This window comes from Cherax quadricarinatus, chromosome 63 (genome assembly GCF_038502225.1).
Source record: "Cherax quadricarinatus isolate ZL_2023a chromosome 63, ASM3850222v1, whole genome shotgun sequence".
NCBI classification, from domain to species: Eukaryota; Metazoa; Arthropoda; class Malacostraca; order Decapoda; family Parastacidae; genus Cherax; species Cherax quadricarinatus.
The window spans coordinates 14,148,605-14,272,794 of NC_091354.1; the positions used below are offsets into that span (position 1 = coordinate 14,148,605).

The 124,190-nt window shown below is 40.7% G+C and overlaps 2 protein-coding genes across 4 annotated transcripts in view; one reads left to right on the plus strand and one right to left on the minus strand.

Annotated features, from left to right (window-relative positions):
* The first annotated feature begins 27,636 nt into the window (after positions 1-27,636).
* Positions 27,637-82,587, plus strand: LOC128698170 (BTB/POZ domain-containing protein 1). 3 transcript variants are annotated; one of them, XM_053790272.2, is made up of 10 exons: positions 27,637-27,926; positions 32,308-32,911; positions 52,939-53,160; positions 53,292-53,436; positions 55,762-55,940; positions 65,079-65,265; positions 65,390-65,520; positions 67,971-68,082; positions 72,137-72,259; positions 80,973-82,587. In XM_053790272.2, exons 1-10 carry the CDS (start codon positions 27,698-27,700, stop codon positions 81,129-81,131), a joined length of 2,091 nt encoding a protein of 696 aa, XP_053646247.1. In that variant the 5' UTR covers positions 27,637-27,697; the 3' UTR covers positions 81,132-82,587. The 3 variants fall into 3 exon arrangements, with proteins under 3 accessions (XP_053646247.1, XP_069954743.1, XP_053646248.1); XM_070098642.1 differs by lacking the exon at positions 72,137-72,259; XM_053790273.2 differs by lacking the exons at positions 65,390-65,520; positions 67,971-68,082.
* A 21,394-nt stretch (positions 82,588-103,981) lies between these two features.
* Positions 103,982-124,190, minus strand: part of LOC128698176 (putative glutathione-specific gamma-glutamylcyclotransferase 2) — a 24,241-nt gene continuing 4,032 nt past the window's right edge. Inside the window, exons 2-3 of the mRNA XM_053790280.2 lie at positions 106,589-106,774; positions 103,982-105,069 (exon numbers count right to left, since the gene is read on the minus strand). Of these exons, the coding sequence (XP_053646255.2) occupies positions 104,870-105,069; positions 106,589-106,774 (386 nt within the window). The 3' untranslated portion in view covers positions 103,982-104,869. The remainder of the gene's footprint in view (positions 105,070-106,588; positions 106,775-124,190) is intronic.

Below are 124,190 nucleotides of genomic sequence, written 5' to 3' on the forward strand. Positions count from 1 at the left end.
AAGGATCAGCGGGCTGTGGCTCGTACGTTGGTTTGCGTGGCCAGCAGCAACAGCCTGGTTGATCAGGCTCTGATCCACCAGGAGGCCTGGTCTCAGACCGGCGCGGGGGTTGACCCCGGAACTCTCTCCAGGTAAACTCCAGGTAAACTCCAGGTTATTATACTGTCTGTCTCTGTATTCCTCAATAAGTGGACAATTAAGCACATAGTGTTCAAGAGAGTGACCATATGCCTGATCACATAATTTACATTTAGTTTGATCATCATCTGTGTGTCTCCCAAACTGCCAGAAGTACTTGTAACCAAGCCTAAGCCTGCCACTACAACATCAGTCAGTCTGTTCACATTGCAAGTTGCTCCATAAACATACTTATCTACGTTCATGTTATCATAGTGGGTTATAGATCTACTCAGGCTTCTAACTGCATTCCTATAACAATCATTTTCATTATTTACTTCTCCTAATATTATTCCTAATGCTAGACACGGTTATACCAAAGTTATATTCTACATTCTCCTTCTCGATACTCTTCTTGGCTAACATATCAACTTTATCATGAAGGAGTAATCCAATGTGTGGTGGGATCCATAGCAATTGTACATTAATTCCTTTGTCCCTAATTTTTGAGTATCTATACCTGGCTTCCCCAATGAGCATGTTGTTGGAGTCATTATATGAGCCAAGAGCCTTCAATGATGACATAGAATCAGTAATGATGATAGAGTCAAGCTCAGTGTCATAGGTTAGCTTTAGCGCCATTAGGATTGCAAACAATTCAGTTTGCAGTGTAGACGCTATGTTGTTAATTCTTATGCCTAACTCAACAAATTTATTATCGTTCTTAACTGGGAAGTGGCACAGAGCAGATGTTGGGTTGGTGCTGCTTAAGATCATGTATGCCAATGTTTTGAAATTTTTGTAGTTTCAGTGGTGCGTTCTATAGTGTCGAGTGACGGCGATTAGTGAGGCTTCTAGGCACCGTCGGCGTCTGAGGTCTGGTTCTGTGAGAACGAGTTGTGCCTCATTCCGGTTCATCAAATGGCCCGTGGAGTCTCTGTGGAGACACAGGCGTCTCTGTTAGAGCATTTCGATGCTCATTCCTCAGGTCACGTGCGTCACTCACATCTCCTCTCCGCTATATATATAATGTCTTTCTACCTCTGTATGTTAGAAGTGATCAAGGTCCCAGGACCGAAACGTTTTCTAATAAATATGTCATAGTGTTTGCCACGTGTCTTTCTAAACCAAGGAAATATAGCCAGTACCTGGGATCAAGACTCCTTAAACACTCTGAACTTGTATTTCTTTACTGTTCCATCATACTGACATGGCTGTTCTAATAATCAGAGTTCATTAATAATAATAATAATAATAATAGTAATAGTTAGTTTTAGTTTAATATCTTTATTATACCCCATACCCATCCTGTGGGCGGTAGTCAAAAGATTACAGAGGTATATAATTGGTCAGGGACTGGACCTCAAAGATTTGATAGTGAGCAAGTTACAAGGTAATGAACTCACAATTTACAAACGTAATGAACTCACAATTTACAATGGTAATGAACTCACAAGTTACAGAGGTAATGAATCCTGTAAGAATGGTTACTTACGTTTATACATGGCTACAATCATGAACAAATTATAAGTATTGAGCAATTCACACTTCCACACCCAGTCACAGCTGTAATGAGTTATTGATGCAAATATTGATTGTTGAGTCACACACACACAACACACACACACACACACACACACACACACACACACACACACACACACACACACACACACACACACACACACACACACACACACACACACACACCCACACACACCCCAACTACAACCCCCAACACACACCCACCACACACCCACACACCACACACACACACACACACACACACACACACACACACACACACACACACACACACCACACACACACACACACACACCCCACACACACACACACACACACACACACACACCCCACACACCCCAACCCAGCAGGGTTTCGGGGAAAAAATCCTGTGCAAAACCTACAAGTAAGACAAGGGGGACAGTTTTTTGGCCCAAAAGGTTGGGGCCGTTTGGGGCTGAAAAGCTGAACGGGCCTAACAAAAAGGACTAAAAAGGCCAGGAATCCCGCGGGAGGCACGAGTCATGGTACGTGACGGGTCGAGTGGGCGCTTGTGACAAGCAGGGGTTCCCACAGGGGTCAGTCCGGACCTGTGCTGTTCTTGGTATATGAAGACATAACGGAAGGATAGACTCAAGTGTCCTTGTTTAGATGATGTGGTTAATGAAAGAATCAAATCGGATGAGGATCAGGCAGGACAAAAAAAGAGACCTGGACAGGCTCAAGCCTGGTCACAACTATCCTTGAGTTTAACCCTGCAAATGCAGAATCAGAAGTTTGGGGGAAGGAAAAAAGCCCCAAAACACAATATAGTTTAGATGCCAAAAAGACGCAAAGCCTCACTCAAGGAAAAGATCGGGGGGTGAGTATAACGAGCATATCCCCAGGCGCATAAATCGAAATGCTGCAGCATGCGGGCGCCGGGCAAACCTACGGTGCTTTCCCGATACCTCAGTGGGGGCCGTTCAAGACACTGTATCCATCTGCAGGCCCATCTGGGTATCGCCCTTTTGGAATCCACCTATCGCGTCAAAAAATTGAAAAAGTGAAAAGGTTTGCCAGATAGTCCCGAGCTACGGGGTTGCCTACGAAAAAAGGTTGAAAATCGGCCTGACGACACTGGAGGCCAGGAGGTCAGGGAGTGATAACGACATATAAAAACTGGGAATGAAAAGGTGGACAAAGCAGGATGTTCAGAGGGGGAAAAGAAATCACAATTAAAGTTAAAGACTCAGATGAATCGAAGGGATGTTAGGAAATTTTTTCAGTCATAATAATCAAGTCTTGGAATTTTAGAAATGAAGTAGTGGAGGCGGAACCTACATGTTTTAAGGCGAGGTATGATAAAGCTCATGGAGCGGGGGAAGAACCTGTTAGCAATCAGTGTAGAGGGGGCCCAGGGCTATGAATCGACCCTGCAACCCAAATAGGGGTACAAATAGGTGAGTCATGCACGAGGAGCTGGTCCCCCTGCCCCACAATTGGGATACACACCCCCTCACCACCCCCTTGAGTCGGGAAAATGGGGGGTTTTCTTCAGTCTTAGGTTGTAAGGCAGGGGAATAGCCTGAAAATGACTAGTGGAGGCGGGAAACCCAAAAATTTTTTAAACGAGGTTTGATAAAGCTCATGGAGCGGGGAGAGAGGGGGTCTAGTGAAACCGGTGAAGAGGCGGGCCAGGAGCGGGTCGCCCCCAACCAAATAGGTATACAAATGGGGTGAGTACACACACACACACACACACACACCCCCCAAGAATCTCACAAAGCTCCCCCCAATTTCCCCAAACCAAAACTGAGCAATATCTAAAACCCCACCCCTTTTTCCCTCCCCAACCCCCATATCCCCCCCCCAAAAGCTGTCCCTTATGGGCATTCGCCCCACCCCATCAACAAAAACCCCACCTACCCACACCCCCATAGGCCCCCCCCAAAATTCGCTCCCCAACCCCAATATTCTTGCATAACAATGATAGAAAAGAAACAAAAGGTTTAAAAACGGATGGAATAATGAATAAACATGAAGTGGAATGAAGAATCATAAAAAATCCCCAACATCATAGCATCACGAAACAAAACCCCGGGGAGACAATAACAGACAAATTTTCCCCAACGGATTCGCCCGGGAAAAGATAGAAGGAGTAGAGGGGGGGAGGGGTTGCACTGCTCAAAAACACCGATGGGATTTGAGGAAATGGAACTGGACTGATTGGAGAAAGAGACTACGTGGGGTACAATTCAGTCGGAGAACATAAAGTAGTCTTTGGGGTGATGTATAACCCACCACAGAACTGGGGGCCAAAAAGGGGAGAGTAAAAAACAGGGTGATGGTGGACACACTGGCTGGGGGAAGAAGAGCTCACTCAGCAGAAAAGTTACTGGTAATGGGCGATTTAACCCAGGAGATCGACTGGGAAAAACCGGGGCCACATGGGGTCCCAAAATGGAAGCCAAGATGATGGATGTGGTACTTGAAAACCTCATGCATCAACTTCAGGACACAACCAGAGAAAAGGGGAGGATGAGCCAGCAAGACTGGATCTTGTGTTCACCGGGCAGTTCAGACTTAGGACTCCTTTGGGGGCCCCCCTTGGGCTCGATTTGGTTCTGAGTTTTGACTTATGTAAGTTACAAGTGGAAAGGAAACAAACTAAAGGAAAGGCCCAAAATTTAAAAGGGGACTACACATTGAAACTTCCCAGGAGGTTCATGGGACAGAGAAATGGTAGGAAAATCAGTAAAAGATGATGGAATATGGGCAAAAAGTGCAGGGGAGGCAGAAAGTTTTGTTCCCGGGGGGAAACAAAAATAATAGGAAGACCAAAACGGGCCCTTGGTTTGCAGAAGGTGTGGGAGGCAAAACTAAGTGCAACAGAGAATGGAAAAAAAGGGGCATGGCCCCGGAAAAACAAGGAGATTAGTAAAAGGGCCAGAAACAGTATGCACAGAAAAGGAGGGGGGGGCCCACGACAGTTGAAAACGAAAAACATCAAAGTCAAATCTGCCCAAAAACTGCTGTATCCCACATTAGGAGAAGAAAACAGTCAGGACCAGGTGATAAGGCTGGGGAAAGAAGGTGGAGAACTAAAAGAAAATAAAAGAGGTATGTGAGGGCTCAAAGGAAATTAAGGAAGTATTTCAGTAGAGACAGGAAAGGATCTGGGACAGACCAGATGGGGACCCACAAGGAATACCAACAAGTGTTGGACGACATACATACAGATAAAAGGGGAGGTGAAGAAACTGCAAAGGGACATCGACACCTCAAAGTAGGCCCAGACAACATCTCCCCGTGGGCCCTTGGGGGAGCAGATATGTTGTGCGTGCCACTTACCACAATCTTCAACACCCGGGAAAACTGGGAAACTCCCGAGGTATGGAACGAAATGATTCCCCTTTTTAAAAAAGGGAGACAAAAAAACATAAACTATAGACCTTTTCTTTGGGTGTATAGTATAAAAAATTTATGGAGAAGATTTCAGGAGGGAGTGGGGGAGCCCTGGAACGGAACAGATATAAATGCCCCAGCACAAAAAAAACCAAATCCTGTGTCACAAACCTTCTGGGTTTATGAAAAAATAGAAGTAAAACAAGAGGGGGGTGGGGTTATTGCATCTTCTTGGACTGCAAGGGCCGCCGTTCCCTCACGAGATTAGGCAGAAGCTAGAGCATCGGGCCCATAAAACGGAAGGGACCAATGGATCAGAGAATTGACAAAGGGGGGGAAAACCCGGGTAGGTCTTGATGTATCACAGTGGACCTGTGAACAAGGGGTCCCACGGGGGTCGTCCTAGGCCCAGTGCTATTTTGGTTTTGTGAACGACATGCGGAAGGTTAGACTCAGAAGTGTCCCTGTTGCAGATGATTAAGTTAATGGGAAAATTTAAAATCTGATGGGGAAGGGCAGGACTTCAAAGGCCTGGACAGACTGGACACCTGGTCCAAATGGCTTCTCAAATTTAATCCTGCCAAATGCAAAGTCATGAAGAGGGGGAGGGCACGAAGACCACAGACAGAGTATAGGCTAGGTGGCCAAGACTCCCTCACTAAAGGAAAGATTTTGGGGGTGGATAACCAAGCATGCCCGGGGGCACCTAATCAAAAACTGCTGCACATGGGGCCTGGCAAACCTGAGAACAACTTCCGATACCTTTGAAAATCATTAAACACGACACCGTGTTTTTGACCCCCATACTGGAGTATGCAGCCCTTTTTGGAAACCCGCATTGAAAAAGCACGTCAAAAAACAGAAAAAGTCGGGTTTTGGGAAAAGGTTGTTCCCAGAGCTAAGGGAATGTCTTAGGAAAGATTAAAAATCGGCCTGCCACTGGGGGACGGAGGGTCAGGAGACTGATAACGACTTTAAAATCTGCTGGAATAGACAAGGTGGAAAAAGACAGGATGTTCCGGAGGACACAGAAAAAAGAGCCCTTGGGAAAGTTAAAGACACAAATGGTAGAGATAGTGGAAGTATTTCTTCAGTCGGGGTTGAAAGGCAGTAAAAACCTGAAAATGACGTAGTGGGGGCCTACACAGTTTTAAGACAGGTTTGAAAAACCCCATGGGCGGGAGAGAGGCCTAGTCAACCGGGGAAAAAGGCGGGCCCAGGACTGGACTCGCCCCTGCAACCCAAATATGATCAAATAGGTGAAAAACACACACACACACACACACACACACACACACACAAAAAAGGATTGAATGGGAAAAGCCTGACAAAAAAGGGGACTCATAGGGTTGAAGAACTTCCTGCAGGAGGTCCAGTGGGACAGAGAACTGAGGAAAGCCAGTAAATGAAATGAGGGGATTGAACAAAAATGCAAGGAGGCAGGGGAAAAGGTTTTTTCCCCAAAAGGGCACAGTAACAACGGGGAAAGCCCAGGGGCCCTGGTTTACCCGACGGTGTGGGAGGCAAAAAAAAATGCAATGAGGGGAAAAAGTACAAAAGGCAGAAACCACAAAAATAGGAATCGGAGAGCCGGGGAAAGTACGCAAGAAAGGAGGAGGCCCAGCACAGTATGAAAATGACATAGCATCGAGAATCAAGACTGCCCCGGGGCTGTTGTATAGCCACATCAGGAGGAAGAAAACAGTCAAAAAAGGTGATCAGTTAAGGACAGAAGGTGGAGCCAAAAAATGATCAGGAGGTATGGGGGGCTAAACCCGGGGGTTTGGGAAGTTTTCAGTGAGAAGGGAAGGGCTGGGGGAAAAAGGCCGAAAAATCAGGGAATATACCAACAAGTGTTGGATGACATCGAACAACTGGGGGGGGAGGTGAAAAGAAGCTTTTAAAGGACCTTTGACACCTCAAAGGCATGGGACGGAACCCCCCCTGGGTCCTTAGAGAAGGAGCAGAATGCTGGGCTGCCTCTAACCACAATCTTAACACACCCCTTAAACTGGGCCTCCAGAAAGGGAAGCCCTAATGTAGCCCCCATAAAAAGAAACAGAACGGGCACTCTACAGACCTGTCTCACATGTATTGTGTGCAAAGTCAGGGAAGATTATCAGGAGGGGGAGTGGTAAACAAAAAGGAACAAGTTTAAAATGAAAACCAGCTGGGTTCAGGGAAAGGGCAAATCTTTATCAAAAACCCTTTGGGTTTTTATGACAGGTAACAAGTAAGACCCCGAGAGGGGGTGGGTAGTTGCTTTTTCTAGACTGCAGGAAGGGCCCTTTTGCCAGTTCAAGAGATTAGTGCAGAAGCTGGGGATCACCCCAGGAAAAGGGGAGGGCCTGCAATGGATAGGGAGGCGAAACAGTCATGGTACTAAAGGGAAGGTACCCAAGGGGGCCCCTGTTACGGGGGTCCCAGGGGTCAGTTCTGGACCAGTGCTTTTTTTGATATAGGGAACGACATGATGGAAGGAATAGACTCTGAAGTGTCCCTGTTTGCAGATGACGAAAAGTTGATGGGAAGAATTAAATCGGACGAGGATGGGCAGGCTGAAAGGGGAAACCTGGACAGGCTGGCATGGGTCAACAACGGCTTAAATTCAATCCAGCCAAATGCAAAGTCATGAAGATTGGGGGAGGGCAAAGACCGCAGACAGAGTATGGCTAGGTGGAAAAAGACTACAGACCTCACTCGGAGAAAGCCCTTGGGGTGACCAAACACCGAGCACATCACCGGGCACATCAAAAATAACCCTCAGCATCGGGCGCCTGGCAAACCTAAAAGGGCGTTCCGTACCAAAAGGGGAATCGTTCAAGACACTGCACTTTTATGTTAGGCCCATCTGGGATGCAGCCCAGTCTGAAACCCCTGGTAACCCGTAAAGAAGTTAGAGAAAGTAAAAAGGTTTGAAACAAGGCTAGTCCCAGGCTCAAGGAATGTCGTACGGGGGAAAGGTTGGGGGAAATCGGATGCGACACTGGAGGACAAAAGGGGTCAGGGAACATGATAACGACATCAAGATCTGCGGGGAATAGAAAAGGGTGGACAGAATGGATTTCCCAGGGGGGAAAGGGGAAAGGGGGTCACAACTGGAAGCTGAAGACTCAGACGAGTAAAGGGACGTTAGGAAGTATTTCTTCAGTCATAGAGTTGCAGCAATGGAAATAGCCTAGCAAGTGAAGTATGGGGGCAGGAACCATACATAGTTTGAAAGGTATGATAAAGCTCGGGGCCCCAGAGAGAGGGATCAGTAGCGATCGTGAAGAGGCGGGGCCAGGGCTGAGTCTCGACCCTGAAACCAAATTAGGTGAGTAAAATTAGGTGAGTACACACACACTGGTAAGTTTCATTTGGGGAGCAAAGTCAGGGCATTTCTTGAACATTTCGGTGGTTTCTCTAAATTCTTTAAATTTTTATCGCACTCCAGTACATAATGACGCAAGTTGTGACAATAGTCCATCTGGAAAAAGTTTACTGTTTGGTCTACATCTGGTGGTGGTGTTTTAAACCTACCAATTTTTTTAAAAGCCGGGCCGGGAGTAGTGACATCAAAAAAGTCTGCTTATCTTGTTGGTCCCATGACATTGGCTCCTCCTGCATGATAAGATGATAGATGGACGCTGGTGTCAATCTCCTAAGTCTTAAGTCAATAAAATTCAGTTAAAGCTCTTTTCATTTTGTTCTCCTGCTAACGAAACCCAAGATTGCAATCTACCCCTCTTTGAGCATACAGCTTCCAATTTATCAGTTTTATCATGCATCTGAAGACCAATGTGAGAGGGAACCCACAGCATGTGCACTCTGACTCCCTGTCCATAATCTTCCCCTGTGTCTGGCTTTCAAGCATGGCAAATTTATACAATGAGTTGGCCTTTTTATGGATGACAGAGAATCAGTTAAAATTTAAAAGTGTCAATCTTGATACTGGACGCATTTGATCAAGTAGGGCAAACAGTTCTGTTTGAAGGGTAGAGGCCCAATTAAAATTGCCCCAATTTCTTTAAAGACACTCTGTACGAAAACACCCAGCCAGTTAAAAGAACCATCAACGTAAATAATTTGAAAGGTTGTGCTGTGTAAATTATCAATACAGTTTAAGGCATCATGTTTGGCTTCAAGGCGAATTTTGGTTGTGATTTAAGAAGTAGTTTCGGGAAATAATCATAATAATAATAATATCTTTTTTCTAAAAAAGTACATGTAAAAGGGGAACAGGTCTATGACATCTGACATCTACTATATAAAAGACCATTATCCCAAGCATTTCGGCAAATTAGGTCATTTTTGTCCCGGAGCCCGTCGCAACCCCCAGGTACCCTTTTTACTGATGGGTGAACATGGAAAACCCGGGTTGGGGAAACTCCCCCGTTTTCCCCCCCCGGGAAATTCACGCTTAAAACCCCTTGTTCTTTTAAGCTGGAATACTGCGACACAAAGGCCCCTTAAAGGAAGAAAAAAAATTGCTGCCCTAAGTGAAAAAAAGAACTTTCCCCCAAACACATAATACGATAAACCATAATTCGGAACGGTTAAATCCCTTGATCTGTTTTTCCTGGAACGCAGGCAGAAGATACATGATAATATCCCTTGGAAGATCCTAGAGACTAGTAAAACTTGCACATAAAATCACTCCCTATGAAAAAAAAAATTCGGCGGAGATGAAACATTCCCCCAATAAAAAGCAGGGTCAACATCACTGGACAACACAATAAGTGTCAGGGAAGACTGTTCAGCTGCCTCCCAGCATACATAAAGGATTACCAATAGACCCTGGGCCAAAGGCACTGGACAAGCACCTGAAGACCGTATCTGACCAACCGAGCTGTGATATTCGTCGGTTTTGTGCGGCCAGCAACACCCTGATTGATCAGCCCTTATCCCCCCCGGGTCTGGTCTCAAACCGAGCCGCGGGGGCGTTAGAAATCCTCTTCAGGTAAACCCCCGTAAACGGACTCTCAGCGTGTGATGGTAGGGTGATAGTGACATGCTGACTGTTCATTCAGTGTAAATATGCGAGATAATTGGTCGGACGAGTCCAATGATGAAGACATAGACAAGCACAGAAAAGCTTTTTTTGGACAACTTTAAAGCTCTTTTAGAACCTCATCAGCTTTTACAGAATTAAAGTAGTATATGCAGTAAAATTTCCTTTACAGCACCTGACACTCTGTTTTGGGGGTCCCCCTTTCCCGTCACATATTCCTAAAGGAAGGTCAAAGTTCTTGGTTTTTTTTCATTGTTGCATGTTGCTGCTCACAATGTGCGTTTGTCAGTGCCAGGTGGTATGAATTTACTTGGGAAAAATCAGTCTTGAAGGTGAAAAAAAGGTTACGACAACTGCGTTTATATAATACAATGAATAGACATATAAACAAAGTATATGTGTTTTACGGCATTTTAATTCTTGCAGTTAGAAAAAAAAACAAAATATGGAACACTAAACAAAAAGGGTTTATCCCCCTCGGAAGGTGATAAAGGCGACCAGGATTTATTACGGGCCCCACCCTTATTGCGGACGGAGGATGGGCTCCTCTCTAAATGCCCCCCCTTTTACTCTTCATAATATAATCAGGAATTCAAAATTCCCGGGTGAGAAGTCAGATACAGGTTTAACATTTTACAACCAAAAAACCTCACGTGCTAAAAAATCTAAAAAACATCCAGGGCCCTGGGAAAACCTGGGTAAACAGCCATAAAAGAAGGTTTTTATGCGGAAGGAAAAAAAATGGAGGGAAAAAGGGGAAAACTCCCAAATCCCGTATTCCTGGGTGGAAACCCCGTCGATGCCTCCCCCCAAACCACAGATACAGATACTAATGCCGGAAAAAATCCCCCAGTACCCAAAAAACCACCAGTCCCATAACATTCTTTTTCAAATATACAGGGTCAAACCAGCAACAAACAACAAAATACCTTTCATCCGTGGACTGCTTGCAGGGCAAAAAGGGAATGTTCCGGGGGTTTCACTGGGCCCATAAAGGTCACTTGGACAACGAAAATGGATCCCCGGTTACAACCTTCAGATGTGACAAGTGAACAGGCAAAGGGGTTTGGGCCCCTTTTGCAGATCCCTTTTTAAATTTTAAAGCCTCAAATGACGTAGTGGAGATTTTAAAAGGTCAGACAAAACCAGTCATTGTGGGAGTCTCAAGCCTCCCCATGCAACATCCCGAAATTGGAACGCTGTTAAAAATTTACCCCTTTTTGGAAAATCTTCCCTCCTAAAAAAACTTGCTCCCGGGGGGTTTTAACAAGGCACCTAAATGGAGGAATATTTAAAAAAATATTGTTGCAGTAATAAAACCCGGAGGGAGCTCTGTGAAAACTCACCTACGTTTTAAAAACTCCACAAAATTCAATTTAAACCCCAAAAAATGGCCTACAGACTGGAGAAAACACTGACCTCATCTTCCAAAAATAGATCTGATAAGAAAAGTCACCATATCAAAACAATACCAGATCACAACAATTTAAGTTCAGACAGTGCTGGGCCCCCGACCGACAAAATGGACTAGTCACGAGGGCATTCACCCAAAATTTAACTAATAAAAAAACAAAAATGGGACCAAATAAAACCAAGTCCTAACCATATAAGCTGGGGTATCTAAAACCGACCCAAACCTGAAAGATTAACTCAGTGGCCCCGATGTACAAAGGCTTATTCCTCTGAAAAAAGGGGGGTAGGTAAAAAGAAAAAGGCGGCGCTCCCCTTTTCAGGCGACGGAAAAGAATAACAGAGCGGGTAAAGGGTAATATATAAATCGCGGGGGACATGGGCAGGAAATAGCAACATCGAAATTAAACTAAAAATCCTTTAAATCAGGGAAAAAGGGGGAAAAACTAAAGCCACAAATGAAATCGAAAGAAACCCAAAGTATTTCTTCTCCTTTCCAAATCAAAAACAAAACGTATATTGGGCCCCTATTAAAAAAAGATGGGTCCCACGAAAAACAAGGAAATGGTGGCTACTCAAGTCCCAATTGACTCAGTTTTGAACCGCTAAAGACTGGGGTCGAAGATCAAAATGAAATTTTTTAGAGAGAAAAATTTTATTAACACAAACCTATCCGATTTTTCCTGACGCCAAATGACCAACAGGCGATAAAGCATCCCCTGCCCCTCTAGGGCCCGACTCTGGAACTCTGTTTCATCAAAAAAATAAACCCCTAAACCCTTTTTCCCTCCTTTGGGGAACCATGGACAAGGGTTCCCCCAGTTACTAAAAACAGAAAAGCCCCCTCCACAAAGGGGGGAGTAAAGAACACAAAAAACTACAGACCAATAGCACTAACATCCCTTTTCCCAAAAAACTTTAAAGGGGCCTAAAAACAAAAAATCACCACCCCATCAAAATATTAAAAGGGGCAACATGGGTTTAGAACAATCGCTCCCGTCTTTAACTACTGGATCACCACGAAAGGTCCTAAAAATTAGAAGACAAAAAAAATGCAGATGTAATATATACAGACTTTGCAAAAACCTTGACAAGTTGACCATGGGTAATGCCCAAAAAAAGTGCTAAAGGAATAACAGGAAAATCGGGCGTGGATCTATAATTTCCTCACTAACAGAACACGAAGTAGTCGTCAACAGAGTAAAATCCGGGCAGCTGGTGGCTCTGTTCCCCAAAGGGAAGTACTAAAATCCCCCTCTTGTTCCTTCCCCTATCCGCTAACAAGGATGTCAGCCACGCACCGTGTCGTCCTTTGCAGATGACCCCGAATCTGCATGCAGTGTCTTCCATTGCAGACCGCAAAGGCTCCCCGGACATCAACCCAAAACTTTCATGGGCTGCGAAAAAAAATGAAGTTCAACATGAAATTTCAATTACTCAAATGGTAAACTGGGGAAAATTAAATCTTCATCAAATACAAAACAAATTTTGGCCCCAAAAAGGGCGAAACACCAACTAAAGACCGGGGTATCATGTCGGAATCACCTTCAAGGACCATAACATTTTATCAATCATCTGCTAGAAAAAAGACAGGATGGATAATGGAACCTTCAAAACTAGGGGCCAAGCCCTGATACCTCTTCAGGTCCTTGTTCTATCTAGGGTGGAATATTGCCCTCTTGGGGACCTTTAAAGGGATGAAATTTGGGCCAGAAAATGCAAAAAACTTTCCCCCATAACAGATCACCCAATTCGGGGCGCGGTTTCAAACCTGTATTCCCTGGAACCGGAGGGGAGAAACATGATTATATACACCCGGAAAATCCTAGAGGACAATACCCAACTTGCACGAAAAAACCTCCAGAAACAAAGACTTGGCAGACGTCCATCCCCCCAAAGAAAAGCAGGGTTCCTTAAAAGTTAAGGCCCTACAATAATGTCAGGGCCGAGACTGTTCAACTGCCCCCCAGCACACAAAGGGGATTAACAGACCCTGGGGTCTTCAAGGGGTGGACAAGCACAAAGTCAGTTCCTGGTCAGCCGGGCTTTGGGTCGCGTTGGTTTTCTGCAGCCAGCACAACACCTGGTTGATCAGGGGCTGATCCCCAGGAGGCCTGGTCCCGACCGGGCCGGGGGATGACCCCGAAACTCTCTCCAGGTAAACTCCAGGTAAACACTGGCTGTCCCAGTTTACATTGCTTCCACTCTGGTCTAATGTCTGGTACTAACAGATAGGAATATGATATTCTCTGGCCCCAGACTTAAATAGTTACTGAGTTCGGTGCCACCAAAAAAACAGTGGGCAGTCTAAGATGCTTGGGTACTTCTTTACTAAAAGGCTGTGTGTCCCCGTTCTTTCTCAGGGCTTACAAGCCAACATTTTTTTTGCTGTCCTCGTCTCGTGCAGGTAGTGTTCTCTCCCACCAGTCTTCCTACAATACCCCTTGGCAGAATTTAACCATCAAGCCGTACTCATAGTTTTAAATCTATATTTTCCTGGAGGGTTTGGGGGCCCCCCAATCATCTGAGACCAGGTATCATGGGGGATAAGGTCGATCAACCAGGCTGTTGCTGCCGGCCACGCAAACTGACGTGAACCCGCCCGGGTTTGTCAAATTGATTTAGGTGCCCGTTCCCTTTTTGAAAACAGCCAGGGGTCTTTGGTAATCCCCAAAAAAGATTAGTCACGAGAGCCTTCAAATTCAACCCAATTAAAAGAACAAAAAAGTGCTGTCCCGGTAGCAGTAAGGGAATTAGGGGCTGTCCCGGGAGAATAATGGTGAAGCTGGGGGTTTTCCTGGGGAGACAGTAATGGTGAAGCTGGGGATGCTGTCCGGAGAAGTAATGGGGGAAGCTGGAGATTTGTCGGTATGAATTTTACCCGGAAGGAAACATAAAATGACCTCATGGGGGCAGGGAAAATATAGAAAAATTAGTCAAAAATAAGATAAAACCAATTTCAAACTAGAAATCCCCGAAATGCAAAAAGAGGGCTCCCTGCAATAGTGAGGATATATTACCAAAAAAAACTGGTGGGGGCTCCCTTTTTGGGGCTAGGGGGGATAGAAAAAAGACAGAAACATGCCAACAGGAAATACAGTCACAAACCCAAAGGGAAAGAAACCAAGCCCTGCACATACTATGCCTTGGTATCTGCTGGCTGAAATCTGGAAAACAGATGGGACGTGCAACTCCACCCTAGAAAATGCCTCCCAAAGACAACAGGAAAATGCAAACTCCCTTTTAAAACCACCCCGAACTGTGTAACTCTTCAGTACAGGAAAACTGTGCTATAACAAATTGCCAGCCCATCTAACGGGACAAAAGACCAAAAAATCCCGGCCATGGGAAACCTGGGTAACAGCCCTCAAGAGGGAAAGGGTTTTTGTGCCAGGAAAGGAAAAAAAATGGGGAAATGGCAGAAAATTTTCAAATCAGTTTCCTGGGTGGAACCCCAGTCGATGGCCTCCCTCCAAACCAACGATACAGATACTAATGCCGGAAAAAATCCCCCCGTAAAAATACCAATCGATAACTTCTTTTTCAAAAAACAGGGGCAAAGCCAGCAACAAACAACAAAAAACCTTTCATTTGGGCCCCTTTTCAGACAAGGGAATGTTTTCCCCCCAGACCCATAAAAGGGTCCGGGCAAGAAAAAGGATCCCGGTTAACCTATCAGATGTGACAGAGTGAACGGAAAGGGGTTCTGCATTAGAGTCACTTGTTTGCACAGAACCTTTTAAAGCCTCAAATGATGTAGTGGAAATTTTGCGTAAGGTCGAGAACCCAAAAAATAGTTTGTGTGATTAAAACCTCCAGATAACATCCCAGCAATTAGAACAGCTTTAAAAAAATTTCCACTGTCTGGAAAATCTTCCCGCTCCTGCACCCAACATCTTTCTCTGGGGGTTTTAACCCAGGCACCTAAAAAGGAGAATAAAAATAATATTTTGCAAAAAAACCCGGAGGCAGCTCTGTGAAAACTCACACTCCACACAAATCTCTGCACAAAAATTTAATTTAAACCAGCAAATAAAGACCTACTAGTCTAGAATACACTAGACCTCATCTTACTAACAAATGATCTGATAAGAAAATTTCCCATATCAAAACAATATACTCAGATCACACATAAATTTGGGGTTCCCCGACACCCCCAAACCCACAAATGAGACTATTCGGGGCATTCACAAAATTTAACTTAATAACAAAAAAAATAAAGTGGACCAAGTAAAAAGTCTAACCTATGGGAAAAAACAAGCAACACAAAACCCATCCTGAACAGTTAACTCGGTACTCAGTTGCCAAAAGGGTTATTCCTCTAAAAAAGGAGGGTAGTTAAAATGAAGAGACGGGGGCTCCTTTACAGGCGACGGAAAAGAATAACAAGCCAAAAAAAGGGGCAATATATCGAAAACGTAGGAGACCTGGTCAGAGAAATACAAACATCGAACTTAAGCTAAAAGAATCCCTTTTGGAGTCAGGAATCAGGGGAAAAACTAAAGCCATAAATGAAATCGAAAAACCAAATATTTCTTCTCCCATGCCAAATCAAAATCAAACAACGTCAGTTTGGGCCCCCACTTAAACAAGATGGGTCCTACACGATAAAAAGAAGGAAATGGTGGCTATAAATCCCAATATGACTCATTTTAGAAACCCCAAAAGACGAGAGTCGAAAATCAAATGAATTTTTAGAGAAGCCACAAATTTGATTAAAAACCCATCCGTTATCCCGCGCCAAAAGACTTCGAAAAGGCGATAAATGACATGCCATGCCCCCCCAGGGGAACTCATGGAACTCTGTTTCATCAGAACTGCAAAAGCCCCCATCACGGCCTTTTTTATCCTTTGGGGAGGGCATGGACACGGGGTCTCCCCCAGTTACTAAAAAAAACGATGCCTCCATAAAGGGGGGAGTAAAGAACACAAAAAACTACAGAAATAGCACCATCCCCTATCATAAAAAACTTTGGGGTCTAAAAGGGTCACCCCCCATCCCAAAAACCCCTCAATTACAACCCCGGGCAACATGGGTTTAGAACAGTCCTCCTGTCTGTCTCAACTATTGGATCCTACGCAAGGGCCCAAATGCTCTAGAAAACAAAAGAATGGATGTTTTTAACTTTCAAAGCCTTCGACAATTGGGCCATGGCGTAATAGCGCCAAAATCGTCAAGGAATAACAAAAAAAGTCGGTCGATGGATCTATAATTTCCCCACTAACGAACACAAAAGTAGTCTCAACGGAAATCCGGGCGCTAGGGGCTCTTTCCCCAAAGGGACAGTACTCGCTCCCTCTTGTTCCTCCCTCATATCCGAAAAAGACGGATTCAGCCCAACCTGTCTTTCCCTTTTCAGATGGAATCTATTTACAGTGTCTTCCCTTCGAAATGCAAGGCCGACGGACATCACAAATCTTTCCCGTGGGCTGGGAAAAAAATAGAAGTTCAACGATGGGAAAATTTTAAATTCTCAGATATGGTAAACATGAAATTAAATTTTCAGAGTACAAACAAATTCTAACAAAATGAAAGAAACACCAACTAAAAACCTGGGAGTGTCATGTGGGGGAATTTACCTTCAAGGACCAAACATTGTATTGCATCTGCTAGAAAAATGAAAGGGTGGATAATAGAAACCCTTTAAAACTAGGAGGCCGGTGCCTCTTGGGTCACTTGTTCTATCTAGGCTGGTTTGCTCACACTAACAGCACCTTTTAAAACAGGTAAATTGCCGACCCAGAAAATGTACAAAAACTTTCCGCGCGCATAACGAGATCCCTCAATTACTGGGGGGGCTTGGGGGTTTCCCAAACCCGTATTCCCCGGGCGGGGGGGAAAATAAAGATTATATACCCTGGAAAAACCCAGGGACTGTACCGAACTTACACAAAAATCCCCAAAAGCAAAAGCTTGGCAGACGATGCAACATCCCCCAATGGCAGGGTGTCCTACACGTTAAGGACCATACAATAAGTGTCAGGGCGGACTGTTCAACGCCTCCCAGCACCCGGGGATTACCGCAACCCCGGTCTTCAAACTGGCACTGGACAACCCAAAATGTTCCCGATCGCGGGCGGGGCCGTACGTTGGTTTGCGTGCGGCCAACCAGCCTGGTTGATCGGCTCTGACCCGGAGGCCTGGGCCGACCCGGGGCCCCGGGGGTTACGGAACTCTCAATAAACTCATAACTCCCAAAAATTTCGCCTCCTATTTTGAGAGTTCACCCAAAATTTAAACCCCTAGAGCACGAAAAAATTTTTATTACACTAACGTTGTTCCCAAATTCAAAATAAAAATGGGGCTTCCTTTCTCCCCCGGCTCAGTTTCCCATTTTCTATGCAAAAAGTTATTAAATACAGTTGAATCATATACATATAAAATGAATTTTTGGAAAATATAAATATTTTCCACAACCTGTACCCCATCAAACTATGTTTTTTTTAAATTTTCCATTCTCTTGAATGCCCGTAACTCATCTAATGACTATATGACCTGTTTCTGCACCAAATGATTTATTTTTTTCATTTTTCGGATTATATTATACATTGTTATCTACAAATTTGTTACTATAACGTTTCTTATTTGAAATACTCATTTGTACTTCATGTTGTAATTTTTTCTATAATTTTTACCACTGAATATATCATTGTTTTTAATCTTAAGTTAATTTTAAGCTGCCCCAAAAGCTCTGCATACAAAGGGGCTTTTGCATATAAACCCAAATCACTATATTTCTTTGTACAACTTGTATCATTAAATAAAATAAATAAATAAATACATAAAAAACCCCTTGTTATGCTGGGAGTTTTTGCAAATTAGGTCAATTTTGTCCCAGGATGCACCCCAATCTACTAACCCCAGGTATTATTTTTCTGATGGGTGAACGAAAACCGGGGTAAAAACACGTCAATGTTCCCCCTTGGGAATCGAAGACCCCCACCGTGTGAAAAGGCTTTGCCCAGACCAGTTTCAATTTTATATAAGGCTTAAATAAAAAAAAAAAAGGCTTCGTCATCTATACCGAAAGATGTGTATATAGTAAGTTACGCTAATTCTATTTTTGGAATTCAATTATTTCTTTGGGGGTGAACAGGTTAATTTGGTAAAACCCCCTCCCCCCCAAAAGGGTTCCTTTACCTGGTGAGGGCTCGATCTAGAGAATTTGGGTCTTCTCTAGTTCCCGGAATTAAACCTGAATACCTTCATCCCCCCACCCCGGCGCTTTATAATCTGGGGGTTTTCCCCCTTGATAATAATAAAAATTCAACTCTCATCTTGGTGATAGACTTGAATTAATAGGTATATTTTTTTCAGGAACTCTAACAGAAATAATTCCTTTGTTTGACTTTCTGGGTTATTATTAATTTATAAAATGTTACTATCTAAAAAAAATAATAAATATGTTTTATCGTCGATAAAAAGTCAATCCTCGTCCCGTTCCCCCTTCAAAAAAGGGTCCGATGCTGGTAAAAACCGGTCCCAAGGGTTTTGGGCCTGTGTTCTCCCTTGAATCAAGCTGTATAAATTAGGCACTGCATAACCGTACGGTTTCTCTCCGTTATAAATGTAATAATACTGGTCATTAGTTCCTACCTGAGATAATCAGGGAGAATACTCTACCTAGCACCCACTTGTTTCAATTTTATTATAACAAAACCGGTTTGACTTAATCTGGCTTAATATAGATCAGGCAGTGGTAAAAAAAAATGTTTTAAAATGTTTCCCCAAATGTTAGTAAGGCAGCCAGAGGGGGTGATGGTGGCGGGTGCTGGACACAGTGACCAACTCATCTTTCCCCTGTGATCTAACATTATGTCTCACATATGTTAGAGGGTCCCCCACTGATTCATAAAGATTATTCCCCTGGAGGCCGGTGAGTTTTTATAATGGCTGTTCTAACCCAGAGGACTGTAAAAGTGGTCCATCAAGTAATTATACCCCAACAGCCTGTTCTCTGCAGAGTCATTTCCCGGGTGCAGGTGAGGGCTCGTGATCCCAAAGGGTGGACCTGCCCCCTCCTTCCTTGGATCTACCCCGGTTCCTTTCATTTTAAGGGCATGATCCTACAGGTTTCTTTCCCCCAATTGTTAAGGGAATAATCATGACTGAATATTAAATAGTAAAATAATACAAGTACCGTTGGAAAGTCACTTCTGACATTTTTTGGGGGATTATACAAAATAATTTATACATGTTGCTATTTCCTATCCCCCCCAAGGAAGGTTCCTTGATGTTGGTGAGGGGGCTCTTGATTTAGGGGAAATTTGGGTCTGTGCTCCCGTTCCCGAAATTTAACCTGAATGCCTTACATCCCAGGCGCTATATAATCCTCCGGGTTTAGCCCCTTTATTATAATAATAAAAAATCCAAATTTCCTAATTAACTTTTGCCTATACCAACAAATTTGTTGATGAGCAGTTGATGCTGTGCTAACACGTTACACAGTACAAATATAACAAAATGCTGTGCTAACAGGCTTTAAACATCACTTTTATGGTTTAAGCATGGATTTTAAATGTTGCAGTGAAGAGGAGGTCATGGCACTGGGATGTTTTTTGGGGCAATTTTGGTGTAATATTATACAGAGACTTTGCAACAAATTATGTGGGGTTAAAAATTGGAGAGGATAGAAAAGGGGGTTTAGGGTTTGAAAATGCTAGTTTCACTCATTCAATTCCTCAAAATATTCCCCCCATCTTAAACCTCTAACTCTCCATTTAATAACTCTCCTCTCCCCATTTTAACTGCAAATCCATTTTTCTCTAGGCTTCCTCAAATTTTTAAACTCCTCCAAAACTTTTTCTTATTTTCAACAAAAATTTTTTGATAACATCTACCCCCCTCTGTATGTTTATGTATTTTATGTATATATATCAGTATATATATATATATATATATATATATATATATATATATATATTTATATAATATATATATATATATATATATATATATATATATTATATATATATATAAAGTATATATATATATTTTTTTTAACAAGTGGTCGTCTCCCCCCAGGCAGGGTGACCCAAAAAAAAAAATCCCCAAAAGAAAAAAACTTTCATCATCATTCCAAAATTTACCACACTCACACATTTTACTGCTTTTTCAGAGCGCTCAGAAAAACAACAGTTTAGAACAATTCTTTTAAAAATACCAAAAATATCCTCAAACTGCCAATATCCCCCCCCCTCCTTTAAAGTCAGGCATTGTCTTCCATTTGGATTCAAGTCGACTATAGAAAAAAACGGGTTTCCCCGAATCCCCTTCACTAAAAATTTTCCCTCCCCTCCCCAGATCTCAGGTCCCCCGTATCTTGGTTTCCATTTCCCCCTATCTAACCGCTCATGCAGCTTGCTGGAATGCCCTGCCCACAAAAAATCCTTTCCCCCCCCCCTTTGGGGACCCCTACCCCCCCTTTTTCCCCCATAGATTTATATGCTTTCCATGTCATTCCTTTGATCCCTTTCTCTAATAAAAACCCCCTCAACCCTCTTCCCCCTCTGACTAATGCTTTTTTAACTCCACCTTCTCTAATTTACACTCCAATTTTCTGCATAAAATTTTAAACCCCCATTGCCCCTTTGACAGGACATCTCCCTGCCTCCCAACCCTCTCCGCTGCATTTCCCCCAACTTACATCCTATAAAAGGGGTTGGTACTACTATACTTTCCATTCCCTTCTTTTTCCTCCATAGATAGTTTTTGACTCCCTATACCTCAAGCACCCTCACCTTTTTTCCCCCATCAATTCTATGATTAACCTCATCCTTCAAAAACCATCCGCCCGACCACGTCAATTAAGTATCTGAAAACTTATTTTTCCCTCCTCCCCCCCAATTTGAAACAATTTTCTTTATCTAAATCATTTGATACCCCCTTCCCTTTCTCCTTGTTCCTTTCAACTTTCTACCTTTAAAAATTCTCAAACTCATCCCCCTTTAATTTTCTTTGAATCTCCCCTAAGTACAGTATCATCTGCAAAAGTAACTTGTCAATTTCCCCTTTTAAATTTTTTATAATTTAATCCCCCCCTCCCGAAAACCCAACATTTACTTCTTTACAACCCCATCTATAAATATATTAAACAACCTGGTGACATTAAAATTTTCTAAGATACTTTTTCGAAATATTCTCCCCCTTTCCAAACCCAACCGACCTCACTATCCCCTAAACTCTTTTTAATTTTAACAACCTATTCCATAAACTTGCAACATCTACATTTTCTCCTCTATCATCATCATATGCCTTTTCAAATCCATAAATACAATAAAAAAATTCCCCTATTTTTTCTAAATACGTTTACATATACAGTAAACACTTGATCTACATCCCCCACCCCTCTGAAGCCTCCTTTTCCCAAAATTTTCCCTTCTGTCTTATTTAAATTTTTTCAATTTTAACTTTATTATACTTTTTGTATACTCAGTAAACTTATTCCTCTATAATTTTTAAAACTCTTTTTCCCCCTTTTTTTATAAAAAGGGGACTAGTCTCTCCCTTCCTATCCTTCCCCCTCTTTCATACTTTTTATTAAACAAAAGTACCAAACTCCTTTCCCCTGTTTTTCATTTCTGTCTGACCCCATCAGTTCCAGCTGCTTTCCCCCCTTTATTCTCGTAATGCCTCACGACCTCCACCACACTTACATTCTTCTTCTTCCCCCAAAAAGATGGTATACCCTGGCCAGTGCATGAAATTACCCCTCCCTTTCTTCCTCAACTTTTAAAAGTTCCTCAAAATATTCTAATCTACCTAATCCCTCCGTCTCCCCATCTACTAACCCTACTCTTTTTTAAGGGAAAACCATACTTTCCCCTGGCTTTCTTAACTTGTTTTCCTAAAATTTTTCTTATTTTCTTAAAATTTCTTGACAGTCCTCTCCTCTTTCATCTTCTCCTTTTCATTTCCCACTCTCTTACCTTTCTTTTACTCTCCATATACTCTTTTCCTTTTATATATATTATATATATATATATATAAAAACTTATATATAACAACATATATATATATATATATATATATTGGGGCGAATATTAAAACTGGTCAATTAAAGAAATCATTTAAAATTAAGTCCTTTTTAAAAATTTTTTCTTATCGTTTATAGATATATTTTTCTGATGTTGATGTAAAAATTTTTAATTTTTACCAAAAGGAAATTGAAAACTTACCCAACCTTATTATAAAAGAACAATTTATTTTAACCCAAAAACTAAATATATTTTAATTTGTTTACAATAATTTAATACTAAACAAAACCCGTGAAATATATTTTTTTATTTAAAATTTAGAATATTTTGGAAAATTTTCATAAAAATTTTCCCCTTTCTATATAAAATGATGTTGCTTTTAATAAGTTAATTCTTATTTAGACATATATATATATATATATATATATATATATATATATATATATAAATTTAAATATATATATATATTTTTTTTTATTATCTACAGATTCCACCAAGGCAGGGTGGCCGAGAAAAACTTTCACCATCATTCACTCCATCACTGTCTTGCCAAAAGGGTGCTTTACACTACAGTTTTTAAACTGCAACATTAACACCCTCCTTCAGAGTGCAGGCACTGTACTTCCATCTCCAGGACTCAAGTCCGGCCTGCAGTTTCCTGAATCCCTTCATAAATGTTACTTTGCTCACCTCCAACAGCACGTCAAGTATTAAAACCATTTGTCTCCATTCACTCCTATCAAACACGCTCCCATGCCTGCTGGAAATCAAGCCCCTCCTTTACAAAGCCTCCTTTACCCCCTCCCTCCAACCCTTCCTAGGCGACCCTACCCTTCCTTCCACTACAGACTGATACACTCTTGAAGTCATTCTGTTTGCTCCATTCTCTCTACATGTCCGAACCCTCAACAACCCTTCCTCAGCCCTCCCGGACAACAGTTTTGGTAATCCCACCTCCTCTAACTTCCAAACTCTGAATTCTCTGCATTATATTCACACCACACATTGCCCTCCCGACATGACATCTCCACTGCCTCCAGCCTTCTCCTCGCTGCAACATTCATCACCACCTTCACACCCATATAAGGCGTTGGTAAAACTACTCTCATACATTCCCCTTTTGCCTCCCAAAGGGCAAAGTTCTTTGTCTCCACAGACTCCCAAATGCACCACTCACTCTTTTTCCCTCATCAATTCTATGATTCACCTCATCTTTCATAGACCCATCCACTGACCGTCCACTCCCAAATATCTGAATCGTTCACCTCCTCCATACTCTCTCCTCCAATCTGATATTCAATCTTTCATCACCTAATCCTTTTGTTATCCCCCCTTAACCTTACTTTTTCCTGTATTCACCTTTTTTTTTCTTTTGCACACCTCCAAATTCACCCACCAATCTCTGCAACTTCTCTTAGAATCCCCCAAAGAGCACAGTGTCATCAGCAAAACGTGTGACAACCCCCACTTTGTGTGATTCTTTATCTTTTCTCACGCCTCTTCCCCAAGCCCCTCATTTCTTCTCTTAAAATCTATAAATATATTAAACAACCGGGGTGACATCAAAATCCTTGTCTAGCCTACTTTTAGGAAAAAATTTCCCTCTTTCCTACATACTCAAACGGCCTCCTATCCTTAAAACTCCCTGTTTTCAGTAACCTACCTCCTCCCCATCCTTGAACACCACATTCCCCCCCTATCCACCTTTTCCCCCTTTTCCAAATCATAAATCCAAAGACCTCTTTGCCTTATCTAAATACTTTCCTTATTTTTCCCTGTAAACATTCCACACACCCCTACCTTTCCTAAACCTCCTTGTTCATCTGCTATCTATTCTCCTCTTACTCTTAATTTTTTAATTTCTCTACCATACACTTTACGGTCCCTAACAGACTTATCCCCTAAAATTTTGCACTCTTTTTTACCCCCTTTGCCTTTATACAAGAATATGTATCTTTTGCCAACCCTTATCCCCTCTTCATACATTTTTTAAATAATTAAACCATAAACTTTTCCCCACCTGTTTCATTTCTATCTTTACCCCATCAATCCTCCTTCCCCTTTTCATTTACCTCCCCCCCGAACTTCCCCACACTCCCTGGCTCTTCCTCACTCCTACAAGGTTTATTCCCCCTTCCCATACCAAATCACAGCTTCCTATCTTCATCAACATTTAACAATTCCTCAAAATATTCCTTCCATTTTCCCCAATACCTCTAACTCCCATTTAATAACTCTCCTCCCCTATTTTTAACTGAATATATATATATATATATATATATATATACAAAAACATACATACATACATCATATACAGTGGCCCCATATTGATTACCTCAATGTGAAAAATTTTGTAATGTTTTTTAAAAAATCGTTTATGCGTGTATGTTTGGGGTCTAAATGGACTAATCTACTAAACAATATTTTGGGGAACAAATTGGGTATACTGGCACTGAACATACTTTGGGTGAAAAATATCTTTAAACCCCGGGGTCTACTGTAAAACCATACACCAGTGAAGAATGGGGCCAGGAGCTATGAATCGACCCTCAACCACAAATAGTGAGTACAAATAGGTGACACATACCATACATTCAACATATATGTACATATACATACATACCTGGGGGGGTTTGGGAGAAAAAAAGCCCTCCCCCAGTCTGTGAAATCGGTGGATCAGCCTGATCACAGGCTGTTGCTTTTTTTCCCCAAAATCTCACGTCAAAACCACACCCCGGTGGTCAGGTCTGACTGGTGCTGTCAGTGTTTTTTGAAGACAGCCAGGGGGTCTATTTGGAATCCCCCCTTTTGTATGCTGGAAGGCAGTTGAACAGTTTTGGGCCCCCCGCCCTTTTTGTTTGTCTCTTATTCCGTGGCACCCCAGGGGGGGTGTATAAATCTGGGGTGGATGGGAGGAAGGGGAAGGGTCATTCAGGAAGGTTGGAGGAAGAGGTAAGGGGAGGTTTTCATGTTTTAGACTTGGGCATCCCAAATACCCTATGGGAAAAAAGTCACTTTTCTGACTTTTTGGGTTTCTAATAATCTATATATGCTGTTTTTTGATAAAGTCCAAGCCTTTGCTTTTCCCCAACTGGCTTTTGTGAGCATTAGATAATAGTTGGGGAGGGGGTTTTTATGATTTGACCTACTGTTGGAAAGTGGCAGGTCTTTATGAAGAAATTCAGGAAACTGGTTAGTCAAACTTAGTCTTCATTTGAAATACAGTCTTGCCCCTCCCAAGGGGGGGATGGGGTTGAAAGGTTTTTTGAGTTTTGATGTTGTTTTGGGTGCAGTGTTTTATGCCTGTATGGTTTTGTGCAGGGTTTATTTTTTTTTTAGAGCTCCCGTTTATTGTTCAGTATATCTTTTTCTTTTCCTCAGGTGAAAGTGGGCAAGAGGTGAAAAATCCCCCATCTCCTCTCCCCGGGGAAATGATTTGGCTCATTAATTTTGAGTCAAGACAAGCCCGTGGTCTTTGTTCTCAAAATATCCTGCATAGCCCGCATTAAACAGTGTTTTTCGAGGTGATCGACAATAACAATCATGTATTTTTTTTTTATAAATCTCTCTCTTTTTACCACAAAAATTGTTTTAATATTTTTTAAAAGAACATTAAAAAATTTTTTCAAACAAAAATAATTCTTTTTTTAAAAGTAATAGATCTGCATAATTATGTATCATTAATTAAAAATGTAAGTAAAATCTCTTTTTTTGCTCAAGTTAAGAAAAAATTTTCAAATGGTGTGATTTGAAACCTGTTTATCCAGGGCCTGGGTAGGCCGGACTGCTGGATGCAATAGAAAGGGTATGAAGTCGGGGGGGAAAAATGTCTTCAAATATTTTCACCCCCTTCAGGAGGTTCCGAAGCTGGTGGGGTTTTGGGTCAAAAAATTGAAACCCAAACCTGAATGCTTATTCCTCCAGGTGCTTGTTTTTTTTTTTTGGGGTTTTTTTTCCTTTTTGTTTTGTTACGCGCCCGGATTAATTATTTAAAAAAAAACATTTTTTTCCCCCAACCAAACATCTGTTATTATTGGATCATTTTCTTCTCCTAAATATAATGCAACATATTTTAAATAAAAAAACAAACTATTGGCCGGGCAAGGCTTGGTAGTGGCTGTTGGGGATATTTTTGGGATCATGTGAGAATAAGTCTGCTGCATTTGCCTGGGTGTTATGTGTCCGTAATGTCATCAATCAGTGGACCAATTTTCCTCATATGTTTTTTTTTTTTTTTTATGGGCCCCGGTGGCTGCATCAGGAACCTGTTTGATTTTCTTATTCTTCCGTAGGGAGGATCATGTTGTATGCCCCACCATACAGTCATTATGCTGTATAGTCCTTGTGGCTTAGCGCTTCTTTTTGATTATAATAATAATACAGTCATTATTCATTTCTCAGCTTTCCAGGGATATATTGTTTTTATTACTTTATTATAATTTTAAGTACAGTACATTGTTATTAACAATGGCATCTAAAGCAAGTAATGGTGCCAAGAACTATTTGAATTTGAGTGTTAAGCAGAAACTTAAACTTACTTGAAGAGGAAGGTAGAGTCTGATGTCTCAGTGGTATGTGTGTGCATGAAGAATATGTTAAGAGTGTCTGTAGAGGCTAGCCATAAAGGTTCATCTGTTGGTTTAGGAAGTACAATGCCTGCACTTTAGAGGAGGGGGTTGAGATATTTGCTGTTTAGTGGGACATCTAAACTATCGTATCTGCAAAGACAGTGATAGTGTGAATGATGGTGAAAGTGTTTTTTTGGGTCACCTTGCCTTGGTGGGAGACAACCAGCATGTTAAAAAAATGAACATGGCCTCTAGATTCTAAAGTTATTCTGAGTCGCCTAAAAATGCAGGATTAGTTTAAGTTCGTCCTTCCACAATTAGAAAATTTATGGTGTACTGCTATATTGTATTAACTTTTTTATTTTGAAGTTATTTACTTTACTGCATTACAGTTTATTCTTCGATTGTCCAGTAGTGTCATCGATGACTTCCACTGCATCAGCGTCCCTATGCATTGGACTAAGTCTGCTGCATGAGCCATATATACATGAGCCATTGGCATTCAGTAGTGTCATCAATGCAGTGGACAATAGTTCACTGCCCTGGACACTTTTGATTCAGTGGATTATCATTTTAAGGGGACACCTCCCTCCCCCCATTAGTCTGTTACATCAAGGTTTGACTAAAATAAAATTGTTTTCTTGAGTACAGTATAGAAACATCTCATGACAGCAGCTCATTATATTTCTTTACACCAGGTTGTGAGTGTGATGAAGCAACTATGGCTTGGTCAAGTAACGTTACACCTTCCAATGGTGCATTCTCTCGACTCCGGAACATGCATGATCCAGATCTGAGCTCCTCTGAGGAGTGTCTAGTGTATACTCCTGGAGGAAGTGGCGGCAGTAAGGGTGATAGTTTTATTCCATCCTCTTCGAGCTCCTCCCCTGGGTTGCCGTCTAACCATCAAGCTAATATTGCTCACTCTGGAGCTACATCTTTACCCTCTGGTTAGAGATTTTTATAAATTGTATAATATATATGATTGCCATTGATGAGACTTAGCATTTTTAGCTTCACTAAGCAACTCTTAAAAAATTTTCTTTACTAAACTTGACTTTGCATTTATATACAGTAGTCGTATATTATTTAAATTGCTTGGTCCTTATTAGAGCTTATATGACTGATATATTATATAGACTAGTATCTCAGACCTGTACATGATAAATATCTTGTAACAAAATAGTTTTGTTGCAAGTAGTTCCTATGTGTCGTGTATCTTAAGCCTAGCATAAAATTTAAAGGAATTCACAGCATAAGTTTTTCATTTGTATTCAAACCCATCAATTATCGTTTCATGAAGTTCACTTTCTTGGACATTGGTGATATTAACCCTTTCAGGGTCCGTCCCGTAGATCTACGGCTTTACGTTCAGGGTCCAAACCGTAGATCTACGCCATGAGCTCAGCTCACTCTGATAAACTGTGAGTGGTACATTTGGGCCTAGATATGAGAGAATACATCTATGTGGTATGTGTGCACCACATAAAACAGATCCTGCAACACACTGTGTATAATGAGAGAAAAAAAATGAAATCATGATTTTTCGATTAAAACAGCAACTTTGCAGTGTTTCTTCGTATGTTTTTTATAGTTGTATTTGCGATTTCTTGGTCTCATTTGATAGAATGGAAGACATATTACAGAAATAGAGATGATTTTGATTGGTTTTAGCACTGGAAATGGCTTGAAACTGAGCTCAAAGTAGCGGAAATGTTAAATTTTTGCCGATATTCAAGAGTAAACAAACGACCTCACACATCTAATACACGTCAGCTGGTGGGTCTAATATACATTCACAAATATGGTGATGATATTTATACAATTATTACAGTATTGCATAACAGTAAATCTTCTATTTTTTGGTGTGAATAAAAATTCATTATGTGAATAAAAAATCAAAATGGAATTTATTTGTAAAGCCTCAAAACATAACTAATGAACAGAGGAAATGTTAGTTTAGTGCCAGGAATGCCTACATTGTTCATTCTGGACCCTATTTTGAAATTGGAATATTTTGAACTTTGTGTTAAATTGGCCAAATTAACAATTTCCGATCACTTTATTTTGTAGTTGAAACAGTTGACTTGGCGATTTCTTGTGCTCAATCGATAGAATAGAAGTAATACTAGTGAAATAGCTAAGAATTTGGTTGATTGGAATAATGTAATTGGCCTAAAATGGGAGTCAAAGTCGGCAAAATCGCCGATTCGTAAATGTCGCTGACACATCAAAATTCGTGAGAGCATAATTTCGTCAATTTTCCACCAAATTTCGTACTTTTTGTTTTATTACCTTCACAAAAAGATTCTCTACGATTTCATAAGAAAAAATAACAAATTTTTTTTTTTTTAAATTCTTGGACACTGGTGCGTGGCTCCAGATTTGGGCCTTGGACCCTGAAAGGGTTAAGAAACATCCCATTTGTAATTTAGTTTTCCTTTCTGTATCACATATCTCAAACACTTTGTAAATAATGTATGGGAATGTTTAGTCCTTTTCATTTCTCATCTTGAAATAGCATGAGGTAAAGTCAACTAACTGCCTAATTATTAATAAAACTAAAAAATGTTCTCTAAAGTAATATAATTCCAAAGCCAACTGAATTGTGATTTTTCACACGCTGGGAAGACAGCTACTGAGTTAGTCTGTTTCCTTCTTCAGATCAGCTTATGTAAAAAATTAATTAAAATCATGTCAAGCAGTTATGAAAACAAGTTGATTTATTAAATTTTTCCTATTAAATTCAATTCTTTTGACATTAGCTTTGAGCTGTATTATGTTATGGCAGGACTTCATCTTTATGAAGTCGAGGTCTGTTGAATGAAAAATCACTTCAAAGGTAAAGAAAACCTAGTATAAGATGTGCAACTATGCTGAGTAAGCACAAGATAATAGAATGGTAATAATGATGCATGATAATATTCTAGAGGAAAATAAGAATAAAAGGAGCATATCATGGAAAAGACATGTAAGTATGATGAACAAGTAATTAAACAAATATTGATGAGCTGTTGGAATGTGAGCAGGGTAATATTTTGTGAAGGATTCAGGGAAACCGGTTAGCCGGACTTGAGTCCTGGAGGTGAAAAGTACAATGCCTGTGCTTTAATGGAGGGGTTTGGGATATTGACTCTTTGGAGTGACATTTGAACTGTCATCTGAGCGCCTCTGTAAAGACAGGGATTATGTGTGAATGATGGTATAAGTGTTGAATGATGGTGATTTTTTTTTTTGGGAGGGGTCACCCTGCCTTGGTGGGAGACAGCTGATGTGTTTAAAAAATTGTTGACAGTAAATTTTGCCCAGTTCTGAAAAAGTTGTGGCTACCTCCTTACAAGGAAACTCCCAGGGAGAAAATAAGGCAGAGAGATAGATGGATATATAGCAATGATTTATGGAGTGCGTGAAGTGCAAGTGGTTTAGGGTATCTCTTGTTTAATTAAGCTGTTTTAATTACAGCCTCTCCTCGCTTAGCAACGTACTCATTTCCTGACGCTTCGGACTTATGACAGGCTCTCTGACCAGTATTCATACCTAAATAATGTATATTAGAGCTGATTTCCTCTATTCTGTTCATTTCAATATACTGTAGACCATTATAGTACACAGTTTTATTTGGCACGTATTGTTTATTGCACTATTGAAAAATTGCGGCACTGTTTTATACAACACTTCGTTCAGTTCGGTTTGTGGGAGTGAAAAAAAAATTTACCTGTACAGCAAGAACCTTGCATTCAAGGTTCTCTTCATTCTTGATAATTCCCATACTCATCCACAAGCTTTGTTGGCTGTGACCTCACATGTAAAAGTTGTGTCTTTACCTCCAAATACAACATCTTTAATACAACCACTGGATTGGGGAGTTATTAAGTCATTCAAGTGTAACTACACAAAAAAGTTTTGAAAAAACCAATTGCATCAATGGACTCTGACTAACCTGGCAGTACCAAGTTTCTGGAATAAATTTAAAATTGCAGATGCCATCAGCAATGCTAGAAGTGCATGGAATGAAGTGCCCCAGTCAACATTAAATGCAGGCTGGGGAAAGTTATGGCCTTCTGTGGTTAATTCTTTCACTGGATTCCCCTTGCTTGAGAGTCAGGTTCAGGAAATGTTCAGCTGGCAAGGAGAGTACCAGGTGATGGTTTTGAACATATGAATGAAGATGTGAATGAGCTCTTAGAAGATGATGAAGACAGGAGCCCAGAGGAAATGTTGGCAGAGCTCGATGCATAGATACAAGAGAGCCACATAACAGAAGATGAAGAAGAACCTGAAGAAAAACAGTTAACATTGCAGCAATTATGTGAGCAGTTTCATGTTGCTGCTAAACTAGCAGACTTTTTCACTGAAGAGGACCCTGAATAGAAGCAGTGCTTTGAAACAGGATCTAGACCAGCTGATGATGCCTTACTGTCAGCTGTGTAATGTACTGCAGGGTAAAAGAGCCCAGAGATCCATTACAGAATTTATGCACACTCCAATACAACCATCGACTTTAGTACCAAAACTTCTACCATCCACTTTGGCTGACAACCAACAACCATCCACCTCAGCCCAGTAGGGCCAAACCATGCATCTCTGCTGTCTTCACAATCATGGACATACACCAGCACCCACAATTTAAGGTAAGAAATACTATTATTTTTGTTGCATTTGTGGTCTTAAGCAGTAAAAACATAAAATATCATGACAGTGAACTACAATTATATATTCACTTATTTTTGTAAGATTTGTTGGTTTAAAAAAAAAGTTGTTTGGCTTTTTGGGAGCTCTTAGGAATGCAACCCTATTTTTCCCATAAGTTCTTCAGTTTATCTAACATGATTTTTATTTAACATGGCGTTTTCAGGAACGTAACTACTGTGTAATACAACGGTCTACTGTACAGTACACTACTGTAAAAAATATACCAGAAATGTTATAAATGGTGCAAAGGTGACATTAAAACAATATCAAAGATAGTCGACACAAACTCATTACCATCATAGTATGCTCCTCACTTAACGACGAATTCGTTTACCAAAGTGCTCTTAGGAATGGAACGATGTCTTTAAATGAGGAGAGGCTGTATTGGAAAAATTGTCATACTAACATGTCAAGATAGGCTACACTAACTTTTTTTTAAATATTATGGAAATTGCTCTTATTGCTCATAACTTTAAAGTTTTGACATAAATATAGAGTAAACAGTGCTTGGATAACAACCTTGAAGTTTATATTGCTTTGAATACAACAGAGCTTGTTAGTATAGATTATTCTATATTCTTTAAATTTTGACATGAATTAATTAACTAGGGTAAGTAATGTGATCTAACCTTATTTCAGGTAATAGTATAGATTGTAGTACTACTGCTCCACCACCATCCCCAGCATCTCCAACACTGCACATCAATCACGGAACAACTAGTCATGTTGGGGTGCTGCGGAGAGCTGGTGTTCCATCATCCCCTGTCTCTGCTCGCTCAGTTGTGTCTCCACACCTGCCATCAGTGCTTCCATCCTCCTCTGTCCCACACCCCTCTCCATTGCCTGTTGGCTTATTGCCACCCGGTTCTCCGACAGCTCCTCCAAGTGTTGCTACTGCTCCACCCCCTCCACCACCGCCACCACCACCACCCCCACCTCCACCTCCACCACCACCACCACAACCATTAGTATCAGCACCCTCTCCAGCTCAGGTCTCTATAATCACTAGCTCTTCTCCACCACTTTTAGTTTCTATTGTTGCAACCAACACCACTACCACTGTCAGTTCTCCTACTAGAGTCTCAAATGTATCCTCCAGTACTCCTAATAATAACAACTCTTCTTCCATTGGTACTGTTACCACCACCTCCTCTGCTACAAGCACTAACACACCTGCTATCACAACTAGTAATGGAGGGCCTATGTATAACTGGCAAGCCACCATGACAACTGTAAAAGAAAGGTATGACTGCATTAATTTTATAGCACTGGGCAACCCTTACTAAAAGCCAGTTACAGCACAACTCTGCTTTTCTGCACATATGTAATGCATGCTGACAATATTGTTGGAAATATTTTCTGCAGTTTGAATATATGGCTTTAACCTGTATATATTTTTGTTTTCTACCATTGGTATCTTCCCAGTATCCTGGCAGTTCTTTCACCAATTTGCTTCTAATCTATAACCAGTATATTCTGAGCTAACTAATTCTCTTGGAGATATTATTTTGGACTCCTACTGTTTAGCCCCTTTGAAACTAGAAATAGATTTTAGGGGGAATTTTAGGAATGTCTTACAGAGGACATTTATTGGTCTGTAGATCTGATAAGACCTTTGTAGGGTAAAAAGTTGTCTAGTACTCACTTTACTACATGTTTTACATTCCTGGTTTGTGGGCTGCTCACCATTTTTTAGAGAGAATTTTATCTGGCAGTTTTGACAATGTAGTATAAAAATGTCTTTGATCAATTACTTCTTTTTTAAAGTTATTTCACATCTTTATCTTTAAAATTTCAACTGTACTGCTTGATGCTAAATGTATAGCTTACATGTGCGGAGTGAATAAAAAATATAAGTAATAACGTATTGACTATACATTTGAACGTCATTAGTTTTTTTTCGAAAAGGGTTTGCTAGTAAAGTATATCATATCTTCCTTCTCAGTGATATTTAAACTTTTGTACCATCATCTTGAGTAGTATCCTTCTTAGCTGTTTAACTGTCTTATCTCTGAAGCCTTGTATCTCAAAGGAACTAGCTCTTTTAACTCCCAGAAAGGTTGGTCATAATGACACTTAGTCTATTCATCTGTCAGTTTCTCTATTTAGCTCCTTATGCAAATTAGTCATGTTTCATTGAAAATACAATTGCAGCTATTCTTTGCTATATACACTTAATTATGTTGTAATTCTTGAATGGATTCTAATCTCTCTCCCAATACCAGTGTTCTATAATGTAATTATCGTTGACAGATTGACCTATACTTTTGTAGAAATAAAACATTTGATGACCTTGCAATACCATACAGTAGCAGCACTTCCTGCCTTATTCTCCAGTAGTATCATCAAAAGGTAGCACATGAGAAGGTTTTACAGTGTAAAAATGTATTGCAGGCAGAGTATATGGAGAGGTAAAACAAGTGGTGAAAGGGTATAAAAGGAGAGCCAGTGAGAGAATGAGCAAGTCATTTTCAGCAAATGTTATTGAGAATAAGAAAAAGTTTTGGAAAAAGATTAAAAAGTTGAGAAAGCCTGAGAAGCAAATATAGGACTGCAGAGAAGCAAGGAGGTTTTATGAAGGGTAGAGGATGTGTAGATCAAGTGTTTGCATTGAAACATATTAATGAACAATCCTTAAATAAAAGTAAGGACCTTTTTGTTGCAGTTATTAAGAAAAAGCATGTGATAGAGTGATTAGGGGAGCAATATGGCAAATGTTACAAATTAATGGAATAGGTGTTAGGAGACTAAAGGGATTATTTTCCAATAAAAGTAGGCCTTAGACAGGAGTGTGTGGTGTCACCATGGTTATTGAACATGTTTATTGATTATAGAATAAGGTATTTGATAAAAAGTGGGAGTTATCACAGTTGCATTTTGTTGATAACACTGTTCTTTTTGAAGATTCTAAAGGCTTACAAAGGTTGGTGTGGAGGAATTTAGGAGGGTATGTGAAAGGAGGCACTTAAAATTGAAGATAGAAAAGAGCAAGGTGATGAAAATAACAAAAAAATCTAGGGAAAGAAAAATTTGATATCAGATTAGGGGGAGGGAGTATGGAAAGAGTAAATGTGTTCAATTATTTTGGAGTAAACTTGTCAGGAGATGAGTCGGTGAAAAGAACAAAAAGACACAATACCATGACTGGGACAACACTCAGATAACTTGCACTTGGCAGAGAGGAGTTTATGACAACGTTTTGGTCCAAGTTGGACCAAAACGTCGTCGTAAACTCCTCTCTCCTATGTGCGGGTTATTTGTGTAGTCAGTTAAAGATAATTGAACCATAGAATTGATGAGGGGTAAAAAAAGGTGGGTGGAGCATTGAGGCATTTGTGGAGACAAAAAAAACTATCCATTAAGGCAAAAATGGGATATTTACCACAGTATAGTGGAAACAACACCGTTGTATGGATGTGAGGCATGGGTTTTAAACGTTACAGTGAGGAGGAGGCTAGAGGCAGTTGGCATGTCATGTTGGAGGGCAGTATGTGGTGTGAATATTAAAAAGAGAACATGACTCATGAAATCATTATGACATGATTGCAAACAAACCATACCACGGGAGGGGTTAGAACCCGCAATCAGAGAGTCGCAAAACTCCAGACCATTGCGTTAGCCACTGGGCCAGCTAGCCTAATAAGATTCATCCAACTAGGTATATTTATACACCATAGGAAGGTTAGCATAGGCACCACTGTGACCACAAATGCAAGTTTTTACAGACGAATCTCCAGCTAGTGTGGCCATGACGAACTCTAGCTCAAGTCCTCTCAAAGCCATCAACATGGCTCACGAAATCGTAATGACACAATTGCAAACAAACCATATCACAGCTTTTAGGGGACTTGAGCTAGAGTTCGTCACGGCCACACTAGCTGGAGATTCGTCTGTAAAAACTTGCATTTGTGGTCACAGTGGTGCCTATGCTAACCTTCCTATGGTGTATAAATATACCTAGTTGGATGGATCTTATTAGGCTAACTGGCCCAGTGGCTAATGCAATGGTCTAGAGTTTGGAGACTCTCTGATTGCGGGTTCTAACCCTGCCTGTGGTATGGTTTATTATGAAGAGAATTTGGAAATTGGATATTAGAAGGTGTGAGGTTACCAGAATTATTATTCAGAGGGTGCAGGAGTGGCTGTTAAGGTAGTTTGAACATTTATAGAGGATGGAGCAAAATAAGATGGCTAGGACTATGTATAAATCTCAGGTAGAGGGAAGGAGAGGTTGGGGGAGGGGATGGCATCCCAGGAAAGGTTGGAAGGGCTAAAGAGAGTTTTGAGTGGTAGGGGCTTGGACATTCAATAGGCTTATCTGAGTGCATTAGACAGGAGTAAGTGGAGGCATGGGGTTGTTGTGGTGCACTGTTGAGTATGAGCAAGGCAACATTTATGAAGCAATTCAGGAAACTGGTTAGCTGGACTTGAGTTCTGGAGGTGGGAATTACAGCGCCTGCACCCTGGAGGAGGAGTTTGGGATGTTCCGGTTCGAAGAGCAACCCGAATTGTGAAGCCAGCATACTTCTGACAAGACCTTGGCTGAGTGAGTGATAGTGAAAGTGTTTCCTGTTTTTTGGGTCACCCTGCCTAGGTGGGAGATGGCCACTCTGTTAAAAAATAAAAAAAGCCTGTTGAGTAGACCCAGTAAGGTGTACAGTAGAATTATTATTTAAAGAGTTAAGGGTAAAACAGAAAGTAGAACTGCAAAAGAACATAAAGGATTTAGGAAGGGTAGGGGATGTGTAGACAGTTTGTACACTTAAGTCCATAAGTGAGCAACACATAAATAAGAGTAAGGCACTGTTTGTTGCATTTATGGATTTAGGCATTTGTTAGAGTGAATAGGGGAGCAATGTGACAGATGCTGCAAATGTTTAGTATAGGTAGTAGGTTACTAAAAGCAATACAAATTTTCACAAGGAGAGTGACACTCAGGGTATGTAGGAAAGAATGTGATTTTTTTTTCCAATAAAAGTAAGCCTTAAGCATGGATGTGTGATGTCAACATGGTTGTTCAGCCCTTTAAGTGTGGGATGATCTACATTGTTAGTTACTGCCTTTCTTTTTTTTTTAACATGTCGGCTGTTTCCCACCAAGGCAGGGTAACCCAAAAGAAAGAAAAACCCAAAAAGAAGGAAAAAACTTTCATTATTATTCAACACTTTCACCATCACTCATACATAATTACTCTCTTTGCAGAGGCGGCCAAATACGGCAGTTTAGATAGTCACTGCCTCTGTGGGGTAAATTAAGAAAAAAAACTGAAGTCTTCCTTTGATCATATCAGTCTCATGCTTATATGTACGTAGTTCTAAATGTCCAAGCCTCTACCTGTTAATGTCTTTCATATCCTGTCTTTCTTATCCTCGCTCTAAATTTTCCTTGATTGGCACCAATTTATATACCCTCTTAACTTATTCTAGATTCTTTCTAAAAGACCAAACTATTTCAACAACCCCTTCATACTCTTTAGATTATACCTTTCATATTACTAGACCATCTTCTATTTTCTTCAATCTTTATTTGCTATATAACATTTCTACCAACCATTGATTTCATTCAAGACATTTCAGCTTTCTTTTCACTGCACAGTTCAAAGGGCATTTTTTTTATTTTAAAACACTGGCTGTCTCCCATTAACCCTTTACTGGGCATGGCCCCTAAAAGGGGCAAATTGAAATGTCTTTACTGTGAATCAATAGAGTATTTCAGTGTAAAGGAAATAATATTATATTAACACATTGGCCATTTCCCACCAAGGCAGGGCCATGGTGGCCCGAAAAAGAAAAACTTTCATCATCACTCACTCCATCACTGTCTTGCCAGAGGCATGCTTACACTACAGTTATAAAACTGCAACATTAATACCCCTCCTTCAGAGTTCCAGCACTGTACTTCCCATCTCCATAAAGAGATTTCTACAAGTAAGTTTTGCTGGAAGTGGCAAAATGCGAAGTAAGTAAATTTAACTGCCCAGTGACGGGAGCTTGCAATGCAGATATTGCAAGACCCAAATGTTAATTAAATGCCAAATATTTATTTTTTCTAATTTATTATGCAAGCAGACATTAGCAGAATAATACACTGAACTTGTTTCCAACCATTGTGAAGCCATACAAAAAAATATAAGCAAGAACAAAACATCAATGTTGAAATGTTACAAAGAGTCATAAGGGGTTATAACATGTAATACTCTTTTTCATGTCTTGCCTGAGAATAAAGTCTTTATAAAAGACTGTTTCTTAGAATGAAAGTTGATGAAGCGATTTTACCCTTTGTGCTTGGATTTTCCTTGCATGTAAGAAAGGCAAAAGATGATGTAACTGGATCTTTCTTTGTGCTGCCAATCTTGTATATCAATGTTTTTCCTGTTTGGCTGATCTGGCATCTTCCTCTTCTTCATTTGATACATTCTGATCCTCTGGCAAATATTCATCACCATGGACAATCAAATGTTTGTCATCAGGCTCTGGTTCAGACTCATTATCATCAGAAATAGATATATTGTAATATCTTCTGGGAGGCAGCACAATAAACCAACTCGTGAGGGATCTGTAAGGACAGTAAAAACATCCTGAACACACCTTAGCAACTACTGAATGCATAATGGCAGTGTAAAAAATTTATAAATGTATATTTATTGTATAGGAAAAGGTTATGGGTATTGGGGAGTTATTGAAATTTGTATATCTTTTCATGGCCATTATTTCACTTACATGGTTCAGTAACTATATGCATCATACACACATGATTTATACAGTCTCTCCTCACTTAATAATGTACTCGTTCAACGACTGCTCAGACTTACTACCAACTCTGTGACTAGTATACATACCTAAGTATTGTATATTAGAGATAATTTCCTCTATTCTGTTTATTACAGTACATATACAGTACACTACTGTATAAGCACTTAAAAATACAGTGGACCCTCGCCTAACGCCATTAATCCGTTCCTGAGAGCTCAACGTTAGGCGAAATTATCGTTAGGCGAATTAATTTTCCCCATAAGAAATAATGGAAATCAAATTAATCCGTTCCTGACACCCCAAACTATGAACAAAAAAAAATTTTTACCACATGAAATATTAATTTTAATACACACAAACTGAAGAAGACATGCACAGTTACATGACACTTACCTTTATTGAAGATCTGGTGATAATTGATGGGATGGGAGGAGGGGAGAGTGTTGATGGTGTTAGTGTTTAGAAGGGGAATTCCCTTCCATTAGGACTTGAGGTGGCAAGTCCTTTTCCGGGGTTACTTCCCTTCTTCTTTTAATGCCACTTGGACCAGCTTGAGAGTCACTGGACCTCTGTCGCACAACATATCTGTCCATAGAGGCCTGTACCTCCCGTTCCTTTATGACATTCCTAAAGTGTTTCACAACATTGTCAGTGTAATAGTCACCAGCACGGCTTGCAATAGCTGTGTGAGGGTGATTTTCATCAAAAAAGGTTTGCACTTTAAGCCACATTGCACACATTTCCTTAATTTTTGAAGTAGGCAATTTCCTCAATTTCTCTATCCCCTCCTCCAAAGCAGTTTCCTCAGGTGTGGCCTCTTGCTGTTGAAGATGATCTAACAGCTCATCAGTGGTTAGTTCTTCATTGTCCTCCTCCACCAACTCTTCCACATCCTCCCCACTAACCTCCAACCCCAAGGACTTCCCCAGTGCCACAATGGATTCCTCAACTGGCATAGGATTCCCAGGGTTAGCCTCAAACCATTCAAAATCCCTTTTGTCTACACATTCTGGCCACAGTTTCTTCCAAGCAGAGTTCAAGGTCCTCTTAGTCACTTCCTCCCAAGCCTTACCCATAATGCTTACACAATTGAGGATGCTAAAGTGATCTCTCCAAAACTATCTTAGAGTCAGTTGAGTTTCTGAGGTCACTACAAAGCACCTTTCAAACATAGCTTTTGTGTACAGTTTCTTGGCGTTGGAAATGACCTGCTGGTCCATGGGCTGCAGGAGAGGAGTGGCATTAGGAGGCAAAAACTTGACCTTAATGAAGCTCATTTCCGCAGAAAGTCGCTCTGCCACGTCTGAAGGATGACCAGGAGCATTGTCTAATACCAGGAGGCACTTAAGGCCTAATTTCTTTTCAGTTAGGTAATTTTTCACAGTGGGGGCAAATGCATGGTGTAACCATTCATAGAAAAAGTCCCTAGTGACCCATGCCTTACTATTTGCCATCCACAGTACACACAAATTAGCTTGAGGACATTGTTTTTCCTGAACACTGGGAGTTTCAGAGTGATACACCAATAAAGGCTTCACTTTGCAATCACCACTAGCATTGGCACACATCAACAGAGTAAGCCTGTCTTTCATAGGCTTATGTCCTGGGAGTGCATTTTCCTCCTGAGTAATGTAGATCCTGTTTGGCATTTTCTTCCAAAACAGTACACAAAACAGGCCTGTTTTGTCACAATTAAACACTTGTTCAGGTTTCAGTCCTTTACTGTCTATGTACTCCTTGAATTCCTGCACATATTTTTCAGCCGCTTTGTGGTCCGAACTGGCAGCCTCACCATGCCTTATCACACTATGTATGCCACTACGATTCTTAAATCTCTCAAACCAACATTTGCTGGCCTTAAATTCACTCGCATATCACTAGTTGTAGGCATTTTTCTAATTAAATCGTCATGCAACTTCCTAGCCTTTTCACATATGATCACTTGAGAGATGCTATCTCCTGCTATCTGTTTTTCATTTATCCACACCAATAACAGTCTCTCAACATCTTCTATCACTTGCGATCTCTGTTTCGAAAACACAGTTGCATCTTTGGCAAGAACAGCTTCCTTGATTGCCGTTTTCTTGGCCACAATAGTAGCGATGGTTCATTGGGGTTTTGTGTACAACCTGGCCAGCTCGGAGACACGCACTCCACTTTCATACTTAGCAATGATCTCTTTCTTCATCTCCATAGTAATTCTCACTCTTTTTGCTGTAGGGTTGGCACTAGAAGCTTTCTTGGGACCCATGGTGACTTATTTTGCAGGTGCAATCACTAAAAAGGCTGTGATAATATGAAATGTTCTGATTGTATGCTTGGAAGCAACTGCGGTGGCTGGCTTTTAAACACTGGCACCCACGGAACAAGTGAGGCGGGCTCAGGCCGCACGTGGATGCGTTTCGAATGAATTGCGTTGAGCGAGTTTTTTAGCGCTAGCTGAGGCAAAAATTTTGCGTTAAAATGTATCGCTAGGCGGATTTAACGTTATGCAATGCGTTCGTTAGGCGAGGGTCCACTCTATACTAAAAATGTTATATATGGTGCAAAGGTGACATTAAAACAATATGTAAAAATAGTTGACACAAACCCACTACCAGTATAGTATGCTCCTCACTTAATGACTAATTCGTTTAGCAACCTACTCTTAGTAATGGAACTCCATCGTTTAGTGAGGAGAGACTGTAAATCTGAACATGCCTCACACCTTTATTTTTGCACTAGAAATAAAAGAAAATACTTACTGACATTCTAGGTAGTAGGTTGGCAGACAGCAAGTACCCAGGGAGGTACTACTGTCCTGCCGAGTGAGTGTAAAACAGAGACCTGTAATTGTTTTACATGATGGTAGGATTGCTGGTGTTTTTTTCTGTCACATAAACATGCAAGATTTCATGTATGTCTTGCTACTTCTATTTACTCTTAGGTCATACCACACATGCATGTACAAGTAGGTAGTAGGTTGGTAGACAGCAAACACCCAGGGAGGTACTACCGTCTGCCAAGTGAGTGTAAAATGAAAGCCTGTAATTGTTTTACATGATGGTAGGATTGCTTGTGTCTTTTGTCTGTCTCATAAATATGCAAGATTACAGGTACGTCTTGCTACTTCTACTTACACTTAGGTCACACTACACATACATTTTTTTTTTATTATCACACCGGCCGATTCCCACCAAGGCAGGGTGGCCCGAAAAAGAAAAACTTTCACCATCATTCACTCCATCACTGTCTTGCCAGAAGGGTGCTTTACACTACAGTTTTTAAACTGCAACATTAACACCCCTCCTTCAGAGTGCAGGCACTGTACTTCCCATCTCCAGGACTCAAGTCCGGCCTGCCGGTTTCCCTGAATTCCTTCATAAATGTTACTTTGCTCACACTCCAACAGCACGTCAAGTATTAAAAACCATTTGTCTCCATTCACTCCTATCAAACACGCTCACGCATGCCTGCTGGAAGTCCAAGCCCCTCGCACACAAAACCTCCTTTACCCCCTCCCTCCAACCCTTCCTAGGTTTTCCATTCATTTTTAATTTTCTTTTCGCACCCTTTCCCAAAACATCCACCAATCTCTAACTTCTTCAGAACTCCCAAGAGAAAAGGGCATGCAAAAAAAGCTGTGACAACTCCCACTTTGTGTGTGTTCTTTATCTTTTAAACCCCCCCTTGCCCAAAACCCCCGATTTATTTCTTCAACCCCTCTATAAAATATTAAAAACCACGGTGACATCAAAACATCCTTGTCAAGGCCCACCTTTACTGGGGGAAAAATTTCCTTTTTCCCAAATTAACTTTAGCCCCATATCCCGTAAAAAACCCCCACTGCTTTTTGAACCACCTCCCCCAACACTTGAAATTGCACATTCCCCATCCATCCCCTCATATGCCTTTTTCCAAACCAAAATGCCACAAAGACCTCTTTTTGCCACCCCCAAAACTGCACTTAATGTTTCACTGTAAACACCTGGCCCCCCACACCCCCTACCTTTTCCAAAGCCTTGTTCATCTGCTACCTATTCTCCCCCTTATTCTTAATTTTTCAATTATAACTCTACCCTACAATTTTTTCAGGACACTAACAGACTTATCCCCTTCCCTTTTTGCACTCTTTTTTACCCCTTTGCCTTTAAAAGGGAAACCCATGAAATTTTTCCCCTCCAACCCCTTCGGGTACCTTATTTTTCCCATACATTTATTAAAAAAATTCAAACCACCCAAAACTATATCCCCACCTGTTTTTAACTTTTCCCCTATCTTTACCCCATAAACCCGGTTGCCTTACCCCCTTTCATTTTCCCTTACTGCCTCACTAATTTCCCCCCAAAACTCACAAACTGGCTTTTTCCCTCACCCTTTTACAAGTTTTTTTCCCCCCTTTCCCCCTATACACAAATCCAGCCCCCCCTATCTTCACCAACATTTAACAATTTTCAAAATATTCTTCCATTTTCCCCAAAACCCCTTTTTAACCCCCATTTAATAATTCCCTCCTATTTTTAACTAAAACCATTTGTTTTTTGGGGCTTTCAACCCTTGTTAACTTCCCCCAAAACTTTTTTTTTTATTTTCAAAAAAATTTTTTGGGATAAACCCTAAACCCTTTTTCCTCTCATTTGCCTTTTTTACATTGCTTCACCACTCTTTTAACCTTCTCTTTTCTCCAAAAATTTTTTCTCCCCCTGAATCATTTCCCATTTTGAAAAACTTCCTTTCCCAACTTTTTCCCCTTTTACTACTCTTTTTTAACATCATCATTCCACCCAATCGCCCCTTTTCCCTTCCCTGCACCCCCCTTCCCCTTTAAACCCACAAATTTCCCCGAACCCCTCTAACACTACATTTTAAACCCCCCCCATACCCTTCTTCATTGCCCATCCCTCATTAGCCCATTTTATCCTCCAATACCCGTTTATATTTTAAAATTAACTGCCCCCTTTTTTAGTTTAAAAACCTTTTCACCCCCCTTTTTTCCCGGGAGGGCTTCTATTCCCCTTTTGTATCCCATCTCCCTTTTTTACCCCTCAGTAAGCTACAACTAGAAAGGGGATTGATATATCTGGGGCCCCCATAAACATGTACATCCTAAGTCTACTAACAGTTTTTTATCTACCAATACATAATCCAAAAAACCCCCGGTTTTTCCGCCCCACATCATATCGTATACTTATTTATCCTCTTTTTTTTAAAAAATATGTATTCCCCATAACAAAACCCCCTTTCTAACCAAAACAAAAAAGGGGCCCCTAATATTTTTTACACCTGGCCCCCAAATTTAATTTAACCACAACTCCTCAAAAAAGCCCCTTTAATTAAAGTCCCCTCCCACAATTACCCCCATTTGGGTTAAAAAGGGCCCAACTTTCACTTAACACCCCCAAAAATCTCTCCACGTTTTTTTTATACACACTCATCTGAGCTTTGTTTTTAAATTTTAAAAATGGGGATGGATGGGATTTAAACCCAAAGTGAGGGGAGTAAAGGGTGGGGGATTTAAAATGCAAAAGTGGGAGAAATTTTTTAGAGGGGGTTTTAAATTTTTTCCCAGGTGTAAATGATAATGGGAGCCCCTTTGATTAACCCCTTTTAAAAAGGGGGGTTTAGTTATAGGTAAACATTTTTTAAAAAAAAAGAGGATAAATAAGAAACACATATGATGAAAAGGGAAAAATGACAGTATTGGGGTTGGTTTTGGATTTAGAAAAAAGACTGTTATAGATTCCAGGAAAACTTTGTTTATAGGGGGGGCCCAGATATTGGATCATTTTCTGGGTTGAAAAGCAAAATTGGAGAAAAAAAAGGGTGGGAAAAGGAGTTTAGAACATCGGGGAAGAGGGGAGGGTGAAGGTTTATAAACAAAAGGGGAGGAGTTAGGTAAGATATCAGTATTGGGGGATGGGATGGGCTAATGAGACATAGCAATGGGGTCAAGAGGGTAGGGTTTAAAAAAAAAAGGTTAGAGTGTTCAGCAGGAACCCTTGGTTCAGGAAAGGGCGGGAAGGGGGGGAGGACAGGAATGATGATGTAAAGGGGTGGGAGGAAAAAAAGTTAGCATATGAAATTTTTTTACAAAGTAGAAGTGACAAGGAGGGAAGAGTATATGGAAAAAAGGGGAGAAGTTAAGGGGTTTTAAAGCAAATGAAAAAAGAGAGCAATGAGAGAGTGGGTTTAAAAAACAAAAATTTGGGTTGGGAAAATAAAAAAAAGTTTTGGGAGGAGATTAACAAGTTAAGAAAGCCTAGAGAAAAAATTGGATTTTAATTTTAAAAAATGGGAGAGGAGAGTTATTAAAAGAGTTGGGAGGTATTGGGAAGAGGGAAGGAATATTTTGAGGAATTTTTTAAAATTTTGGATGAAGATAGGGGGGGATTTGTGGTGGGGAAGGGGGAAAACATTTTAGGAGGAGGAAGACCAGGAGGGGGGGGAATTTCGGGGAGGCAGTAGGTAAAATAAAAGGGGGGAAAGGCAGCCGGGATTGAGGGGATAAAGATAGAAATTTTAAAACCAGGTGGGGATATATTTTTGGAGGGGGAAATTATTTAATAAATGTTAAGGGGGTAGGGAATTTGGGGTTTTGAGAGATAGTTCCTTTGATAAAGGAAAAGGGGGAAAAAAGAGAGTGAAAAAATTATGGGGGAAAAGGTCTGTTGGGGAAAATTGGTAAAGTGTATGGTAGAGATAATTGAAAAAATTTAAGATAAGAGGAGAATAGGATAGCAGATGAACAAGGAGGTTTTAGGAAAGGTAGGGGGTTTTGGGCCCCCAGGTGTTTACAGAAACAAAAATGAACGGGTTTTAGATAAAGGCAAAGGGGTTTTTGTTTTTTGGGGGTTTTTGGAAAAAGGGGATAAGGTGGGATGGGGGGGCAATGGGCAGATGTTGCAAGTGAAAGGGTTAGGAGGTAGGTTACTGGGCGGGAAGGGGTTTTGGGGATAGGGGAGGCCCCTTTAGAGAATGTGGGGGGAAATTTTTTCCCCATTTGGCGGGGGCCTTAGACAAGGATGGGGATGTCTGGTTTTTTTAATTTTTTATAGATGGGGTTGTAAGAGAAGAAAAACGGGGTTTTGGGGGGGAGGCGGGGAGTTAAAAGAAAAAGAATCACACAAAAAGGGGGAGTTGTCCAGCTGCTCTTGCTGATGACACTGTGCTTTTGGGAGATTCTGAAGAGAAGTTGGAGATTGGGGGATGAATTTGGTGGGGTGTGAAAAAGAAAAAAATTAAAGGTGAATACGGGGAAAGAGTAAATTTTGGGGGAGGATAAAAAAAGATTAGGTGATGAAAGATTGAATATCAGATTGGAGGAGAGGGGGGGGGAGGTGAACGATTAAATATTTGGGAGGGACTTGAAAAAGGGATGGGTTCAAGTAAAAAGATGAGGGGGAATCATAAATTGATGAGGGAAAAGTGAGGGGGGCCCCCTTAGGAGTCGGGTGGAAAAAAAAGAATTTTTGTCCTGGAGGCAAAAGGGGGGAAAATGTATGAGAGATAGTTTACCAACGCTTTAAAAGGGGGAAGGGGGGTGATGAATGTTGCAGCGGGGAAAAGGGGGGGCAGGGGAGATGGGTCTGAGGGCAATGTGGGGGTGTGAATATAATGCAGGGGAATTGTGGGGTTTAAAGTTGGGAGGAAAAAAGGGATTCCCAAAAATTTTGGTCCAGGGGGCTAAAGGGTTGTTGAGGGGGTTTTTGGACAGGGTGAGAGAATGGGCAAACAGAATGACTCAAGAGTTTTCCGGTCTGTAGTGGGGAAGGCGGGGAGGGGCCGGCCTAGGGGGGGGAGGAGGGGAAAAGGGGAGGTTTTGGAAAAGTGGGGGGTTTGGGACTTCCAGAAGGGGGGGACCCTGGTTTTGATAGGAGGGGAATGGAGAAAAAAGGGTTTTTTAATACTTGAGGGGCTTTGGAGGGGGCGTGAGAAAAGGGTAACATTTATGAAGGGTTTCGGGAAAACCGGGCGGGCCGGGACTTGAGTCCGGGAGAGGTGGGACGGGCCTGCACCCAAGGAGGGGTGAATTTGCAGCTTAAAACTGTAGTGTAAAGAAACCCTTAAAAGACGGGGAGGGGAGTGAATGATGAGGGAAAGTTTTTTTTTTGGGCCAAATTGCCTTGGTGGGAATCACCGGTGTGATAATAAAAAAATAGTTTCTGGTCTTATTACTTTTTCCTTTTATATCCATTGGGGGAAATGGAATTTTTAAAACTTTCTGAAATTTGGGGGTTGTAAAAATCAATAAAAAAGCCGGGGAAAAATCTAGTAACCCCTTTTTTGTAAAGATTATTTAAAAAAAATAAGAAGAAGAAAAAATTGCCCAAAATGGGGGGTCTGAACGGTAAAAGTTAAAAAGATAAGAAAAAGATGATTGTGGAGTTTTGAATGAGAAGAAAACCCCCTGTCCTGGCTTTAAGTGAAACAAAGCTGAAGGGGGTGGGAGGTTTCAATGAGAGGAAAAAATGGGGGTTGAAATTTAAAAAAAAGTTGAGCCCAAAAAAGGGAGAAAAAAATGTTGAAGGATGATGGAAAGGAAAAAAGGGACTTGAAATGATAAATTAAGGATTTGGGGGTAAAATAAAGATTGGGTGAAAAATGGGGTTAAGTGCGGGATGTCCCTGGAGAAGAGAGAAGTGTAGAGGGGGGAGAGAGATTAAAAAGTTTAGGAATGCTGGGGAAAATTTGGGAAACAAGTGTGGGGCAATGGTGGTTTGGGGGTTTAATGCCAAAATGGGGAAAAAGTTATGGAGGAGTAGGGGGTAAATTTTTGGGTGGGAAAAAAATGTATTTTAAATTATTTCAGAAAGAAATTTGAACAGGTACATTTTTATAAAAGATAGAAAAAATAAACAGGAAGGATGGGAAAAATGAAAAATAGGTTAAGGGGTTAGATTGGTGGGGTAAAAAGGGTTAAGGGAGGCCCCCAGGGGTGTACAAAGTTTATAGAGGGGCAACTGATATATTTTTTTATCATTTTTTTAGTTTGTAGCTACAGTTAGAGGGAAGAGGTAGATGGGAAAAAAGGAAGGTGGCAAAAACAAGTAAGAGGGAGGGAAAGTGTATAAACAAGGGAGAGGGAAAAAATATATAACCAATTTCAAGAAATGGATAGTGCAAAAATGAGTAGTGGGGGAAGAGGGTTGGGAAAAGTTTTAAAATGCAGTATTAGAATGTGGGGGAAGCTTGGGGTTTTAGGAGGGTGGGGGGGGAGGGAGGAGGATTGGGGGAATGATGGGAAAAGGGGGTGATAAAGAGGAAAAAAGGGAGCTTTTTAAAAGGTTTTTCAAAGTGAAAAGGAAAGTAGAATATGGAGAGAAAAAAAAAAGAGAGTGGTGGGGAGAGTGCAAAAAGGGGAGCAGAGAAAAAGGGGGGGAAGGGAAAAAACCAAAAATTTTTAAAGAAAATAAGAAAAAAATTTTGGGGTGAGTTTCAATTAAGAAAGCCTAGGGAAAATATGGATTTGGGCCAAAAACAGAGTAGGGGGGTTACTAGATGGGGAGGAGGGGGGGCAGGTAGATAAGAAATTTTTAGGGAAAAAATGTTGAGGAAGAAAGGGGGTGGTAACGGCACTTTCCCGGGGGATACCATCTTTTTGGAGGAAAAAATAGGGAATTTAAATGTGGTGGGGGTACGGGGGGCAACGGGAAAAGAAAGGGGGTAAAGAGGCCGAAAATGGGGGGATTAATGGAAAAAATTTTAAAAACAGGGGGGAAAATTTATTTATTTTATTTATTTATTTATTTTAAAAAAAATTTTAGCAACATACAGAGGTACAAAAAAATACAGGTAAGATAGAAATTTCCAAAGCCATTTTTCTATGCAAAACATTGGCTGGTTTAAAAATTTAATTTAAAATTAACAACAAATAAAAAGTGATAAAAAATTATATAGTTTATTTGGAAATTTTTTTAATTTAAAAGTAAGGGAAAAAGGAAGGTACCTTTGGGGTTGGCAGAGAGCATGTATATTCCTTTTTTATAAAAGGGGAAAAGGGGGAAAAAAAGAAAAAATTATGGGGGGAAAAATTACTAAAAAAAAAAGTATACGGGAGGGTTATAATTGGGAAAAAATTAATAAGACAGAATGAGAATTAAGGATGACAAGGAGGCCCCAGAGTGGGGAGGGGATCAAGTGTTTACATTGAAGCATTTTAAAGGGGAACAGTATTTAGATAAAGGTAGGGGAAATTTTTTGATTTTTGGAAATTTTGAAAAATGTAGAGGGGTAGGGGGGAAAGTGGCAGATAAAAAGTTTATGGAATAGGGGGTAAGTTCAAAAGCTGTAAAAAAGCTTTTTTGAGGAAGTGAGGCCCAGGTTAGGGTGTGTAGAAGAGAGGAGAATACTTCGGAAAAAAAGGTCTTAGACAGGGATTTTTAATGCCCCCCATGGTTTTTTTAAATTTTTTATAGAGGGGAAAAAAAGAAATGCTAGGGGGTTCGGGGGGGGGGATTAAAAGGGGGAACCCAAAATTTAAAAAGGGAATTGACTAATTTTTCTGATGATACTGTTGGGGTTTGAAAGAAAATTTAAAGGAGGGAGTTTTTGAATGTGTGGAAAGAAAGTTGGAAAATAAACATAGGAAAAATAAGGGTGGGTGAGGGGATCAAAATTTGAAAGAAAATTGATAAAAAAATTGGGGGGGAGGAGTATAAGAAGTAAGTTTTAAAATTGGGAGTTGACGGGTCCGGGGGTGGATTTATGGGAAAGGGTGAGGTTAATCAAAAATTGATGAGGGAAAAAAGGGGAGTGGTGGGTGAGGATATTTTAGCCAAAAACTTAAAATTTTAGGAGGCAAAGAAGGGGGAAAGGGGGAGAAAGTAAAATTTAAAAATTTTATATGGATGTGAAGTTGGGGAAAAAGCAGGAGCGAGGAGACGGGTTTTAGTGGGGATGTTTTTCAAGGGGAATTTTGGGGTAAAAATTATGCAAAAAACTGAGGTGGAAATTAGGGAAAGGGGTGGGTTAATAAAAAAATTAGGTTTGGGGGGGCAGAAGAGGGGGGTTTTTGAGGTGGTTTCGCCAAAAGAATGGGTCAAAGTAGAAGGGCAAAAACAAAAATTTTAGGGGGAAAGGGAAAAAGGGAGGGTCGCCCCTAAAGGGTTGGAAAGAGGGGGTAAAGGGTGGGGAGGGTTGGGCTTCCCGCAAGCGTGGGGATGAGCCCTGTTAGATAGGAGGGAAAGGAGACAAATGATACTTGGGGCCCACGATCTGTTGGAGGGGAGGGTAAATTTATGGGATTCCCGGGGAAAAGGGTTATTTTCATAGTCGGGCTTGGGGTCCTGGAAATGGGGACAATGCCCGCACCCCTTTAAAAGGAGTGGTTTGGGAAGGGAGTTTGGGGGGATTTTAAAATTTTAATTATATCTGGGGGAAAATATTTTCTTTTTGGGGGTTTTTTTTTTTTGGGTCAAAACCCCGCCTTGGTGGGAAAACGGCCACTTGTTGAAAAAAAAAAAAAAAAAAAGAATTTCCCCCTGGATTTTCTTTTTTATTTTTTTTACTAGTTCTTTTTCTTGTTTATTTCCTCTTTTCTCCATGGGAGAGTGGGAAAATAATTCTTCCTCCATAAACCATGTTTCAAAAAGGGGACTTTAAAAAGATGGGAAAAAGGAGTTTGTAACCCTTCCCCCGTATAAAATTACTAAATTTAAGAAGAGAGAAACTTTTTCTTTTTTAGTAGTTCACCCAGCCTGGGGGAGGATATAGCTGGTTTGGGAGAGAAAAACTTTTCTGACATTGTGAAGTGGTGAAATTTGAGAATACTATATGAGGATAAATTCAGCAGAAAAACAGGTTTACCCACTCACCATATTTTTGTCTCCCAACCAATGGGAAGTAAGGGCACCACTCTACTTAGTTGGAGAGACTCGTAGAAGCCAAACCATACCCCGGCCGGGATTGAACCCGCGGTCATAGAGTCTCAAAACTCCAGCCCGTCGCAGCCACTAGACCAGCTAGCCACAATAAGATTCATCCAACTAGGTATATTTCTACACCATAGGAAGGTTAGCACAGGCACCTCTGTGACCACAAATGCAAGTTTTACAGACGAATTCCAGCTAGCGTGGCTGGACTAACTCTAGCTCAAGTCCCTTCACTGCCATCAACATGACTCAAGAAATTAATGACCGATCTGAACAAACATATTTCGGCCGATTGACGCTATGTCATGTTCAAATTCTCAGTTCGTCGCGTTAGCCACTAGACCAGCTAGCCACAATAAGATTCATCCAACTAGGTATATTTCTACACCATAGGAAGGTTAGCACAGGCACCACTGTGACCACAAATGCAAGTTTTTACAGACGAATCTCCAGCTAGCGTGGCCGTGACGAACTCTAGCTCAAGTCCCTTCACTGCCGTCAACATGACTCAAGAAATCGTAATGACACGATTGCAAACAAACCATACACCCGGCTGGGATTGAACCCACGGTCATAAAGTCTCAAAACTCCAGCCCGTCGCGTTAGCCACTAGAACAGCTAGCCACAATAAGATTCATCCAACTAGGTATATTTGGCTAGCTGGTCTAGTGGCTAACGCGACGGGCTGGAGTTTTGAGACTCTATGACCGCGGGTTCAATCCCGGCCGGGGGTATGGTTTGTTTGCAATCATGTCATTACGATTTCTTGAGTCATGTTGACGGCAGTGAAGGAACTTGAGCTAGAGTTCGTCACGGCCACGCTAGCTGGAGATTCGTCTGTAAAAACTTGCATTTGTGGTCACAGAGGTGCCTGTGCTAACCTTCCTATGGTGTAGAAATATACCTAGTTGGATGAATCTTATTGTGGCTAGCTGGTCTAGTGGCTAACGCGACGGGCTGGAGTTCTGAGACGCTATGACCGCGGGTTCAATCCCGGCCAGGGGTATGGTTTGTTTGCAATCGTGTCATTACGATTTCTTGAGTCTCGTAGAAGCCCTGTGATTGGTCAGAAATAGAAAATGGGAACTCAACGATGCTGGATGGGGGATGAATGCACATTGCAACATGCATTTAGTTTAAGAAAAATCTATACCTGTTCAGTAAAGGGTTAAGGTTGAATAACCCAGCAAAGAAGAAACATTATCACTGTCATTCATTCATTCATTCAATCACTGTCTTTCTGGTATCATTCTGATATCACAGTTCAGATAACCCTCTGAACTGTAACATCACCTCCAGGACTTGAGTCTAGCTAACCTGTTTCCCTGAATCCCTTCATAAATGTTACATTGCTCTTCCCCATTTGCACTTAGCCATAAAACCAATTACCTTCACTCACTCCAGTGATGCATAAGCCTGTTGAATGTCCATTTTATATTCCCATTTTTACAGCCACTGACAAATTTTTTTTTTCATTTTCACAAACAGTTGACACTCCTGCAGCATTTTTATTCTGTAATTTACATCCTAAAGAAAAGGACTTAGGTAAATGCTTCATTTATTATTATTATTATTATCACACTGGCCGATTCCCACCAAGGCAGGGTGGCCCGAAAAAGAAAAACTTTCACCATCATTCACTCCATCACTGTCTTGCCAGAAGGGTGCTTTACACTACAGTTTTTAAACTGCAACATTAACACCCCTCCTTCAGAGTGCAGGCACTGTACTTCCCATCTCCAGGACTCAAGTCCGGCCTGCCGGTTTCCCTGAACCCCTTCATAAATGTTACTTTGCTCACACTCCAACAGCACGTCAAGTATTAAAAACCATTTGTCTCCATTCACTCCTTCATTTATGTAATGCCAAAAACCATAAGTCTATATGACACATTCAAATTATTCATTATTATTAGCATTAGAAGATAGTTCAGATATTTGTGGAAGCTTCTCATTTAGGCCAACACCTCAAAGATGGCACGATTCTAGAAGTATCAAAGCAGGGTGATGTAAAAAGAGAAATGAAAGTTTCTCTTTTAAACTTAGTAACTTATACAGGAGAAGGGCTTGCTAGCCCCTTGCTTCTGGCATTTTAGTCGCTCTTATGACACACAGGCTTATGGAGGAAGAATTCTTATCCACTTCCCATGGAGATAAGAGGAAATAAAGGACAAGAACTATTAAGAAAATAGAAGAAAACCCAGATGGATATGTAAATACACCTACCATCTGACTTACGACCGAGTTTGGTTCCGAGAAACCGGTCGTAAGTCGAAATGAACGTAAGTCGAACTTTACTACTGAATATCAACATAACATTTTTGTAATGACTTTTATTTTATTTTGGTATTTTATGTTTTACTTTACTTTTTCTGCTGTTAGTACTGTATTTTATACTGTAAGGTTTAGGATAAACACTGTGTACAACACAAACACTTGTTTATTTCCCAGAAATTTGGCATAAAAAACACGGTCATAAGTCGAGTCGTCGTATGTCGAGCAGGTCGTAAGTCGGATGGTAGGTGTACACACTTGTGGACATGCATGTGTAGTGTAACCTATATGTAGAAGTAGCAAGATATATCTGTTATTCTGAGTGTTTATGAGACAAGAAAAAACATCAGTAATGTACTGTAGAATAATAAATGTTAATACTCTTCCTTATTACAGATTTGCATTCCTATTCAACAACGAGATACTCAGTGATGTTCATTTCCTGGTGGGTAAAGGTGATTCAAGACAACGCATACCTGCACATAAGTTTGTTTTGGCAGTTGGCAGTGCTGTATTTGATGCTATGTTCAATGGGCATCTTAGTACTCATCAAGAGGAAATTGAATTGCCAGATGTGGAACCACAGGCATTTCTTGCTCTCTTGCGATTCCTATACAGGTAAGCTATTTTTCCTTTTTAACATCAACTAAATTTGGCTAGTTTCATAACCTTTCAGCTGGATGAATATTTTCTTTAAATTCAGAAAGTTTATATGAAAGTTAGATTTTAACCTTTTCTGACTTCCACAGTGATGAGGTTCAGATTGGTCCCGAAACTGTGATGACAGTATTGTACACAGCCAAAAAATATGCTGTTCCTGCTCTTGAGCAAGCCTGTGTGGACTTTCTTAAGCGCAATTTATCCTCGGATAATGCATTCATGCTTCTGACTCAGGTAGGTGTACAGTATGAAGAATGCAATTATTAATCCTCCTGTGAAGGGCTGTTATTTATGATTGTATGTTTTTGGGTGTGCAAAAGAAGAAAATTGAAAGTGAATACAGGAAAGAGTAAGGTTATGAGGATAACAAAAAGATTAGGTAATGAAAGATTGGATATCAGATTGGAGGGAGAGAGTATGGAGGAGGTGAATGTATTCAGATATTTGGGAGTGGACATGTCAGCAGATGGGTCTATGAAAGATGAGGTGAATCATAGAATTGATGAGGGGAAAAGGGTGAGTGGTGCACTTAGGAGTCTGTGGAGACAAAGAACTTTGTCCTTGGAGGCAAAGAGGGGAATGTATGAGAGTATAGTTTTACCAACGCTCTTATATGGGTGTGAAGCATGGGTGATGAATGTTGCAGCGAGGAGAAGGCTGGAGGCAGTGGAGATGTCATGTCTGAGAGCAATGTGTGGTGTGAATATAATGCAGAGATTTCATAGTTTGGAAGTTAGGAGGAGGTGCGGGATTACCAAAACTGTTGTCCAGAGGGCTGAGGAAGGGTTGTTGAGGTGGTTCGGACATGTGGAGAGAATGGAGTGAAACAGAATAACTTCAAGAGTGTATCAGTCTGTAGTGGAAGGAAGGCGGGGTAGGGGTCGGCCTAGGAAAGGTTGGAGGGAGGGGGTAAAGGAGGTTTTGTGTGCGAGGGGCTTGGACTTCCAGCAGGCATGCGTGAGCGTGTTTGATAGGAGTGAATGGAGACAAATGGTTTTTAATACTTGACGTGCTGTTGGAGTGTGAGCAAAGTAACATTTATGAAGGGGTTCAGGGAAACCAGCAGGCCGGACTTGAGTCCTGGAGATGGGAAGTACAGTGCCTGCACTCTGAAGGAGGGGCGTTAATGTTGCAGTTTAAAAACTGTAGTGTAAAGCACCCTTCTGGCAAGACAGTGATGGAGTGAATGATGGTGAAAGTTTTTCTTTTTCGGGCCACCCTGCCTTGGTGGGAAATCGGCCAGTGTGATAATAAAAAGTAATAAAAAAAATAATGTTTTTACTTTTGCAGTTAATTTGTTAATTACTTGTGAATGCTGTATCAACATTTTTGTTATCAGTGCTAGCCCAGGTGAATTCAGCATATCAAGGAAAAAAAATTTAATTATTATTCAGTCCACCAAAATTATCAAATATTATTGGACTGAAATTGTTCTTTCATAGGAAGTTCAATAGACTGTCCAGTCCCCCTTTATTTAGAAAATTGTATTTATTCAGAAGAGCAGGGCTAGGGAACCAGTCATCAGGTTTGTAACAGCTGCGAACTGAAAAAAAAAACGTCCAGTACTATATGCGAAACATTCTCCCTTACACAGTAGACATAACTGTGATGTATAATACTGTACTGGAAAGCATATATACTGTGGCTTTCTGGAGAACCATATTTTGCATTCAGTACTGAAGGTGTGGAACCTGAGGAATGGTGGAATGCATTTGGAGTGTTTTGACCCTTTTTCTTCTTGCTTGCCCCTCACCTCCTCTTTCCCCTCTCTTCAATTTAATTTGTCTCTTTCCTTTTCTTTTTACTTTCCCTTCTCTCCTTTTTTGTTTTTCTTCTCTCCTTTTTATTTCCTTTTTCTTGGTGTGTATTAATTAAACTCACATAGCAGATTATGAATACGAGCCCTGTACAATGTGTAGTCTGCCGGCAGGTTATATGTGGGTCCCTACACACTTGATATGAATGTTTGAGCATGTTCTCCTATCTCCATCTTCATTTTTCTTCTATCTTTTTCTCTACTAAATCTTCACCCCTCTTCCTTTTCTCTTCTTCCTCTCACACCTTTCTCAGTCTCAAGCCCAGCTAAGGATGAGAAAACAGGCTAGGACAAATACTGCAATTTTAAGTATGAAAAGCTTAGCTTTCTGACCATGAAAGACCTGGGTAAAATCTTTTATAGTTTTCTTGTTTGTAGATGCCAACTGTGTTGTTGTGGGTGACTAGTTGCAGCATGTGCACAACCCCACTCTGGTGCCAGTTATTGTTGCAGTAGTAAATCAGGGGCTTATCAGAGCTATTAGAAGCTCAGGGATATTAAAGGTAAGTAATAGGTAGGAGTAGGTATGCCATTGTTCCAAAGCACTTGTCCTGTGGTCCCTGTGACAGCGAAAACCAAGTTTTCATACTTCAAAAAGGTTATATAAACACCCATTATAGCACCAAAGTGCTATAAATTTTTCTTTTGAATAATTTCTGCTTTTAGCTTAAGATGCAAATTATAATGGGTTGTGAGATACATGTATATAAACAGTTGTATGTTATTTACCTGTTTTTTTCCAGGCCCGACTTTTTGATGAACCTCAACTGGCAGCTTTGTGTCTGGAGACAATAGATAAAAATACAGCCGACTCATTAGCAGCAGAGGGCTTTACAGATATTGACAGCAACACCTTGTGCTTGGTGCTTGAGCGAGACACACTACGAATTCGAGAGGCTAAGCTTTTTGAAGCAACAGTCAGGTAATACCTGGGTGAATTCATTTTGTTTGCATTAGTATCCTGTAAGTTTCCAAGCATTTAAATAAGTGACTTTTTAAGTTTTTTGATAGAGCTGTTACACAGATCATATCTATCTGTTCTATATCTATATTGTTGTATAGTTTTCACCTTTTCAGAGGGCACCGTGAAATTTTGTTCAGCTTTTCCTTATGGTAATTTCGTTGAAATTACGTAAGTTCCCTTTACTCTAAATGTATCTAATTTCTATCTAAAAATCACTTAAATCTAACTAAATGAATGACAAAAGTTGTATTATTGATTTTCTTTTGTATTTACACAGTTCACTTGTCACTGTAGCAATATTCGAGTTTTAGCTACTAAAATATTGACACTGTGGCAGAAATTGATAATTTACAATTTTCCATCTTGCTTATTGCCCTTATTTTTCTTCCTGTGAATCTTGCTAAAATACAGTACTTTTAAAGAGTACTGTTAACTTCCACTTAATCTAGATAGGGACCAGACAAGAGGTTTAACCCTTAAATGGTCCAAACGTATATATACGTTTTTTCAACATCTGAAAGTATGTAAAAAAATTATTACAACCCAGGATTCCAAATGGCCTGTTATCCCGGGTGTAATGGGAGCAAAATAAACACAGCAGAAAAAGTTTAGACTTATATTATCCTTCACCAATTTAGAACAGCAATATGGACACTATGTACAGTGATAAGTATAGTGCACTCCATGGTAAGCAAGGCAGAAATAGAAGCCACAAGATAGCAGACCGTGCTTCAACCAGCTCTAGAATGGAAATGACAAGGGCAGACAGGAGAGTGGTACCCACATAACCTCTGCGATTGCCAAAACCATCTTCTTATTGGCTAGAACCTGATCACTAGTTGAACGACGGGGCCCCATCATCAACTCGTAGCAACCTGGTTCGCTGGTTGGGGGAGATAGCCTGTAAATGAGGGTGTGTACATGCGCCGAATAAAGGTTACGTACTCTTTGCATGCCACAAAAATGTAGATCTTCTTTTTTGTTTTACATTTGAAAACGTGTAAAAAAAACTTTTATCTACATTTTTTTTTTGTTACATATGAAAATATGTTAAAAAAAGTAGATCTACTTTTGTAGCAATACGAATTTGAACATCGATTTGTTTGGACCGTTTAAGGGTTAAGCAAATAGCATTTTTCCACATACACCTATATTAGAACCTGATATGTGGACCAAGATAGTAGTACAGTAAAACTTTGATATAACAGACCAGTAAAGAGGGAAAGACAATGTTTGATAATGCCAATTGTCTGATAATTCCAAATATTAAAAAGTAGCAAGATGAAAAAGCACTAATCCACCATGAATAATAATTAAATTTGCAGTAGGTCATAGAGACCATTTACTAGCATCACCTAGCATGAGGTCATTGTATGACCAGGTTGTTAAGTGAAGCAGTTTCAGAGTTTTTCCATAGTTATTCCAAATAGTTTTTCCATAGTTATTCAAAATTACTTTTTGCACACATTCGTTGAGCATAGGTAATGGGAAGGTTGACTCTACTATTAATAATTATTGCAGCATTTGTTTTGTTGTCATTAATAACAAGTTATAGTGGTAATAGTCCTGATGTTAATGGAGAATGTAAAATAAATGAGGGTTTAATACAGTGGAACCCTGACTATCAGTCATAATCCATTCCAGAAGGTTGGCCTAAATTCAAAAAGGCCTAAATTCAAAGCAATAGTATTTCCCATAAGAATTAATGTAAATATAAGTTGTGTGTGTGTGTAAAGTTGAAAGTGAACATAGAAAAGAGTAAGGTGATGAGGGTATCAAATGATTTAGATAAAGAAAAATTGGATATCAAATTGGGGAGGAGAACTATGGAAGAAGTGAATGTTTTTAGATACAGTAGGGCCCCACTTATACGGCTGGTTAGGTTCCAGGCTACCGCCGTAAAGTGGAACACCCTTTTTTTCCACTTATAAATGCATACAAACACTAGATAACAAGTTTACACTAACATATATTAAGTTAGCAATAGAACCAGACATCAAAAACAATAAAAAAGTACAATACACACATAGTGCACTCATTACTTACCTTAAAATATTTATAGTCTTAATCTAGGGTGAGACAAGTAGTATTTATTGTAAGAAATCAAGTGTGGTATGTATGGTAGTCAGCCAGGCTACCATACCAGGCCACCCCACCCACACTTACAATTCTATGATATTTAAGCATCCCAGAGCGATAAAATGTATATACAGTTCACTCATTACTTACCTTAAAATATAGGGTGAGATGAGTAGTATTTATTGTAAAAAATCAAGTGTTGTATGTATGGTAGTCAGCCGCGCTACCATACCAGGCCAACCCACCTACACATAATATTCTATTACATTTAAGCATCCCAGAGCGATAAAATGTATATACAGTTCACTCATTACTTACCTTAAAATATTTGTAGTCTTAATGTAGGGTCAGGAGTAAGTAAATGAGATAAAACAAATAAATGAGAGAGAGAAAGAATGAGTGCATGAGAGAGTACAGGCGCAGAGTTATGTAAACAAACCAGGCGAAGGCAAGTTTTGTTAACAAAGTGTACACGTCTGGTTTGTGTACAAGTTACATTGTGTACAGGTTGTCTCTACATTGATACGGTAGAATAAATAAAGAAGAACACTCCCATTCTCATGTAACATCATTTTGAGAAGAAATGATGCTCTGAGTGAAGGCAATGGAAATAAGTCACTCTGACTTTTTTGGGTTATCCTAGGTTCTCTACACATATGTTGTTATGTATGATAATCTATGTAACTGTATTTGTGTATACCTGAATAAACTTACTTACATACATACGAAAGGAATAATTTTCTACAGTTACTCCCAGTAACACATTTTCTCTTATGTTAGATTAGAGAAAATGTTATTCTTGGCATCACTTGTACAAGTTATCTGGCTACCACATCTCATATTTATGTTTATTTATTCTATTGTAGGGTGTATTTATCATCTTTATGTTATGTATTGTGTTTATTATATAATTTTGAAAAAAATATCATGGATGGATTAATGAAAATGTGTATATTAACGTAATATACAACATTTAATGAGACTCGGTGATTATTATTATTATTATTATCATTTCTAATATGGCGTCACTTGTGCAAGTCGTCTGCTACCACATCTCATATTTATGTTTATTTATTCTATTGTGGGGTGTATTTATCATCTTTTTATATTATGTATCGTGTTTATTATATAATTTTGAAAAAATATCATAGATGGATTAATGAAAATGTGTATTTAAGGTAATATACGACATTTAAATGAGACTCGATGATTATTATTATCATTACTAATATGACGTCTGGAGACATAAGACACTCTTACTGATTTTAATGTGTACCTGCATGCCAGCACAGTATGTAAGTTTATTTAAGTACAGGTATACATAAGTATAATTATCAGAGTACAGTGGACCCCCGGTTAACGATATTTTTTCACTCCAGAAGTATGTTCAGGTGCCAGTACTGACCGAATTTGTTCCCATAAGGAATATTGCGAAGTAGATTAGTCCATTTCAGACCCCCAAACATACACGTACAAACGCACTTACATAAATACACTTACATAATTGGTCGCATTCGGAGGTGATCGTTATGCGGGGGTCCACTGTATATATAAAATATGAAATAACTTAAAAACATTTGAAATTTTGGAGTTTCCAGACAAAATGGAGAGACTTAGTGCTTACTGAGCTCACGAAGAATGTAAACAAACAGGGTGGGGCGTGGTGACCGTATTAGAAAGTCAGGTGGGGGGAGCCGTATAGCGAGTTTTGGTCATAATTTGAAATGACCGTATTAGCGGAACGCCGTAAAGTGAAACGCCGTAAAGCGGGACCCTGCTGTACTTGGGAGTTGACATGTCAGCAAATGGATTTATGAAGGATGAGGTTAATCATAGAATTGATCAGGGAAAAAAGGTGAGTGGTGCGTTGAGGTATATGTGGAGACAAAAAATGTTATCTATGGAGGCAAAGAAGGGAATGTATGAAAGTACAGTGGACCCCCGCATAGCGACTTTAATCCCTGCAAGAGGGCTCATTGTTATGCGAAATGATTGGTATGCGAATGAATTTTCCTCATAAGAAATAATGGAAATCAAATTAATCCGTGCAAGACACCCAAAAGTATGAAAAAAAAAATTTTACCACATGAAATATACATTTTCCTACACACAAAGAGAAGGATACATGCACAATAGTAGAGTAGTACATGCACAATATATATTGTGCATGTCCTATACTAAATGAAGAATAAATGATACTTACCTTTATTGAAGATGCAGCAATGACTGATGAGACACTGTGTCCTGGGAGTGCCTTTTCCTCCTGAGTACTGTAGGTCCTGTTTGGCATTTTCTTCCAGAACAGGCCTTATCACACTGTGTATGCCACTACAATTCTTAAATCTCTCAAACCAACCTTTGCTGGCTTTAAATTCACCAATATGAGCACTAGTTCCAGGCATTTTTCCCTGTTCACCTGGGTGTTAGTCGACTGGTGTGGGTTGCATCCTAGGAGACAAGATTAAGGACCCCAATGGAAATAAGTTAGACAGTCTTCGATGACACTGACTTTTTTGGGTTATCCTGGGTGGCAAATCCTCTGGGGTTAATTGTTTCTTGGTATTCTCAATAAGCCACACCAACAACGGTGCTACAGCAGCAGCAGCAGCAGCAGCTGACAGTGCTACAGCAGCAGCAGCAGCTGACAGTGCTACAGCAGCAGCAGACGATGCTACAGCAGCAGCAGACGGTACTACAGCAGCAGCTGACAGTGGTACAGCAGCAGCAGCAGCTGACAGTGCTACAGCAGCAGCAGACGATGCTACAGCAGCAGCAGACGGTACTACAGCAGCAGCTGACGGTGGTGCAGCAGCAGCAGCTGACAGTGCTACAGCAGCAGCAGACGATGCTACAGCAGCAGCAGACGGTACTACAGCAGCAGCTGACAGTGCTACAGCAGCAGCAGACGATGCTACAGCAGCAGCAGACGGTACTACAGCAGCAGCAGACGGTACTACAGCAGCAGCAGCTGACGGTGGTACAGCAGCAGCAGCAGCTGACAGTGCTACAGCAGCAGCAGACGATGCTACAGCAGCAGCAGACGGTACTACAGCAGCAGCAGATGGTACTACAGCAGCAGCTGATGGTGGTACAGCAGCAGCAGCAGCTGACAGTGCTACAGCAGCAGCAGACGATGCTACAGCAGCAGCAGACGGTACTACAGCAGCAGCAGATGGTACTACAGCAGCAGCAGCAGCAGCTGACGGTGGTACAACAGCAGCAGCAGCTGACGGTGCTACAGCAGCAGCAGCAGCTGACGGTGGTACAGCAGCAGCAGCAGCTGTACCACCAATAGTAGCGATGGTTGATTGGGGTTTATTATACAACCTGGCCAGCTCGGAGACACGCACTCCACTTTCATACTTATCAATGATCTTTTTCTTCATCTCTATAGTAATTCTCACCCTTATTGCTGTAGGGTTGGCACTAGAAGCTTTCTTGGGGCCCATGGTCACTTATTTTGCAGATAAAATCACCAAAAACACTGTAATAATACGAAATGTTCCGATTGTATGCTTGGATGTTACCGCGGAGGCTGGCTGGTAAACAATGCCACCGGCGGCACATGTGAGGCTGGCTAAGGGCGCACATTGGACGCGTCTCGGACAAAGAGCGGTGAGCGGGTTTTTGAGTGGTATGCGAGGCAAAATTTTTGCGATAAAACCGAGCGGTATGCGGATTGTACATTATGTGATGGCGACGGTATGCGGGGGTCCACTGTATAGTAGTACCAACACTCTTATATGGGTGTGAAGCTTGGGTTGTGAATGCAGCAGCGAGGAGGCGGTTGGAGGCAGTGGAGATGTCCTGTCTAAGGGCAATGTGTAGTGTAAATATTATGCAGAAAATTTGAAGTGTGGAAATTAGGAGAAGGTGTGGAGTTAATAAAAGTATTAGTCAGAGGGCAGAAGAGGGGTTGTTGTGGTGGTTTGGTCATTTAGAGAGAATGGATCAAAGTAGAATGACGTGGAGAGCATTTAAATCTGTAGGGGAAGGAAGGCGGGTTAAAGGTCATCCTCAAAAAGGTTGGAAGGAAGGGGTAAGGGAGGTTTTGTGGATGAGGGGCTTGGACTTCCAGCAAGCATGCGTGAGTGTGTTCAATTGGAGTGAATGGAGACGAATGGTATTTGGGACCTGACGATCTGTTGGAGTGTGAGCAGGGTAATATTTAGTGAAGGGATTCAGGGAAACTGGTTATTTTTATATAGCCGGACTTGAGTCCTGGAAATGGGAAGTACAATGCCTGCACTCTAAAGGAGGGGTTCGGGATATTGGCAGTTTGGTGGGATATGTTGTGTATCTTTATACGTATATGCTTCTAAGCTGTTGTGTTCTGAGCACCTCTGTAAAAACAGTGATTATGTGTGAGTGAGATGAAAGTGTTGAATGATGATGAAAGTATTTTCTTTTTGGGGATTTTCTTTCTTTTTGGGTCACCCTGCCTCGGTGGGAGACGGCCGACTTGTTTAAAAAAAAAAATCCATTTCAGACACCCAAAAATATTAACAAAAAATACGTTTTTTAAAGATTAATTATAGTTTTACATACACAAAACAATGAGAACTAAAAACAAATAAATGAACATTTAAATCACTATTACATATCTTTATTGAAGACTCTTGTTGGCTTATGGAAGACATGGAGGAGGAGGCAGAGAGGACTGATTATTGTTTGGAAGTGGAATCCCCTCCCTAAGAACTTCAGGTATCAAAGCCCTCTCTGGGGTTACTTCCCTCCCTGCTTGCTACACTCCCTGCATGCCTGCTACACTCCCTGCATGCCTGCTACACTCCCTGCATGCCTGCTACTCTCCCTGCATGCCTGCTACACTCCCTGCCTCCCTTCCACACTCCCTGTTTCCCTTCTATACTCCCTGCCTCCCTTCCACACTCCCTGTTTCCCTGCTACACTCCCTGCCTCCCTGCTACACTCCCTCCATGCTACACTCCCTGCCTGCCTGCTTGCTGCACTCCTTGCCTCCCTTCCACACTCCCTGTTTCCCTGCTACACTCCCTGCCTCCCTGCTGCACTCCCTCCATGCTACACTCCCTGCCTGCCTGTTACACTCCCTGCCTCCCTGCTACACTCCCTGCCTCTCTGCTACACTCCCTCCCTCCATGCTACACTCCCTGCCTCCCTGCTACACTCTCTGCCTCCCTTCCACACTTCCTGTTTCCCTGCTACATTCCCAGCCTCCCTGCTACACTCCTTGCCTCTTTGGTATGCTCCCTTCCTCCATGCTACACTTCCTGCCTCCCTTCCACAGCATATGTATAAAGAACCTAGGATAACCCAAAAAAGTCAGACAGAGTGACTTATTTCCATTGGGGTCCTGCCTTCCCGCTACACTCCCTGCTAAACTCCCTTTTGCAACATTAGATTCCTTGATTGCTACTTTCTTTGCCAGGATGGAAGTGATTGTTGATTTGGATTTCCCATACATTCTGGCAAGTTCTAGCACTCGAACACCACTCTCATATTTTTCAATAACTTCTTTCTTAACCCTTTGAGGGTCGACAGGCCCTCTCCAAAACTCGTTCTCAGGGTCGGCCAAATTTAAAAAAAAAAAAAATTATTTTCTCTTATGAAAAGATAGAGAATCTTTTCCCGATCATAAAGACACCAAAAGTTTGAAATTTGATAGAAAACTTACGGAATTATGCTCTCGCAAAGTTAGCGGTCTTGGCGATGTTTACGCATCGGCGATTTTGCCCACTTTGAGCCCCATTTTCGGCCAATTTCACTGTACTAGTCGACAAAAAACATGAATATTTTGCTAGAACTCCATTTTTTCCATCGAATGGGTGCAAGAAACCACTCATTTATGAAATTCAACTATCCAGTACAGTGGTCAGAATTTAGCAATTTTGCCAATTTCACACAAATTTCAAAAGATGCCAATTTCCGAATAGGGTCCAGAATAAACAAGAAAGACATTCCTGGCACTAAAATGACATTTCCTCTTGTCATTAGTCATGTCTCAAGGCCCCTCTTATATTCTTTTGCTTTCCACTTTGAATTTTTATTTTCACAAAAAATATAAGATTTACTGTTATGCAGACTACTGCATTAGTGTAAAAAATGGTATAAATATTATTGGTGCACTTGTGAAAGAATATTAGACTCACCAGTTGACGTGTATTGCACGCTTGGCATGATTTGTTTACTTTTGAAGTTAGGTAAAAATCGAACATTTCTGCTACTTTGAGCTCAATTTCAAGGCACCTTTCTTTGTAAAACCAGTCAAAATCATCTCAATTTCTGTAATATGTCTTCCATTATATAAAATGAGACCAAGAAAACTAGAATACAACAATAAATACCATACGAAAATACACTGCAAAGTCGCTGATTTATTAAAAAAAAAATGGTCAAAGTTTTTTTTTTCTCATTATGCACTGTGTGCTGCAGGATTTTTTTTAGACTGTGCACACTGACCACATAGACCCATTCTTTCATATGAAGGCCTACCAGCTTTCTCCCACTAGATTTGAGGCCGCTAGAATTTATGAGTACTAGTACGTCAAAAACCCCTACACGTAAGACGTACTAGTACGACGAAAACCCTCAAAGGGTTAAATTCCATTGTGTTTCTCACTTTCTTTACCAAAGGAACTTTACTAGGAATTTTCTTTGGGCTAATGGTGGCTTATTTCACAGTCATGCTTAATAAACAAGTACAAAAACCAATGGATTTTAAGGAAATATTTGGATGAATGCGCAGAGCATATGCTCATTCACCGAGAGACACAGGGAGACTGACTCACCTATGCAGTGGCGTCCCGGTGGGAGGCAGGCTGATACGTATAATACGGCTGGTTTGCGAGGCACCGGCCGAAATTCAGAGCAAAATTTCAGCCCAAAAACTAGCCTAAATATGATTTGGCCGAAAAGTGCAGTAGCCGATATTCAGAGTTCCACTGTATTTTGCCTCTTTAGCTCTCATATCAACTTAGGTAGATATTGAATACATATCAATTTAGAATTTCCTATGATTTAAATTCATATAATTTTCAGGTGGTCTGAAGCTGAGTGTGAACGTGAGGGTCTGGTTGTAACAAGCACCAGCCAGAGAGCAGTGTTAGGGAGAGCATTGTCTTTGGTACGATTTCCCCTTATGACTGTGGAAGAGTTTGCTCAAGGTCCTGCGCAGTCTGGGATCTTGACAGATCGTGAAGTGGTTCAGCTGTTCCTTCATTTTACTGTGAGTATAGAATTGTATTTATGCAAATTATTTGCAAAAAAATTAGATTGTGATCAACAAAGAACATTGATAGAATAAATTATCTTCCATGTTAAATAAAATACTTAGGCTCTCAATGTTTTAGGTAAATCCGAAACCCCCCGTTAATTTCTTGGACGTTCCTCGGTGCTGTATGACAGGCAAGGAACAGACAGTATGCCGATTTCAGCAGATAGAGTCCCGCTGGGGGTATTCAGGCACTAGTGATAGAATTCGGTACAGTATACCTTAATTTTACCATATTCACTAAAAAAAATCCACATAATTGATGTACGTATATGGGAAAGTGTAAATTTACACATAAATTTGAAATAATGAAATACGTATACATAAAATAACAGATGTATTTATTAGAGTACAGGTCCTCCATCACAAATCCAGCATCATTGGGACCTGTAGTGTGCCGGATTATGAGTTTGCCGGATTACAGAGTGGTTAGGTTAGAATACACTTAATAAAATTAACCAACTTGACTTACACAGTTCATTGAACATCGGCAAAAATCGAACATTTCTGCTACTTTGAGCTCAATTTCAAGGTACTTTTCGTCACGAAAGCAATCAAAATCATGTCTATTTCTGTAATATATCTTCCATTGCATCAAACGAGTCCAAAAATGAGAATACAACCATAAAAACCATACGAAAATATACTGCAAAGAGGCGGCTAATGGCTGAGAAGGGAACTCCCTTATTTATCGTCCGTCTTTTTTATTTTTGTTGTACGTTAAGAAGCATCTTTCTGTCATACATTGCCCAAGTTTCAATGAGATAGCCCAACAAACAACCGAGAAAAAAAAATATTTACCAAAAATCAGATATGGCAAGCCCAAGCCAGGTACTGGAAATAAGTCACTTTGTCTGACTTTTCTGGGTTATCCTAGGTTCTCTATACATATGCTGCTATGTATGATATTCTATGTAACTGTATTTGTGTATACCTGAATAAACTTTTTTACTTCTAGTCTGTCAGCTGAGTACAAGAAACTGCCCATTCACTTATTTCAACTACCCAATAAAGTGGTCAGAAATTGGCAATTTGGCCAATTTCACACAAATTTCAACAGATGCCAATTTCAAAATAGGGTCCAGAATAAACAATGCAGACATTCCTGGCACTAAAATAACACTTTCTAAGTTCATTAGTCATGGCTACAGGCCCCTCATATAGAAGATTTACTGTTATGCAGACTGCTGCATTATTGTAATAATTTTATAAATAATGTCAACCCATTCTTGACTACATATTGGAATTTTGACTGGCAGGCGGACAGGTATTGGACGGTGAAGTCATTTGTTTACTCTTGAGCTTTGCTAAAGAATGGAACATTTTCGCTTCTGTGAGCGCAGTTTCAAGGTACTTTTCATCATGAAAGCAATCAAAATCATATCTATTTCTGTAATATATCTTTCATTCTATCAAATGAGACCGAAAAAATGAGAACATAATCATAAAAACCATACAAAAATATACTGCTAAGCGGCCACTAATGGCTGAGAAGTGAACTCCGCTGTTTATGGTCTGATTTCTTTCATTTTTGGTGTACGTTAAGAAGTATCTTTCCATTATACATTGCCCAAGTTTGAATAAGATAACCCAACAAACAACTGAGAAAATAATATAATAATAATAAAAATATCTTTATTTACTACATGTACATGTACAAGGTATACAGGCCTAGCTGACATCAGTGACATATTACTGTATAGAAAGCCACTTGTTATGCAGAGTATTTCAAGAAAATTAGGTCAGTGTCCCAGGATAACGCCCACACTAGTCGGCTAACACCCAGATACCCATTTACTGATGGGTAAACATAGACAACTGGTGTAAAGAAACACGCCTAATGTTTCTACCCTGGCTGGGAATCGAATATTTACCAAAAATCATATATGGCTAACCCAAGCCAGTACTAAAAATAAGCCACGTTGACTTTTTTGGGTTATCTTAGGTTCTCTACACATATGCTGCTATGTGTGATAATCTATATAGAGAAAATAACTTTTTTGTTTCAGGTTTATGGTGTAGTACGAGTGTATATCACAGTTAGTCCTGTGCTATGCTCCATTTTCTCTAGTATAAGCCCCCAAGACAGGGATAGGAGAATGGTATTTGTATACCATATCCTCTTCGTACCTCCGTCGAACTGCTCGGTGTTATGCCAAATATTATTCATTCTGGAGTATTTAACATGTTTTATGCTATTTATATTGTTTCTTATGTCATATTAGATCAATTGTGATAGGCAAATAAGCTGTAGTGTTGATATTAGCGTAATAATAAAGCATATTCTCCTGCTTCACGAGACTGAGTTCATGACAACCGACAGTGGCTTCAAAGCCACCTTATCTTTAATGGATAATGTACTGTGTAGGTGCTTTACATAATGAGAAGCATTTCTTTTATTCATTGGAACCATGGCTAGGGCTAAAAGTAAGCAGGTTAAAACAATAAATGTAGAAAAAGAAATTGGAATGACTTATGCAGCAAGTAGCGCCACCAAACAGTACCAACAGGTTGGTGTGGCGACCCTGGAAATTTGAAATTATGCTAGCCAAAATTAGTGCTGAATAACTGAAGGAACCGAATAACTGATCGCCAGATTTGTGATGGCGGACCTGTAGTAGAGAGAGAGTATTTAAAATGACTCCGTGCTTGTTTTCCAGGTTTATTGTAGATCGACGCATCTTTGTAGTTGGTTTTGGAATGTATGGGTCCATTCATGGTCCTTCTGAATATGAAGTAACAATACAGATCATCCATACTGCCACTGGAAAGGTATAATTACATAACATTCTACTCAGCAGTGCTTGTGCTTGCTTCCCTAATGGTGTGTTGCTTACATATTTACTAAGTAATTATACAGTGATGGGTTTCCTTTAAATTACACATTTTGCATGTATTTTATTTTCTTGATAAACTTGTTCTTCTTTCAACAAATCGGCCATTTCCCATGAAGTCAGGGTGGCCTAAAAAGAAAAACAAAAGTTTCTCTTTTTAACTTCAGTAATGTATACAGGAGAAGGGGTTACTAGCCCCATGCTCCCGGCATTTTAATCGACTCTTATGACATGCATGGCTTACAGAGGAAAAATTCTGTTCCACTTTCCCATGGAGATAAGAGGAAAGAAGTACAGGAACTAATAAGGAAATAGAAGAAAACCCAGAAGGGTATGGATATATCTATATGCTTGTACATGCAAGTGTAATGTAACCTAAGTGTAAGTAGAAGTAACAAGACGTACCTGAAATCTTGCATGTTTATGAGACAGAAAAAAGACACCAGCAATTCTGCCATCATGTAAAACAATTTCAGGATTTTGTTTTACACTCACTTGGCAGGACGATAGTACCTCCCTGGGTGGTTGCTGTCTACCAACCTACTACCTAGGTTCTTGATAAACACGTGACAAAAATATCCTGTGTGATGGAAATTCGTATTTTTTTACATGTATGTATTTTTAATTCACCAATTTTCCTGAGGTTATGTCATTAATAACCAATAAGTTTTGGAGAAAAATATAGTTAAAAAAGCCAAAAACAGGTGGATTACCTGGTAGATGAAAATTGATTAATATTAAATAAGGAAATTGAGTGTAATTAAACAAATCAAAAAAAAAGAATATTTTGATGAAAATTGGACCATTAAACCATGATTATATATCATTTAGGGAAGAAGAAAGGAACTTGTAGGCTCATCAAAAGTTGAGGGTCACCTTGTGTACCAATATATTAATTTTAAAAGAGTTAAAAGGGATAATAAAAAGCTAAACAAGAGTATGAAATTAAAGAACGTAACATAAGAAAGAAGGAACACTGCAGCAGGCCTACTGGCCCATGTGAGGCAGGTCGAAGTCGCCTCCTGCCTTAAACCAATGACCCACCTAGTCACGTCAGGTCACATCCACTTATGGAAGGGGCACGACATCAAACCTATTAGCTAGTCAGGTCCAACTCACACCCAACCACACCCACTCATGTATTTATCTAACCTATTTTTAGAACTACGTAACGTCTTAACTTCTATGACAGTACTCGGGAGTGTGTTCCACTCATCCACAACTCTATTACCAAACCAGTGCTATCCTATATCCTTCCTGAATCAGAATTTTTCCAACTTAAAACCATTGCTGTGAGTCCTGTCTTGGCTAGATACTTTTAGCATACTATTTATATTCCCTTTATTTATTCCTGTTTTTCATTTATACACCTCAATCATATCACCCCTAATTCTATATCTTTTTAGAGAGTGCAGAGTCAGGGCCCTCAGTCTATCATCATAGGGAAGATTTCTGATACATGGGATCAACTTCGGTATCCTCCTTTGTACGTTTTCCAGTGCACTTATATCCATTCTGTAATATGGTGATTAGAACTGTGCAGCATAATCTAAATGAGGCCTAACCTGAAGACTCCTATTATTTATGCTCCTTGATATGAGGCCAAGGATTCTGTTCGCTTTATTGCAAACACTTACGCACCGTTTGTCTTGGTTTTAGATTACTGATAACCAGAACTCCCAAATTCTTTTTGCAATCAGTAATATTAAGATCTACATTATTTAGTTTATAGTTGGCATGGTTATTTTCTTGTCCAGAGTTTAGAACTTTGCATCTGTCTATATTAAACTGCATCTGCCACTTCTGTCTGGTGATGAGTTCCATGTTGCTCAGTTTATCAGGTTAGGCATCATGGGTCTGGTTAACAATTATATGGGAATTCAATTGGACAGTCTTACTCTCACCCTTGGCTGAATAGCAGTTTGGTTAGTCATTGCACTGACTTATTGAGACCAACACGTACTTGAAGCCTTATAAAATATATATAAAATTTGAGTTTCAGTAAACTGCAAGTTCCATGAATCTTGTCAGACAGTAAACAATCCAAAGAAATACAATTCTTAACCAAAGTGTACCTTTAATTTTTTTCTCTCTTGTTATGCCAAAGTTTAGATTGATCTTAGTGTCTGGGCATTGGAGACAGGGAGGAAAATCAGGCCAAATTTAATGTACAGTACATATCTCATTACATTTAATTTTAATGTCGCAATGACACTGAAATTTGCCTTCCTCTGGCTGGGAAATGCGTATTTTTTATTAATTTTTTATTTTTTTTTAACAACTCGGCTGTCTCCCACTGAGGCAGGGTGACCCAAAAAGAAAGAAAATCCCCAAAAAGAAAATACTTTCATCATCATTCAGCACTTTCACCTCACTCACACATAATCACTGTTTTTGCAGAGGTGCTCAGAATACAACAGTTTAGAAGTACTATATATGTATAAAGATTCACAACATATCCCTCCAAACTGCCAATATCCCAAAACCCTTCCTTTAAAGTGCAGGCATTGTACTTCCCATTTCCAGGACTCTAGTCCGGCTATATAACATAACCGGTTTCCCTGAATCCCTTCACTAAATATTACCCTGCTCACACTCCAACAGCTCGTCAGGTCCCAAATACAATTTGTCTCCATTCACTCCTATCTAACATGCTCATTCACGCTTGCTGGAAATCCAAGCCCCTCACCCTCACACAACCTCCTTTACCCCCTCCCTCCAACCCTTTCGAGGACGACCCCTACCCCGCCTTCCTTCCCCTACAAATTTATACGCTCTCCATGTCATTCTACTTTGATCCATTCTCTCTAAATGACCAAACCACCTCAACAACCCCTCTTCAGCCCTCTGACTAATACTTTTATTAACTCCACACCTTCTCCTAATTTCCACACTCTGAATTTTCTGCATAGTATTTATTTTTTTTTTTTATTATCACACTGGCCGATTCCCACCAAGGCAGGGTGGCCCGAGAAAGAAAAGCTTTCACCATCATTCACTCCATCACTGTCTTGCCAGAAGGGTGCTTTACACTACAGTTTTTAAACTGCAACATTAACACCCCTCCTTCAGAGTGCAGGCACTGTACTTCCCATCTCCAGGACTCAAGTCCGGCCTGCCGGTTTCCCTGAACCCCTTCATAAATGTTACTTTGCTCACACTCCAACAGCACGTCAAGTATTAAAAACCATTCGTCTCCATTCACTCCTATCAAACACGCTCACGCACGCCTGCTGGAAGTCCAAGCCCCTCGCACACAAAACCTCCCTTACCCCCTGCCTCCAACCCTTCCTAGGCCGACTCCTATCCCGCCTTCCTTCCTCTACAGACTGATACACTCTTGAAGTCATTCTGTTTCGCTCCATTCTCTCTACATGTCCGAACCACCTCAACAACCCTTCCTCAGCCCTCTGGACAACGAAGGGTTGTTGAGGTATTTACACCACACATTGCCCTTAGACAGGACATCTCCACTGCCTCCAACCGCCTCCTCGCTGCAGCATTTACAACCCAAGCTTCACACCCATATAAGAGTGTTGGTACCACTATACTTTCATACATTCCCTTCTTTGCCTCCATAGATAACGTTCTTTGTCTCCACATATACCTCAGTGCACCACTCGCCTTTTTTCCCTCATCAATTCTATGATTAACCTCATCCTTCTTAAATCCATCCACTGATACGTCAGCTCCCATATCAAAACATTTTCAAAGTTCATACAAACAAGAGAATAGAGTAGGACACTTTGGAATGTTATACATTTTTTAGAATTTTATAAACATTATGTAAATGCTGACATTTCTAAATCTACTCTTATCATGAGAGGCTGTACCCTTTAACATTGACATTACTTTAGTTAAAATACTATATTAAGGAAACATGCACCTGCTTCTGAGAAATACAAATTAATATCTCTTATTCATTTTACCAAACTTAATGCATGCTTTCTTTTTGTGTGTGTGTGTAATCTCAGCGTGGTGTTAATTTTTAGGTATGTGCAAGCAACGACACAAGCTTCACATCCGATGGCACTGTGAATACATTTCGAGTTATGTTCAAGGAACCTGTTGAAGTGTTGCCCAATACTAACTACACTGCTTATGCAACATTAAAGGTGAGGCTTCACATTTACTGTCAGATATACATGTTGTGCTGTTTTGTATTAAGGTTTCCTGACTAAACAACCAATTAGATAAACCAGATGGTATCCCTGAATTCCATAACCCTCAGTTCCCTGTGCCCCAGTGCTCATGATTGGAATAGCGTTCTGTGCGGCATAAGTTTATAATGTAGTTTAATATTAACATTGAAGATTTGAAGGCCATCAGAAAAGGCATTCACAAATCATCATATGGAAATTAATATTCAGATTTCTTCAATGAAAATAGTAAATGAAGACATACATGGCCCAAAGTTAATTCAAACCTTTCGAAGAGACCAATATCCTAAAATGCACAAGAACATTAGGCTGGAAGCTGCTCAGTTACATTATAAAGTTTGCATGGAATGGTTGAAGCTAATCAGATTCAGCATTCAGACACTGGGACATATACAGGCCAAAATCAATTCTTTTCTCTAAGGAAAACATCTGGCTGCTTGGTGACTTCAATCTAAGACACACAAAATGGAAGAATATAGCAAATAATGTTGCAGCAGAAATAATCCCTGGAGGTAGCTCAGATGAAAGGTCACACACACAGGAGCTGCTGAGTTTCTGCAACAAACACACCCTAAGTCAGCAGAGAGTGGAGCCAACAAGACTGGAGAACACACTGGACCTTATTTTTGCAAATAATGAGGGCCTGGTAAGGAATATAACAATATCAAAAACAACAAATTCTGATCACAATCTAATCGAAGTTCAGACTTGCATGCACAGGAGTCCTGATCGGCAAGATGCATACAGTTATGAGGGTACCTTTACCAAATTCAACTTCAACAGCAAGAACATCATCTGGGATCAGGTAAACTATGCCCTAAATGAAACATACTGGGAGGACATCTTAAATTACATGAACCCTAACCAATGCCTTGAAAAGATCGCCCTACTGGTAGCTGAAGTATGTTCAAGGTATATTCCTATAAGACAAAAGAAAAGAAGTAAACTGGAGAGAGAGAGGCGCTCCCTCTACAGGAGAAGATGAAGAATCATTGAGCTCCTCAAGAATGCCAAACTGTCTGATACATGGAAGAAAGTGCTAACCAGGGAAGTGGAAAATATTGAGCTAAAGTTAAAGGACTCATACATAATGAAATTGAAAGAAATTTGAAATATTTCTTTTCATATGCCAACAACATGTCAAAAACCACTTCTAGTATAGGGCCCCTGCTCAGACAAGACGGATCCTACACAGACGACGACAAAGAAATGAGCGAGATACTGAAATCGCAGTATGACTCGGTGTTCAGCGAGCCACTAACCAGTTTAAAGATAGACAATCCAAACAATTTTTTCATGAATGAGCCTCAAAACCCTGCCAATGTAGGCCATATTTATGACATAACCCTAACTCCACTAGACTTTGAGAAAGCCATCAACGACATGCCCATGCACTCAGCCCCAGGCCCAGACTCGTGGAACTCGGTGTTCATTAAAAACTGCAAGAAACTCCTCTCACGGGCCCTTAGTATGCTATGGAGAAGAAGCTTAGACACAGGCGAGATTCCACAGTCACTTAAAACAACAGATATAGCCCCACTCCATAAAGGTGGCAGCAAAGCAGTAGCTAAGAACTATAGACCAATAGCTTTAACATCCCACATCATAAAAATCTTTGAAAGAGTTCTGAGAAGCAGGATAGCAAACCACTTGGTCTCCCAAAAATTGCACAACCCAGGGCAACATGGTTTCAGAGCAGGTCGCTCCTGCCTTTCGCAACTGCTTGACCACTATATGGTCCTAGATGCACTGGAAAACAAACAGAATGCGGATGTAGTATACACAGACTTTGCAAAAGCCTTTGACCAGTGCGACCATGGTGTAATAGCACACAAAATGCGTGCTAAAGGGATAACCGGCAAAGTAGGCAGACGGATCTTCAACTTTCTAACCAATCGCACACAAAGAGTAGTGGTAAACAGAGTTAAATCAGATGCTGCCATAGTGAAGAGCTCTCTCCCACAAGGCACAGTACTCACACCTATCCTGTTCCTTATTCTCATATCAGACATAGACAGAGATGTAAACCACAGCGCTGTATCATCGTTTGCAGATGATACTAGGATCTGCATGAGAGTGTCATCCATTGAGGACACGGCAAAGCTCCAAGAAGATATAAACCAAGTTTTCCAATGGGCAACAGAGAACAACATGATGTTCAATGAAGACAAATTCCAACTACTCCATTATGGAAAACTGGAGGAAATAATAACTAGGACTGAGCATACTATAAACTCCAATCACACAATAGAGCGGAAAAGTAATGTGAAGGACCTGGGTGTGGTAATGTCCGAAGACCTCACCTTCAAGGGCCACAACAATGCCACTATCACATCTGCTAGGAAACTGATAGGATGGATAATGAGAACATTCAAGACAAGAGATGCTAAGCCAATGATGATCCTTTTTAAATCACTTATTCTTTCTAGGCTGGAATACTGCTGTACATTAACATTCCCATTCAAGGCAGGTGAAATTGCAGAACTAGAGAATGTACAGAGAACCTTTACTGCACGTATAAGTTCCATCAAACACCTTAACTACTGGGAGCGCCTGGAAGCACTTGACATGTACTCACTAGAGCGCAGGCGAGAGATGTATGCCATAATCTACACCTGGAAGATTCTTGGGGGACTGGTCCCTAATATGCACACAGCAGTCACTCCATACGAAAGCAAAAGACTTGGCAGGCAATGCAACATACCCCCAGTGAAAAGTAGGGGCATCACTGGTACACTAAGGGAAAATGCAATAAGTGTCCGGGGCCCAAGACTGTTCAACAGCCTCCCACCAGCAATAAGGGTCATTATGGGAAGACCCCTAGTTGTCTTCAAGAGGGAGCTGGACAGATACCTAAAGACGGTGCCGGATCAACTGGGCTGTGGTTTGTACATTGGATTGTGTGTGGCCAGCAGTAACAACCTTGTTGATCAAGCCCTGATCCATCGGGAGGCCTGGTTGTAGACCAGGCCGTGGGGGCGTTGATCCCCAGAATGCCCTCCAGGTAGCCTCCAGGAAGTATGCAAGTAAGCTTTATGTAACCTTAGAGTAAATAGCATACAAATTTATAACAATGGTTTTGAGGGCACACATGTTATAGGCACATAAAAGAACATTAAGTTAATTTAATCTAGGATAACCAAAGTCAAACACTGTGACTTACATCTGATCAGAAGAGACATTTTTCCATTATTTTGCAGACACCAATTTAATTGATAAAATTGGCCAATAACAACTTGCACAACCTAACATCAAGAAATAATTTTCTCTGAAGGAAACAAAGAGCGCTGAAAGTTTAAAGCTGACCAGAAGATACATTTTCCAGTTATTGTACAGAATCCAACAAAATTTGTGCCTACACAGCCTAAATCTACGAAATGTTACATCCTTTTCATGTGATGTGTCAGCTATTGAAAATTGATGCTGTTCACTATTGCTGTAGTATTCTTTATAATTTCTTTTGGTTTAATAATAGTAGAGATGGTTGATTGTGGAAAGCCATACTCGTGTACCAACAATGCACCACAAATTCTTGGTTAATCTTCTGGGAAATTGCCTGTTTACTGCACACTTTAGAGACCATGATGACTTGGTAACACAAAAGATGGCATAATTAAATCAAATGCAGATATGAAGGGTAGATAATCCAGAGTTGGTGCGGGTAACACATGTGGTAGTTTCAAACTGTAAACAGTAAACTGTAGTATAAACACTGCTGTTTGTTGAGATGCTGTCATAGACATTCATTCCCATTGCAAATTAGCTGCTTATCCACCAAACACACACCAACCCCACTGGTGCTCCTGCTGACTTAGACACTGCCCAGCAAGCAAGCTACTGCATCGCTGGTTAGCTGAGGCCCACCAGTGCTTGCTGACCATCGTACACATGTTGTATCTCAAATTTTTCATTGCAACTCAAAACTAAATTCCCTTATGAGGGTAAATAGTAATTTAAAATTATTGTAACTCAGACCCATCATATTTTACTCATAGGAAAACACTAAACCCATAGGAGGTCATGTAGCTCCTGTGGTATGGGAGCACTTAAATTTGATTCAAGCAAGGGAATGATAAGCTAGTTTATTGGATCAAGAGCTTACCAGCATCAAGGTAATATAATGCAATAAGGTAAAATAATACTATACTATTTCAAGATCAAAAGTGACAAAATAGCATCTACACAACTCCTTTAAATATACCAACCTTCTGCTAAGTAGGATTCACAAATGTTGAAATTTTGAAGCTGGTCAGAGGAACTCATTCATTTCCACCTGTCTCATGGGAAAAATCTGGTAATAGCCTAAACCCATAGGGTCATATAGCACTTGTGTAATGGGAAACATTCAAATTTGATCCAAGCAAGGTAAAAATAAGTGTGGTTTCTTATATCAAGAGCCCCTCACCAGCATCAAGGTAAAATACTATGTCATTTTGATAGTAAAAGTGGCAAAAATGTCACCTATACATTCAGTTAAATGTATCATCTGCCTTCTAAGTAGGACACATGAGTATTGAAATTTTGAAACTGTTCAGAGGAACTTTTTTCTACCTAATACAGAAGCAAAATTTGGGAATTGCCCATGTAGCATTGTGCATGCATTTAATCCCATGAATCTTGCCTGAGAAACATTACACAGGTATTGAAAATTTGAAGCCAATCGAATAAGGCATTATTGACTAATCAAAAATTTGTGAGAAATCAAACAAAAATCTTGTTGAGAAAGTTCTGGATAATAGGAAAGTCTCCCCTCATTAAACTTAAAAATACCACAGAACCATGTATTGGCAAATTGAATATTACACAGCTCAAAGCAAGTGACAAGTTGTGTTTTAATAAAGCCTGCCAATGGTAAAAGTTTGAAGCCAGTCAGAAAAGACATTTTGAGTACTTGATCTGATTCCAGTGATTCCAAGTTTTCTATTACAGCAAAGCCTCAATTAGCACGAATAATGAATTCTGCTAAACGATCGCATTAATCAAATTCATAGTACAGTTGGGCCCTGCTTATACAAGAAGTTAGGTTCTGGGCTACTGCTGTAAAGTGAAACATAGTCTTTTTTCAGTTTCAAATGCATATTAAAGCCTCATAACATGTTTACACTATCATATATTAAGTGAGCAAAAGAGCTAGGCCTAAAAAAAAATGCATGTACAGTGGTCCCTCAATTATCGTCCTTAATCTGTTCCTGGAAGTGGGACTGTTATCGAAATAGACGATTTTCAAATAAATTTTCCCCATAAAAAAATAATGTAAATACAATTCATCCGTTCCTGACGCCCAGAAGTATTAAAACAAAAAATTTTTTTACATGAAATATAGATGTAGTACATAAACAATACAATGGGACATGATGAATGAAACATTGACAGCATAACACTTACCTTTATTGGAGATTCTTCTTAGTGTATGGAAGACTGGAGGAGGAGAGAGATTGAATTACTGTTTGGAAGGGGAATCCCCTTCCATCAACACCTCAGGTACCCAGTGCTTTTCTGGGGTTACTTCTCTTCTCTGTTTCTTAAGGCCACTAGGACCAGCCTGAGAGTCACTGGAGCCCTGTCTCGCAAAAAAACTGTCCAGAGAGCTCTGTTTCTGGCGTCTCTTTAAAACTTCCCTAAAATGGGCCAAGACTCTGTCACTGTACAAGTTGCCGATATGGCTTGCAACATCCTTCCCAGGGTGATGTTTCTCCATAAATCTTTCCATCCTACCCCACATTTCAAAAATCTCCTTAATTTCTGGAGAAGGCACCTTCTTCCATCTCTCTTCCTCCTCCTCTGCAGCAAGATTCTGAGCTGCGATCTGTTGCTGTTCCTGCTGAAGCTCTTGCAGCTCCTCAGTGGTTAGCTCTTCGTTGTGGTCCTCCACCAACTCTTCCACATCCTCTAAACTCACATCCAACCCCATGGAACTCCCCAGTGCCACAATAGAGTTCACAACTGACATAGGCTCATCAGGGGCTGCCTCAAACCCTTCAAAATCCTTCATGTGGACACAATCTGGCCACAATTTTCTCCAAGCAGAGTTCAAAGTCCTGGTAGTCACTCCCTCCCAAGCCTTACCTATAAAGCTTATGCAATGGAGAATACTGAAGTGTTCTTTCCAAAAATCTCTTAGGGTCAAGTGAGTGTCTGAGGTCACATTAAAACACCTTTCAAACATTGCTTTGGTGTAGAGTTTTTTAAAGTTTGAAATGACCTGCTGGTCCATGGGCTGGAGGAGAGGAGTGGTATTCGGGGGCAAGAACTTTACTGCGATGAACCGAAACTCCTTCAGAATTAGGTCATCCAAGTTTGGAGGATGAGCAGGTGCATTGTCCATTACTAGGAGGCACTTGAGATCCAATTTCTTTTCCAGGAGGTAATTCTTCACACTAGGGCCAAACACTTCATTGAACCACTCGACGAAAATTTCCCTCGTGACCCATGCCTTATTATTAGATCTCCAAAACACACGCAATTTACTCTTTATAACATAGTGTTTCTTGAACACTCTGGGATTTTCAGAATGGTACACTAGTAACGGCTTCACTTTGAAATCCCCACTAGCATTAGCACAGAACATGAGCGTCAGCCTGTCTTTCATAGGCTTGTGTCCTGGCAGTGCCTTTCCTTCCTGAGTAATGTAGGTCCTCTTTGGCATTTTCTTCCAAAAGAGGCCTATTTCATCACAATTGAACACTTGTTCAGGTTTCAGGCCTTCAGCCTTTATGTACTCTTTGAATTCCTGCACATATTTTTCAGCCGCTTTTTGGTCCGAACTGGCAGCCTCACCATGCCTTATCACACTGTGTATGCCAGTACACTTCTTAAATCTCTCAAACCAGCCTTTGCTGGCCTTAAATTCACTCACATCACCACTAGTTGCAGGCAGTTTCTTTACCAAATCGTCATGCAACTGCCTAGCCTTTTCACAAGTAAGCGACGTCATAAGACTATCTCTTGCTAATTGTTTCTCGTTTATCCACGCCAGTAATAACTTCTCAACATCTTCGAGTACTGGTGATCTCATTTTTGTCAGCATATTTACCCCCTTTGCAAAACCAGCTTCCTTGATTTCCTTTTTCTTGGCTATGATGGAAGATATGGTTGTACGGGATGTGTTATACATCCTGGCCAGTTCGCCCACACGTACGCCACTTTCATATTGTTCAATGATGTTGTTCTTAAATTCAGTCGTATTTCTCACCTTCTTTACCAAAGGCTTGGCACTAGGAGCTTTCTTTGGAACCATGGTAGCTTATTTAGCACTTGCAAGCATTAAAATGAATGGAATACGTATTATGAAATATTTCGTATGAACACGTGAGGGGACCGTCGCTCACTGGTAAACAATGGCACACTGGCTGGGAAGGGAGGCAGAGGCGGCTCAGAGCCGTGAGTACGCGTCCAGGACGAAGGATGATTAGCGAGTTAACGGACCATTTGCGAACCAATGTTTAGACGAAATAACTCGACGATTTCCGAAATGGACGACTTTCAGGCCGGACGATTATTGAGGGACCACTGTACAGTACAAACATTTCTTACCTTAAAATATTTTCATCCTTAGCTTATAGTGAGTGTTGAATATATATGTGCATTTATTGTAGGAAGTCTGAATAAATGAAGAATGAGTATAATTGAAAACCGCTGCAGTAGCAAAACACTGTAAAGTGAAGCACTGTAAAGCAGGACCCTTGTATATTTGAAGCTGTTATAGCACACAAAGTATGGTAATTGGTCCCACTCTATTGAAAATACAGTGTGCAATGAAAATTGTTAATACATTACCAAAGGTTAATAAAAAAAAGTCTCTCTCTCGGGTCACCCTGCTTCAGTGAGAGACAGCCAGCATGTTAAAAAAAAAAGTATTCTTTTGTTTGTCCATATTTTGGGTTACCCTGCCTTGGTGGGAGACGGCTGACTTGTTAAAAAAAAAAAAAATACTGTGAATGCATATTGGATAAGTTGTGGCACGTCTTCACTGTTCACAAGCAAAGCCATACTGATGACTGGGTGAGCGGCCTAGGAGCAGGAGCAAATAGGGTGGGCAGCAAAATCGTACTAACTGAATTTTGACTCATTAAATAAGGTCCAGTATAATTTTATAATTTGTACTAAATCAAATTTTGCACTGTTCAAATTTGTACTAATCAAGGCTTTGCCGTGCAGTAGAATTTCAAATTTGCACCTACTTGGACTAAATGTATGGGGTATCATCTTTATCATTGCATCATTAATAATATTTCAAAACCAAATAAAAAATAAATATCTCTGGCTTCTTTTACTTGCACTATTCACTATGGGTAGTTACTAAATTATCCCCTTCCCTTTATTTATATATGCTTGATGAGAGTTATTGAGTAACTTGATTTGCAGTGAGGCTTATGCGAGGTGCTTAGGAAATGATTTGTAAACTGCTAGAGTACATGTAAAATTAACTTCTTTTGTATTGTGGTCCTTGATATGAACCCCTTCACTGATAGAAGCTTTGAAATTAGAAATGCTCAGTGTCAGTATTTTTTTTCTAATTATTATGGTAAAGAATCTTTTTCTGGTAATCTTTTCATGATATACATTCACTTAACACTTAGTTTTTCACAGGGAACAAGACTATCTATAATGCTATTATCAAGTGTTTTCTGTTTAATGTGATCTTAATCATTTAGTTTTCTATATTCAGGGCCCGGATTCACACTATGGAACCAAAGGTGTGCGTAAAGTAGCGGTGGAATGTCCCTCGGGAGATCGAGCAACTTTCCAGTTTACATATGCTGCTGGAAACAACAATGGCACCTCTGTTGAAGATGGACAGATCCCAGAGATCATATTTTATACATAAATGTATATCTTTTCCTCTGTGGCATAGATCTGTGAATATTTCCATTTGGTGTGTTTTCCCAAATGACTTCTAATTTTATATGTGCATTTTTATAGAAAACAAGTTTTTGGGCTAAATAGTCACTTGAAAGTAGAAATTGTGACAAGCTGCTTAACTACTGAGGATTATCAGCAAGGCTATCATACTTTTTCTCATTATACTTAAACTCGAATTTAACACATTTGCTCAAACATATTTTCTTGATGAAATATTACTTGGGCTGCATTTATGTACTATTCAAGGTAGAATTTTGCATTTAGCTATTTTTAGTAGGTAAAACTATGGTCATATCAAGTTTCCATGGGATTCAAAATTGTTTAAAGAATGTGTGTGATTGTCATCAGATGATAGAGGTGCTTTAATCAGTAGACATCATTCTTAATATTAATTTTAAGAATGTAAACCAGCATTCTTCTCCATCTTGAGATGGCTTTAGTTTTGTTATTTATGAAGATGACATATACTAACACTATTGTACAAACAATAATATCATTTAAAAAAATTTCAGTATGATATGACTTGAAGACAAAAAAAGTTATCTATGGAGGCAAAGAAGGGAATTTATGAAAGTATAGTAGTACCAACACTCTTATATGGGTGTGAAGCTTGGGTTGTGAATGCAGCAGCGAGGAGGCGGTTGGAGGCAGTGGAGATGTCCTGTCTAAGGGCAATGTATGGTGTAAATGTTATGCAGAAAATTCGGAGTGGGGAAATTAGGAGAAGGTGTGGCGTTAATAAAAGTATTAGTCGGAGGGCTGAAGAGGGGTTGTTGAGGTAGTTCGGTCATTTAGAGAGAATGGTTAAAAGAGAAGGACATGGAGAGCATATAAATCTGTAGGGGAAGGAAGGTGGGGTAGGGGTCGTCCTCGAAAAGGTTGGAAGGAAGGGGTAAGGGAAGTTTTGTGGGTGAGGGGCTTGGACTTCCAGCAGGCGTGCATGAGCATGTTCGATAGGAGTGAATGGAGACGAATGGTATTTGGGACCTGATGATCTGTTGGAGTGTGAGCAGGGTAATATTTAGTGAAGGGATTCAGGGAAACTGGTAATTTTTATATAGCCGGACTTGAGTCCTGGAAATGGGAAGTACAATGCCTGTACTCTAAAAAAGGGGTTTGGAGGGATATGTTGTGTATCTTTATACGTATATGCTTCTAAACTGTTGTGTTCTGAGCACCTCTGCAAAAACAGTGATTATGTGTGAGTGAGATGAAAGTGTTGAATGATGATGAAAGTATTTTCTTTTTGGGGATTTTCTTTCTTTTTTGGGTCACCCTGCCTCGGTGGGAGACGGCTGACTTGTTAAAAAAAAAAAATGACTTGAAGTAGAACATGCAGAGAATCTCAACAGATAATGTTCAGGGTAGATACTGGGTTGGTAGCCATGAAGACTTCAGGAAATTGTAATGAATAATAGGGTTGGAGGGAGGGGGTAAAGGAGGTTTTGTGTGCGAGGGGCTTGGACTTCCAGCAGGCATGCGTGAGCGTGTTTGATAGGAGTGAATGGAGACAAATGGTTTTTAATACTTGACGTGCTGTTGGAGTGTGAGCAAAGTAACATTTATGAAGGGATTCAGGGAAACCGGCAGGCCGGACTTGAGTCCTGGAGATGGGAAGTACAGTGCCTGCACTCTGAAGGAGGGGTGTTAATGTTGCAGTTTAAAAACTGTAGTGTAAAGCACCCTTCTGGCAAGACAGTGATGGAGTGAATGATGGTGAAAGTTTTTCTTTTTCGGGCCACCCTGCCTTGGTGGGAATCGGCCGGTGTGATAATAAAAAAAAAAAAAAATTTTTATGTTAAGATTCAATTCAAAATTCATAATTTGTGAGTTAATTGTAGGTAGAAATACAAATTACTCAGATAAGTAAGAAACATGTGCAACAATTAGGTGATGAACTGATTACCTTGTCTGCACCTCCACTGCTTCCTTTGTCTTTGACTGAATAAGCTTACTGTGCAGGCAGAACATTTCAGAATAAAGATACCTAACTTGCACATGTCTTGCTTATCTCCTTGTTAGTATTATATACCTTTGTTATATTCACAAGTTACTCTTCCAGGTGTAATGAGTAATGGAGTAACACAAAACTTTTATTTTTTTATAATTCATTTAAAATTTATTAATTTGTTGAATAGTAAATGGAACTGAAAATTACAAGAATTGTTAAAAAAAATTTTGTACTGTTTGACGACAGTGGATTAAAAGCAATTATGAACATGAATACTTAGTTAGAGGCAGGGATATCTTGATTATATAGTCACCTCATTTATCCAAAGTGGTTGGGACCAAGATTTTTTTGGTTAACTAATTTTCTGCTTATTGAAATGCATAGGCAGTAGTTGCAAAGCGTAATTCATCCCACCCAGTAATGAATAAGTATTTTTTAATTCAGTAATGCTTAGCCCTGTTTAATTTTTTGCCATAATTCTGTGTGCTAAATTGGTACAGTAGTATATTTCTCCCTCTACCAAACCATATGATTTTTCTAAGCTTGCAGTACAGTACAGTGGACCCCCGGTTAACGATATTTTTTCACTCCAGAAGTATGTTCAGGTGCCAGTACTGACCGAATTTGTTCCCATAAGGAATATTGTGAAGTAGATTAGTCCATTTTAGACCCCCAAACATACACGTACAAACGCACTTACATAAATACACTTACATAATTGGTCGCATTCGGAGGTAATCGTTATGCGGGGGTCCACTGTACTTTCGATACCTGGCAAAGGTGTAGAACTGCACTTCAGCTCAGACAGTACTTGTAATTATACAGAAATTTATGAAAAAAATAGCACAAGTATGTTTACTCATTGCTTGTTACTTTTAAAACATTCATCTAGCTAAACCAGGGCCACATGTACTACTGTGGCACTGGTCACTTGTAGTAGCTATAGACATTACATTGTATGACCCATGTAGATTTAGTACTTATTTTTTAATATAGTAATACAGAGAACACAAGGGCAAATATTAGGATGATGGAAGGTTTTGTGGTTGTAGCAGGGTAGGAGTAGGAGGCAGGATTTTTTCAATTAGTTTTCAGATATACTGATACTGGATAAATGAGGTGCAGTTGTATAACAAAACACACTGGAAAATTGAGTGAGAGGAAGGATTATACTGTACTAGGTTACTTATCAAGTTGTATTTTATATGACTTGCCCACCAATTTATCCAAGCCACATTTGATTACATGACCATATTTAAATGTGGGGGAGTGGGTAGTGTTAGTGGGCTCAAACCCCAACCTGAAATTTTTAGAATAATATATTTCATATACCTTCCGTAATCAAGTGATTATGGTAATGAGTAAGTTTACCTTTACTTTTGAAGAGTGCTTCTCTTAGAGTTTTCCTGTAGTGATAAACCCATGTTCACAATTTTGTGAATATAAGACATTAACCCCTTCACTGTCACAACTCTCAAAATTAAAATTACTGACAGTGTCAGTATCTTTAAAAAAAAAAAAAAAAAACTCATTTTTCTGGTGGTAATAAGAAAAGATTTTTTCCATCAGTACTTACCAAGGTATGAAGTTGCAGGTCTTTGACCCACTAATGACAACATTGATGACTGCTGTGTGCTCCATATTATTTTTATCATTTTTTTGCACTCTTTTTGGGGGTCTACCAAGTATTTTGCATTTTCAAGTAACTGTTGTGGCCCATGAGACTTTTATCATGTACAGTGTACGTATGGCCACCCATTGTACCCAACGCAGTACCTGCATTAGTAGTCATCAGTACATTGTTTACAAAAGATGTACATACAGTGGAATCTTGGCTAACGAGTTTAATCCATTCCGTGACCTAGCTCATAACCCGATCTGCGTATGCTGAGTCAATTTTCCTCATTTAAATTAATTGAAATGCCATTAATCCATTCCAGCAGAATTTCTGCCCTCAGGAGGCAGGACAAAAATACTTTATTATAACGTAATAGTGAGTGTAAAGCGAAAGCCTGTAATTGTTTTACATGATGGTAGGATTGCTGGCGTCTTTTGTCTGTTTCATAAATATGCAAGATTACAGGTACGTCTTGCTACTTCTACTTACACTTAGGTCACACTACACATACATGCACACATTTATTTATACACACTCATCTGAGTTTTCTTTGATTTTATCTTAATAGTTCTTGGTCATATTACTTTTCCTTTTATATCCATGGGGAAGTGGAATAAGAAACTTTCCTCTGTAAGCCATGCGTGTTGTAAAAGTCAATTAAAATGCCGGAAACAATGGGCTAGTAACCCCTTTTCCTGTAAAGATTACTAAAAAGAATAAGAAGAAGAAAATTGTCAAAGTAGGAAGTCTGAATATGCGTGGATGTTGTGCAAATGATAAGAAAGAGATGATTGTGGATGTTATGAATGAGAAGAAGCTGGATGTCCTGGCTTTAAGTGAAACAAAGCTGAAGGAGGTTGGAGGGTTTCAGTGGAGAGGAATAAATAGGATTAGGTCAGGGGTTTCAAATAGAGTTAGAGCTAAAGAAGGAGTAGCAATAATGTTGAAGGATAATATATGGCAGGAAAAGAGGGACTATAAATGTATTAATTCAAGGATTATGTGGAATAAAATAAAGGTTGGGTGTGAAAAGTGGGTTATAGTAAGTGTATATGCACCTGGAGAAGAGAGAAGTGTAGAGGAGAGAGAGAGATTTTGGGAAATGTTGAGTGAATGCATGGGGAGTTTTGAACCAAGTGTGAGAGTACTTCTGGTTGGGGATTTCAGTGTTAAAGTGGATAAAAATGTTGTGGAGGGAGTAGTAGGTAAATTTGGGGTGCCAGGGGTAAATGTAAATGGGGAGCCTTTAATTGAGCTATGTGTAGAAAGAGATTTGGTAATAGGTAATACATATTTTATGAAAAAGAGGATAAATAAATATACAAGGTATGATGTAGCATGTAATGAAAGTAGTTTTGTTAGACTATGTATTGGTGGATAAAAGGTTGATGGGTAGGCTCCAGGATGTACATGTTTATAGAGGGGAAACTGATATATCGGATCATTATGTAGTTGTAGCTACAGTTAGAGTAAGAGGTAGATGGGACAAGAGGAAGGTGGCAACAACAAGTAGGAGGGAAGTGAAAGTGTATAAACTAAGGGAGGAGGAAGTTCCGGTGAGATATAAGCGACTATTGGCAGAAAGGTGGGATAGTGCAAAGATGAGTAGTGGGGGGGTTGCAGAGGGTTGGATGAGTTTTAAAAATGCAGTATTAGAATGTGGGGCAGAAGTTTGTGGTTATAGGAGGGTGGGGGCAGGAGGAAAGAGGAGTGATTGGTGGAATGATGAAGTAAAGAGTGTGATAAAAGAGAAAAAGTTAGCTTATGAGAGGTTTTTACAAAGAAGTGTTATAAGAAGAGCAGAGTATATGGAGAGTAAAAGAAAGGTGAAGAGAGTGGTGAGAGTGCAAAAGGAGAGCAGATGATCAAGTGGGAGAGGCACTGTCAAGAAATTTTTAATGAAAATAAGAAAAATTTTTGGAGTTAAACAAGTTAAGAAAGCCTAGATATCGTATGGATTTGTCAGTTAAAAACAGAGTAGGGGAGTTAGTAGTTGAGGAGATGGAGGTATTAGGTAGATGGCGAGAATATTTTGAGGAACTTTTAAATATCGATGAAGAAAGGGAGGCGGTAATTTCATGCACTAGCCAGGGAGGTATACCATCTTTTAGGAGTGAAGAAGAGCAGAATGTAAGTGGGGGAGGTACGTGAGGCATTACGTAAAATGAAAGGGGGTAAAGCAGCTGGAACTGATGGGATCATGACAGAAATGTTAAAAGCAGGGGGGATATAGTGTTTGAATGGTTGGTACTTTTGTTTAATAAATGTATGAAAGAGGGGAAGGTACCTAGGGATTGGCGGAGAGCATGTATAGTCCCTTTATATAAAGGGAAGGGGGACAAAAGACATTGTAAAAATTATAGAGGAATAAGTTTACTGAGTATACCAGGAAAAGTGTACAATAGGGTCATAATTGAAAGAATTCGAGGTAAGACAGAATGTAGGATTGCGGATGAGCAAGGAGGTTTCAGAGTGGGTAGGGGATGTGTAGATCAAGTGTTTACATTGAAACATATATGTGAACAGTATTTAGATAAAGGTAGGGAAGTTTTTATTGCATTTATGGATTTAGAAAAGGCATATGATAGAGTGGATAGGGGAGTAATGTGGCAGATGTTGCAAGTATATGGAATAGGTGGTAAGTTACTAAATGCTGTAAAGAGTTTTTATGAGGATAGTGAGGCTCAGGTTAGGGTGTGTAGAAGAGAGGGAGATTACTTCTCGGTAAAAGTAGGTCTTAGACAGGGATGTGTAATGTCACCATGGTTGTTTAATATATTTATAGATGGGGTTGTAAAAGAAGTAAATGCTAGGGTGTTCAGGAGAGGGGTGGGATTAAATTATGGGAAATTAAATACAAAATGGGAATTAACACAGTTACTTTTTGCTGATGATACTGTACTTATGGGAGATTCTAAAGAAAAATTGCAAAGGTTAGTGGATGAGTTTGGGAGTGTGTGTAAAGGTAGAAATTTGAAAGTGAACATAGAAAAGAATAAGGTGATGAGGGTATCAAATGGTTTAGATAAAGAAAAATTGGATATCAAATTGGGGAGGAGGAGTATGGAAGAAGTGAATGTTTTCAGATACTTGGGAGTTGACGTGTCGGCAAATGGATTTATGAAGGATGAGGTTAATCATAGAATTGATGAGGGAAAAATGGTGAGTGGTGCGTTGAGGTATATGTGGAGTCAAAAAGGGTTATCTATGGAGGCAAAGAAGGGAATGTATGAAAGTATAGTAGTACCAACACTCTTATATGGGTGTGAAGCTTGGGTTGTGAATACAGCAGCGAGGAGGCGGTTGGATGCAGTGGAGATGTCCTGTCTAAGGGCAATGTGCGGTGTAAATATTATGCAGAAAATTCAGAGTGTGAAAATTAGGAGAAGGTGTGGAGTTAATAAAAGTATTAGTCAGAGGGCTGAAGAGGGGTTGTTGAGGTGGTTTGGTCATTTAGAGAGAATGGATCAAAGTAGAATGACATGGAGAGCATTTAAATCTGTAGGAGAAGGAAGGCGGGGTAGGGGTTGTCCTCAAAAAGGTTGGAAGGAAGGGGTAAGGGAGGTTTTGTGGGTGAGGGGCTTGGACTTCCAGCAGGCGTGCATGAGCGTGTTCGATAGGAGTGAATGGAGATGAATGGTATTTGGGACCTGATGATCTGTTGGAGTGTGAGCAGGGTAATATTTAGTGAAGGGATTCAGGGAAACCGGTTATTTTTATATAGCCGGACTTGAGTCCTGGAAATGGGAAGTACAATGCCTGCACTCTAAAGGAGGGGTTTGGGATATTAGCAGTTTGGAGGGATATATTGCATATATTTATAGGTATATGCTTCTAAACTGTTGTGTTCTGAGCACCCCTGGAAAAACAATGATTATGTGTGAGTGAGGTGAAAGTGTTGAATGATGAAAGTATTTTCTTTTTGGGGATTTTCTTTCTTTTTTGGGTCACCCTGCCTCGGTGGGAGACAGCCGACATGTTGAAAAAAAAAAAAAGTAGGTTGGTAGACAGCAACCACCCAGGGAGGTAGTACTGTCCCGCCAAGTGAGTGTAAAATGAAAGCCTGTAATTGTTTTACGTGATGGTAGGATTGCTGGTAGGATTGCAAGATATCAGGTACATTTTGTTACTTTTACTTACACTTAGGTCACACTACACATATATGCACACATTTATGTATACACACTCGTCTGAGTTTTCTTTGATTTTATCTTAATAGCTCTTGTTCTTCTTGCTTTTCCTTTCATATCCATGGGGAAGTGGAATAAGAATCTTTCCTCCGTAAGCCATGTGTGTTGTAAGTCAACTAAAATGCCGGGAACAATGGGCTAGTAACCCATTTTCCCGTATAGCTTACTAAAAAGAAAAAGAAGAAAACTGTCAAAGTGGGATGTTTGAATGTGTGTGGATGTTGTGTGAATGATAAGATGATGATTGTGGATGTTATGAATGAGAAGAAGCTGGATGTCCTGGCTTTAATTGAAACAAAGCTGAAGGGGGTAGTAGTGATTGGCGGAACGATGAAGTAAAGTTTGTGATAAAATAGAAAAAAGTAGCTTATGAGAGGTTTTTACAAAGCAGAAGTGTTATAAGAAGGGCAGAGTATATGGAGAGTAAAAGAAAGGTGAAGAGAGTGGTGAGAGAGTGCAAAAGGAGAGCAGATGATAGTGGGAGAGGCACTGTCAAGAAATTTTGATGAAATAAGAAAAATTTTGGAGTGAGATATGTTAAGAAAGCCTAGGGAACAAATGGATTTGTCAGTTAAATACAGGGTAGGGGAGTTAGTAGATGGGGAGCTGGAGGTATTGGGTAGATGGCGGGAACTTTTAAATGTCAATGAAGAAAGGGAGGTGGTAATTTCATGCACTGGTCAGGGAGTTGTTACATCTTTTAGGAGTGATGAAGAGCAGGATGTGAGTGTGGGGGAGGTACATGAGGCATTACGTAGAATGAAAGGGGATAAAGCAGCTGGAACCGATGGGATCATGACAGAAATGTTAAAAGCAGGGGGGGATATAGTGTTGGAGTGGTTGGTATTTTTGTTTAATAAATGTATGAAAGAGAGGAAGGTACCTAGGGATTGACAGAGAGCGTGGATAGTTCCTTCATATAAAGAGGACAAAGAGATTGTAAAAATTATAGGGGAATAAGTTTACTGATTATACTAGGAAAAGTGTACAGTAGGGTTATTATTGAAAGAATTAGAGGTAAGACAGAGAGTAGGATTGCAGATGAGCAAGGAGGCTTTAGAGTGGGTAGGGGATGTGTAGATCAAGTGTTTACATTGAAGCATATATGTGAACAGTATTTAGATAAAGGTAGGGAAGTTTTCATTGCATTTATGGATTTAGAAAAGGCATATGATAGAGTGGATAGGGGAGCAATGTGGCAGATGTTGCAAGTACATTGGTACCTTGGGATACGAACTTATTTCGTTCCAGAAGGCTGTTCAGGTGCTGATACCAAACAAATTTGTTCCCATAAGGAATAATGTAAATTGGATTAATCCATTTCAGACCCCCAAAAATACACTTACAAAAGCACTTACATAAATACACCTACATAATTGTTACCGTTTTGAGCTGTTCGTATCCCGAGGTACCACTGTACTATATGAAATAGATAGTAAGTTACTAAATGCTGTAAAGAGTTTTTATGAGGATAATGAGGCTCAGGTTAGGGTGTGTAGAAGACAGGGAGATTACTTCCCGGTAAAAGTAGGTCTTAGACAGGGATGTGTAATGTCACCATGGTTGTTTAATGTATTTATAGATGGGGTTGTAAAAGAAGTAAATGCAAGGGTGTTGGGGAGAAGAGTGGGATTAAATTATGGGGAATCAAATAGAAAATGGGAGCTGACACAGTTACCTTTTGCTGATGATGCTGTGCTTATGGGAGATTCTAAAGAATAGTTGAAAAAGTTAGTGGACGAGTTTGGGAGGGTGTGTAAAGGTAGAAAGTTGAAAGTGAACATAGATAAGAGTAAAGTGATGAGGGTATCAAATGATTTAGATAAAGGAAAATTAGATATCACATTGGAGAGGGCAAATTTGGAAGAAGTGAATGTTTTCAGATATTTGTGAGTTGACTTGTAAGCAGATGGGTTTATGAAGGATGAGGTTAACTGTAGAATTGATGAGGGAAAAAAGGCGAGTGGTGCATTGAGGTATCCGTGAACACAAAAAATGTTATCCATGGAAGCAAAGAAGGGAATGTACGAAAGTACAGTGGACCCCCGACATTCGATATTAATCCGTTCCTGAGAGCCATCGAATGTCGAAAATATCGAAAGTCGAATTAATTTTCCCCGTAAGAAATAATGGAAATCAAATTAATCCGTGCAAGACACCCAAAAGTATGAAAAAAAAATTTTTACCACATGAAATATTAAGTTTAATGCAATAGAATAATTACAATAACAACAATAACAATAGAATAATTGACACTTACCTTTAATGAAGATCTGGTGATGATTGATGGGATGAGAGGAGGGGAGAGTGTGGATGGCGTTAGTGTTTAGAAGGGGAATCCCCTTCCATTAGGACTTGAACTGGCAGCCTCACCATGCCTTACCACACTGTATGCCACTACGATTCTTAAATCTTTCAAACCAACCTTTGCTGGCCTTAAATTCACTCACATCACCACTAGCTGCAGGCAATTTCTTTACCGACACACGCACTCCACTTTCGTACTTTGCAATTATCTCTTTCTTCATTTCAATAGTCATTAGCACCTTTTTTCTCAAAGGGTTGGCACTAGAAGCTTTCTTGGGGGCCCATGGTTACTTATTTTGCAGAAACAAGCACCAAAAACAGTGATAATATGGAATGTACCGAATGTATCCTAAGATGCGCGCACACTGGCTGGCTTGTAAGCACTGGCACACACTGGGCAGCTCAGGCCACACGTGGGCACGTCTCGTACGAATCGTATCGAATGTCGGGTTTTCCATTGAATGTCGAGGGGAAACTTTTGTGTTAAAATGCATCGAATGTAGGATTTATCGAATGTCGATGCCATCGAATGTCGGGGGTCCAATGTACAGTATAGCGGTACCAACACTCTTATATGGGTGTGAAGCTTGGGTTGCAAATGCTGCAATGAGGAGGCAGCTGGAGGCGGTGGAGATGTCCTGTCCAAGGGCAATGTGTGATGTAAATATTATGCAGAAAATTCAGAGTGTGGAAATTAGGAGGAGGTGTGGAGTTACTAAAAGTATTAGTCAGAAGGCTGAAGAGGGGTTGTTGAGATAGTTTGGTCATTTAGAGAGAATGGATCAAAGTAGTATGACATGGAGAGCATGTAAATCTGTAGGGGAAGGAAGGCGGGGTAGGGGGTCATCCTCGAAAAGGGTGGAGGGAGGGGTAAAAGAGGTTTTGTGGGCAAGAGGCTAGGACTTCCAGCAAGCATGTGTGAGCATGTTAGATAGGAGTGAATGGAAATGAATGGTTTTTGGGACCTGGCAAGCTCTTGGAGTGTTGGCAGGGTAATATTTAGTGAAGGAATTCAGGGAACCTGGTTATTTTTATATAGCCGGACTTGAGTACTGGAAATGGGAAGTACAATGCCTGCACTTTAAAGGAGGGGTTTGGGATATTGGCAGTTTGGATGGGTATTTTATACCTCTTTATACATGTATATGCTTCTAAACTGTTGTATCTGGATGCCTCTGCAAAGACAGTGATTATATGTGAGTGAGGTGAAAGTGTTGAATGATGATGAAAGTATTTTCTTTTTGGGGATTTTCTTTCTTTTTGGGTCACCCTGCCTCGGTGGGAGACGGCCGAGTTGTTAAAAAAAAAAAAACATAGAAACCTGATATATATTCTAGAATGAATAAAATATGTCATGTGACAAGTGGTGGCGGCCATGATTTCATGCTTTACTTCCATGGACATCATCCTCTTTTTCTTCTCAGCACTGTCCATAGCACTTACTTTCTTTGAACCCATGGTTAGAAAAAAGAAATTTGACAAAATAACTGCACAAAATGTAAGCAGTGCATGAGAGAAATCCTTCCACCGCGAGGTAAGCACGTGCACTGGTGATGGTGAGCATTGTTGTGCCATCTAGTGGCGGCATTATTATAGTGCATTATTATTATTATACGTATTATTATATTATTATTATTATAATGGGGAAGCGCTAAACCCATAGGATTATACAGCGCCTGTGGGAAGAAGGGGATGGAAGGTATTCAGGCTTAATTTAGGGAACTGGAGCACAGATACAATTCCCTAAATCAAGAGCCCCTCACCAGCATCAAGGAACCTCCCTTGAGGGAAAAGCTTGCAACCTGAATTTTGGCTCATATCCAGGAGCAAAAAATTGACCGAGCAACAGCTCATATCCTGAAAAACTCGCATGGTGAGACACTAGTAAACCAAGGGTGCACTGTATACACAACAACCTAAACACATGTCCAAATGCTTCACATTATTACTTTTCTAACTTTTTTTTTCCATTTTTAATAACGACTATCTCCCATTGAGGGATGGTGACCCAAGAAAGAACAAAAGTTTTTCTTCTTTTTATATTTAGTAATTCATACAGAGGGGGTTACTAGCCCCTTGCTTCCAGCATTTTAGTTGCCTCTTACAACATACATGGCTTATGGAGGAAGGGTTCATTTCCACTTCAGTATAGAAATGAAAGGCAATAAAAAAGAACCAACTATTAAGAAAACTCGGATGGGCATGTATACATATATACATGTACATGCATATGTAGCGTGAACTAAGTGTAAGTAGAAGTAGCAAGATGTACGTGTTATCTTGCATGTTTATGAGGCAGAAAGAAACACCAGCAATCCTACCATTGTGAAAAACAATTACAAGTTTTCGTTTCACGTGAGGCAAATCTTTTATTATTATTCCATCTTGAATTATTATAGACCCTTTTTATTTTTTACTTAGCAGTTAAGTTGGTTATAATAATATATTATTACAAAATAATTGTTTAAAGATATTAATGCAGTTTTAATACATGCACTTTACTTCATTTTTCATAATTTATCAACCATAAACTGTAATTTTCAAATCTTTATGATTCATTGTTTACTCTAAAGTCTCTGTTCACTTTGCTCATATTTGTACAGTTTTTGACCTCTTCAAGGGGGGCTCCTTGATGTGGTGAAGATGCTCTTGGTCTCAGGAATCAAATCCTTTGCTCTCCTTCCTTAGACCAAGTCTAAGTACCCCACAATCCTCCCTTCCCTATCCTTTCCTCTAGTTACCCCTCCTTTTTTTTCCCTTTCCTCCCCTTTCCCAACCTTCCCCTTTTTCCCTGTCCCGTCTGTAGCCTCTGGGGTCCTTTCCTCTGGCATTATGGTTTCTAGGTGGGGGTGGCATGCTGGGATTCGTCCCCCTCCATGAGATCCTTGGGGGTGGTGAAGTTTGCTGTGGAATCTGAATTGTGTGAGGATGCCCTGCTCCCTTCCCGGATTTCTGGGTCGTGGGCAAGGTGCCCTTCGGATGATGGGTGTATCTCCAGAAGCTGCCTGTCGGTTCTGGGGGGTGGCAGCTGAAGGAGGTATGCTTTGTGGAGGGTTTCCGACTGTCCTTTCTTTTGTCCTCCGAGGTAGCTCGGTAGATGTGAGGCTGCTATCCTGGAGCTCTGGTTTACTGGCATGAAGGGTAGGGTATAGCACGGGTTTCATGCTGCATCTTCACTGCCAGTGGGCTCAAGGTCCTCTTGGATGAGGGAAGGACAGAAGATGCACCTATTATTACGTAATCTTCATCCAGTGAAACCCTTCCTCCTCCCAGGCCCCATTCTGATCCCACACCTTGTTCTGACCCGGCTTTGTTATTGGACCATTCTTTCGACTCTTCTCATACCCCTGTACCTTCTGCCGGTGACGCTTCGTCACCTGCTTTAGGTGCTGCAGCGTCACCCGTTTCTGTTCATGCCGCTGCTTCTAGCATGCCTTTCACAATGCGTCCGGCTTCCTCGAATACAGTGCAACGGTTCTTGGATCGCCCACCTCCCTTGGGTCAGACTGCCCGCGGTTCTACTAAATGTCCAATGTTTTTTTTATGTTAATGCCCAGGGTTTATTACCTGGACCTCAGCAATGAGAGCCACTACTATCACCGCTGGGCAACGGCGACCAAGACAACCTATTGATGACAGTTCATCGATGACCATTCAAAAACGACCTACACGACACTCATTACCTTTGCATACTGAACTAACGAGTAAGCAATGGACAAAATTCTTTTCTTTACAAACAACGTCTCAAACTGATTATCTTTCCGTTCACGGAATTGGTAAAACTCTTTACGGCATGTTGGCCAAAATATATCCTTCCGCATTCTTCGAAACAGTGCACGTGTCATAACAGTGCAGAATTCAGAGCAGGTCCATGCTCTTTCCCCCATCACTTCCATAAATAACATACCAGTCACTGTTCGTAAGCACGTTACTCTTAATTCTTGTGGTACTGTAGTCTTACTGTGTACCATTGTACAGAGTGATTTTTTGTCTTGCGGCGAGGATATTTTAGAACAATTAGCCCTTCAGAACCTCCCTATCCTCAAGGTAGAAACATACATCCAGCCTGCTCATGGGCGGAGGTGCTTTCCTAGTAACATCGCTCATTTAACCTTTGACTGCCATGAACTTCCGTCCTCTGTCTATATTGCGGGACATCGCCAAGAGGTCCATCAAGTAGTTCCCACTCCCCAACAGTGCCGTAATTGCCGGCATTTTGGACACCCCTTTAAACACTGCAGATCTGCGGTGGAATGCCCAGTCTATGATGCAGCAGATCATTCGAATACGTCGTGTAGTCTTCCTCTTGTCTTAATTGCAGGGAACCTCATCCTTCCTTTTCACGCCATTGCCAGGCTTATCATAATGAATGAGAGATCCGTTATCTTAAGGAGCGTGAGGGCCTCACTTACACTCTGGCTGTCTCTCAGCTCCACCTTCAAGGTAAACTCCCTTTTGTCCCATATGCTTGGGTAGCCCGAAGATCTCCAACCTCGATGGTCCTCCCACTTCCTACCTGTGTCTTCTGGGGTCATCCCAGTTTCTAATTCTTTTGCAGTTTTATCCTCTGACACTCCTTACTTCTACTTCTTCATCTCACTCGCTTGCTTCTCGGTCTACGAGACCTCACAGACCTACACTTTCTTTGTGCCCATCACCTGCACAGAATATATCTCCTACCTCGGAGCCTCGTTCTCACTCCCTTTCCAGCTCTCACACAAAGAGGTAGAGGTGTATAGGTTCACCCCCCTCGTGTAGTCCCCTCTTACCCTGTTCTCCCCCACCTTCCTCCATAGTTACCCTCCAACCTCCTTCCTCTCCTGTTACACTGCAGGCCTCTTCTACCCTAGCTGACACATCTCTCCAGGTTCATACTCCCTGCCCCCCTCAGACCTCTTTGGTTGCCTCCGTAGTTACTCCAACCTTTCCTTGCAATGCCTCTCCTGTCTCTGACATCATGGCATCATTAGCTTCCTTAACAACAAAGACGTTAGATGCTATCTCCAGCTATAATGAGGAGATGACACCCCCGATGGACACCAACGTGACTCCTCCTACCCCTTCTAGTTCACGACCCTTGCAACAATCTATTCCTCCGCAATATTCATATTCTTCCTTGTTTACTCACTTACTGTTACCCCAACACGTTGACTTTACAGATCCTAAAAACCCATAGGCTTTATCGTTTCTTATTGTTGCTAATTTTATTTCTGTACATAATGTCTGTTTTACAATGGAATATTCGTGGCCTTAGGGGCAATTGAGGAGAGCTCCAAGTGCTGCTCTCCCAGTTGTCCCCAGTATGTGTTGGGTTGCAAGAGCCTAAAATTCGTTCTGCTGTCATTCGCCCCATTTCAAGCTACATGCTGTTACATTCTTCAGATCCTTTACCTGACGAATCATTTAATGAAAGCGCGCTTCTTGTGCATGTTGATATACCATATCAACATGTTTTTATTCATTCCCTGCTGCATTATACTGCAGCTCGTACTTATTTACACAGATGGTTTACAGTTTGCTCTCTTTATCTTTCTCCCTCCTGTGCATTCTGTATCTCTGATATAGTGTTTTTAATTTCTTCTCTACTGCCGCCCATCTTGTTGTTGGGCGATTTTAATCCTCACCATTACCTGTGGGGAGGGTCCTACTGCGACTCGTGGTGATCAGTTGGAGACTCTTCTTGCTTCTCATCCTCCTCTTGTTTTGAATACAGGTGCTCCTACCCATTTTGACTCTCGCACTTAGTCTCTCTCCTCCATTGATCTTTCTATTTGTTCCCCGCCCATTGCACTTGATTTCACGTGGTCTGTTCTTCCAAATTTGCTTGATAGTCATTGCTTTTCTATCCTTCTTACTTCTACTTCATATACCCAACCATTTCGTAACCCCTCACTGGCAATTTGCTCGGGCAGATTGGGACTTATACTCCCATCTTACCACCTTTTGTGAGGACCCCCTTTCATCGTCTATTGATGAACTGGCACATCAACTTTTGACCTTAGTCCAAACTGCGGCGACTCGTTCTATCCCCCAAACCTCAGGTAGGCATTCTCAGACATACATACCTTGGTGGACTCCTACATGTGACCGTTATTATTATAACCGTATCACGGAGCATCTGTTGGATTTTAAGCGGGCAAGGACAGTTGCTCGCCGCATCATACGCGGCGCTAAACGCGCTTGTTGGCAAGACTACATGTCTACCATTACCTTGTCTTCCCCTACATGCACAGTTTGGAAAAAGGCGCGGAAATTGTGTGGTAAGTACACTCTGGACCCAGCTCCTGTTTTGCAGGTTGCTGGAGTTGATGTCACAGAACCTTTAGAAGTTATCACAGAAATCGGAAACTATCTTGTCCGTATCTCCTGAGGGCTTCACCTCTGTCCCTCTTTTCTTGCATCTAAACCTACCAAAGAGTAGTTGCCCTTAGATTTCTCCTCCGATGGATTGGAGCCATATAATGTACCTTTTACTCTTCTAGAATTAGAGTCCATGCCTTCCATTTCCTAGCTGTCGGCACCGGGACCTGATGATATCCACATCAGTATGCTACACCATCTCCATTCTACGGCCCTTCCCGTTCTTTTACGTCTTTTCAATCTAATTTGGGAGCAAGGGGTTCTCCCACAACACTGGAAATCAGCTATTGTACTACCGTTTTGCAAACCGGGCGCCTCGGGGCTTGACACTTCTCGCTATCGTCCCATCACCCTGACCAGTATGATCTGCAAGGTGATGGAACAATTGGTGAATAGATGTCTGATGTGGTTTTTAGAGACACACAATAGCCTTACCCCTCGCCAATATGGCTTTTGCAAAGGCCACTCTACTTTAGACCCCTTGCTCCACTAGATACGTATATTTGAAATGCCTTTGCTAACAACCACTTTGTCCTAGCGGTCTTTTTCGATCTAGAGAAGGCATATGACACCACTTGGAGGTATAACATTCTAGCCCAAGCCCACTCCTTAGGCCTCCACGGTAATCTACCAAACTTCATCGCTGCTTTCTTGCCTGATAAGACATTTTTGGGTCCGTATTGGCGCCTCTCTTTCCTCGGACTTCGTACAAGCCGAAGGAGTCCCACAAGGTTGTGTCCTCAGTACTACTCTTTTTCTCTTAGCTATAAATTACCTACCTTCCATTCTTCCTTCGCATATTTGGTCATCACTTTATGTTGATGACTTCACTATAGGTTACTAGACATCCGCTTATATCGGATACTCCCTTGTACTTACACGGTTCACGTATTCTGGCATGTGATACGGTCAGGTTTCTGGGCCTGCTCTTTGATCACCAGATGATGTGGAGACCTCACATTTCTTTGTTAAAGACAACTTGCCATGGTCGGCTAAATCTCCTTAAGATTCTCAAACATCGTTCATGGAGAGCAGATTGTCACACTCTCCTCCGTTTGCACTCCACCCTAGTCTTGTCCAAACTAGATTATGGTGACCAAATCTATTCTGCGGCCACTCCTGTAACTCTAAGTTAGACCCTATTCATCACCAAGGTCTCCGTCCGTCTGTGCCTTGGTGCCTTTCGTTCGTCCCCTGTTGAGAGCCTCTATGCAGAAGTGAATTTTCCATCCTTGTCTGATCACCATGATGCTCATTGCCTTTGCTATTATGTTCGATCTCATGGCCTCTACAATCCTTCCGTATATAGGAAAGTCACTGACGTTAGTAGACGTTCTTTATTTGTTTGTCGCCCCTGTTTACTCCGTCCCTTTTCTCTCCTCCTACATTCGCTCGTCTTCTCTTCAGTTACCACCTTTCTATGTTCATGTAGTGTCTCACTTTTCCCTGCCCCCTTGGGAAGTTCCAGCTGTTCGTGTCTGTTCTTTCCCACTGCCATGTGCGAAAGCCCAACTACCTACGGTGGCTTCCCACTCTCTTTTTCTTAACCACTTCCACTCTCATTCTCATGCCATTGAAGTGTACACCAATGGTTCTAAGTCTTCTGATGACATCGGATTCGCAGCAGTGTTTCTGGACAGTGTTGTGTGAGGGCATTTATTATCCTCGGCTAACATTTTTATGGCTGAATTGTATGCCATTCTTGTAGCACTTATCCGTATTGCATGTATGCTTGTGTCACCATTTGTGGTTGTTTCAGACTCTCTTAGTGTTTTACAGGCTATACAGAAATTTGATACACCTCACCCCCTAGTTCTTCATATCTGACTTTGGTTATGCCATATCTCTAGCAAACACAGAGATATTGTTTTTTGTTGGGTCCCTGGTCGTGTTGACATGCAGGGCAATGAACAGGCAGACACTGCTGCGTGGTCAGCAGTACATAACCTTCCAGTTTCCTATAGAGGTGTTCCATTCACAGACTATTTTGCTGTAATTGCTACCCATCCCCGCACCCGTTGGCTACAACGTTGGTCTGATCTGCTCCATAACAAACTTCATTCTATTAAACTGAGTACAGTGGACCCCCGCTTAACGATCACCTCCCAATGCGACCAATTATGTAAGTGTATTTATGTAAGTGCGTTTGTACGTGTATGTTTGGGGGTCTGAAATGGACTAACCTACTTCACAATATTCCTTATGGGAACAAATTCGGTCAGTACTGGCACCTGAACATACTTCTGGAATGAAAAAATATCGTTAACCAGGGGTCCACCGTATAGGTTTCTGGCCGTATTCTTTTCATCAGTGTCGAAGTTGAGAGACTACTCTCTCCCATCTTCGCATCGGCCACACTCGTCTTACTCGCGGGTATCTCATGGAGAGGCGCCCAATCTGTCAATGAGCACGCAGAATTTACCTCCATCGTCTCCGCTCTGCTGCCCTTTCTTTACCTTCCCTTCTTGCTTTTGGACCCTCCTTTAATCCCGACTCTCTCATTGACTTTTTGACAGCAACTGATTTACTACACAGACTCTGATGATGATGTCTTTAGCACTATCCTCAGTCCTTTCTACCTTAATCTCTAGCTACCCTCTACCCCTGCACTATCCACTGTCCTGCTGCACTTCATAACCTAATAATCATCCCTCTCCCTCTTGCTACCCACTACCCCTGCATCCTTCCCTGCTCTGCTGCGCTGTATAACCCCTGTGGTTTAGCGCTTCTTTTTTATTATAATAATAATAATGTACAGTTTTTGAGTTCCTGTATACAGTAGCAGATTTGGAAGAGGTAATTTGGGTATGTATCCTTAGTGGTCTCAAAATAGTTTTCCTGTCCTGATGCTTTATTATTTGGAATCTCTCATCTTTACTGCTAACTAATTTATTAACTGAGATGGATTAAATATGCCAATTTTGACATGCCTGACAGCGCTGTATGACCCTGGTAGTTCACCGCTTAGTTTTGATTATAATAATAATTTACGTGTCTGGTACGTCTTTTCCATCTGGACACTCCTTTCACATTATAATCATAACTAAGTGCTAGACCCACAGGGGTCATACAGTGCTGCACACTCCCTTCACAATTCTTCACCTTGTGAGTCAACACCCCTCCACTATATGGTGCTGTGACCCACAAGGATTTAAGTATTTTTTATATATAACACCAGACATCACCCACCAAGGCAGGGTGACCCCAAAAATAAAACACATTTGCGATTATTCCTTCAACCACTGTCTTGTCAGCAGCGTGCTGACATCACAGTTTAGATGGTCTTTGGAACTGCAGTGCCCTCACCCTTAGAGTGCAGGCACTGTATTTTCCACCACCAGGACTAGCCTGGCTAACTGATTTTCCTAAATTCATTTATAATTGTTACCTTGCTCACACTCCTATGGCACATCGAGTCTTAAAAGCCACTGGCCTCCACTCTTCTATAACACACACACACAAACCTGTCAAATATTCAAGCTCCTAGCACTCAAAACCTTTACACCCTCCCTCCATATCTTCCTGGGATGACCCCCTACCCCTCCTTCCCTTTGCACTAGATTTATATACCCTCTTAGTTTTCCTACAATGCTCCATCCTTCCCAGCTGCATAATCCTACAGGTTTAGCACTTCTCCTTGATTATAATAATTATAATAATCCATCCTTCCCAAATACCCAAACCACCTCAACAGCCTCTCCTCAGCCCTTTACATTATACTTTCATAACCCCCACATCTAATTTCTAAGCTCCAAAGTCTATAATATTCATACCACACATCATCAGACAACACTTCTACTGCTTCCTGCGTCCTCTATGCAATGTTTAAAACGTATGCTTCACACCTATATAACAGTGTACTAATATATACTTAGGTACTCCTCCGTTTGGCCTCCATGGATAAAGTTCTTTGTCTTCATAGATGCCTTAATGCTCCAGCTACCTTTTTTTCCATTTTGTTGTTGGATTGGTCTATGAAAGACAGGTCCACTTCCAAATATCTGAACACATTTTTGTCTTCCAGACTCCCTTTAGTCTGATATTTAATTTTTCATTGCATAGGATTTTTGTTCCACTCATCACCTTGCTCTTTCCTATGGCTTCCTTTTACACACCCTCCTTATTTCCTCAGATTTTTTTTCGTGAATATAATAGTATGATAAGACTAAATGATCTGAAGAAGCTACATTTTAGAATGTTAATTATCACATTCTCTAGAAACTTGTTACCTTGTACAAGTTCGGTGCTTAAATTGATTATATATTTAACACACTGGCCATCTCCCACCAAGGTATGGTGACCAGGAAAAAGAAATGCTTTCATTTTCATTCATTGAATTATTGGCTTGTCATAAGGATGCAGACATCACATCTATGATGTCAGTCTGCTTCTGGCAGGACAGTGAATGAATAACAGTGAAAGTGTCATTTCTTTTTTGTGTCACCTTACCTTGGTGGGAGACAGCCAGTGTGTTAAACAAAATAATCAATTTAAGCACTTAACCTGTACAAAGTAAAAAAAAAAAACAATAGAAATTAAACACTGGCCATCTCCCACTGAGATAGGGTGACCCCAAAAAAGACGAAACACTCACCATCACTATCTTGCCACAGGCATGCAGATACTACAGCTCGGATACCTCTCCAAACTGCAATTATCCCAACCCCTCCTTCAGAGTGTTACTTTATATGAATGTTGTTCATAATTTATATTCCAAGAAGTTATATTTGTATTTAGATTTTGTATTACATATTAGTCTGTTCTGCATTTTTTCTTTAGTACCTGAAGGACTTTAGTCATGGACCCTATATTTCATTTATAGCTTTTACTAGATGAAAGTGGAGATAAAAGACATGGAATCTTAGGAATGCCATGGAATAATGATAACTTTATACATTTAGTGCAGGCTTAATATTATCCCTGAATGTGTAAGGTGTTACAGGGTTGTATGGGGTCTTGAGAACATTCTTCTAATTTGAGAGATGGTTACATGTATTAGCTTTAGATTGGTTATCACTTGTGTTTGTATAATGATAATGTGCCAGTCTTGTGGGTGGGCATTTATCTCTGATAGATGTAATAGTTTTATTCAGGGTGGTAAACTGTATACAGTATTTATTTACATGTAGTTTTTGTTTCTGAACAAGTATGAATTATTAGTACTACTGTATTAATTAATGTGTGTTGGTAAACCATTTGGTTGTATTGTCTGGATTATCTTCATAGTTATAAATGATATTTATAATCCTTTCCAGTCAGTTTTTACCCCACTGATCATGTAAGACAACTTTGAGCCTAGGAAGGGTTTTCATTACTGGTCCATTAATTTGTGTATTGCAAACTTATTTAAACCATCAATTAGAAACTTATTTAATAACCTCATGTCATTGGGAATGTTCTAGTCATTGTATCAATTATGGGAAATGTATTACAGTACTGAATTTTTTGTATTGTAGTTCCCTCATTTTTGGTCACATTTACTAATTGTTTTGTGCTGTATAACCCATATGGGTGTATAATACTAATGCGAATATATTAATAATTGTTTCTTCCATTTTGCACTGGCATCCTCGGTAATGAAAGATACGAAAAAATTGTGTAGTTTTCCCATGCGAGTTTATATATATGGTAGTTAAAATATTTGCAATTCCCCTAAAAAATATGGAAATTTGGAAGTAATAATGCTGATTTCAGTCTGCACAAAATTAGTTTAATTTATTATAAAAATTTATAAGTTATATGAATTTAAAGGAGGTAGTACAAACGTTCAGTGAACAAAACATTCTATATACAGCCTTTCCTCACTTAACGATGGAGTTGCGTTCCTAAGACCACAGCTTTAAACGAATTCGTTGCTAAGTGAACAGCATACTGTAATGGTAGTGAGTTTGTGTCAACCATCTTTGATTTTGTTTTAATTTCACCTTTGCACCACTTATAACATTTGTGGTATATTTCTAAATGTTTATACAGTAGTGTACTGTATATTGAAATAGAATAGATGAAATCAGCTCTAATATACATTATGTACGTATGAATACTGGTGAGAGCGCCCATCGTAAGTCTCAGGTGTCGGTAAACGAGTACATCACTAAATGAGGAGAGGCTGTACTCAAACATTAAACTCTTCACAACTAACTCACACTTTGCATCTGACACTAGAGGATGTTTTAGTCCATCCTAAAGTCACAGTTGAGACAAAGTAAATGGGAAGACCACCAGAAAACAGGTCAGGAGAGGGGGGGAGGGAGAGACAAAAGACAAAAATATACTAGAAAAGTAAGGCTTATTCTATAAGGAAGTTAATAAGTATAAGAAATTACAATTTCTCTCATAGCTTACTACTACTATTCTCCTTATCTGCTTTCTGGTTATTTTTTTGTCACCTATTTTTGTCACCTTATCTTTCTCCTAACACTTTAAATAATTTCACTCACCAGGCCCGGTGGCCTGGTGGCTAAAGCTCCCGCTTCATACACGGAGGGCCCGGGTTCGATTCCCGGCGGGTGGAAACATTTCGACACGTTTCCTTACACCTGTTGTCCTGTTCACCTAGCAGCAAATAGGTACCTGGGTGTTAGTCGACTGGTGTGGGTCGCATCCTGGGGGACAAGATTAAGGACCCCAATGGAAATAAGTTAGACAGTCCTCGATGACGCACTGACTTTCTTGGGTTATCCTGGGTGGCTAACCCTCCGGGGTTAAAAATCCGAACGAAATCTTATCTTATCTTAACATGTCTTCTGATTTTCTACCATTTTGTCACTCAGTTGTGACTTGATATTGGTTCTGGATGAATAAAAATTATGCTGTTACCTTTCCAAAGTGTGGTTTATTTGTGAATTGCCCTAGCTGCAGTATTGTAACTTTCATACTTAAACTTATATGAAGCCTAAACTCTTGTTCAGTAAACTTGCTGACAGCTGGAGGTAATATCCTTGAGTCAACTATTCAGTGAGTATACTGAAACTAAGAAATAATAAATTGCATATGTAAGACAAAACTTTCACACTCTACAAAAGTGCCAGCAAGAGCAAGATATAACATAATCTGAAACATTAAAATATGAAATGTGTTCATAACTATGCTAAAACCATTACTATTGTCATTTTCATGAGAAAAGTAATGTAAAAATAAAATTTACCACTCTACAACTATAACAAAATATATATTTTTTTTATATTGCACAGCAGTACTATACCAAAAGCAAAGATACTGAGCAAAGTATTCTCTTGCTTGACTGTTTAATGCAGTTTTCATTTGTAATGCTTCATTTACTATACTACACTCAAGATATTTTTAACTTTTGCTTCTATATCAAACAGATGAGAATCTGATACCCCAAAAGTTCTCATTGCTTCAGCTAACTGGAATAGATACTCTGAATTAGGACCACTTGGACCAGCTGCTAAAGATATTATTTCAGCAATTGTGTTTTCATTTGTTGGGCCTGTATAGAAGGGATTTGAATCTGCACCTGCAAGAAAAAAATAATGTATTTTACAAACGTGCCAGCATAAATCATAGGTATTTCTCTACTTTTAATGGAGAGTGCTCGAGCCTATTAAAACACAGAAATGTAAATGGAAAATATGGTTAGACATTTGGGAAAAACCCATTAACTTTTGGTTAAAGGTAAATTATGAAAAACCATTAATTTCATAATTTGAAAATTTCAATAGTGCTGTATATGAAGAAGTGAACTCATACCACACAGTATTAATTTTAAAGTGTCTTATTCAACGCAATTCTTCTTTACATATATTTATACATCATTTTATATTTTAAATGAAACCCCCAATCCTGAGGTGTCTCCTGGTGTCACAAGATTTCAAAAGAAAAAAAATATTTTTTTCTTATGAAATGATAGAGAATCTTTTCCCGATTGTAATGACACCAAAAAAAAAAAAAAAACGAAATTTGATGGAAAACTGATGGAATTATGCTCTCGCGAAGTTAGTGACCTCAGCGATATTTACAAATCGGCGATTTCGCCCACTTTGAGCCCTATTTTCGTCTAGTTCCTTTGTTCCAGTCAACCAAACTCATAGCTATTTCTTTAGAACTCCATTTTTTCTATTGATTGAATACAAGAAACTGCCCATTTACTGATTTCAACTACCCAATAACGTGGTCAGAAATTTGCAATTTGGCCAATTTCACAAAAATTAAAAAATATGACAATTTCCCAAAATAAGGTCCAGAATGAACAATGCAGACATTCCTGGCTCTAAAATAACATTTTCTTTGTTCATCAGTCACATCTCCAGGCCCCTCTGATATTACTCTTGCTTTCTATTTTGAATTTTTATTCAAACAAAAAAATAGAAGATTTACTGTTATGCAGACTACTGCAATAGTGTTATAATTGTACAAATAATGTCAACACATTCATATCTGCATATTAGAATGGCTAGTTGGGTATTTATTGGACAATGGCATCATTTGTTTACTTTTGAACATCGGCAAAAATCAAACATTTCCCCTGCTTTGAGCTCCATTTCCAGGTTCTTTTTATAGCAAAACCAATGAAAATCAACTCTAGCTCTATAATATGCTTTCCATTCTATCAAATGAGACCAAAAAATGAGAATACAACCATAAATACTATATGAAAATAGACCACAAAATTGGCATTTTAATTAAAAAAAACAGTTGGAGTTTTTTTTTTTCTCATTATGCACTGCGTGCTCCAGGATTTTTTTTATATGGTGCACAGTGACCACATAGACCCATTCTCTCACATGTGGGCCTACCAACTTTCTCCTGCTTGATTTGAAGCCTCGAGGCGACTAAAGTGCTGGGAGCAAGGGGCTAGTAACCCCTTCTCCTGTATATATTACTTAATGTAAAAGGAGAAGCTTTCATTTTTCCTTTTGGGCCACCCTGCCTTGGTGGGATACGGCCGGTGTGTTGAAAGAAAGAAAGATATACGTCAAACACGGTACCTCATAAGACGTATATATACGACTGAAACAGTCAAAGGGTTAATTTACCTAAGTAGAGAGTAAGGTGCCATGGCTGAATGGAATTGTCTTGTGGGTGAAAAAGCACTGCTTTACGGTGATAACCATCTTTCTCACGATAATCAAGGTGAGCCATCACTTTCTCTTGATCTTCTTCACCAATATTGTATGCTATGCCCCACACCTGGTCCTGCAAGTAAGTTAAGCATGTAATTACTTATTTGGAAATTAGGAATTAACTAAATTCTGGAAAATTCTGAATTATAACTGGAAAAATCTCTAATACTGAATTCTCCAAATATGAGAGAATGTTGTAAAATGTTTAATTTAAAATGTTCCCTAAATTGAGAATTTTCAGAGGCAAAAACTTCTGAATGTAATACAAGAAAACTTGGATTCTAAGTTGAACTTTCTATGAATCCCCAAAAAATGTCCTGAAAATTTTAAAGTATACATCAATTCAGATGGTAGATTGTCCCTGAAAGTGGTGTCTTAATTAAATAACTGTGTAAATGAAATGAAGAACATATTGGAATAAAAGGGTTATGTTCCTCTTTCTTTTTTAGGTCTCGTAACTGCAAAATAATGATAATGAAATTGTAGTGGGATATAACAATGTAATATTTAATATAATACTTAGAGCTACAAATGTCCCATAAATAATATTTCTCACCATAAATCCTGGTTGCTGGTGTATGCCTATGATTCTGAAAGGAATAGAGAGGGATGATGTGGTCCTACCAGGCTGGGGTTCTTGTATTGATGTCAATGCGCAGTTGTCATTAGGTGATGGTTGTAATGTGTGTCTCTTTTGTTTGAACATGTAGTACTTTATACATCTGACAATATTATTATTATTATAATCAAAAAGAAGCGCTAAGCCACAAGGGCTATACAGCGCTGCAGGGTAGGGAAGGAAGTGAGGGTATTGGGCGGCAGAAGGGAGGAGAGATGATCAGTAGGTTACAGAAAACAACGGGGGTAGAGGGTAGAAAGAGATTGAGGTAGAAAGAGCTGAAGGTATCAGAATTTGTGAAGTAAGTCAGTTGTTGTCAAAAAGTCAATGAGAGAGTCCGGATGAAAGGTAGGTCCATCAGTGAGAAGGGAAAGTAAAGAGAGCAGCGGAGCGAAGACGACGACGGAGGTAAATTCTGCGTGCTCGTTGATAAAGTGGGCAGTCCAACAGAATGTGGCTGACCGATAATGGAGCCTGGCAATTCTCACAGAGAGGAGCAGGGCGCCTCTCCATGAGTTATCCGTGAGTAAGACGAGTATGGCCAATGCGAAGACGGGAGAGAGTAGTCTCCCAACCTCGACACTGGTGATAAGAAGATGGCCAGTAACCTATACTCGGTTTAATAGATTGAAGTTTGTTACCGAGCATAGTAGACCAACGTTGTTGCCAACGGGTGTGAAAGTGGGAAGATATTGCAGCAAAATAGTCCATAAATGGAATACCTCTATATGAAACTCGTAGGTCATGTACTGCTGACCGCGCAGCAGTGTCTGCCTGTTCATTGCCCTGTACGTCAACATGACCAGGAACCCAACAAAAAACAATATCTTTATGCTTGGTAAAGATGCGGCATAGCCAAAGTTGGATACGGAGGACTAAGGGGTGAGGTGTATCAAATTTCTGTATAGCCTGTAAAACGCTAAGGGAGTCTGAGACAACCACAAATGATGACACAGGCATAGATGCAATACGGATAAGTGCTGCAAGGATGGCATACAATTCAGCAGTAAAAATACTAGCCGCATACAATTCAGCAGTAAAAATACTTCGCAGCAGTGTTTCCGGACGCTGTCCGGAAACATTGCTGTGAATCCTATGCCATCAGAAGACTTAGAGCCATCTGTGTACACAGCAATGGCATGAGAATGAGAGTGGAAGCGGTCAAGAAAAAGAGAGTGGGAAGCGACCATAGAGAGTTGGGCTTTCGAGCAAGGGAGAGAGAAAGAACAGACTGACTCGAACAGCTGGAACTTCCCAGGGGGGTAGGGAAAAGTGAGATGCTACATGAACATAGAAAGGTGGTAATTGAAGAGAAGACGAGCGAATGAAGGCGAAGAGAGAAGGGACGGAGTAAACAGGGTCGGCGAACAAATAAAGAATGTCTACTAATATCAGTGACCATTCTATAAATGGAAGGATTGCTGAGATCATGAGAGCGTACATAGTAGCGAAGGCAATGGGCATCACGGCGATCAGATAATGATGGAACTTTCGCTTCTGCATAGAGGCTCTCAACAGGGGAAGAGCGAAAAGCACCAAGGCATAAACGTAATCCTTGATGATGAATGGGGTTAAGGCTAGAGAGAGTAGCAGGAGATGCCGCTGAATAGATCTGGTCACCATAATCAAGTTTCGATAAAATGAGGGTGGAATGTAGGCGAAGGAGGGTTCGACGATTAGCTCCCCATGCGCGGTATAGCCCTTGTGGCTTAGCGCTTCTTTTTGATTATAATAATAATCCCCATGAAAGATGAGCAAGGGTTTTAAGAAGGTTCAGCCGGCTGTGACAAGTTGCCTTCAGAGAGGTAACGTGAGGTTTCCAGGATAACCTATGGTCAAAGAGGAGGTCCAGAAACTTGACTGTATCACGTTCAGGGATACGGGAGCCATAGAAGTACAAAGGATGATCGGAGATGACAGAGTGTCTAGTGAAAGTAATTTGGTGGGTTTTAGTGCTGGAAAATTTAAACCCATGTGTGGTGGCCCAATTGGAAACACAGTCGACCGCATGTTGGAGAGAAACTGTAATGAGGTGACAGTCAGCGCCTCCACAAGCAATAGCGAAGTCATCAACATAGAGTGATGACCAAATATTTGATGGAAGACTAGAGGCCAAATCATTAATAGCAAGGAGAAAAAGTGTTGTGCTCAGAACACATCCCTGGGGGACACCTTCAGCTTGGATAAAGTCCGGGGAGAGCACATTATTAACCCGAACACGGAAATGTCTATCAGTTAAAAAGTTCTTAAGGAAGGATGGTAGATTGCCTCGGAGGCCTAAGGAGTGGGCTTGGGCCAAAATATTATACCTCCAAGTTGTCATATGCCTTCTCAAGGTCAAAAAATATGGCAATAACTGAGTGGTTATTCGCAAAGGCATTACGAACATACATATCCAAGCGTAGTAAGGGGTCTATGGTAGAACGTCCCTTACGAAAGCCATATTGACGAGTGGAGAGACTGTTGTGTGTCTCTAAATACCACACTAAACGTCTGTTTACCAGGCGTTCCAAAACTTTGCAAACTACACTGGTAAGAGCAATGGGACGATAGTGGGAGGCTTCATGTCCCGTAGTGCCTGGTTTGCAGAAAGGGAGAACAATGGCAGATTTCCACAGCTGTGGAAGAACTCCTTGTGACCAAATAAGATTGAAAAGGCGTAATAGGACTGCAAGGGCTGACTGATGTAAATGTTGTAGCATACGAATATGTTGTCAGGCCCAGCTGCCAATGATCGGCAAGCTGAGAGTGTTGCCTCCAGTTCTTGAAGTGTAAAAGGCACATTATACTGTTCTTCTCTGAGAGAAGGAAAGTCCAAGGGTGCTAACTCTCTGGCAGACTTTGAGGAAAGAAATGAGGGGCATAGATGGAGCCCCTGAGAAATACGAACCAGATGATTGCCAATTTCATTGGCAACATCTAGTGGGTTTGCTATATTAACACCGGCAACCTGCAGAACAGGAGCCGGGTCAGGAGAATATTTACCACTCAGTTTTCGTACTTTTTTCCAGACTGCACTCATAGAGGAAGCAGAGGTGATGGTGGAGACAATCTCGCCAGCAAGTGCGTTTAGCGTCACGGATGACACGACGAGCGATCGCGCACTTCTGCTTAAAATCAAGAAGTCTCTCCGTGGTTCTATTGTACCGGTACCTGCCCCATGCAGCGCATATCAAACGTACTGCACGAGCACAAGCAGGAGACCACCAAGACATGCATTTCTGAGAATGCCCGCCTGAAGTTTGGGGTATAGAATGAGAAGCTGCGGTTAAAACGGAGGACGAGAAGAGGTGTAAAAGCTCATCAATGGAGGACGAAGAAGGAACCTCACTAAAAACAGTTAGTTGTGAGTAAAGGTTCCAATTTGCCTGATCAAATTGCCAGCGTGGGATACGAAGAGGTGGTGAATATGAAGGGGAAGTAAGAATGATTGGGAAATGATCGCTGTCATGTAAATCCGGGAGAACAGACCAGGTGAAGTCTAATGTGGTGGAGGAAGAGCAGACTGAAAGATCGATGCAAGAGAGAGAGGGTGAGTCCGAGGTTCAAAATGGGTGTGAGTACCTGTATTTAAAACATGGAGGGGGTGAGTGGCAAGAAAAGCCTCTTAACTGAATGCCACGGGAATCACAGTGAGACCCCCCCCCCCAGGAAATGATGGGCATTAAAATCGTCAAGGAACAGAATCGGTGGTGGCAATGACGAAACAAGAAAGGCAATATCCAGAATAGATAATGCCCGAGAAGGAGAGAGATATAAAGAACAGAGCGTATACCACCTATGCAAGTGGATACGGGCTGCTGTGTAATGCAGCGAAGTACGAACAAATAGCTGATGGTACGGAATATCAGTGCATAGAAGAAGGACACTTTCATTAAAGGTCCTATCAGGAAAAGGATCTGAAGAATACAATAAATTATAGCCTGAGATGGGAGAGATAACAGCAGAGTGTAATTTTGGTTCCTGTAAGCAAACACCAACAGGGGAAAACTGGGAGAGTAACATGTGAAGCTCACCCCGATTACCCCTGAGGCCGCGTATATTCCACTGAAAATAGGCCATGATTGGCAATGAGAAAGATACTTGAAATCTGCAGGTAAGGGTTCCTACGGACTAGAGGGGTTAGAAAAGTCCACATGCGGAGGCAGCGGTAAACATTCAAGCAGCGAAGGAACGGTGCGCTGTGAAGAAAGGAGTTGCGCAGACGGAGGAGAGGAGAGAGAAGGAACAGAGGGTGGATCAGTGTCCATTGATGGTTTGGTCTCTGCAATATATTCAGAGATTGCTTCAAGTGTTTCGGAATTCAGAGACGTCGTATGGGAGACAATATTGGAGATGGTAGGGGGAGGATGAGTAAAGATTGGAACTGTAATGGACTGTACCAAGGTAGGGGGGGGGCAAAAGGGTGGAGGGAACTGGAGAAGAAGCGTGGAAGGGGACAGAAGAGGCAGAAACCTGGGAGGTGGCAGAAGAGGAAGAAACTTGGGAGGGAACAGGGGAGGTAGGTATAGTACGAGGAGGAGGGTGAACCTCTACACTTGTAACAGAGCCAGTGAGAGGGGAAGAACCCAGTACAGAGACAGGGAAGGTAAAATGAGGAGGTGGAAGAAGGGAAGGAGGGGTTAAAGGACCTTTTTTTGACTTCTGAGAAGTAGAGGGACGATTGGGAGGAAGTGTCGTACGAGGTCTCCTCGATACTGAGGCTTGTGAGGGAGAACACGAAGAAGCAAGAACAGACTGAGGCATTGAAGTAGGAACATCTGAGCCTAGGACAGCAAAAGAATTAGATACAGGAGTGACTATGGGAGAGGTAACCACAGAGGAGGTTGCAGAAGATAGGACCCCAGAAGTGGGGGGACGTTTTGAAACACGGGAATAAGAAACACGAGGTAGTCTCCCTTGGAGGCGGAGATGAGAAACTGCCATGACATAAGGGAGACCTTCTGCCTCTTTGAGGTAACGGATTTCCCGCTCATTTAAACAGACTTGGCAACTGCGAGAGTACGAAGGGTGAGCCTCATGACAATTAAGGCAAGAGGGAGGTCGATTGCAAGACGTATTAGAATGGTCATCGGCACCACAGACTGGGCATTCGGCTATGGATCTGCAATATTTCGCTGGATGGCCAAATCGCCAGCAATTTCTACACTGTTGCGGTGTAGGGATCACCTTTTGAACTTGTAACCGATGTCCTGCTACATAAACTGAGGATGGGAGTTCACGGCTGTCAAAAGTTAAATGAGCCACATTGCTAGGGTATCGTCTCCGCCCACAGGCAGGAAGAACATAAGTGTCTACCTTGAGGATTGGGAGATCTTGGAGTTCCAGCTGTTCAAAAATGTCATTGCTACATGACTGGAAATTCTGTTGGACTATGGTATGGGGCAGAATGACAGTACCACTACAAGAATTGAGAGAAAGATGTTTTTCAATAGTGATAGGAGTAGTATAGATATTCAAAAGGAGAGAAAGATCATGAGCTTGGGTAGCATTTTGGACAGTGACAATGCGTATACCGCTCTTGAGAGCATGAAATGAAATATCTCTACAAACATGACGCAGGAGCGCTTTGCCAATATTATGGTCAGAAAGATAGGCAGAAGAAGAAGTCGGTCTTAAAGTAAAGAATTTAGTCCATTGTGTGGTCCGAAACTGAGCGTGGAGAGGGAGTGCATGACGTGTTGGTCTTTTCCGAGTAGAATGGGAAGGTAATGAAGGAGCATCATCAGGAGATTGACGTTGGCGTTTAGGAGTAGGACCGGAGTTGGTCCAGCGTGAAATGGGCTGGCGATTCGAAAATTGCCGTACCATAGAGGGAGAGGCCGGAAGCATAGTCAAAGGAGAGCGGAGGTCAGACAAATCGAAGTAGTCAGTCGAAGCCCCGGTGCCTGAAGCGGGTGAGGAAACAGCACCAGCAAGAGGTACAGGGGCATCAGGAGTGTCCGAAGAGTGGTCTAAAAACAAGGCAGGGTCAGAATGGGGTGCGGTATCAAGAAGGGGCCCGGGGGTAGTGGGTTCATGGATTGGGTTCTCCATGGTTAGGTTACTCCTTTGCTTTTTGTTTTTAAGAAAAAAAAAGAAAGAAAAGAAAAGAAAAAAAAAAGGGGGGGGGGAGCAGGGAGGAATAGTTCCCAGGAGGAATGAAAGGGCCAGAAATCTCCCTCCGCGCCCAAGAGGACCTCAGCACCGCAAGTAGCGCAGATACAGCATGGAATCCGTGCCATACCCTACCCATCATGCCAGTAAACCAGCAATCCGGGATAGCAACCTCACACCTGCTGAGCTACCTCGGTGGACAAAAGAGAGGGCGGCCGGATATCCGCCACAAAGCATACCTCCTTCGGCCACCACCCCCAGAATCCGAAAGTGGCTTCCAGAGATACACCCGTCGCCCGAAAGACACCTAAAGCTACTCCGGGATACAGGAGAGGGATCGGGACATCCCCAGGCGATCCAGATTCCACGGCAAACTATGCCACCGCCAAGAACCTCAACGGAATGGGATGGACCCCGGTATCCTTTCCCCTACCTAGGAATTAGCGCGCCTGTGGGAGAAATCCCAAAGGCCAAAAAGAGGAAGGAGCAAAAGGGAGGGGTGGGGAGGAGGAGGAGGAAAGGAAAAAGGGGAGGATGGGATAGGGAGGGGGGGATTGGGGGGTAATTAGGTTTGGTCTGAGGAAGGAGACCGACAGGTCTGATTCCTCAGACCAAGAGCCTCTTCACCACAACAAGGAGCCCCCCTTGAAGAGGCCTTGCTATAAATGATTTGGCCTCTAGTCTTCCATCCAATATTTGGTCATCACTATGTTGATGACTTCGCTATTGCATGTGCAGGCGCTGACTGTCACCTCATTACAGTTTCTCTCCAACATGCGGTTGACCGTGTTTCCAATTGGGCCACCACACATGGGTTTAAATTTTCCAGTACCAAAACTCACCAAATTACTTTCACTAGACGCTCTGTTATCTCTGATCATCCTTTGTACCTCTATGGCTCCCGTATCCCTGAACATGATACAGTCAGGTTTCTAGGCCTCCTCTTTGACCGTAGGTTATCCTGGAAACCTCACATTACCTCTCTGAAGGCAACTTGTCACAGCTGGCTGAACCTTCTTAAAACCCTTGCTCATCTTTCATGGGGAGCTGATCGTCGAACCCTCCTTCGCCTACATTCCACCCTCATTTTATCGAAACTTGATTATGGTGACCAGATCTATTCAGCGGCCTCTCCTGCTACTCTCTCTAGCCTTAAACCCATTCATCACCAAGGATTACGTTTATGCCTTGGTGCTTTTCGCTCTTCCCCTGTTGAGAGCCTCTATGCAGAAGCGAACGTTCCATCCTTACCTGATCGCAGTGATGCCCATTGCCTTCGCTACTATGTACGCTCTCATGATCTCCGAAATCCTTCCATTTATAGAATGGTCACCGATATTAGTAGGCATTCTTTATTTGTTCGCCGCCCGTTTGCTCCGTCCCTTCTCCTACATTCGCTCTTGTCTTCTCTTCAATTACCACCTATGTTCATGTAGCATCTCACTTTTCCCTAGCCCCCTGGGAAGTTCCAGCTGTTCGAGTCTGTTCTTTCTCACTCCCTTGCTCGAAAGCCGAACTGTCTACGGTAGCTTCCCGCTCTCTTTTTCTTGACCACTTCCACTCTCATTCTCATGCCATTGCAGTGTACACAGATGGCTCTAAGTCTTTTGACGGCGTAGGATTCACAGCAGTGTTTCCGGACAGCGTCGTACGAGGGCATTTACTATCTTCGGCAAGTATCTTTACTGCTGAATTGTATGCCATTCTTGCAGCACTAATCCGTATTGCATCTATGCCTGTGTCATCATTTGTGGTTGTCTCAGACTCCCTTAGTGCTTTACAGGCTATACAGAAATTTGACACACCTCACCCCTTAGTCCTCCGTATCCAACTTTGGCTATGCCGCATCTCTACCAAGCATAAAGATATTGTTTTTTGTTGGGTTCCTGGTCATGTTGACGTACAGGGCAATGAACAGGCAGACACTGCTGCGCGGTCAGCAGTACATGACCTACCAGTTTCATATAGAGGTGTTCCATTTACGGACTATTTTGCTCCAAATGCTACCCACCTTCACACCCGTTGGCAACAACGTTGGTCTACCCTACTCGGTAACAAACTTCAATCTATTAAACCGAGTATAGGTTACTGGCCGTCTTCTTGTCACCAGTGGCGAGGTTGGGAGACTACTCTCTCCCGTCTCCGCATTGGCCATACTCATCTTACTCATGGATATCTCGTGGAGAGGCGCCCTGCTCCTCTCTATGAGAATTGTCAAGTTCCATTATCGGTCAGCCACATTCTGTTAGACTGCCCACTTTATCAACGAGCACGCAGAATTTACCTCCAACGTCGTCTTCGCTCCACTGCTCTCTCTTTACCTTCCCTTCTCGCTGATGGACCCACCTTTCATCCAGACTCTCTCATTGACTTTTTGACAACAACTGACTTACTTCACAAACTCTGATGATACCTTCAGCCCATTCTACCTCGATCTCTTGCTACCCTCTACCCTGCACTATCCCCTGCCCCGCTGTTTTCTGTAACCTACTGATCGCCCCTCCCCCCTTCTGCCGCCCAATACCCTCGCTTCCTTTCCTACCCTGCAGCGCTGTATAGCCCTTGTGGCTTAGCGCTTCTTTTTGATTATAATAATAATAATTTAGATGAGTAGGGGTATTATCAAAAATAAGGAGAACCTTAAATGTAAGGTTCTTGCTGCACAGGTAAAATATGACTGAATAAAATTATATTTATTGACTGGCTTAAGCAAGGTCTCTGTCATCCATGCTTACTGGTTTGACCTCCAAATAACTAGCAAGGTGGCTGTATCTTTCAAAGCTTGAGGCATCTCGGAGTGTAAATAAACATGGGGTTACTAAGAATTGCCTGATACATTACTGCACAGTAATAGTATGAAGCAATCCTTTGTGGCCTTGAATCCTAGTGCACGTTTCTCTTGCTAGCTGATGTAAATTTTCAATGGCATCTTTGAATAAACACTTAATCCTGCTAGCATTTAACACTTACTGTGCTTGCAGCAACAGCCACATGGCTACAGGGAAATTCCCTGCAGACATATGGTCAACAAAGGCACTTTCACCAGAAAATTCAATACACGTACAGTGGACCCCAGGTTCGTAATGCCATCGGTATCCGGTAAATCCGGTAATCGATGCATTTTAACACAAAAATTTTGCCTCGGTTCCTGTTAAAAAACCCAGTACAGTATACGATTCGTCCGAGACATGTCCACGTGTGTGCCAGTGTTTACAAGCCAGCCAGTGTGCTCGTATCTAAGGATACATTCGGTACATTCCATATTATCACAGTGTTTTTGGTGCTTGTTTCTGCAAAATAAGTCACCATGGGCCCCAAGAAAGCTTCTAGTGCCAACCCTTTATAATAATAATAATAATAATTCTAATAATAATAAAAGTATAGTCAGAGGACAGAAGAGGGGTTGTTGAGGTGGTTTGGTCATTTAGAGAGAATGGATCAAAGTAGAATGACATGGAAAGCATATAAATCTATAGGGGAAGGAAGGCGGGGTAGGGGTCGTCTTCGAAAGGGTTGGAGAGAGGGGGTAAAGGAGGTTTTGTGGGCAAGGGGCTTGGACTTCCAGCAAGCGTGCGTGAGCGTGTTAGATAGGAGTGAATGGAGACGAATGGTAGGACCTGACGATCTGTTGGAGTGTGAGCAGGGTAATATTTAGTGAAGGGATTCAGGGAAACCGGTTATTTTCATATAGTCGGACTTGAGTTCTGGAAATGGGAAGTACAATGCCTGCACTTTAAAGGAGGGGTTTGGGATATTGGCAGTTTGGAGGGATATGTTGTGTATTTTTATATGTGTATGCTTCTAGACTGTTGTATTCTGAGCACCTCTGCAAAAACAGTGATAATGTGCGAGTGTGGTGAAAGTGTTGAATGATGATGAAAGTATTTTCTTTTTGGGGATTTTCTTTCTTTTTTGGGTCACCCTGCCTCGGTGGGAGACGGCCGACTTGTTGAAAAACAAAAAAAAAATAATTCTCAATCAAAAAGAAGCGCTAAGCCACAAGGGTTATACAGCGAACCCTTCGAGAAAAAGGGTGCTAATGATTATTGGAATAAAGAAAGAGATAATTGCAAAATACGAAAGTGGAGCGCGTGTGTCGGAGCTGGCCAGGTTGTATACAAAACCCCAATCAACCATCTCTACTATAGTGACCAGGAAAATGGCAATCAAGGAAGCTGTTGTTGCAAAAGGTGCAACTGTGATTACAAAACAGCGACCGCAAGTGTTAGAAGATGTTGAGAGACTGTTATTGGTGTGGATAAATAAAAAACAGATAGCAGAAGATGGCATCTCTCAGATCATTTGTGCTAGGCAGTTGACGATTTGGTAAAGAAATTGCCTGCAACTAGTGGTGATGCGAGTGAATTTAAGGCCAGTAAAGGTTGGTTTGAAAGATTTAAGAATCGTAGTGGCATACATAGTGTGATTAGGCATGGTGAGGCTGCCAGTGACTCTCAAGCTGGTCCTAGTGGCATTAAAAGAAGAAGGGAAGTAACCCCAGAAAAAGACTTGCTACCTCAAGTCCTATTGGAAGGGGATTCCCCTTCTAAACATTAACAACTTCGACACTCTCCCCTCCTCCCATCCCATCAATCATCACCAGATCTTCATTAAAGGTAAGTGTCATGTATTCTATTGTCAGTAGAGTACTACAAACTGTGCACGTCTTCTTCAGTTTGTGTGCATTAAACTTAATATTTCATGTGGTAAAATTTTTTTTTTCATACTTTTGGGTGTCTTGCATGGATTAATTTGATTTCTATTATTTCTTATGGGGAAAATTGGTTCGCTTTCCGATATTTTTGATTTACGATGAGCTCTCAGGAACGGATTAATATCGCGAACCGGGGGTCCACTGTATTATGCAACTGACTGTGCGAGTTGAACTTGTGAAACCAGCCAGCACTAAACACTTTTGTTTAGGCCTTCCTTATCACACACAATTTCATATGTACTCTAAGGCTTGTTCCTTTATGATGACATTAAGTGGTGCACCTTTCTTGGTTTTCTGCTCAATTCACTTGCTCAATAATTTTCATAAATTTAACCATTGTGACTTGTGTGTCATTGTTTTCAGGTCACAACCTACAGTAATTACTCATATCTTCACTATATTCCTTGTAATTGTACAAACTGATACTTCATGTGCACCACTTTTATTTAATATCTTGATTTTTCAAAATGCCTAAAATTTCACACATGTACTTCTTTGCGCCTCCAACATTACCCGCCTTTCTCTTGGGTGCTATGGTTGCTATCGAGAGACAAGATAGGCTAATGAAAAGATAAAATTATCCATTCACTAACACAGCCAAATATATTATGGAGAGAGAGATTTTGGGAGATGTTAAGTGAATGTATAGGAGCCTTTGAACCAAGTGAGAGAGTAATTGTGGTAGGGGACCTGAATGCTAAAGTAGGAGAAACTTTTAGAGAGGGTGTGGTAGGTAAGTTTGGGGTGCTAGGTGTAAATGATAATGGGAGCCCTTTGATTGAACTTTGTGTAGAAAGGGGTTTAGTTATAGGTAATACTTATTTTAAGAAAAAGAGGATAAATAAGTATACAAGATATGATGTAGGGCGAAATGACAGTAGTTTGTTGGATTATGTATTGGTAGATAAAAGACTGTTGAGTAGACTTCAGGATGTACATGTTTATAGAGGGGCCACAGATATATCAGATCACTTTCTAGTTGTGAGGTTAAGAGAGTGGTGAAGCAATGTAAAAAGAGAGCAAATGAGAGAGTGGGTGAGATGTTATCAACAAATTTTGTTGAAAATAAGAAAAAGTTTTGGAGTGAGATTAACAAGTTAAGGAAGCCTAGAGAACAAATGGATTTGTCAGTTAAAAATAGGAGAGGAGAGTTATTAAATGGAGAGTTAGAGGTATTGGGAAGATGGAGGGAATATTTTGAGGAATTGTTAAATGTTGATGAAGATAGGGAAGCTGTGATTTCGTGTATAGGGCAAGGAGGAATAACATCTTGTAGGAGTGAGGAAGAGCCAGTTGTGAGTGTGGGGGAAGTTCGTGAGGCAGTAGGTAAAATGAAAGGGGGTAAGGCAGCCGGGATTGATGGGATAAAAATAGAAATGTTAAAAGCAGGTGGGGATATAGTTTTGGAGTGGTTGGTGCAATTATTTAATAAATGTATGGAAGAGGGTAAGGTACCTAGGGATTGGTAGAGAGCATGCATAGTTCCTTTGCATAAAGGCAAAGGGGACAAAAGATAGAGTGCAAAAATTATAGGGAGAGAAGTCTGTTGAGTATACCTGGTAAAGTGTATGGTAGAGTTATTATTGAAAGAATTAAAAGTAAGATGGAGAATAGGATAGCAGATGAACAAGGAGGCTTTAGGAAAGGTAGGGGTGTGTGGACCAGGTGTTTACAGTGAAACATATAAGTGAACAGTATTTAGATAAGGCTAAAGAGGTCTTTGTGGCATTTATGGATTTGGAAAAGGCGTATGACAGGGTGGATAGGGGGGCAATGTGGCAGATGTTGCAGGTGTATGGTGTAGGAGGTAGGTTACTGAAAGCAGTGAAGAGTTTTTACGAGGATAGTGAGGCTCAAGTTAGAGTGTGTAGGAAAGAGGGAAATTATTTCCCAGTAAAAGTAGGCCTTAGACAAGGATGTGTGATGTCACCGTGGTTGTTTAATATATTTATAGATGGGGTTGTAAGAGAAGTAAATGCGAGGGTCTTGACAAGAGGCGTGGAGTTAAAAGATAAAGAATCACACATAAAGTGGGAGTTGTCACAGTTGCTCTTTGCTGATGACACTGTGCTCTTGGGAGATTCTGAAGAGAAGTTGCAGAGATTGGTGGATGAATTTGGTAGGGTGTGCAAAAGAAGAAAATTAAAAGTGAATACAGGAAAGAGTAAGGTTATGAGGATAACAAAAATATTAGGTAATGAAAGATTGGATATCAGATTGGAGGGAGAGAGTATGGAGGAGGTGAATGTATTCAGATATTTGGGAGTGGACGTGTCAGCGGATGGGTCTATGAAGGATGAGGTGAATCATAGAATTGATGAGGGGAAAAGGGTGAGTGGTGCACTTAGGAGTCTGTGGAGACAAAGAACTTTGTCCTTGGAGGCAACGAGGGGAATGTATGAGAGTATAGTTTTACCAACACTCTTATATGGGTGTGAAGCATGGATGATGAATGTTGCAGCGAGGAGAAGGCTGGAGGCAGTGGAGATGTCATGTCTGAGGGCAATGTGTGGTGTGAATATAATGCAGAGAATTCGTAGTTTGGAAGTTAGGAGGAGGTGCGGGATTACCAAAACTGTTGTCCAGAGGGCTGAGGAAGGGTTGTTGAGGTGGTTCGGACATGTAGAGAGAATGGAGCAAAACAGAATGACTTCAAGAGTGTATCAGTCTGTAGTGGAAGGAAGGCGGGGTAGGGGTCGGCCTAGGAAAGGTTGGAGGGAGGGGGTAAAGGAGGTTTTGTGTGCGAGGGGCTTGGACTTCCAGCAGGCGTGCGTGAGCATGTTTGATAGGAGTGAATGGAGACGAATGGTTTTTAATACTTGACGTGCTGTTGGAGTGTGAGCAAAGTAACATTTATGAAGGGGTTCAGGGAAACCGGCAGGCCGGACTTGAGTCCTGGAGATGGGAAGTACAGTGCCTGCACTCTGAAGGAGGGGTGTTAATGTTGCAGTTTAAAAACTGTAGTGTAAAGCACCCTTCTGGCAAGACAGTGATGGAGTGAATGATGGTGAAAGTTTTTCTTTTTTGGGCCACCCTGCCTTGGTGGGAATCGGCCAGTGTGATAATAAATAAATAAAAAATAAAGTACCTATAAAGAACCGATGGCATGGGAGGTTGTTTATGTGAGTGCAACTAGGCTTTCCCCATAAGAAAATGGCCTCACCTACATACTGACTGTTTAGCACTTCTTTTTTATTATAATAATAATAAAGGGTGTCCACAAAAACACTCCCTGATTTCAAACAGGTATAACATGTAACTTTATAGTAATAATCTTTCACAGTTAGTAGCTTCAGATGCAGGATTTCATTCAGTTTTATGTGGTATAGGTATGTGGTTGCTCGGCAAACGACGATGCGATAGTCCAGTCCGGTCCAGACGCTCTGCAGCATACCTGGAGTTATCATGCGAACTGCTTCAGTGATCAAAATTTTCAACTCCTCCAGGGTTGCAGGTAGTGGTGGTACATAAACTGTGCTCTTCACGTACCCCCAAAGAAAGAAGTCACATACAGTTAGGTCCGGTGACCTCTGCAAGTGGCCTGCGAGGTCACTGGACCTAACTGTTTGTGACTTCTTTCTCTGGGGGTACGTGAAGAGCACAGTTTACGTACCACCACTACCTGCAACTCTGGAGGAGCTGAAAATTTCGATCACTGGAGCAGTTCGCATAACTCCAGATATGCTGCTGAGCATCTGAACCAAACTGGACTAACGCATCAATGTTTGCCGAGCAACCAGAGGAGCACACATTGAATGCCTTTAATGCTACCCTATACCACATGAAACTGAATGAAATCCTGCATCTGAAGCTCCTAACTGTGAAAGATTATTACAATAAAGTTACATGTTATACCTGTTTGAAATCAGGGGGAGTTTTTGTGGACACCCTGTATATGCTGACTGCGAGACCAAGGAGAAAGAACCCTCAGCATGCCATATTTTTCCCCTAAATTTATGCCGTCCTAAAGGAAGATCATGGCATGCTCATCAAAAAAAATAATGGTGCAATTTTTCAACCATCCTAGAGTGAAAAAGTGTTAACAGATTGTCTTAATCAATGGTCTACTCTATTCTCTAAAGTTACAATTTCACAAATGAGCAAATATCCAGTTTTCATCTATATTTTTTGTCTACCAAGAGGAAAAATTTATGATTTCCATTGTTGTATTGAATTTCCTACAATCGAGCCTGAGTGCCTTCCAGCTCTCCAGGAGCTGTATGACCTCTACAGATTTCACTTCCTCATAAATGCAATAATGGTGCATGGAATCTTTTCATTTGGACACAGCACAAATTAGACTGACCGAACAAGAGAAATCATTAATATATAGTGCCATAAACAGCATCGATATTAACTCTTAAATAAATAATTCCTGTGGATACGAGGCAAAAGAGTATGGTCTCACAGTGCACTGATGCTAGCAAAAAATTATCACCTGTCAGTTACATCAATACAGATGCAGTATTTGTTTTCAAATTTACCGACAACAAGCACGTGAATACAAGATACACGTGCAACACTTGGGTATCTATTAAGACATTTTGCCAACCACTGGCTTCATAAATCTAATACAGCCTCTCCTCATTTAACGACCGAGTTCCGTTCCTAAGACCATGTTGTTAAATGAATTCGTCGCAAAGTGAGGAGCATACTATAATCGTAGTGAGTTTGTGTCAACCATCTTTGATATTGTTTTAATGTCACCTTTGCACAACTTATAACATTTCTGGTATATTTTTAAATGTTTATAGTACAGTAGTGTACTGTATACTGAAACAGAATAGAGGAAATCAGCTCTAATATACATTATTTACGTATGAATACTGGTCAGAGAGCCCATCGTAAGTCCGAGGCATCAGTAAACGAATTCGTCACTAAGTGAGGAGAGGCTGTATAGAATAAAAGGAAGAAGACAAGAAGAGGTAATATGAAGTGATGTCCCTCAGTCTTGATAAATCTAATGTAGATGTATGAGGATGGAGATTTATGTACCTGAAACAGGTGAAGCGAAGCGAAGCAGTTAAGAGAGGGTATCAGGTATGTATGTGAAACTCACTAGTGAAACTAGGTCATCTCAATAAATCAGGTAAGCATTAGAGTTGTATCAGGCAATTCCACACAAAAAGACACATTTTTTATTAAAATTATAAGAAATGAATGTCAGTCTAGTGCTTTATTTGATTATAATAATAAGAAATGAAAAAGTTAAATACTAATGACATACACTGGAATATCAAAGAGAAAGAAGTCACAAGAAGATTATGATATTAATGATCCTTTGTTTATTTGAAGAAATTATGAATTCTCTTTACTAAGATTCCAAGGCCTTATTGACTCAGACAAGTATTATTATATTAATGTTAAATAAAACTGATACAGAGTCATCTGTAGAAACAAATTACTTTATCCATGGAGGCAAAGAGGATAATATAGGAGAGTGTAATGATACCAACACTGTTGTATAGGTGTGAAGCATGGGTTTTGGATGCTGCAATAAGGAGGAGGCTGGAGGCAGTGGAAAGTGGTGTTTGAGGGCAATGTGTGGTGTGAATATTATGCAGATAATTCAGAGTTTGGAGATTAAAAGGAGGTGTAGTTACCAAAAGTCTGAGGGAAGGGGGGGAGGGTTCATAAGGTGGTTTGGACACTTAGAGAGGTTGGAGAAAAATTAAGATGACTCAGAGGGCATATAAATCTGGGGTGGAGGGAAGGAGGGGTAGGAGTCATCCTAAGAAAGGTTGGAGAGAGGGGCTAAAGAAGGTTTTGAGAGCTAGGAGCTTGGACATTCAACAAGCTTTTGTGTGTGTATGTGTTAGATAGGAGTGGAGGCCAGTGGTTTTTTTTTATGAATTGACATACTGCTGGAGTGTGAGCATGGTAATTTATGACAGGATTCAGGGAAACCAGTCAGTTGGACTTGAATCCTAGAGGTGGGAAGTACAGTGCCTGCACTCCGAAGGAGGGGTGGGGATGTCGAAGTTTGAAAGGTCATCTGGCAAGACAGTGAAAGTTTTTTCTTCTTAGTCAGGTCACCCTACCTTGGTAGGAGACTGCTAGGGGGTGTTGAAAAAATACAGGTAAAT

Coding starts and splice junctions, on each gene's coding strand:
- LOC128698170 (XM_053790272.2), top strand. CDS start 27,698: ATGGCTTGGTCAAGTAACGTTACACCTTCCAATGGTGCATTCTCTCGA. Junction 65,266..65,389: donor AGCTGTTCCTTCATTTTACT/GTGAGTATAGAA, acceptor TCAATGTTTTAG/GTAAATCCGAAACCCCCCGT. Junction 72,260..80,972: donor CTGCTTATGCAACATTAAAG/GTGAGGCTTCAC, acceptor TTCTATATTCAG/GGCCCGGATTCACACTATGG.